Below are 144,179 nucleotides of genomic sequence, written 5' to 3'. Positions count from 1 at the left end.
AGACTGTTGATGGACACACACTGTCGCCGTGGTGATTGAATCTGCAGCTTTTAAGTTGTCAACACGAGACGAGCCACCTGGCCGACTATTGAGGTGCAAATTAACATTTCAATGCAACAGACATCCTCATAAAAGTCAGAAAGACTTACTACTCCGAAGCCGTTTCTCCATCGCTAACCGATGAGAGAGGTTTATTTTTTATTTTCCGCTGAGCAGAAGTGACATGTTTGGCGAGGTGAAGGGCTGTGAGTAACTGTTTTCTGTGGCCGAGACCTTCGAAGGTTCTCAGGAAATAATCCAGGTTCATGTTAGCCGGGCGAGAAATGTGTTGACTGATGTGTTAAATCAGGGGTGCAGGTAGCAAAGGCTCTCGATTCGGAGACACTGGAGGTTCATCGAACGTCTCTCCGTTCACGTCCATCTGTTTTATTTACCTCTTCATCTGCGTTCATTTAGGGAGACGGGCGCTTGTTCTCAGAGCTGGCACCGCGAGGCGCCGGCGGAGCCCAGAAAGTCATATTTCTTGACACCCTGAAAACATCCTCAGTTTATTTTTTCAGATGCAGCTGCTTCACGGGACAGTAGAGCGGTGACAGTTTGATGAGAGCTGGTGCTGTCGGTCGTGGCAGAACCAGAGCGCGCTGTCAGGATCAAACGCAGCGTTTCCTCCTCTCCCTCTCTTCTCTCCTCCTCGCAGGTTATCTCCTTCGCTTCTGCTTTTGGAAATGTTTCGGTCCAGAATTACATAACCATGCTAAGCCATTCGAGAAGAAGAAGAAGAAAAAAAAAAAGGTGACAACCACGCAATGCGAAGTCGTTGATAACATAAAGATCAAATAAACCATGGCGCTGTTAGGGAACGCAGGAAACCGCATGGTTAACAAAGTATAGACTTCTGCAGTAAGAATACAGCATTATCAATGGGTTTCTTTTTTTTCTTTCACTTAAAAAGCTTTTTTATGTCCAAATTGAGACATTGCATAGGAGGATACATTTAAAAATTGTTTAATTTCCCCATTTAAGATTTATAAGCAGTGTACAAATATCAATAAAAGGTTTAACAGCTGTGTTTTAATATATGATTATATACTAGAAATAAAAGATATGTATCTTCAACCACTCTAAACTTTTATAAACCATTTATCAAATGTATGTTTGAAGCAAAATCTTATTAATAAAACTATAAATGTAAAGAAGTTAAAGATGAAAAAACTTCTTGTTGCTGTGTAAGAAAACAAAACAGTTATTACAATGAAGTTGCGCCACAGGAGAGAAACACACAAGTTGTGATATATATTGTGTGTTTGTGTAGACGAATAAAATGGAAAATAGAAGTCCTCCATTTCTTCAGGCTTCCTCTAAAAAAAACAAACTCCTCCACTGTGAATAGCTTCTATATGTAGGACGTCCAGTGGGTGGATTTGTAGTCTTGCATAACAGCTTGTTTATGTGTCCACATCTAAAAAGTTCTGAATATTTCTGCAGTGACATTGTTTTAAAAAAAAAAAAAAAAAAAAAAGCCGTGGGCCACACAGAAAATTACCGTGCATGATTAATATCTGAGAGCCCGAATCAGAACGAGTCCTGATGACTAATTGTGCTCTTGAATGTCATCTATCCTCCTTTAATCTGAGCTGTAATGTGCACAGAGGAACAGTTAAACACTTGATAGTTTCTTAAAGGGCGCTCCCGCCTTGCCCCGTAGAGGTGGAGAGGTCGAAACTGCAGATTCGAACATCAGGAATTGAAAGAAAGTTTCATAAGTTTCTCAAACAGATGTGGCATTAGAAATGCATAAACAGGACATCACGTCTTGCAGCGGTGGAAGCAGCACTCTTCACATGTAAAATGTGAAGAACTCTCTCCCTCCGTGTGATCTCGGAAATCGAACATGACAGAACGTTTCTCAAAGCTGGAGGGGGGGAGGACAAACCCACCCAACAAAGACTTCCCGCTGGCATCAAAGGATGAAACCTGGAGCTGCTCGGCTGATAACTAAACTGGCTCTGACTTTGAGGAATTATAGCATTTTGGTAGAAATTGTATACAGCTAGGGTTCACCCTCACTCTGTTGTTAACATTTCTATAACATCAAATCAATTCACACATTCAGGAAGATTGAGTTTCCACTTTGAGGAGTTCGAGGGTTCGGCTTTTTGTGTCGGCTGCAGCCTGTAGAGTTTGGAGAAATAGGCTCTGGAGTGAAGGGAGGTCAGATCTGCTGTATGTGGGGGGTACACCTGCACATTTCCCCCAGTAGTTTTATCCTTTGTTCATATTTAGCCTTTAAAGGAAAATTCCGGCCATTTTTGACCCCTAAATCTTTTTCCTGGTGGTCACCCAGTGTTGAGGGGAGCAAAAAACGCGACTAAAATTGATGCAGGTAAACCGGAGTTACACCATGGCTACCCGGCGCTTGGGATAGCGACAGCGCTAACCCACGGGGGCAATTCTTTCAACCACAACAAACACTCAAAAAACAATCAAATATCTATGGTACATGACTCGAATCCTTATGACACACCACTGAACTCATATACTGTAGTGTACAGTATAAACAGTATAAACTTTGTGTTTAGTCACTCACCTCAGATAGTCTAACTGTTGTGAAAATATAAACGGTCAAGCAGTGCAGTGGAAATGTCTATGTCTAATATCTTCGACCGTTTATTTTTGTAAAGAAATCATCACCAGGGCCATTGTATAGGGGAGAAAGGTGATGATAGTGGGGCCCACAAAAAACCCCAGAAGTCTAATCTGTGACTGATTTATTCTGCATAAGACCCTGACTGCATTAGCATCAAAACAAAGAAGGCTAAATAAAAAATGATAATACATACGTAGTCTAAGAAAACCAACTGGAAAAGTCAGGGGGTAGGGACCCACTTTAGTATTCTTTCAGGGGGGCCAGAATTCCTAGCAACGGCCCTGTTCATCACAGCAAGGAAAAAAGTGTTTGTTTCTGTGGCGGGGAGAGCAGGCGCTCTGCAATCAGTTAGTAATGTCTTTCCAGGATGATTCAGAGTTAGGTGAGTGACTACATGCAAAAACACAAAGTTTATACTGTTTATACTGTACACTATATGAGTTCAGTGGTGTGTCATAAGGATTCGAGTCATGTACCATAGATATTTGATTGTTTTTTGAGTGTTTGTTGTGGTTGAAAGAATTGCCCCCATGTGTTAGCGTTGTTGCTATCCCGAGCGCCGGGTAGCCATGGTGTAACTCTGGTTTACCTGCATCAATTTTTCATTTTTTGCTCCCCCCAACACTGGGTGACCATCAGGAAAACTATTTAGCAGTCAAAAATGTCCGAAATTCTCCTTTAAGTGTAGGACTACTGGAAGGATGTCACAGTTCAACTTCACTTTAATTCATAGTTTAACGATTTTCAGTTTGGAGAAGGTGCCGACTCCAGCGGCAAACCTGTGAACACCTGGCATCTTAGGGGTGAGCTGATCTCAAAAGACAAAAACGGAGACAAAGTGTGTATTATTCTCACACACTTAGCTTTAATGTTTGGTAACTAGTAAGACAGGAATGTGTGGAAGCTCGTTCCAGCCCTGTGTCGGCATGAGGATGAGCGAATCCAGCGAAATTAACGTGTAGTTTACCCAAATTGGTCTCCATTTGTCTGGATAAGAGTTGCTCTTTCTAACATTATGTCTCCAGCAGCAGGGAAGAATAGCCTCTGCTGCAAAGCTCTTTTTTCTAAAGAAAGCCATCATTATCCAACAGTGCAGTACAGGTGCAGGTCTTTTGAAATGAAAATAGCTGTTGATTCCAGTTTTTTTTTTTTTTTTCCTCCCTGGTCTGTGTTGGCTGCTACAGTGCACCTCGGTTGGCCAACGTGTTTGCCCATGTGTTCGAGCTTGGTGCTCATGTTAGTGTACAAAATACTTCACCTGTTCATCCTGCATTGTCTTTTATTATTAATCTGTTTGATCCGTCCTGGATGTAGAAGATTATCTGGTTGATTCAGTTGTAGCTTTTCTGATCTGCCAACATATCGTCATCATATAATAATATGATAATATTTGCTCCCTGTCATATTGATGAGGTCAGAGCTGCGGCAGCAGTGCAGGAAAGTTCACAGCATCACCAACACAACTTTGGAAACAGATGCTAATTTGGAAGTGAAATTAGAGCTAAACATTAACTGTAATTGTGATGCTCCGCGACCTGTCGACAGCTGTACACACACACACGCACACACACATGCATGCATTTAGTAGCAGGCGGACAGCGGAAGTTTCAGATGCATCGACTTTCTTATTTCTAATATCTCAGTGTGACTCATTAGACCTTTCAAATCCTGGACAGACACATGAGTGCAGATGTTTAGTATCGTATAGAGTGTCTTCATATGTGCTTTTGCATCTCGCTTGCAAGATACAATCTGGCAGCAATGTTTTCAGCCTCTCACCCACACACACACACACACACACAATGACTATCAGTGATGACGCAGGACTGTCTCTCATTTCCTTATTTAACCAGAGCTGAGTGTCTCACAGCCGACAGAGCTGCTCTGCTGAAGTGAATATGATCAATAAACAGACGACAGGAGGAGACTGTCTTTCTTATTCTGATATTATCTCCTTTTTTTCTGTCTATCCGAAGCTTTTTCTTCAGTTTTTCCACCGTGAATCTGTCTCCGGCTCTGTGTTATAACGCTCCTTCTTTCTGTTTATATTTCCATCTTTCTCCCTGTCTTCCTCTGTCTCCATCTTTCTACCTGACTGCTTGATGAACACTAGATGCCTGGAAATCATTGTGTTACCATGACAAACAATCTGCTCTGTGTATTTGGTGCGTTATTTGTGTGCGTGTGTGTGTGCGCAGTCATATAATTTGTCTCTCTGTGTGCACACATGCTTTCTTTTGTCAGAGTTATATATATTTATATATATATTTATATATGCTGTACATCATTCCTGTCTCAGTGTGACTCCTGTGTGTTTGTCTTTGCATGCCGTATGTGTTCATATCTCATAGTCTCAGAGAGAGTGTGTGTGTGTGTGTCTTTCCGTGTGTGTGTGTGTGTGTGTGTGTGTGTGTGTGTGTGTGTGTGTGTGTGTGTGTGTGTGTGTGTCAGGCCATCTGTTCTCTGTCGTGTCTGGTCCTGTCTCCCAGGGCTTTGTCTTCCTCTCAGTGTTGTGGGATCAAGAAGACAGACATGTACCATAACTCCTTCTCAGATGCACTGTCCCCTATCCCCACTGTTTATTAGTGGGGCCCATATGCCAGTGGTGATTGGAAAAGGGAAATTGTTTTGAAATCTTCTCGGTGTCACCCTCACAGGCGCCGAGATCCAGAAACAGAATGCAAATAAAAAATGTAATTAAAAAACAAATCTGAATCTGTAATCTTAGTTACAGTTTACTTTCAGTGGAAAACATCAGTCAAAGACGGGGAGTTATTGCCTCTCCATCTCCCAAACCTGGTTGCACGTGTTTGTTTTTTTCAGGACTGGCCCTCGTATGAATTAAATGCAGCAGCGCTCCGAAGGTGCAGCTCATTCAGCAACAGGCTTCACTGGATCATTTAGCAGGAATCTGATTTTCTAAACAGACGTGCCGTGTTTTTCCACCTTGAAAATGAGAAACACAACTCAAGGACGTTCAGAAAAGTTTATGCACAAGCAATCACATCGTGGCTGAAATAATAACCGCGAGAGAAGAAGGAAAAATAAACGGCCTACAAAGTGAATTTGTTTCTGTGTGTCTACTGATGACACCTCTAACCCGAGCGAAGGCTTTCTGAGCCGTACCAGACCAGAGAGAGAGAGAGAGAGAGAGAGAGGTCAGGTCCAGGTGGCGGCTGCAGATTTACGACGTAATGTAGTAAAAATAAACCTGTGTTGTTACAGCAACAACATGAAAACACAATCAGATAAAAACTAAGCGAGGGGGTAAAAATGTAGCTTAAAAGGTAACTTAAAGGGGAACTATGCAAGTCGGTCACTTTTTTCTCCACACAGCTCCCCCTACTGTTTCAGAGTGGATATTTTCACTGTCTTAAAAACTCCAAAAGCTAACCCACAAGAAGGCAATATATGGAGCGAGGTGGCTAACGTTGACAAGAGATTACAGATTATTGGACGTGTTTGTGTCATAGTGCCATAAATCAGTCCATGTTTCTCGAGGGAGACGTGAGCTGGGACACCGGGTCGGAGGCTCTGATCTTATGAGGTTGTTTTTTTTCTGCCAGGAGACGCTTGGTGGAAGGTAGAGAGCCTTCAGACTCTGAAGCTGTTTAATTAAGTTGCAAACCTTGCATAGTTCCCCTTTAACTCACTGACATCTTATTATTCTATAGCAGTGGTGGTCTTATGTAAACTGCACAATCAGAGGATTAAAGGTCCAGTGTGTAAAATGGGGTGAAACCCGTGACATCCAGCACTCAGATTCTAGTCTGCCGTACAAACATGGCGGCGCGAGATGGCAACACTCTCTAAAGGAAAACCCTTGCTATATGTGTTTATAAAAGAAGAATTAGGGCTACGAAAACCCAAAAAACGTTTTATTTTATAGCGATTATACACTTATACAAATATATTCATGGGTAGTATATTCAGATTTTGCCAATAAACCTTTTTTAATTATTACACACTGGACCTTGAAATCAATACATCCTTCATCCTCTACAGTGTGGGGAGTAACTACTCCACTCACTTAACAACAACATTGTTTTTTTAAATCCAGTTTTCTGTGGCGTTAATGGAGCTATAGAAACAGCACGAGGAGCTGCGTCGGTGCAGCTGTGTTGTTGCTATGAACCCGGAGGCAGGTCTGAGCCTCAGATCCTTTTTGAAGCAGCAGTTTTGCCGTAGCTTCAGCCTCTTTGATGTGAATCCCTTTTTTTTCCACTTTTGTGTCTGTTGGTGTCAGTAAAAGCAAAATCACCTTGAGTTCTCACCACTGGGTAACAAGTTGGAAAAGCGCCACCACCCCCACCCCCCCCTCGCTCAGAGCATCTCACAGTTTTTGGCTGCAGTGCACTCTGGGCTTTTTACTGTGGAAGTGGGTGTCTCTGTGTCCTGTGTGATGATGCTCTCCTGGTGTTTCTTGCTGATGTTAAGCGCATGATAGCATCTGTAAAGAGACGTCTGTGCTCTCTCAGTCTGAATGAAAAGAAGAAATTCAGTGTTGCACTGTCATAACTGGATCTTACCCGGTGTGTTAGGATTATTGTTTCTGTCACTGAGCTTTTACAAAAAGCTGAAAATCCAACATTTAATTTGGCACTGAGGTCAGATTAGACATGAGAATAGACTGAAACCACATGTTGCATGACAAGTAGAAAATATCCTTTTTGTTTAAGAGAAAAAGAAGGTTATTTTCTGTCAATTCATTCATGCTCAGCTCACTTGTTCCTACTCTGTCATTATTGTTATTCTAATTATTCCCATTTTCTTTTTTACAATCACTTATTCAGGTGTTTACTTTGCTCCTTTTTTTTGCCTTCTGCACTTGTTGTTTCTCCTTCATCGCTCTGATGGGCCTTTAGATCATTAGTCCTCCTGCACCTTTACTCTGTTTCAGTTTCTGTGTTTCTATCTCTGTCTCTCTCTCTCTCTCTCTCTCTCGTGGAGTTTCCAAGGAGACGGTTTGCACCCGAGAACAATCATCAGACTGTAGTGAGGGCTTTCGACCTAGCAACACACACACACACACACACACACACACATGCACAGGCCTGGTCTTGGCCCTGTCCTGCTGCTAGTGCATTCCTTGGCTAGCCGGCTAAGCGAATCAGTGCTCAGAGCTACAGCATCAGCTGCTGTGTGACGCCGCCCCGGGGCACCGGCGGCCGGCCGTTCTCCAAACTGTTGCTCTGCCATGAAAAGAGCTTAGAGTTAGGGCTTTAAATGGACCAGGAAGCTTTTTGAAACGTAGCGTTAGCCTGTGGTGGTAGCACTGCCATGGCTAACAGGTGTAGCATCCCATTAGTTTAGCTGTGGCCAAACAAGGAGGAGGAGCCAGTGTCGTCACCCGTCAGGGAGGGAGAGGGGTTCTCTGGGGATAAATATTGTTGCAGGTCCTCCTAGTGAGCAGACAAGACATCTGCACTTTTTTATTTTTTAATATTTTTATACTGAAAGAAACAGATTAGGAACAGTTTTGCAAAACGTGTTTTCCTCTGTTTCTCAAAATGATCTAATCTTCCTTCAGACAAAACATGTAATGGTCATATATTCATACAGTGTCATGCAAAGGTTTGGGCACCCCTGGTTCAAAATTTCTGTTCATGTGAACAGTTCAGCAAGTGTAAGATGATGAAATGATCTCCAAAAGACATAAAGTTAAACATGGAACACTCTTTTTCAATATTTTAATCAATATCAGTGTATTATTTTAGTTTTCTACAGTTTCAGAGTGAAAAAGGGAAACAAAGCAGCAGCCTGCAAAAGAATGGGAAAGCCAGGAGACTTGAGCTCTCAGATAACTTTGACCAAGGTATCAGACAAGATATTTACTATTTACACACTGTGATGGTTTCCAAAGGGGGGGCTACTAGCTACTAACTATGCAGGAGGCCCAAACCTTTGCTGCAGGCCCTTTTCCTATTCTGTTATTTTGAAAATGTAAAAGATTAAAATAAAAATGTAAAGGGAATGTGTCATCTGTAAGTTTATGTCTTCTGGAGATCATTTCATCTCCCACTTGCTGAACTGTTCACATTAACAGACATTTTGACCAAGGGTGCCCAAACTTTTGCATGACACTGTATGTAATCTGCAGTTTTAGTATCCTGTTCTTGATCTTAACATTAAAAAAAGGAAAATGAGACGAGCTCTAGTTAAAATGTTTAATGTCTGTCCAGAGAAAAACCACAGAGAGTTTACAGAGATAAAAACCAAAGTGTTGCACTAAGGAAAGAAAAACTTTTTAGCTGCAAATGAGTAAAAAGCCACTTGTTTTGCTGCAGACAGACAGAGTGACACTAGGATGCTGGAAAAACGTAAAGTATCGCCCCTGTTGTCATGTGACGGAGTGTGGGGATGGCAACAGAGGCCGCTCTGTGGCGTGTTTTTTCGTTTCCCTCCCACCTTCGTCTCTGAACTCCACTTACTCTCTCCTCTCCTCTGTCACCACCTCCTGTCGTCTTCACACTTCTTCTCCGTCTCTCTCCTTTTTTTTTTTTTTGTTCTCCCTCCGTCACCTATTCCCTCCCTCAGAGCTTTCCTGACTCCTGCAGAGACACGCTGCGTCATGGAAACGACCGACTCGTGTGTGAGTGTTAGTGAGTGTGTGTGTGTGTGTGTAGCTGGTGTTAAAGCCTCTGTAGCAGCACCTCCTGCCGTCCTGCTTGGCCCCATCATTACAGACAGTATATATGCTCGATTTCTTTACATTGCATGCTTGCAACTTCTCTCTAACTTTATTGGCACTCTCCTCTGATGTTAATATAATATTATGGGCTGTCGACTCCCTGCATTTTCAAGCTGAGGTTGCACCCCCCACCCCCTCTGCTCTTTGCGATTGATCTAAAATTATTTCAGGTTGTTCACCTTTAACCAGATGAAATCATCATCTTTGTGTTGTGGGTGTTTGTGATTCAAGACGCTGAACGTCTTCTTTGTAAAATGCACAGATTCTGTTCCAGTCCAGATTTATCTCTGATCGATGGATGACGGTTTGGTCATCTATAAAAGGACAAAACATTGTTATCTCAGACAGAATAGAGGGCGAACCTTTGAGTTTGTGGTGTAAGTTTGGAGAAAACAAAAAACTATTGTTTCCCTTTTCTGTCTGAACACATCAGTCAGTTTGGGTCCTGATAGTCGGCACCAGTTTCAGATTGGATCTCCTCTCTCTCTCTTTTTTTATCAGCTGTAAAAAAAACAACAACAAAAAAACACTCTGTAATCTAAACATCGATGAGAAATATTGGATATTGATTTCAAGTGTTAGAGGATGTAAAAGACGTGAGGAAAGAAAGAAGGATGAGCCAAAAAGTGAGCGGCCTCTTCTGTGGGAACAGGAGAGAAGGAGAAGAAGTGTATAGGCTTATGGATCCTCCACTCCCCCTTCACCCCCCCCCCCCCCCCCTTCTGTTCTTCTTAAGCCTCACTCTTTACTGCATTGTGTGTATGTATGAGTCGTCTGTTTGTGTGTGTGTGTGTGTGAGTAGGAAAAAAAAAAGAATAAAATGTCACAGACAGACTCACGGAGCATTGGCAGCACTTTCACAAGACACAATGACAGAAGAAGAGCCATGAAAATCTCCTAATTACACACACACAAACACACACACACACACACACACACACACACACACACACACACACACACACACACAGAGCTCTGTCTGTAGCCTCCCACACACAGATACACACACACACAGTCCTGGGCTGAGACGGTCCTGTACAAAGAGCAGAGTGTGGATCACACAGTGACAGGAAACAGGATTCCTGCTGTAAAATGGGTTTAAATGTTTATTATTGTTTGGAGCTCATTGATATTTACTGTAAATGTTAATGTGTCAAGTTGTTTTCTTCTCTCTCTCTCTCTCTCTCTCTCTCTTACGATCACATCAGGTCGACGTTATTATCTGATTATTTAATATTTCCTGCTTTGTGTCGGTTAAACTTGGGAAAAGTCGTTCTCTTTGAGCGGCTTCACTTCACTTCACTTCACTTCAGCCGGTTTTAAAGAAAATAAATCTCTCAATTATTTCTGTTATGAACTGAAGTGGCTCTTTTTTTTTTTGAATGAAGTGAAGTGACTGAGTGTAGTGGAGCCAGTTCTGTGGGATTTAAGGTTTGGCATTACAGTCTTGTTGTGCCGCGGCTGCGTAAAGCCGCCGTGCTCGTGCTCTATTTATGCCTTTTTTCTTTTCTTTTTTTCTTTAACTTCTTGATTTGAAAGACGGCTCTGACACTTTCACAGCAACTTTTTTCTGTGTTTTTTTATTCATGAAAATGTGCAGCTCCTCTTACCTGTCTGTTTTCCTCTCTTTCTCCCCATCCCTCTCATTTTTCTCCCTCTTCTTTTGCCTTCACCGCTCATTCACTGTCTACCTCCTCCTCCTCCTCCTCCTCCTCCTCATGCACTTCCTTCAGGTTTGTCCAAGTCCTTCCCATTGGACAACTCTTTGTTCGACAGCTGGCTCGCCCAGTCGGTTCAGATCACCGCTGATGACATGATGAGCCAGTGGGCCCTGGGCGCCCAGCATGGGGACAAGAGCGGCAGCCTGCTCTCCGACCAGGTAAGAGCTTCATCAGCAGCAGGAGGCCTGAAGGACGCTGACGATGACGATGCCCCGGCTGTTTCTGAGATGACTCGAATTTCGTGACACTGACACATTAAGTATAAACTTTAAGTTGACAGAGCAGAGTCAGATTGATTCATTAGTGAGAAGAAGAAGGTTAAAAAAAAGAAAGTGGACTTTTGTTTCAGCTCCAGTTACAGCAGTCGGAGCTGCAGCCTGGGTCTTGGCAGTGACATGACAAAACTCAAACAGCTGATATCAGCAGCAGCATCAAACAGCCCCATCACCTTTTGAACTGAATCCCAGTCCGCTACAGTGGTGGACAAAACCGGTGCCAGGAGCCAAATAAGGAACTTAGAGCCTCGATTGAAACCGACGCCCAAAGTCACATCAAGTCCTTGGTCTAAAAGTTGCTCTAAGTCAAAGACAGCGGCTCGATCAGGGGTGAAAACAGACTGAAACTACAGTATATGAGTCCATACAAACAGAGAGATGTGGAGGTTTTTAATGGGATAGTTCAACATTTTGGCAAATTTGCCTATTGCCATAATCTCTATAGTAGCAGTAGGTTCATTACCTTTAATTATCGGTGCATGTTGTTTTGAGATCGGCGGGGCAGAGACGTGAGCTGCTCAGTGAACACAATGGAGGTGAACGGTACAGGTCCCCTGTCCCTCATCAAACTCATCAAATTCACAATCCAACAACTCCAAAACACTCTGGTGGACAAGTTGTGACCTGCACATTCACCACACTATGAAATAATCATGTAACATTGGGCGGAGTGATTTCACAAGCAAAAGTAGGCATAGTTCCAAGTATTTGCTTCATGTGTCGTAATGTTACATACTTCTACGTTATTATTTCATAGCGTGGTGAATGTGCAGGTCACAACTTGTCCACCAGAGCGTTTTGGAGTTGTTGGATTGTGTATTTGATGAGTTTGATGAGGGACAGGGGACCTGTACCGTTCACCTCCATTGTGTTCACTGAGCAGCTCACGTCTCTGCCCCGCTGATCTCATGTAATTAACCTACCCATATGACTGTAGGGATTATGGCAATGGGCGAATTTGCCAAAATGTTGAACTATCCCTTTAATACAACAACTGCATAGCATCTGCTTTTCTTTTCATGAAAGCAATGGCAAAAGCACAGAGAAAGTAGATGCAAATAAAGTAGCATTATACTGATGCATTAAGATAATAATAAGGAGGATAACAATAATATGAGGATTTGATGCTTTTCTTCTTTTCTGCTTTTCTTCTGCAAGCAGCAGAATTGTATTTTAATCACAATTGTCAGTATAGTGACATCATAATTATGTCACTATGCAACGTGAGTTTATCCAGAAAACAGTTTCTCAAATCAATACAAAAGACAATTTGGCTTCCTCTGCAGATAGATCACTTCTTCTGTCACCAACCCTCGGCAAAGAATCACACCCACACACACTCGAAACAACACCCATGCATGTTTGGGTTTTTTTAACGTAGAATTATTTCAGCCCTGATCGAGACCTTTTAGATCGAGTGTCGATATGAACGAAGTCTGCAGTCGGTTTGCACAATTTCCGCGGTGGGTTGATGAGTTGGATGAGAGCGCTGATGGTCGGAGCAGAGCTGCACTGTGGCTGACCTGCTGTTCTCCTCAGGAATGTGTTTGTGTATTGATTGGCAGGGGGCTCCGACCAGAATACACCATATAACGCCATTGTTTGGGAATGTGTTTTGGAAAAAAAACAAACAATAAAAAAAAAGGAACAGGAACAGGTCTTTAAATAAAAAACTTAAAAAAACAGAATGAGATGTTGAAAACCTGATATTGTTAAGACAAGGGGAAAAGAAAAGGACATTCAGTGATCAGTGAGTTTTGTCAAACAGCCACACAGGCTCCAGCGTCACAGTGGCCTGTGGTCGACACAAATAAGAAAAGCTCCTTTGTACGACACAAAAGGACAAAAGCTTGAACAAAAAAACCTCCCATGAAGACATAAACAATCAGAGTGTCAGATGCTGTCAGACGACGTCAGCGCTGTCATTCGCTTCCTGGCTCAAAATAATGTGACAGTCGCTGCTCACATCCTCCACCGATGAGCTGTTGGAATTGTTGGTGGGTGGGTGGGTGGGGAGTTTTTGTTCCAAAATATTACAGGCAAGAATGTGAGCGTGTTCAAAAACCACAAAAACCTCGGCAACAGGCAAATACATTGTTTTGATCTATGAGCGACTTTCCAAATACAGTATGTCATGAATATTTAGTGTAAACCTCATCGGAGAATGAACTGATTCAGCTGTTTTTTTATTCTTATCCTCTTATCGCATCTCTTTCATCTCTTAAGGTTGGAAAACTTATTCTGAAGCATTTTTTTTTATAAATCCTCTTCACACTCTCATTGCAACCAATTAATGTAATGCAGTTTCACAAAAATGAAAAAAAAAGTCATTCACCTGTGGAACGGACAATCCTGTAAAAACACGATCCAATCATCAAGTCAATTGGATCGTGATGTGTTAATCAAACTACCATCTGTCCCTCCCTCCTGCTGTATGTGCGTACAACCACATGGATGTTAACCTAGGGAGCCTGCAAATTACAGATTTTTTGGTCAACTCTCACATTTTCGGGACTGGAAAGCAAGACAAACACCCCAGAATATGTTAAAGGAGACATATTCTGCCCCTTTTTCACAAATTAAAATAGTTCCCTGGTGTCTTAAAGACATGTCTGTGACATGCTTCGGTCAAAATACCCCAAGGATCAAACATCACAGCTCTTTTCATCCTCTCAAAACAGCCCTGTTCAGAACGGCTGGTTTCAGTGCCTGTCCCTTTAAATGCAAATGAACCACTGCTTGCCCCGCCCCTTCTACTGGTACCAGGTAGGGGTGGTAGTATGCAAATTTGAAAACTAGTTACATCATTGTCAGACAACTGAGGGAACAGCTCGTAAAACCACGTGGATTCAACCTCAGGAGCCTGAAAATTACAGATTTTTTTGCCAATTCTCACATTTTGGGGCTGGAAGGCAAAACAAACACCTAAATATATGTTAAAGAGCCTTTAAAAAGTGATATTTCCATGATATGTCCCCTTTAATTCCCTTTCCTCACCTCACTTCCTCTTTTCTCTCGTGCAGCTCCTGCAGGGCGAGGAGAGCCTGCTCAACCTCATGATGGAGAACTCCATGCAGTCCACCTGGAAGACGCCCCAGCTGGGCCGGAAACCGCGAGGGACCAGCAAGCCCCGCGCCCGCGGGCATCCGCCCGCCTCCGCCCCCGCCCCCGCCGCCGCCGCCGCCCAACCGCAGTCGCTGCTGTCCGCCGCCGCCGCCGCCCCTGCCTCCGCCGCCAGCAGCCCCTCCACCGCCAAGAGCCTGTGGGCCAGCGTGGTGGAGGACAAGCCCAGCCACGTGGTCCGGAGAGGGGAGAGGTCCCGGGGCTCGAACAGGGTCCTGCACCACCACCACCTCCACCACCACCAGACCCGCAGCTCCGACCTGCTGGGGGACCCGCCGCCGCAGCCGCCCATCTCCAAAATGGATTCCTGTCACATCTCGGAGGAGCGCGGCCCCTGGGACAGCGTCCACACGGGGAACGGGTCCGTCTTCACCACCAGCTCGTCGCCGCCGCCGGCCTCCAGCCCGGGGGCCACGCTGCCCGACACGGCGGGGGCCGTCACGCGCGGCGGTGGCAGTGGCCCTCGATCCCGTCAGCCCCGGCAAGGAAAATCAAGAGGGAGGGGCGGAGGGGGAGGGGGAGGGGGAGGGGGAGGGGGGCTGGTGTCCATGGACCTGCCGCTCACGGGAAAGGACGCCACGTCCCTGCTGGACGCCGCGGAGACGGACGGGTACTTCTCTGATGGCGAGCAGAGCGATACGGACACGCGCTCCGGCGGACGCAAACTCCGCTTGCCACAGTTGCATTCTGGGAACGAGGACCTGTTGAGAAGGAGCGTGCTGGCATCCTAAAGAACCGAGACTCAAACCGACACACGCACACACACACACACACACACACACACACACACACAATTATCCCAGCAGAGTCCCGCTGGCGAATTGTTTCTCCATCTGTGCCCAGTCGACACAACATGGCTGGACGGCTTTGTTCAACCAAATCCCCGTCACATTTACCAATGGAAAATCTCTTCAGCTCTGACCTGCTTTCTTATTTTTTTTTTTTTTTTTTTTTTTTTTTTTTTTTGGAGGGGGGGATTTGAATGTAGCTGTTTGCCTGTCGTACAGTTAAAGCTTCTCCACCGGACCGTAGTTTGTTGTTAGACGACCACAAGACGCGACACGTTCAACAAATAGGAAACAAACGTTACCTTTAGTCTTTTTGTTTTGTTTTGTTTTGTGTTTCAGATCCGATTTTGTTTCTTGGCGTTGAAGAACCCTGCTCTGGCCTCGTGTCTGTGGCGTCTGCCAGACCTGGGAACAAACACTTTGGGGCATTATTATTATTATTATTATTATTATTATTATTATTAATATTCTTATCCAAGCTGGTTTCAGGGTCTGCTTCACTTCTGGTCTGTTACGGCCTTCATATGATACATCCAACGAGTCCTTGTTTTCTTGAATATATTCAATGGAAAGACAGTGTCACACCAGAGTTGTGTGTGTGTGGATGACATGGGGTCAACATGTATTCAGCCTTGAAAAGCACAACTAGCGAGTCATAAGAGCTGTAATGTAAGCACTCGTGTGTGTGTGTATAATAGATGCTCATTCAGGGTTGGGGTCAATGCTCATCATGATGATTCCGTTTCAAAAATGTTCACTAAAAATCTTAATTCTCCCCAAAAAACAACAAAAAAACCTTCAAAAAACCACACAAAAAAACACATATTTCCATTTTTTCCAGTTTTTTTTTTTTGAACGGCTGGACCCCAACCCTAGTGCTCATTCAGATTGTCACACAGAGCCACAAACACAGACATACTGACACAAAAGCAAATCCCTTTGCTCACATCACAGCCGTTGTTGAAATATTTGGTCTGACTTTTGTCAGCTGCTTTCAAATTCTTCCTAATTCTGAGCTTTTTGTTTTGTTTTGTTTTGTTTTTTTGTTGTTTTTTTTAAAGCCTGAATCTTTGGAGAAAAAATCATTGTAGAAACTCTGTGCCTTCTGTCGCTCGCCCTGTGCCCCCGCCTCCCCTCAAACCCAAACACACACACACACACACACATTACACTATTTCTCAATCAACCAAACAATCAGCAAGTAGATCAATGAGTCGTTTTTTCAATCGGATTTGTAACAATCAAACCAAAAGGTAATCCAGTCGGATCGGCTGCCGAGCGCGGCCAGCATTGGGCTCCTTGTCACCTTAACAATTGTCTAGTGCCTGAAACAAGGATGTAAATGCAGCGTTTGCCATTAATCAACAAAGCATCTGCAACAGTTAGCAAAGCAGAGCCATGCCGTACTATCGGTGCAAAGAGCTGCCTACTGTTCTATGCCCCCCATCACTGGATCTCTGCAGCAAGGAGGGAGCCATCGCTGCGCAGAGTCCGTCCAGGCTGCACTGTGAGCGTCGGACCACAACGACAGCAGATAGAATAGTAACATGCGAGCTAAGTGGGTGTTTTTTTAATCTGTTATCATTCATTCTTGTAAAAAATATGCTTCTAAATTTTGCACAGAAACACACAGATCTCCTGTCTGGTGTCTGGTCTCTGCAGATTCTCCTGAATTAACGTCAATGGCCTGATGAAATAAAAGTGAAAGAAAGCATAAAAACTCAAATGTGCACTTAGTAACTGAGATTCAACCACATCCCTCTCTCAGACTCGGCTGGCTCAGGTGTCATCACATGACCTAAGAGTGGAAAAACAGCTTTTACTTAAACCTTTTGCCTTTATGCATATGAAACAATCACTGACTCACTGTTAACACCATTTGATCTCCAGGTATTCACGTCTTCAATAGCCACTTATCTCCCGATTATCATGCGAGGTCTGACCAGGTTTGACCGTGCAAGCTTCAGGCTACAGACAAAACGAGTGAGTCAGACTTCAGATACTTCATGTTCACCTTCTGTATCGCAGCACTGAGCGCTCACGGCCGCCGCAGCCGCCGCCGACCGAGCTCTCCGCACCGATGGCTCCGCGGCTGCACATTTCTCCTCCTGTTAGATGAATGATGACGATGTAATAATCAGCTTCAGAGGCCTGCGCTCTTAAGTTCATGATTTGAGTTGTTTGTAAATTTGTTTTTAAGAAGAAAAAAAAAATACTGTTTGTTGTTCTCTCAGAGAGTTGTATTTTGTACTTAAGCAGTCCATGGTATTCTCAGGGGTTAAAAAAAAACTTTTAAAAAAGAAGAATAAAAGGTTAAAAAATTTATCGAAAAAGCGACGCAAGACGTAGATGCATATATATATATATGTATAAATATATATATACATATTTTATATCATATACGATATATATATATATATATATATATAAAGTGATGTGTGTATGTCTAGAAACTTCCTTATTTGGCAAGCTTCACTGTTTGAACTCCTACATGACTACTACTGAGCATGCTCCTCTCAGTGTGACCACATGACCATCAGCCCTGGGTTTAATAGTCTCAATCAATCAATCAATCAATCAATCAATAATTAATGCTCATTTGAACAAGTTTGAGTTGCCAGATGAGGCAGACAGGTCAGATTTTATATGAATATTGGCTCGGTGGTCAATTACAAGAAGGGACTTTGTTTTCACTCGTTCACCTTTCTTGCAGTCGAGACCCAAGTCGGGCTGAAATCCATCACATGTGATTTTTCAGGCTGCTTCACCCAGGTCTGATGAACAGACATTTAAATGGAGGTGCAAGTCCAATCTACTTCCTCTGTTTGTTTGGGCTTTTTTTTCTGTTTGGACGGCTTCTCACCTGTCTTCTGAAGCGACCACGCCAAAGAACAGATGTGTGTATCAGAGCAGCAGCAGCAGCAGCAGCATATTTACATCTATTACTATCTACACAAACACACATACACTCTCCGTGCTCTGTCTCTGGTTTTTTCAAGATAAACAATGTCAGATGAGCGTGTCAGACAAACTCTGCCAGCGCTGTCCGAGTTGGGTTTTTTGTTTTGTTTTGTTTTGTTGTTTTTTTTAAATACAGCTTGTCGGACCTGGTTCGGTCAGAAACCCTGTAAAAGCTCAGGCGCCGTGCCTTGGTGTCGTGTGAACCTCCTTTCGCTGGCGCCCTAAAAAAAAGAAAAGAAACGAACCTGGATTCTCCCAGATTTGCATCCATGTGGGTTTGGGGGGAGGGGGTTTCACAGAGACGATGGTTGACTCACACATTTTAACAACCCCTTCAGAAAAAGCCAAATGCTGCTGAACTGAAACCACAACACACACAGCTCACACCCACACACACACACACACACACACACACACCAGAGCTGGTATAACAGGGTTATAATGTACAAGATGACTAGTTTTTGTTTGTTTTTTTTCTCTAATGTATATGTGGTCCTGACTGCATCAGGAAGTATGAGCTTACTCAGAGTGAAACGCCCCCTAACAGCAGGAGAGTATTATTACAGGTGGCGGCGCTGCGTCTGTCTCCTTTTGTCCTTCAGGTGTAGCCATCGTAGAAGATTCACATTGTTAGTCTGCCACATAAAAGTCTGTAAAAAGAAAAAAAAAAACCTGTTTTTCCAAATCTGGGTTTTCGTTTGTTCTCTTTCTTTTTTGAACTGTGCAAAGTTTTGCCTCAGTCAAACTTTCACAACAGCATAAATTACAGAACAGGTGGATGATTTTTGGACTTCTACGTTGGCTACCGGTATTACAATCAGCATGGAAACTGATCATAACAACACACACAACAACAACAACAACAACGACAACAACAACTACAACAACAAAGCTTGTGTTTTGAAGGGAGGACGTGGTTCGAGTATCATAGCGACCCACGAGGTTCCTCCGCCGAGTGGTTGGTAACCATTCATGTGTTGCTAAGACAGAAAAATATAATGGTTTCAATATTCAATGTTCAGAGTAGCCTGACTTTGTAGACAGTGGTATTAGACAAGGCCTCACATGTAACGGCCTTAACATGTTGTAGCAAATGCTAAGGCTGCACAATGCTGGCGAGGAAAAAAGAAATAGAAATCCCTCTGCAGGAAGTTGCTCTTTCTAAAGATCCTCTCGTTTACTAGTCAGATTTTTAGCATCGTAGTTGTACCTTCTCTGGAAAATTGATAATTGCAGCTCAGATGTTTGTTTGTTTGTTTTGTTTTTTTTCTCCTAGATATTGTGCAGCCTTGGCAAACACAAACTGGTTATTATTCTATATTTACAGTGTGGCTTCAATGCCCTCTCCTTCCGCTTCGTAGATACTGTAGACTGGAGTCTTTTGCAGGTTCTTTTTATCAATATCCACTAGAGTGCAACTTCAAAAGCATCACTGTCCTCTGTGTGGTAGGCTACACTGGTGTGGGTGTTGGCTCGCGGCCCGTTATGTGTGTGTGTGTGTGTGCTCTGATGATCTTTTTTTTTTTTTTAATTTTGCAACTCTGTCAGGTCGGATATCCACACGATATGAGATGAGATCCAGATGCAGAGTTGTGTTCTTCCTCCTCTCTCTCTCTCTCTTTACATTTTCGATCTTTAATATCCGTCATGGCCGTTGTAATTTCTCGCCTGGCAGAGTGTTGGAGTGGTCGCCGTGTGTAATGGACAAAGATACAAACTCTCCTACAGTTTTCTGAGTGGTGGGGCTGGTGCATGTGTCAGAAACAAAATCCTCCCCTCCCCACCCACCCTCAGGTTGTTGGCATGAAAGCTGCACCACAGAAATAAGCTGGTGGGCATCATGCATGTAATGGCAGGTCAGAAACACACCTACACACAGCCATGAATTCTTTAGACTTCATCTGAAAAAAGAAAAAGAAAAAACCGCTGCAGGTAATTGGACCCTCGCCCACGACTCACGCAACTGTCATCTGACACTGTTGTAAAATTCCCCTAAAATAAAAAAAATAAATAAAAAAGAGGCATCACAGCACCGCACTGCACCGGCGGAGCCCGGGCCGTTGGTTTACCCTCACAACAACGTCCTCAGCTGCGCAAAGATCATGTTGGAAGCTCTGAGATTTGTCGCTCAGTTCAGATCCATCCCCCACAGAAACACCGGGAGGTTTTTACAAAGCGAGGCCAATTTTCTTCTTCTTCTTTTTTAAAGGGACAGTGTGTAACTTATTTGGCTTTTTATTAGCAAAAATCAAATATTGCTTTCATAAATACATATTTACCAAAGTCTAATTACAATCGTATACAAATGAAAGCTTTCTCGTAGCTCAGAATGAGTTGTTTACAAATACATACGTGGCGGTGCAGTGCACCCAACCGAGGCTGCCATGTTGGATCGCCACAGCGCTAACAGAGCTAAAGGCGCTAACGGCTTAACGGAGCTAACAGGTACTCGCCGATACCGATGCCGGCATTTCCGGCAGTATTGGAGTCATTTCCGATACTGGTTTCGGTATCGGAACAACTCCACAATTGGGAATGAAACACTCCTAACCTCTGACAGATAACCTATATCATATAGTAATCTGGTTTACATCTTCACCTCATCATTTGATGATCCTGAACTACTCCCAGTGGTCTCAGTCGTGGAAGACGCCATTTACGCCAACCTTTTTTTTGTTTTGAGCAAGTGAGCGCTGGTAACTAGAATCTGAACGCTAGATGTCACGATTCCCTTCCCAATTTACACACTAGACCTTTAAATCAAAATCAAAACAGTCTTTACATTCCGGGTGTTTCTTGAGGTGGATGAAAGAGTTTAGTGAGGGTTGCGCTGTTGTGGGGTTGTTGTTGGGTTTTTGTTTTTTTGTTTTTTTCTGTGGGGACCAGAAGGGCATCAGAATACTGTTCATACAATATCTCTCTCTTCCTCTGTGGTTGCTCCTTCGTCCAGTAAAATCGTGGTTTTGAGGCTGTCGTCGGGTCATTGAAGCCAGGATTGGCCAGTGCTGAAACATTTCATCCGTGCACATTGGAGGGGAAAAAAACGAGAATCCAGATTTGAAATATCGCCTCTGGAAATCTCGATGAGAATTTTAAATTAATTCCTGTTCTGCCTAAATCCAGATCCAGAGTGATAGTGCTTCCTGTTTCTGACCTCATTGACAGTCCTGGCCTTACTGTCCTGCACCAGCCACACAAACCCCACCCACCTACCTACATACCTACTTACCTACCTACCTACCGCTGGAGTTTATATTCATCTACAATAATGTATAATACTGTTCAACTACTACTACTAAAGACATTTTCATTTTCCGTGTTTTGAAAAAGCCGTTGCAAGCTGTTAATTTTTTTTTTGTTTTGTTTTGTTTTTCTTTTGTAACGCTTTAGCTGGCCACCGTGGCTCGTATCGAACTAGAAAGCTGACTCATTATCTGCTTCCTCTGTTTTTACTGGCGCTTTTGCTTCTCCTCTCCGTTACAGCACAAAGTTATGGCTTCAAGGTCTCAGCATCCACAACCCAGACACACTGCACAGATTGGAGGTTTCAGTCATCCGAATGTTTCTCTCAGACAGAGCATGCTGTGGAGGCAGAACCGAGCTCACTTTGTCGAATCAGATCTAATTTGTCGGGAGTCAAAGAACCACAGTGGTTTGAATCAGAGGGCCCTTTGTCTTTCATTCAACATGTTGCAAGGTAGCGAACAGGCAAACCCCGGATCAGGGCAGGAAAATACAGTCAGTCTGAACTGGAAAGGTCGGATGCATTACACCAGAATATGAGAAACATGTGATGAAGTATGTAAAAAAAAAAAAAAGCAGATATCTGGAGCTGAAACTGAACATTTGATTGTACAGTGACAGTGGTGAGACGACAGGAAATGAGAGGAGAGAGAGAGAGAGACGGACAGTGACATTCAACAGTTCCTGAGCGGGACGTGAAACAGGAATGTCATGATTCACATTCATCGCCCTCTTTTTTTTTTTTTTAACAGTGCGTCCTTCTCAACTACCGATTTCACTGCCTGCCAATTTCTAAAAGAGATACATAAATCACAGTAATCCCACAATAAGGCTGCCAAGGTTTCTCTGACGATTAATCCTTTGGTCTGTGAAATGTGAAACATATGTCTCCGAAGCCCAGACGTCTTCAGATGTTTTGTTTCTTCCAAGCGAACAGTTCAAAATCCAAACATGTTCAGAAAAGCTCCAAAAATATTCACATTGAAGAAGCTGGAACCAGAGAATATTTACTTTTTTTTTCTTTCTTTTTTTTTCAGATAAACAATCAATCGATTATCAGAACTGTTTAAACTTCTTTCTTCTTTCTTTTCTTTTTTAGCTCAAATTAATGAATCAGCTAATAATTTTTTTGCTTTCCTGAGGAGTTAGACTTCTCTCTCTCGTCCTGGAGGAAAACCTGACAGAGAACACATTCCTGTGTTTCTCCTTCAGTCTGGTTCTGCTTCTGGTTCTGGTTCTGGCTCCACCTGCCGAGCTCCAACACAGTGAGATTACTTCTGTTTCCAGAGCAGTGTTTGTTTTTTTTTTATTTATGACTAAAGCTCCCATCTGCACAAACTGCACACCTTACTCTGCCTGCACCATCCAACATCTTCCTCCTCCCTGCTTGCTCCTCCTCCTCCTCCTCCCTCTGCAGGTCCATCCTGAAACCCTAAAAACAACACCTCTTCCTCCCCTTTTTCTCTTCCTCCTCCTCCTGTCCTATGCCTCCTTTCCACAGCTCCTCCTCTCTCCTCTCCTCTCCTGTCCGGTGATCAGCCTCCTTGCCCAGCACGTGGCTCTCTCTTCTTTTTTCTTCTTTTTTCTTCTTCAAATCGCTTATGAAGCATAGAGGGGAGGACGAAAAAAAAAAGTAAAAGAAGGAGAGGGAGAAAAAAAAAAAAGGATATCTGGAGCTTTAAGGACAAATAATGACAGGCACGTGTTGTGGAAGTACGTGTGAGGAGGGAAAACGTTGCTTTGCTCAGGCCTGGAGAGCGAGAGAGAGAGAGTAGAGAGATGGATAAAAAAGAAAGAGAGGAAGAAAGAAAGAAAGAGTGGAGAGGAGGGAGATGTTTACTGAAGCGGAGCCAGAGAGGCAGACAGAGAAAGAGTACAACTTGTTCTTTCCCCTGCGTTCTGTTTGCAGCCTGTCCGCTCAGTCAAGTTAACAAGCAGCTAATATAAACAACACCAGGCCCGTCCCTCCTCCTCGCCCTCTCGCCTCTTCATCTCCATCTATCACTCTCTCTCTCTCTCTCTCTCTCCATACAGCCAGGTCTCCATCCAAGTATTTTCCTTTTTTTACAAACTGTAACAATCAAATCAGGAAAGCAGAATTTGCATTAAATGGCAGGAACGGCCCGGAAAACAATTCAATTCGGTTAAAGAATATTTAATAACAAAGACATGGACCGTGACTTCCAGTATAGCTCACCCTCTGTGGTTAGTTGATAGATTTATTTCTATTCAGACGAGAGAGAGAAAAAAAACATAAATTCACAACATTACTGAGCAGTAAAAGACCAGCAACAGCGATAACTGAAGCCGGCTGTCAACAAATCCCATGGAAAGACCAAAACCAACAGCGAACCGTCTCCACTAACGAGTGTTGTCTTACTCCTCGGTGCCAAACGTCTCCATCGTTGTTCAAAACCTGCAAAGAAACACATCGGTGTAGTTTCACTGTTGCTAAAGTAAAGAAAACAGCAACTTTATATTAATCCGGAGCTGAAAACAGTTCCCAGAAAATGTCAAATTGTTTTGTTTTTCGTCAAAAACTTGACTGTTTTGGTCTTTCTGCATCTTGTTGGGAGAAAAGTCCAATACAATCATGAATCCTCTTCGAGTTTTAGATCTTCTCACATTAGTTGGTTTTGGTTTTTCCATTTGATTTGTGAAGAAAAAAAAAAAGATTTAACACCAGCTTTATTCTGAAAGTGTCAAAATCATCCAGGTAAATGATCGTTTTGGTTGGTTTTTTTTCTCATAACTTAAACGTCCATGATTTGAAACATATACAGGCACATCTATATAAACACAGACAGGTTTCCATTCTTATGTTTTCTTTTTACAAACTGTAACAAATCAGATCAGGACAGCAGGATGGATGGGAGTGGGTAAAAATCAGCATTAAATGACATGACGAACAGCCTGGAAAACAATATGTTATAATATCTACCATGGCTTATAAAAGTTTTCTTTTTTTAAAAAAAACTTGGATGGAAACATGGCTCCAGCCTCCTCTCTCACAATCTGAGTAATTTATTCAACTTCCCCTTTACATCTGGTTTTACCATCGGGCTTCAGCCTCTGCTCCTCAGACGTACTGTACTGTATATCACCACACACACACACACACACAGGTCCAGGTGTAAATGCCACCAGGACTCACTAAAGGTCCATTTGGTCACATTAAACTTTACACAAAGCATAAATAAATATAAGTATAACAACAACAACAAAGTAAGAAAATTAAATTAAAAAGAAAGGGACAGGGTGCGAATCTTAGTTTTATGGAGGAAAGAGTGATTTCAGCTCGAGCACCGGAGACGCTTCACTTCCAGGTGTAAATGTAATCTGGATAAATCACGTCTATCTGGATTTAAGACGCAGGTTCAGAGGCCTCTGCACTGCGCTCCTGTTTCTGCTCTTTACTTCACCGTTCTGTCTCCGCTTCACTTCCTTCTCCTGATTTGTTATTTCATCTGTTTCCTTCTTACAGTTCTTCTTCTCATCTCCCCTCTTCACCCTTTTCCTCTGAGGCAAATATTGCGTTTATGATTATTTCCCCCCCCATTTTCTTGTCCAATCTTTGATACATGAACAGGGCAGTAGGTGTTTTGATTACCTGAATTTGGGAGCGTGCATCCCCTCTGTGTGCTGTTATTCTGAAATGTGAGTGTGTGTGTGTGGCTGCAGGAGGAATGAGTGAGTGTACACAACTCGCAAATCCCGCTCTGAGGGTTCAAGGCGAGAGAGAGAGAGAGACTGTGGGTTAAATGAAGTTAAAAGTGTGCAGCAGCTCAGCTGTTCTCACACTGAGGTGACTGACCTTTCGCTTAAGTCTCTCTTTGTTCTCCTCACCTCATTTTTCTTCCATCTCCTCCTCCTCCTCCTCCTCCTCCTCCTCCTCCTCCTCCTCCTCCTCCTCCTCCTCCTCCTCCTCCTCCTCCTCGATCTGGGCCAGACTGCACCAGCCTCTCTCACCTGAGGTGTGTTCAAACCAAATGGAAAAACAAAATGACGTCGTTCATCCTCAGAATCTATTGTAAGGTCATTTTTCTTAATAAATCTGCATCCACACTTTAACATCTCAGTCACAGGGAACCATCTGAACATCAGAGTGAACATCTGGTCACTGTCACTGCACCGACTTCAAACTCCCATCTGTCCACTCCTGCTCATTAACACTCCTTCTTGTCTCTCTCTCCACATACTGTATATATATATATATATATATATTTCTTTTTTCATATACAGCCGTTGCCTTTAAGGATTTGGTTGCAGATTGAGTGACAACATGTGTGTGTGTTTTGATTGGACACATTGGATCCCATTAGAAAGTCCCGGTCTCTGACTTGTGTCATCGTTTTCCTGAGGAAGTTCACGCTGACAGTGAAAGACGAGGGCAGCAATTATCCACTCGAGCTCCATTTTATGTTTAAAGAGACTCTGGCTTAGTGTGGACAAAAGAGATTTAACCAGCTTACTGTGGACGTCCTCTTAAGCATCTCTCCCTCTCCTCACCCTCCATGTTTTTCTCTCCTCTCTTTATCACCATCGTCTGCGTCTCTTTCATTTTCTCTCCTCAACTTTGAGCTGCTTTGTTTTGTTTTTCGCCGTCACACTCTCGTCATGTTTCTCTTTATCTTTTCTCTCCCTCCTCCTCCTCCTCCTCCTCCTCGTCTCCTGCTCTATCTCTCCTGTGCAGTGCAGAACAGGCGCTCTCTGACTCATTAATAACAAAAGACAAATCTCGCTCTCCTCTCCTGACCTGCGATTCTCCCCAAAAAAAAAAGTTTCCTCCCTCAGGTTAAAAACACATTATCAAACATCACAGTTCAGTGGAGTTCTGGTTTGCTAAAACTTCAACTTTCAACAACTTTTTTTTTTTTTTTTTTTTTTTTACACCTTCACCAACAAGAACATATGAATATTTTTTATTTTTGATCTGTTGTTTGAAGCACTTCCATGTTCTTGTTTGTTGAAAGAAGGTTCATTGATTAAGCTGCTCTCTCTCGCCCTTCTCTCTCTGCTCTCTCCTCACATTTTCAAATATTATTGGGTATCATTCTGCATCTTATTGGTCATATTTAGGCACTATTTGACAACCAATCCGCATCATCTAATCAGAGCAGAGCTGGACACAGGCTTTTCGGCCTCCTCTTCCTCCATCTCCTCCTCCTCCTCCTGTCTTATTTGTCCTTATAAAGGTGTTGAACTCTGCTGCTGTGTCCAGTTTCTCCTCCACTCTGCATCGGTTCTTCAATACAATAATATGAATGTTGCAGGAGTTAATCCTTCTGTATTCTTTGTTTCAAAGAATGTTGTGCCATTTGTTAATAGCAAAGAGAACTATTGAACATATATGAAAAAGAAGAGCTATTTTAAATTATTTTTTGGCTTTTTTTGCTATATTTATTTTCTTGTATTAGAATCTTCTTTGTAGGAGGGAAAAAAATCAAAAAATGTATTTTTCATTAGTGCGAAAAACCTATTTTCTTCCTTTTTGTACAATTTCGATGTTTTAAGCGAGACTTTGAAAAGCAATATGATGATGATGATGATGACGATGATGATGACGATGTTTCCTGTGACTGTATCTGCATGCTGTTTGTGTTGCCTTAATGATGGCTGCATCCCACTATGACCCCCTCCCTCCTCCCTCCCTCCTTCCTCCCTCCCTACCCAGTCCTCACCCTCCCTCCCACCCTCCCACCCACCCACCTCTGACCCCGCCTCTTCAACTCCCACCTTCATCTAATGGAGTCCTAGTCCCATCTGATCCAGTCCAGACCAATCCAGTCCAGTGCAGTCAATAAAGCAGTGCTTTCTGTGTACACAAAACCTCCTGTCTCGCATCTTTCTTCATCAACTTGAAATGGTTCAATGAAATGAAATGGTTAAAGAGGAACTATGCAGGATTTTTACCTTAATTATGTTAGATTTGTACCTTAATTAACCTGCTTCAGAGTCCTAATGCTGGTTAAATCAATGACTTGTAACTTGTTCCAAGGAGAATGGAGGCTCTCTGCCCTCCACCTACTGTAGCATCTCTTGGCTGAAAACCAACCTTATAAGATCAGAGCCTCCAACCCGGTGTCCCAGCTCTCATCTCTGCGGCACCGCCACACAAACGCGCCCCGTAACCTGTAATCTCTTGTTTATGACAGATAAGACTACACAAATATACACATGGTAACATGGTAGATGATAAATAACATTATCCATCACTCCATGGATTGATTTCTCACCGGCTTCGTTGTAAACAAATGCACATGGAGGAGAGGAGGGTTAGAGACACAGAGGAGGAGAGACCAGACTTGTATAGTTCCCCTTTAAATTGACAAATTGAGTTCATATTTATACAATATTTATCATAGATCCTGCTGTAAATGATAGAAAATGTTGTTAATCAATTTAAATTAATGACGCCTCAGGATTTTGGAGTCAGCAGCAGCAACAGCAAACCTCCACCATTAAGAGATTGAGGAACGTAAATTAAATCACAGGAGCTGGTCTGTGACCAAAACAGCAATCAGCCAACAACTTGATTGTTCAAGTGGCCAAAAACCTCAAAACCCCTCAAATTACATTTTGCTAGAACAGAAATGAAACAGAGAAACCAGCCTCTCCCAAAAGTCAACACATGGCAGCAGCCTGGAGTTTGTCAAAAAGACGAGAGAGATGGAGCGTGACGCACAAGATTCTGCGACCTGATACAGTAAAATAAAAAAAGAAATTCAAAACACTTCAGCTGCAATCCTCAGTGTCTGCTGGAAGAACTGGGCAGAGATTATGGAGCCTCCGAACATCACCCAAACCTCACAGCACGATGGTGCAGCTTCAGACTTGGCCGGAGAGAACGGGAAGAGGTCCAGGAGAACAATGCCGAGATCCAAACACAGGCAAAATCTCGAGGAGAGCATGTTTCCGAGTGCCAAAGGGCTGAGAACGGGGGCCAACGAATCTCTGCTCCAACAGGACTCAGACGTCGCTGCCAAATCAATGCTGGAGTGGCTTCACAACAAGAATGTGAAAGTCCTTCAGCGGCCTCAAAGCCCAGACGTGAATCCCAGAGAAAATCTGTGGAATGACTTGAAGACGGAGCCGTGTCGGTGCCATGTTGGTGCAGATGTTTCCTTTGGGAGAAACGATGATCGTCTGTCTCACATTTGATTTGAACGTCTTTATACACAATATTAATCGATACTTTTTATATTACCAATGGATTAAATGAGTATGTGTGTTAAAAAAAAAAAAAAAAAAAAGGAACAAAGAAATGATTTGAGCTCCTGGTGCTCTCCTCTCTCACCGGTGCTATCAGCCACAGCAGGGAGCTGAGAACATTTCTGATAAACCCACCGCAGACCACCTGCCAAACACCAGACAGACAAAAGCCCCATTGAGACTGGATTTATTTCTCTGAGGGAGGTGGAGCAGTTTTTAACATCACCTGCACTCCTCGGTAATAATTACAGCAGAAAGTGCCGACTGTTTTTTTTTTTTTTTTTTTTGGGGGGGGGGGGGGGGGGGGTTAACTCACTGGTCCTCCTATAATTAAAATCCGGCCCTGGCATTGTTGTGTTTGAACCAGATCTCTGACTTTTTTTTCCCTTTCTTTTTTTTTAATTTTTTTATGAATAACCACCAGAACAACTGCTTGTCCTTCTTCTTCTTCTTTAAGTACTTTAGGTTAGTGTTAATCAGCTTAGCATGAAGTGCGTATGGTGTGAAAACCGAGAAAGACACGTTTTTGCTCATCTGAAATCCCCCCAAAAATATATAAAGACCTATACGAGAGACAATAGAGCTTAAAGGAATAGTTCACCATAGATGAAATTCAGTCATTAGATGATGAATACTCCGTAGTTTTTTATTCCTAAAAGTGCATCTAGAGACCCGGGAGGCCGGTTCATAGTCCAACAAAAAATGTATATGAGAAAAATAGGGCCTGACACAAAAACGTCCATAAAACTACACAAAAAACCTTGTCATATTCCTCCATACTCCTCGTCCGCTCCAATCCATGTGTCCTGAAGAAGGGATATAGTCCAGAGTTTACTCGAAATGACGTCATTTAGGACATTTTTACAGTCTAAACAGCCCTATATTGAATTTGCCTGTGAACGTCAGAGCGCAATACAGGACTGTTTAGGTTGTAAAAACGTCCTAAATGATGTTGTTTCGAGTAAACTCTGGACTATATCCCTTCAGGACACTTGGATTGCAGCAGACAAGCAGTATGGAGGAATATTAAATGGTTTTTGTGTAGTTTTATGGACCTTTTTGTGTCGGGCCCTATTGACTCTCCTATAAGGATTTAGTTGGACTACGAACCGGCCTCCCGGGTCTCCAGATGCACTTTGAGGAATAAAAAACTACTCCAGAGTATTCATCAGAATGAGGGTGAGTCACTAATGACTGAATTTCATTTTTTTGGTGAACTATTCCTTTAAAACCAAGACTCATACACACTCTTCAAATAGATATTGATGTTTGGCTTTGTCCTGTGGAACATCAAGGTTGAGTAATTTTGTGATTGTCAAAATGCATTCAGGAACAATAAGGAAAATGTGAAGACCCCCCCCACCCACCCACATCTTCCCTCGTCATATTGATCCCATCCAAATTGTTGTACCAAGTCCTTTTTATTTCTGTCTGCAGTTTGTTGTGCACAAAACAACAGCTAGAAGACATGAACTCTGGTTTTATATTAATTTAATCACCATAGAAACTGTTAATAATGCCCAGTATCTGCTGGATGCATGAGGGCCAGGATACACACACATCACAAGTGTTTATAGGCGACCTGATCCACATGGCTACGCTCACACAGTGGAGTAAAAACCTGGCCACGATCAACAGGGGAGGGGGATGTAATATCGTTTAGAGATGGAAGGAAGTTTTTTTTTCCCTGGAAGACATTCACAGTGTTTTGCACTGGGTTGTTTATGTGAAAAGTGACACAAATAGTTGTGTAACAAATGAAAAACAAAACAAAACAGAGAGACAGGGATAGTTGGAGAGAGGAATTCAAACCCCAGCGCATACTTTCACACCTCCGCACAGCTGGGCAAGGCGTGAAGAGGGTGTGAAAGTGGGATCATCAGACATGGTCAGACACAGTGTTCCTATAATCCAAAATCAAAATGCCATGGGATGGCAGGGGGTTTCCAAAGCCGTGCATCCCAACTGTATTCTGCATCTTTCCCATTTCTTTCTTTTTTTTTTCAAAATTTCCACTAGAGCCAGTTTGGAAATCAATAAAGCCATCAGTGGTTTCTCCCTCCACCGGATCAAACCACTGTCGCTCCGGCTTAAACTCAGTAAGAGCACAGACATTAATTTGATTTTATTTTTCTCCACAGCTCTGTATTTTTGTCTTGCATTTCCAAAAAGATATTTTTAAGGAAGTAAATGTATCTTGAATTATTTTTTATTTTATTTTTTATTTTTTTAAATCAGGCTGCAGCACCATAAAAGGCAAGGAAAAAGGGCCAGGACTTTAAATACTTTATGAAAGCACAGTAAATACAGAGTGTGTCCTCAAGGGTTCATTTCAGGTTGATAAGTCCTCTACCCACCGTTTTCTCTTCTTTACTTGGCTTTTTCATTTTCTGCAGCTCCCTCCCTCCCTCCCTCCCTCTCTCTCTCTCTGTCATAATCTGAGCATCTCCTCCAGCTGTTTTCTATCTCACTCTTATCCTGCCTTATAATAAGATAGACATCAACTCTCTCATCTCTGTGATTCACACAAACACACCCTGGAAACAAGCCAAACAAACAGACATATTCATAATAATGGAAATCAATTTAGCAGCACAAAAGCAAAAGCACCTGGAGAGACTTTTTCACGCACCTGGCTTTCCTCACAAAGCTTTCATTTTCACTTTTCCTCTGGGGCCCCTTTGTGAAAATCATTTTGTTTTGCAATCTAAATGTTTTTTTGTTTGTTTTTTTCCAGGCTATTGTGAAGGCTTAACTGGTTCAATCTGCTGTATAGTTACACTACCAACCTACTATCATCCCACCACCACAACTTCAGGGATCTTTTGGTTACTTTTTTTTCTTCTTTCAATCAATCCAGGGATTTATTTCCTGTTTCACCCAGTTTCACATTCTCAGATTTTTGTAAACAGCAGGATGAAGTTTCAGGCCTGGATGTGCCATCAGGGACTCAGGTGAACATTTTCACACACCTGCTACAGTGTTTTTTTTTTCCTTTACATGCAGCACTTATTTAAGCTGCGGTGGTCAGGGTTATTACTGTATGTGAAAATTGGCGTCAGTTATCAGTCTGCCACCTGCAGTAGGCTATCTATAGAATAACAGCACATCTTCCCCTGTTACAACACATTATCTGGTATTCTCCCCGTAGAGGTATTGAACAATGTCTGTGTCAGCTTCGGTTGTGTTTAAATTAAGACTTGTGGAGATGTAGAAACGTTCTGCAGAAAGTGTACACATGTTTTTATTGGAGCCAGTAGTGATATGTTTACTAAAGGTCAGATTACTTAAAGGGATAGTAGCATTTTTTTTAAAGTGGGGTTGTATGATCTACAAATAGTCCCTAAGTACTTTAATTGCAGTAGAAGACTCTCTGCACTCCTCCCGTTAGCAACGCCAGCCCATAGCCCTGCCCAGAGATTTACAACATACATTGTTGTGAACAGACCCAAAGAAACGGCCTATTTTCGTGGCCTAAAAGAGGTTTTATGTGAAAAAAAAAATACACAGTTCCATTGTTCGCTATAATATAATTTTTTCCAGCCCTTCATAGTGCAGGAAAAACGCAGTTTTTATTTGGACCTAACCAACTTACGTATCCCTCCGGCCCAGGGTTAGCGCCCGCCGATCAGCAGTTGGTTAGGTCCAAATAAAAACTGTGTTTTTCTTGCACTTTGAGGGGCTGGAAAAAATTATATTATAGCGAACAATGGAACTGTGTATTTTTTTTTCAAGTAAAACCTCTTTTAGGCCACGAAAATAGGCCGTTTCTTTGGGTCCATTCACAACAATACATGTTGTAAATCTCTGGGCAGGGCTATGGGCTGGCGTTGCTAACAGGAGGAGTGTAGAGAGTCTGCTACTGCAATTAAAGTACTTAGGGGCTATTTGTAGATCATACAACCCCACTTTTTAAAAAAAAATGCTACTATCCCTTTAAGACATAGGACTATTTATTTATCCCACACATGGGAAATGTATAATATATATAAAGTAAACGATATAAAACCAACATATAATAGAGAGAGACATTCTGTACAGTTATGTGCTATTTCAAGAGTATATTAACAGTTCTTTACAAGAATAGAATAAAAATATACTGTATATATGATACGTTGGCACAGAGTGAATTAGGAAAGTTTGGTTGAAAGTGCATGAGATGTGCACGTGAAGTCAACAGTGAGATTCATGAGTTTGTGTTTATTAAAAATACAGCAAAGACTGTTTGATGTTATGGCAGATATTCTCATCTCTGTATCACCAAACAATCCAAAGTTAAAGTTGCTCAGAGTTCATAGAAATGAAGAACTATAATACATACTGTATTATGAGTTAAAGCCTATTGCTGGATTACTCAGTATAACATGAATTACTGTAGATGTGGCCAGTGGAAAATAGTGAGCAACTGTTTTTGCTCAGACATGTGTTTACTGTTGATTTCTTTTTTAATGTGATTATTTTTTAATACTGAAGAGCACCACAAGCTAAATTCCATTTACTCCAGCACATGGAGACGGAGGCAAAAATCTGAGATATTTCTGATGAAACCATCAACTCTGCATCACAGATGACAGAGAGAGAGTGTTTTATTTTTGTTTTTTGTTTATTTTTTTCAAAGCATTTCAATCTTTCATGAATTATCCTCACGGATGGAGGAACTTTGTCCTGAGGGAGAGGGTTGATTTAGTTCAGCTGTTTGTCTTCAGGTCTGATCCTCTCTTGTTTTGAAGTCATTTTGCAGAGTGAGGGTCAGAGAGTGACGTCCCACATTAGATTAGTTTATTTGCACATTATAGGCTACTACTCGCAAAAAGTGTTATGGATATTTGATGTTCGGATCAAATGTATGGAAAATGAAAAAGCTGATGCTACAGTGATATTACATCATGAAAATAGGGCAGTATGGGATGGTGATTTCTTCATCTCCAACAATGTATTATTGAAACGTATTGAAATGTATTGTGTTTTGTTTGTTTGGGAAGTGTGCAATAACTGATGTTCTGTTTGTTTGTTTTCCTTTTTAATCTTGTATGGATGTGTCATGAGTGTGTGTGTACATGTAGGCTACGTCTCCAACTGTCATATGCATTTTATGTAAATATATTTATTGTCTGCAAGTCAGCTTTTACCATCCACTTTAAGTCCAAGTTTATTCTATTCTATTCTATTCTGTTCTATTCTATTCTATTCTATTCTATTCTATTCTGTTCTATTCTATTCTATTCTATTTTATTCTATTCTATTCTATTCTAACCAAAGCTAACAACAGTGGCGGGTATACCACAACAAAACATGTCCATGTGTCAGTAAGTTGTCATGTGACCAAAGGACGTCCACTTCTCGGCCTTTCTGTGACTCTTCCAGTCTCTCTGTGTCTCCATGGCAACTTGCTGATGACACTCTGTGACACTCTGAGCTCAGTGGACAACATCCCATCGTCTGTCTGAAGCCTTGTCATCGCACCAGGTACTGTTGTTGATGTTGATGGATTGTTAATATACAGGTGTGATCATCAGGATGAAGACGACTGATTCAGTACAAACTGTCACTGAACCAGAACAATTAGTGGTGGATTCATGGATCAGACACTTTGTTCACCTCATCACCTTGTTAGAGAACAGCATGTTATGTTTTATAAAGACTGAAACAATGAACAATTGGACATGTGCATTCAAAAGTTTAGAGAAGGTCAAATTAAAGGGATACTTCACCCAAAATCAATAATTCACAGATTTTCTACTCACCGTCATGCCAAGGAAGGGTTTGGAGAACTTTCAGAGTTAACAAAACACTTTCGGAGTTCCAGGGAGGATAGAGTTCACTTTTGAATCATCCAAAACACACACTATGAAACATCCAAATACCTCCATCGTCCGTACTGAATAATGTAATGTGTTTTTAGCCTTGTTGTAGCAGTAGCTCCCAGTGGCTACGTGAGATTTGCTGCGAGATGTTCTTCCGTGTTTACATCAAACATCCAATGGTTTACAACGACGAATGAACATCTCGCAGCAAATCTTGCGCGTGCGCATGTAACGGATGTGCACTCACTCCACCCATAAAAGACATGCTAACCAACTTGCCAAGCAGTTGCCAACCTCTTGGCGAAGAGGTTAGCATCGTCGCCTCCAGTGCGGGAGGTCGTGGGATCGAACCCCATCTAGGGCAGGCCGTGAGAAACACAACGTAGAGGGCCAGATATGACATCAGCTACACGCACAAACATCAACAGAGCCACTGGGAGCTACTTCTGCACACCCTTCCTTGGCATGACAGTGAGTAGAAAATTAGTGAATTATCGATTTTGGGTGAAGTATCCCTTTAAGTTTAAGTTGTGCAGGAGAGATTGGCAAACAAACCTCCCCTCTTAAAAACAACAATGGTCGTCTTCGTCGTGTCAGAATTAGGTGATAATAAGTTGATTATCTAAAATAAGAGCAATTTACCTACAAAACGAAAAACATAGACTTATATACGTATTTGCTAATTAATGATCTTTTCAGATATTTTTTTTTAACCATGATAATGTACCAGGTACTATTTCAGATTAAAAACTATAGATGGGTAAAAAAAAACAACCAAAAAACATGCCAGGCTAGAATGATGATTCGTCATGAAAGATTGAAATAAGAATGAAAAATGAAATATGTTTATAGGTGCGTAAATGATCAATAATAATAAGTATTATTGGGAGAAATATATTGCCCTAAAATAAAATTTTGCTTTGGGCAACAGTACAACATAGCTCTTCTCTTCCCCTCCAGGTCTAACATTCAGCAAAGGAGCTAAATCAATATCAAGACTAACCACAGCCTTCACAGCAAACACAATGAAAAACTGATAATGATAACTTTTAATAATGTACATCAGGCAGGAGTTGTATACTTGTGATAGCATATGGATAAATGATTCAGCCACTGTGGCGTGAAACGCAGCCGTAATGACAGGATCGGTTCCAGTCTTGTGAGTTCTCGAGAGCAAAGGATGGTTATCATCAAAGTTAATGATTTGGTGATACAACACGTCTGAATGGGCCGCATAGTTAACTCTGATGTGTGCAGACAGGAAGCCTGCGTAAAACCCACAAAACTGTCACAAACAGAGCAAAATAATCTGATCGACAGCTGATGTGGTTTTTCTGTAGCGCGCACTTTCAATATCGTCATGGACAGAAGAAAATGTACAGCAAGTAAATTGTTGATTGCTGTCGATCTCTGAAGTGTAAAATTTTCTTATATCTGTCTCTTTATACCTGGCCTCCTGTAATCACGTTATTCTTACAGCTTAGAGTCCTCGCATGGGTCAATGAGGAATTCAAAGTATTGTAAATCATCAGCCAGTTCATCAGCTTAAGTAAACACACAGGCCCAAAGAGGAATGCTAATAGGCTTTGTCTTAGTCCAATGGACACGACGCGGAGAGAATAGTTTCCTCCGCAGCAACGTGACAACTGGCTGGCAAAGAGGAATGACAGATGAAAATTTAAATGTCAAGGAATCCATTTAACAGGCCTTTCTACTGGCAGACACTCAATCTGACACATTGCTGAAGAATCAATAGAGAAGCAGAAAGATGTTTGGAGGAATATTTGGCCGGCTCAGCGTCCACCACCACCACCGCTCAGTCCTATCAGTTACAATCTCATATATTGTCCTCCACACACACACACGCACACAGTGAGAACATATACACAACATATGCAGCAGGTCATCATAGTCCCAACACTATAGCACTTGAGCTTTTCTCTCGTTTTTCAGTCGCTGCTCCCGGGAGATCTTTATCTGTAACACATCCAGCCCCGACCAGTATTTTCACTTGTCAGGTGTTGAAACCATCCAGTGCAACAACAGGCTGAAATGTCAAGAGGCCACTGGGGTTTAGTGTGTTCCTGATGAATTATAAGTCATCTAGTTCCCCTTAAAGCAACAAACAATGGACTCAACAAAGGGCTCGGCTTTTACCGAAGAAAAAAAGAAGAGGTGCCAAATCCCACGGACATGAAAGATAGTTTGTTTTTGTTGCTCTTGGTCCAGGTCCAGGCAGCTCTGCAGTAAGTGATGCAGCACTTCCCAAACGAAATCCCTCTTAAATAGAGGGTGGGGTGGAGGAGGTGAGTATGGAAAAAAAACATTAGCAGATGGAGAGAGCATGTGTTTGCAACTTTTAATTTCTTAACTATACATAAGTGTCTGACCAAGACTGGATCTCTGAGTCCATGAAAAAAAACCCATATGTATCGTTTAATTAAATCCTCCATATGTTCTTTTGCAGTGCTGAAATGTTTTCGGCACATCCGCTGAAGTTAAATCGTCTGTCACTGGATATTTTTCGAAATGGGTTAAATTAATTATGTGTAATAAATGAATGTGTGACGCCACAAATCTTCAGTCTGACCTTCTGCAGACTGAACTTCGACCTGATATTCGTCATCTTGCTGTAAATTGTAAGTCAAGTGGTGCATCATTGTTGGATTCAAAGATTATTTCTCATTTACTTGATCAGTCCCTTAAAGGGATAGTTCAACATTTTAGCAAATTGGCCCATTGCCATAATCCCTATAGTCATAGCAGTAGGTTCGTTACCTTTATTTGTCGGTGTAAGCTATTTTTTAGAACGGTGGAGCAGAGCCGCAAGCTGCTCAGAGCTAAACTACGGAGGCTAATGGGATTTATTGGTTTCCCTCATCAAACTCATCAAATACACAATCCAAAAACTCCAAAACGCTTTTGTGGACAAGTTGTGACCTGCACATTCACCACACTATGAGATAATATCGGAACGTTACGAGACAGAGTTGTTTTAGAGGTAAATTCATGCAAAACCGCTGATGCGCGTTGCCTTCAGGGACAGTTTTTCAACAAGCAGTCTCTGTATTTACCTCAAAAACAAGTCCGTCTCGTAACGCTCTGTTATTATCTCATAGCACGGTGAATGTGCAGGTCACAACTTGTCCACGAAAGTGTTTTGGAGTTTTTCGATTGTGTATTTGATGAGTTTGATGAGGGAAACCAAGAAATCCCATGAGCCTCCGTAGCGTAGCTCTGAGCAGCTCGCGGCTGCGCTCCTTATGGCAATGGGCCAATTTGCCAAAATGCTGAACTATCCCTTTAACTTCCAGCAACTCTAAATTGGAAACTTTAATAATAATAAAAACATTAATAAAGAGCATTTACAACAGGATCTCTTGCCTATATTGGAAATACATCACTAACATGTTGTTGTGCTTCTTTGCAGCTGCAGATCTCTTTAACATTCACCTTGGATGCTATAAAAATCTCTCTTCTAATCTAATCTTTCCATGACCGTCACATTCCTTTAACCCCCCTCCCTCAGTCACAGATCATTTTGTTTTATAAAGGCTCTGCTGTTTATGTTTATGTCCGACCCTTCCCTCCATATGCCTCTGTCGACACATGCATGTCTAATATTTCCTAATTGCCTCGGGTCCTTTAACACCACCACCACCACCTCTGATGCTGATGATGATGATGTGCTGTCTTTTTCTGCAGGATTTGGCGCTCTGCAGTGTGAAGGTCTTGTTGTCATGTATTTGTGAGTGAAACCTGCCTCAAAACGTTTGAATAGTCCAAACAGTTTTTGATGAGCACTCGTGAGTAAAAACCTCAAAGCCTAAAGTGAAAGGGCGTTTACGATAAGAATACAAAATTGCTCTTACATGAGGCCCATTGTGCTGTTTACTGTTGTATAAAAGTAATCATGCCCTTAAGAATATTCCGCTCTTATTATGAGCACTCAGTTGCAGGTATTGCTTCACCACTGTCGACATAATCACGGTACAAAATGCCCTCTCAGGTCTCCTTGCCGTAACTGTTATTTTCTTGCCACGTTCCTTCCTCTCAGACAGGCAATCACCTTTTCAGAGTGGTGGCAACAAGATGTTCTGCCCAGATAAATGATGTAAGTACGGAGCCAGTCAACAAGCACTGCTTATTGTGCTCTGTTACACTTGAGGGCAGAGAAGGAGAATATGCAACTGAACCTGGTTTTCTAATCCAGCAGATTTCTTTTTTATTTTTATTTTTTATAAATAAATAAATAATAAACCACTAAGGGACCCCAAAGAGCAATTAAATTAACTTTTTAAAGCTATAGTGCGTAACTTCTGTCGACCCCTCGAGAAATTCTGCGTAATTACAAAAACCCTTAATTGTTCTTGTTGCACTTTAAATTGTTGTTGCAGTTTATTTACCAAAAAAATAAAAAAAAAGCTGATGATGTGTTTACAGTAGGTCTATTGGTTTATTTTGTTACTTTTATTAGGCCTATGATATTCAATATCCATTCACTTTGAATATTAAGTGTAAATTGAGGCTGCGCTTTTACCATAGATGTGTAAAAGAAAGAAAAGGGTGACAATTAGTCATTAACGATTAGAAAAATGAAATAAGTTTTTTTTTTAAATTTCTTTTTGCTTTATTTTCATCTTATTTTTTATAGTTTTAATATTTTACTTATTTAACGAGGGGAAGGGAGGGAGAAAAAGTTTGCTCTGTTTCTTGCATGTAAGAATGTCTTGTTTGATTTGCTGTTACTTGCAAACAAAACTAACAAACACATACACAAACACAAAGAAAAGAAAAAAGAAAAGAAAAATGAAATAAATTTATACCATAGTAGGTGCATAAATGATCTATAATCAGTATTATTGGAAGAGGACCCCAGAACAAAATTTTGCTTAGGGCCCCGTGCAGGCTTGGGCCGGCCCTGTATATCCAGTACAACATAGTTCTTCTCTTCCCCTCCAGGTATAACATTCAGAAAGAAGCTAAATCAATATCAAGACTTTTAATAATGTACATCAGGCAGGAGTTGTATATTTGTGATAGCATATGGATAAATGATTCAGCCACTGTTGTGTGAAACGCAGCCGTAATGACAGGATCGGTTCCAGTCTTGTGAGTTCTCGAGAGCAAAGGATGGTTATCATCAAAGTTAATGATTTGGTGATACAACACGTCTGAATGAGCCGCATAGTTAACTCGGATGTGTGCAGATAGGAAGCCTGCGTAAAACCCACAAAACTGTCACAAACAGAGCTAAATAATCTGATCGATAGCGGATGTGGTTTTTCTGTCGCTCACACTTTCAATATCATCATGGACAGAACAAAATGTACAGCATGTAAATTGTTGATCGATATCTGTAGCTCTGCACACATCACGCTGTTAAGTTATCAATATATGAAAAGAGATCTGAGTATACAGTCGGTCTAGACTCTGACCTCACTTTATCTCACCCTGATAGCACCACAGTGAACTAGAGCTTATCAATTAATCAATAGGTTGAATTGCTGATTCCTGCTTCTCACAACATTAAGAGTGTCGTTGAGATAAAACAAGACGTCACCGGACGTCACCTTTCACCAGGGGAAAACATAAAAGACAATCTGTCTTCATCGATCATTTTACAGATAGAGGTAACTGATTGATCAACAACAACTGATTATGTCAGTAAAAACAAGTCATTTAGAGAAGACGAATGAATGGTTCACATGATATTTCACCATTTCAGGGAGTTACAGGGTTTTGTACTGGAGGCGGTCACCCAGAATAAAGTCTGTATCCACTGACTTGAAGAATTAATTAACACTTTTTAAATGAAATATTAACCTTTAGGGAGGAAAAGAAAATCAGAGGCTCTGTTTCACACTGAAAATGTCACACACACCTACTGTACTTTATTTTTAATGAGTGTCGAGTGTCGTTAACTAAACTGATCACGAGATGAGATCTACCACGTTTGTACTGTACCACCTCTGCTCAGAGATTCCCACAGCGTTTTATATTTCAGTCGAGTGTCTCTGCTTACATCAGAAGAAGTTATTATATTTTTATGAAATACAATATCAGAGCTACAGTGCATTCTGGGAATATTCAGACCCCTTCGCTTTTTTTACACTCTGTGTTATCTGCTGCTAAAATCGCTTCATATTTTCCCTCATCAGTTTACACTCGATACCACACGACGGCAATGAAGCAAAAAAAGATTTAAAGAAATTGTTGTGTCACTGAAGTATCAGGCGTCTTTGCTGTGACAGTTCAGATTCAGCGCAGGTGTCTCCCTTTTCTCTTGATCTCTCTTCTCTGAGAGGTTTCTACACACACCGACTGGATAAACCTGTGGTGAATTCAGCTTATATACTATAAGGTCTCACTACCACAAAACCAAGCCGAGAGGGAGACGGAGCGGAGAGCCTGAGAGCTCAGAGACAATCATGTGGCAAAGCTACGAAAAACTCTGCTGCTTCCAAGGTTCCTGGGAACAGTGGCCTCCATAAATCCTGAACAGAAGAAGAAGTCTCCTTCCTTTAACTGGCCACCCAGCCAAACTGAGCAACTGTATAAAAAATAAATAAAAACGAAGGGCCTTAGTAAGACAGGCGACCCAGAGTGGTGGCTGAGCTCCGCAGAGAAAAAACTTCCAGGACGACCATCACTGCAGCACTTCATCAATCTGGGGCCAGATGGAAACCTCTCCACTCTCCACTCTGGGTTTGCCAAAAGGCTCTTAAATAGAAATATCTGCCCTCCTCCATCTCAATCCAGGTGTGCAAAACATGTTCTCGCTACCAGTGTGCATCTGCTGAGCACTGAATAAAGGATGTAAAACAGCTGTCAATTCAGTCTGGGTTTTGTGAACTTGCAAAACCAAAAATTTTTAAGATTCTGTTTTTGTTTTGTCATTATGAAGTGATCTGAGAATAAAAATCATAAAGTATCCAATGTAATTGATTGAGGCAGTTGTTTACTTAGCTATAGTGAGAGTGTAACTTTATTGGTAGCAGTGATTGATCAAACTGTGCATTCACCTGGAAGTAGCTAATCAGAGCAGCACTTCAATACAAAAGTTGGTTGAAACAGACATAAACAATCTAATTAGTCACAAGGCTGCAGGTCAAATACTGACATTAGTGTTGATTTACACCTCGTACCAAATAGTCTGCAGGGAGTGGATGTTAATTTATAGCTGGTCGCCTATTGATCAGCTGGGTTGTTCTACAGGAGTTCCTGTTTGGTGCATTTTAAACTGCGTAATTAAAAAAAAAAGTCTGTTAAGTACTGAATCTGACATTATTGTAAACTCATCCCCTCTTCTTCCTGAATCACTGCTTCTCCCTCTTCAGTCACAGCAAAGAGGAATGGGTTTAGAAAAGACACAGATCCTCACCTGCCTGCTGAGTACTGCCCTCTGGTGGTGCAGCGTCATATGACTTCATGGTTACACTTCATTTTGACCAGAGTCATCAGCAAACTCTTCAGTTTCAGAGTGCAATAAATGTCCCAATGTTTTATTTTAAGATAATAAAGGTATAGTTCAACATTTTGGCAAATTTGCCTATTGCCATAATCTCTATAGTCATAGCAGTAGGTTCATTACCTTTAATGATCGGTGCATCTGGTTTTGAGATTGGCGGGGCAGAGACGTGAGCTGCTCTGCGAACACAATGGGGGTGAAGGGTACTTTCGCCTTTCCCTCATCAAACTCATCAAATACACAATCCAACAACACCAAAACGCTCTGGTGGTGATTGGTGGTGGTTGTGACCTGCACATTCACCACGCTATGAGATAATCATGTAACGTTACAAGACGGGAGTTGTTTTCAAGGCAAGTACAGCCGGAACTACATTCCAGACATGGCTGTAGGAACTAGTTCTGATTATTTGCGTATTTGTGTCATGTTACATAATTATACATGATTATTTCATTGCGTGGTGAATGTGCAGGTCACAACTCCAGCGTTTTGGAGTTGTTGGATTGTGTATTTGATGAGTTTGATGAGGGACAGGGGACCTGTACTGTTCACCATCATTGTGTTCACTGAGCAGAGCTCACGTCTCTGCCCCGCAGATCTCAAAACAACATGCTCCGATAATGAAAGGTAATGAACCTACTGCTATGACTATAAGGATTATGGTGACAGTAGAATTTGCTAAAATTTTGAACTATCCCTTTAACACCCAAATGAGAAGCTACATTTAACTTTTTTTTCTTTGTTTTTAAATTCTTTGGGCTTTCATGCCCTTGTTTCTGATATGACAGATGAAGAAAGACAGGGAACAGGGCCCTCTGGTTTCTATATGTTTTGAATCTGTTCACAGAGAACTACCACACTAACTTCCTGGTTAACTCTAGTTGCTGTTTCCACCTGTTAAAAATGTAGATATTTAGATTAAAGTGTAGATTAAAGAGTGGGATCTGCTGGCAGAGGCAGCGCTGCTTTGTTATTGTTGTTGAGCGCCCACATGAAAAGTTGTCTTGCCTTTTCTAAGTGTGGTTGCATCTTTGTTTTAACATTTATATACCTACCTGTGTTTTTTCACTTACATGTGTTTGTAGAAAATATGTGTGTGTACGTTCACTGCTTGTTGCTCCTGTGTAATATTATACGATGCTAACTGAGGCACCTGTGTGTCCATGTTGTGCGTGGGCTGTGTTGTGTCTGAGTGTGTTTGTGAGTCTGGCAGGCAGCATTGTTCACAGCGGCAGTGAAGGACACATCTCCATGGTCTGCAAACCCCATCGCCACCCACCCTCTCACCCCCCCGTCAGAAACTATAAATAGCTTCCAATGTTTTTGCGGTGCGTGTCTGTTTGTGTATTACCCTCTCCTTCAGAGATTCACCCGACTGTTGATTAGGAGAAGGTGAAAGAGACAGAGAGAGAGATAGAGAGAGTGGAGGGGGAAATGTGTGAGTTGTCACTGTAACCTGAGTCATAGTGACACTAAACACTCACATCATGGCCGGGTCACATTTACTGTAGTTACCTGAAAGTATATTTTCATGCATGACCATGACTTTACGCTCATACTTTTGTTTTGACATGTGAAAAACAGCCAATATAAGTCTTACTATTTAATATCATTGTCTAATCAGGCTGTGATTATAACAACCAATCATTAAAGAGCAAAGACGAAGGTGTACTACCTGTCTGATGCAACAACTTTACATTATGTATAAAAATATAAGAACCAGTGTGCAATATCCATGTCATCTGATTTCCTGCTGTTTAGTTCTGCTCTCAAACACTGTGATTGCCATGGTCACAGTTATGTTTTTAACAGATGTGTTGAGTGGTTGACATTTTATTATATTATTATCATCATCAAACTCCACCTGGTTTGTCTCCAGTAAGAATACACAACGCTGTTTGACCACGTTAGGAGTGATCAAAAGGGAGGTGATTCACAAATCAACATCTGTTAGAAGTGAGATGTGAATTTACAGTAGGCTATAAAGTTGTTATTTTATTTTATTATTAAATGTCATTATTGAATAAACAATCCAAAATAATACCAAATATTAGAAGGGTTTGACACACTGTATTGAGGATACCTTAGCTAGAGTAGCCTACTTCCCCCACTTCTGAACATTATATTAATAATTAATAATAATTGAGGTTATGCTGGTTCCAGGGCTCGTGTCCGGTGCATCCTGGCTGGCTCACTGGCACAGTTTCCTCGACACTGAAATGGAAGGAGTCCATCACCAATGTCATTAGTTCCACCTGCACTGCTCTTGTTAAAATAAAAAGAAACACCGCAGTGTAATGTAAAATATTAATATATATAGTATATCATTCACCTATTGCATTTCAGAGGCAACTGCTAATGTTTTATTCTGTTTAATTCCATCATATTTAAGTTAGAGGCTTAGTTATGTTGCAGGTGAAGAATTTTAAATGATACATTATCTACCCACACAGGTGTTTTTATTTTTATTTTTAACTCAAGCCGCCCAATTAGACTTTTTTTCTCTCTGGACTGTGTGCAGACTGTGTGTGATTGACAACTCCCACATTCTTCTGCTGCAGTTTGTTGCACCCATCAGGGCAGCACGACTTACACTGTTATTATTGGCTGTGCTCCATTTGGCCGGTGCCAGCGTGCCACTTATTCTAAAGCTGCATGGGCAGTAAAAAAAAAAAAAAAAAAAAAAAAAAACAATTTAAATGGAGCCCAGTTGGCATATGAGGTGGCAGGCAGGTATAATCTCTATGAGTTTATAATCAAACAGCAGCAGGCAGTTGCGGGATCCTGTGGTGACCTTTAATTTTATCTTTAAAGTGCAGGCAAAGATACATACAGAGTCTTTTTGTTTAAGCTGATGATACCATAACACTTCTCTTTTTATTGGAGCGATGATGGTAACTGGTTTTAAAAATAGAGAGAATATGTGTTGTTTCACTCGGAAAAAAAGCAGCACTTCATTTTAGATGAGATACCTGGGCATTAAATGCCTCTGGCTGGCATTTATTATAATTGCTGCTATGCTCTCGCTGCTGTTTAAATCACTGTGATGCTTCTGTTTTCATGTATTGTTTCCATCACTTTGTCTGATACAATGAGCGCGGCTGTTTACATGTTGACAGTCGGACTCGGTATCCCTCTTTCCTCCGTAATAAGGAAGCAGAGTTCAGGGGGAGACATGCACAGCTTTGTCTCTGGGGGTAATTCCTCCTCACCCAGTTTATCTGATACAAGGATTTATTTTCAGGTCCCACACAATAAAAGTGTTTATCACATCATCTATCTGTGTGTGTGTTTTCTTGATAGTTTTGTTTCTCTCTGTTTGTTAGATCTCTCTCATCTGACAACTGTCACAGCCTCGGCTCAGGGCTCGACAAAAGACTAAAAATAAGTTACAGAAAGAGAAAAGGAACTGAACTCAAACTAAACAGGATGCAAGAGCCAAAAGGAGAAAAGAGGGAGGCAGCCGTTACAAATCCTACAAACCTGCATTAACTTCTGCTGCTTCTGCAACTGATTCAAACTGATGATGACACGTGTACAAAGATATAATCAGGGCAAGGTCTTATCACAATAAGATGTCCCATAAAAAAAATGAATCATCCTTTGGGCCTTTTCCAGAGAAGACCAAAGGTCACCAACACTGCAGCTTCTCATAAGCTTCTAAGGAAAATTGCTCAAGGACACTTTGGCTGCATGAAGCTTGAACCCTGGTCACTGCTACTCTGCAAGAGGCTGTCAGAATAAAATCCTTAATCTTTATTCTCCTTCATTTGACTCTAAGACTTAACTCTTCGTCAGTGCTTCATGGTTGTCGTTAATATCACATTAATCATCAGCTGATCGTGACCTCATATGAGGCAACGTCATACAACTGATGTATAGATGTTTATATCAGCCCCCTCTCATTTCTAGGAACATGCTTTTCCTGTCATAGATACATTATGTTAACGCGTAGATTTTAAATCAAAACCAAAGGTGCTTTAGATGAATAGATCTATACTTCACGTGTGCTTGGCTCTGTTCAGTTCTTCAGTCATAGACCTTATTCTCTGACCTCTTTTTTTCCCTTGGGAATATTGAAAACACAGAAGAAAAACAAAACAAAACAAAAAAACACGAAGCCCTGCATCTTATCAGCCATCACATTATGTTGGAGTCTGACGGCACTGGCATCTCAGGGTGAAACTCTTTGTTCAGAGACATTTGTGGTTTTATGACCAAGATAAATCACCAATGCTTTTTGTTTTTGTTTTTATCATTTTGCCTTTGAATATCTAAAGACCTCGTATTTATGTTAGAAAAAAGTTTGAGTATAATGTTTTTATTGGCAGATAAATCAGCTGAGTTATCACAAAAGCACTTTTCAGCATCAATAAAGAGCTGAAGACTATTTGTGATCACACTTATTTATTTACCCTCTCATAATCCAACAATTAAGATTTTAAAACATGCATTTCTAAACTAACCTCCACCTTTTATTAGGCCTCCAATTGCAAAAAATGGGCAGCACATACTGTATAAAGAACTTCACCTTTGTAGAAATCACCTCACTTACTTGACCAAATGACTAAGCAATATAAAAAGGGTAAAGGAGGTTGAACTCCAATCTATCTCTCTTTCTTTTTAAACTGAAGAGGATTTATTATATTTTTAGGATCAGATAGGAGATTTACCCTTGAATGGATGTCTGTGTGTCGTACCTGTCCAGGCTGAGTTCTTGTCAACTTCCTTACTTGGCTCAGGTTTGTCTTGAATGATGATTGGATGGGAGACGGAGACAAAGTCACCGTTAATGGGAACTCTTCTTGTCTGGGGTCTCACAATCTGAGATCTGTGAGGGAGGACAACAACAAGCTGTATCAGTTTCCAACAAGAGACTTCACACACACACACACACACACACACACACACACACACACACACACACTGACAAACCTTTATATCTTTCACTCACCTCGACTCCCCATCCAGAAGCTCCATGTCTGGTTGGTCAGGAGGAGCTAGACCACAACTCCCACTGACTCACAAAGACGACTGAACAACAACATTTTCTGTCAAAGCAAGATGACACCGGGTCACAAACCGGTTCTGAGATCCACGGCCTCGACTCAGAGCCCCGGTCCCCAGTGTGAGTGCAGCCCCAGAGGAGGAAGGAAGCAGGGGGGAGGTTGCAAGGGAGAGGGGGGCAGCTCAGCAGAGAGAGAGAGGCATCAGTGTGGGGAGGGTGCATGGACATGTGCTGCAGGCTGCAGTCATGGCTGTCATCTCCCTGCTGACTGGCTGTAGGAGTTGTGTTTGGAAGATATTGTGACTGGAGATGCTTTAGTGTGTGCAGGGATGGACGACCCATGTGTATTAGAGAGTGTGAAGTCAGCAGTGTTGGGAACGTTACTTTTAAAAAGTAATTAGTTATAGTTACTAATTTCTTCTCCCAAAAAGTAACTGAGTTAGTAACTCCACTACTTCACTATAATAGTAACTAGTTACCAGGGAAAGTAACTATTGCGTTACTTTTTCTTTCTTTTTTTTAAGTTTAAATATGTCGAAGAATTTGGATTTTTTTTCTCTCATTTTTAAATTGTATTTTATTGTTTTCATATATTTCACTGATCGCAATTATGGAACGCGAGTGTGTGTTTTATTGAAAGCGAGGCTGCCTATGAAAATAGGTTACAGTGGGTTTTTTAAGTGCTGTGGCTACAAGCAAATCTCATATTGTCTCTGTACAAAGACAACAAAGACCTTTTTAAATGTGAAAACAGCGGAGACCTATTCAAGATTTGCGTTTAATAACAGGCGAAACATCGAAATTAATTTATTCATGGCCACATTAAGTGAAATTATTAACTTTACCGATTATCCATCTGATTATCTGTCCTGCTGCGAGCGCACAACAGGGTATCTGCGGATCCTTAAAAAGTCTTAAATTCATGTATCTAAAATTAAGGCCTTAAAAAGTATTAAATTTATTAGAAAATTCTAAGATGGTCTTAAATATATAATACACAGCATCATAAAATATGTATGCACTTAAACTTTTATATGAAATAACAGGGTATGCGCGCGGGGTCTTAAAAAGTCTAAAATGTGAAAATCTAAATTTTAGGTCTTAAAATGTCTTAAATTTGTTGAATTATTGTGTTCAAGTCTTAAATAATTTTAGACAGGTCTTACATTTTCTTATGCCCACCATGGGCGAGCATTTCACTCGCATTTGCCCCTAAAAAAAACAAACATGTGTGAACCGGAAAAATCACAAAAAGAAAGAGCACACGATTGGTCAAAAACTACAAATCCCACAATTATCTGGCCTCAACAATAACAGTAGTTAGTGTAAGTAAGGGAGAGTGGAGCTGTAGGTGAAAAGAGGAAACAACGCCACGTCTGGTCCTGTTCTATGTTGTTCGTTCACACCGTCACCGTTTATTCGTTACGTCCGCGGTGTAAAAGGCCGTAACGCAAAGACGCGATTAGGCGCGAGACGCGATTAGGCGCGAGACGCGGTAGACGCGACTTTTTTTTTTTGCGACGCAATACACCCGATTGTTTTATGGCGACGGGACCTTCGCGTCTTCGTCCTTTTCATCGTGTTTGGTGGGAAGACCCACAGGGGCTTCCCACTCAAACACGAGGAACGCTTTTTTTTCGCGCGAGCTTTTACGCGCAACCACACGCGAGATACGCGAGAAATGCGATTTATCGCTCGTTTTGACTTTGTGTAAATTCGCGTCTTCACGAGCCCGCCCATTTTCACTACAACAACAACATTTCTGCTCTCACCAACCATGGTTGAGGTCACAACGCTGCTGTAGCTGCTCTGGAAGAGTTCCAGCTGATGAGCTACAGAGACTTTAGTCAAAGAGGAGCAGTGCGTCGCTGTGTCGGACTGTTTGGATTTAATGAAGAAGCTGCACAGAGTCAGGTGAGCAGAAGCTCAGGACAAACACTTCGCTCCGGGACATAATGTAGCTACACCTCACATGTTCTTGTCTTTTACCTCAGGGAGATTAAAGTAGTGTCTGTTTCCACTTTCCCTCCGATCTCGGCAGCTTCCCTCTGCTAGTTTGTGTGTGTGAGGCTAAACTGCGTGCGTGTGTGGTTTGTGTACAAACTGAACACTGCCTCTGATTGGCTTAGCATGAAACCTTACTCTGCCTCAACCAATCATCATCACTTATGCGGTTGTCTCGTCCCTCCCTCCTCCCCCCTCCCCTCACCAAAGGAGAGGAGGAGAAAAAAACAACAGTTTAGCAGCTTCTGTGTCTGAGATGAGATGAGCCAAGTCGGAGGACAACGGCTTCACTGAGTAGTTTGTAACGCGCCTCATTTAATTGTCGGTAACGGTAACGGCGTTGTAACGGTGGAAATAGTAATTAGTTAGATTACTCGTTACTGAAAAAGATAACGCCGTTAGTAACGCCGTTTATTTTAACGCCGTTATTCCCATCACTGGAAGTCAGAGGAATGCACTGGTAGTTGTCCATATTTTATCTAGTTATTTATGAATTAGGCTACTGGTGTTTTCCCAAATCACAGTAGTTATTACACTAATTCCTACTTTATGAAAAAGCTGCAGAGCCTGAAGTTAATTTCACTCGAGGTGGAAGCACAAATATTCTGTGTGAACTTCCACCTAAATGACAACCAAAAAAAAAAAAAAAAATCATGACTGTCCATTGTTGTTATTGTTCCTGGTACAGCAGAGCTTGAAGACAAACAACGATACCAATTGACCAATAAACGGCACATGTGTTTATTGCATTACCGTATGTGAAGCAGTATGAATGACTGTAAGAAAACAATGTGTTTAATGGAAATTATGTGAGTGATATGTAGTGAAAACTAAAATCAAACCAATCGCTTTGTTGTTTAACCTAAGCTAAAAAGATCATGCACGGGAAAAAAAATTATTAGTATTGATTAAGTTAAAAATGTACCTAGTTCTAAAGAGAACATCTGATTCACTTTCATGAATATAAACTATACATCACTCCTAAAAATGTATGCTTTAATGTAATGTGCGCCACCTAGTGGCAAGGTTATAAAGTGCTTGTCGTTAACTCAAAATGCTGTTTTTTACATAACCTCCAGTTAACTGTGCCCATGCTGCTAATGAGGATACTTCAAACTGCACCTGATCATTAAATTCAGACATAATAACAATAACTAAATGCATTTAATGAAGTTACTATACAATTTATTTCACTTGAGTATTTTCATTTTATGGTACTTTTAATTTTTATTCCCTACATTGTGGAGAGAATATTGCTCTTATATTGCGTTACGTTTCAGATTACAATCAAAAATAACAAAACATATAATAAGCTTTTAAAATCCAATGCATCTTTGAAGATTACCTCCACCTTTCCTCCCAATAAACAGTTATCAGACTATTTTTGGTGCCTTTACTTCTGAAACCGAGTCCTTCATTCATCGCTGACCTCATCAAAGAAACGTGACCCAAAAAAAAGAAAAAAAAGAAAATCAGTCTGCATTGTGGATCAATGTTAAAGCCTGTTATTCATTGCAAACATTTATTACATTTTTATGATGCAAACAACAGCAAGTCCCACCCTTGTTGGAACAGCTCATCACGTAGTCATGAGGGAATGAAAGAGACACAAAGGGACAGGGACAGAAGTGTGTATTACGCGCAAATCCATTGTTTCCTTAAAAAAAAAAAAAAAGAGAGAGAGAGAAAGAGAAAACAAAAACAAAACATGACAATCAGCTCTCATTGTAAATTTTGGCATCTTCTTCCCTACTGTTGTACTCTCTGGAATAATGGTCATTAAAAATCAAAAAGAACAAGGCATGCATAATAGTTTCTGGTAATGCACATAGATCAAAGGATACCACTTATAAATACAAAATCCATGTACGATGTTTGTGTACATTTCATATATACATGGTCCCTTTCTTTAGAGGTGTCATAGGTCTATCTACCTGTTCCCACTATGGGATTGTGTGTGTCCTCTTGTTATCTACGCTTGGTCACTAGATTTCACCCTGTAAAAAGGTCTGCCGCTGCAAAATTACACCTGTAGGATGGACTATTAATATCGACGACGACTACTAGATGTTACAACCATCGTTTTTTTTATCGCTCCCTTCGTCTCTTACTGCATGTTATTATCAAGCCATTCACTCAAAAGCTTCATTTATTTAAATAGTTTTCTTTGCATCAACTGACCATTGTGCTATCTACACGATTCCATCAAACTTCGCTGGGGTTATAGCCAGTATTATTTCTATTAAAATCCTCCTCCCATTGCTTCACTACCACCCCATGCTTCTCTTTAAAAAAAAAAAAAGGGGGAGCCCACAGTTTTTACTTAGATCCATTCAATGCTACTGTGCCCACAAGATAGAAAGTCTGGAACAAAGTATTTTAACTTCCAAGTAACCTATATAAATGGATCACTAAGATAAATGCACTGGTCCATTTTATTTTTTTAATAAATGAGTGAAACAGCCACACGTCTATAGAGAGGGCTGTATACGTGGCCACACATTTCATTTATTGGAATTACGTAGAAAAACAAAACAAAACAAAAAAACAGGTCTAACGAAAACGCAGTGATTAAATACAATGTGGAATGAATGTCTTTACTGTTAAAAAAAAAAGAAAGAAAGAAAAAGTGAGTGTACTGCAATGTATACAACTATGTTGCTCTCTGTCATTGCTCAAAATGAGATACAGAGGGGAGAAGAGGCGCCAGGGATTTTGATACATGTACAGATTTACAATTATAACGCATCTATCATCACAATCAACAGATGGCAGGAAGGAAGAAAGGGAGAGAGAGAGAGAAAGAGAGAGAGAGAGGGCAGCAAACGACAGACACAATATAGAAAAGATTCATCCGTTTGAATTTGAACACCCTTTGCTGTGGAACCAATGCTAGGCTACTCTCTTAGAAAAGAAAGAGAGATAGAAACGAGAGAGAGAAAAAGAAAGATAGAGAGAGAGTGTGTGTGTGTGCGCGTACAGGTATGAATGCTGTAAGTGCGGAACCAAATGTTCGACCAATAAAAGTCTATTGGGATCAAGTTGTACTGGTTTCTCTGACGGTGGAGGCAGACTTGTTTAACCAAACATGGGGCTGAGTATGATGGTACTTGATGGTGGCAACGGCGGGCGTCTCGAGTGGTTGGGTTTTTTAGCGCGCCCCCCCCTCCCCTCCCCCTTGATGGTGGTGGTGGTGGTGGTGGTTGGTGGTATTGGTGGTACTGGTGGTGGTTGGTTGGTTGGTGGCGGTAATGTTACGGCAGCTCGGCTTCGTTTAGTCGATGTACTGGGAGAGCCAGCGGAAGCCCTCGCCGTAGCCCTGCCTCTTCAACACGCTGCACATGAACACCTCCAGTGGTCTCGTGTTCAGCTCCTTCATGGGAATGTTACCCTGGGAGAGAAGCAGGACATAAACTCGCACTAAATCCACTTTCTAAAATTAGATTACACATTCATGTCATTTGCAAAGGCATGCCTGGATACAAAAAAACAAAACAAAACAAAGCAGAAACAGATATCGGCGAGTCGCAGCTTGCAAAGTTGTAAATTAAAGCAATCAGGAGCGAGTTCTGGGTATAAATACATTCCTTGCTGTCAGCAAACTACAACTTGATATTTGTTATATTTTTAATACTTCACATGACTAGGCAGCAGCAGTAACTTCCACCAGGACTGCAGCGATTTGAGTCTGTTGACATGAGATCTTAATAACTTGTCAGTGCACTGGGGTGAGGACTCATCTTTCTATCGTTTACATTTAGCTCTTTGTGCAGGTTGTTCTTTTTTTGGGGGGGACGACTCTGTGGTAATGACTTGAAGTGGTATTTTTCTTTTCATTTCTATTATACACTTATCTGACTCATTTCAAGGATACCACAGTTTCTCTATAATAATATGGGCAGTGTGCTGTTGTCTACTCACCTTGCCTGTCGTCTGTCCGTACAATCCAAATAATTCCCTCAGCTTCTCCTCACTGATGGCTTCTGACCTGTCGATCTTGTTGCCCAGGATCAGGATAGGCACGTTTCCGATGGTCTCGTCTGTCATTAATGCCTAAGAGAGTAAACGATGTATTTACAGTTTGGTTCTCATTCCTACCCTTTAAGATGATGAAATAATAAATCTATGATGCTACGATGCAACAAGATACTAGACATCATGTGCTGTTTGAATGATATTTAATATCTCCCAGGAGTTATTTTGACAATTATTTACTGATACTTTCGCAATCAACAGCCCAGAATTATACCGGGGTCACCCCCAACGTGCTGAACAAGTGGGCTGAGTCATATATGTGTCTACACATAAGTCAGACAGGAAATGGAGCAAGGCTGTGATAAGTCCCCTCTTTTATCATCCACTATGTTTGTGCTGAAAGCTCAAAAACTTTCTAACTAAAGGCGATTTGAACAGTGCAAAGATAAAACCCTGGAAGCGTAAGGGGAATAAAACAAAGCCCACAACAACTAAACAAACAATAACTCAACTTTTCCGATGCCAATGACACCAAATAAATAATTTAACAAAGGTTTGCAATGCATTCATGTGTGTTGTTTTTGGAGGATATGCTATAACAATAATAATGCAGCCAGTAATCACTGCCCTGAGGTGCAACGACAGCAGGTACTTACATCAAGTTCTGCTTTTGATTCACCCAATCTCGGATGGTCCGCACAATCCACAAGGAAGACAATGCCATTAATAGCAGGGAGGTAGTTTTTCCACACTCTGCGGGCTGCACACGTTCACAAACAAACATATAGAAAAATAAAATGACTGTTACAATAGAATATTTTGTATAAAGCTCATTTTAACAAGTATCAGTTGAGAAAAGTTCCTTCATGCCTGTTCCCACATAGAGGTAAGTTTTGGCGTCTAAAGAAAAAACGGCTTGTACGGCTCCTATTCATTTTTTTGGTTCCCATCGGCTGCACACAACCAACAAAACCAAAATATATATATATGCAAACCACACACACACACCTTGTGCGTGGCCTCCAAGGTCGAAAGTGGTGAAGGTCATGCCAGCAATCGTCAACTCTTCCGAGGCTGTTGGAAAAAAAGACAAAAACACAATCATTAACAAATTTGGAAAAAGGCAGCACCTTAAAAATCTCTGACAAACACAATAGATTAGTGTGGAATTAGACATGTAAAGAATGAATGAATATATCAGCAAAACACCCATTCAACAGGATGGTTTGAAGATAATAATTTAAAAAGCGAAACCAAATGTGTGAATAATCCGAATGACACAATTCTTCTTCTTCCTTTTTAAATATGGACGGCTTTCAATGCATCACTGAGCGAGCATCTGTGGATGTGCATGTGAGAGATCGAGAGTAGCACCGACTCACTTGGATGTAAAGTTGGCACATGCTGTCCCAATCTGTCATCTTTGAGCATGTGCAGTAGCGTCGTTTTGCCAGCATTGTCCAGGCCAAGAAATACTAACTTGCCGGATTTCTTGTACAGTCCTGAAACAAAGCCAGAAGAGGGGTTTTAAAAAAAACCGTGAGCCTGGACACTAGACATCCTCATAATAATCATTCAGCGCTTTGTCTCTGGGAGTTTCACACATAAGAAAAAACCTCGCCCCATTCGAGTCTGAAGGTCTGAGCTTGAGAACTTGGGTTGAAGCATAAAAAACAAACTTGCCAAGCTCAGACTTGTACTAGATATTCAGGTCACACATAAGGATTGTCCTTGATGCACAATGAAAGCAGCTGCTTTAGTCAACCTAGTGATTTTTCTCATGCTCTAATCTCTATTTAACATGATGAATGTTAAGTTTAGCTAAATTAAACGCTACGGTTTCCACCAGAAGAGTTTTAAAGCAAGCGGCTGCACCAAGGGAGCATTTTGGTGGCACCAACTCTTATTGTCAGTTTTTATAGACGGGCGTTTCAACAATCTGAATTAACAACAAAAGGCTGAATATGAAGGTTCCGCCTTCCTCTGTCATGACTTTCCTGACCAGATCACAAGGGCTGATTTTTCTCCTCTGAGTCAGCATACGTAGAGATACCCGGCGTGGATTTGTGAAATTTCTGCCTGACTCAGCTCAAAAAGATGTCACTATTACTGACTACAGCAGCAGCACTGTGAAACCTGCCTGACAGGAAGAACGGGAACGGCTGCTTCACAGGAGCTGCTCTGACACAGAAACTAGAGCAGCGCACACTGGGGAGAAGAGCAGCTGGTACGTACGCATAACAAGAGTTTCCAGCAAATCTGAAATGGACACTTTGATCACAGATGAATTAAAAAAGCTGGGGGGAAAAAAAACAAAAAACAAACAAAAAACAATCAGAGATATTTCTTTTGTGTGCCTTTCATGACACATAGATGCTTTTAGTCGAGCCACTTTACAGGAACATAAGTTGTGTGTCTTGCCCCAATGGGAGTCAAAGCAAATAACCCAGCTTGTGTTAACGCTCTGACCAAGGAGCTATAAAAGGCCCATTCAAGCTGCACAGAAGCATTTCAAGAGTAGTGTCCACTGTCCTGCGATGATGATGGTGATTTGTTCCATCACATCAGAAACTGGTCAGTGTGAAAAGCACATAGTGATATCTTTGATTAACAAGTAAACTGGTGTGTTTTGTTATACGAGAGGACAGAAAAATGCTGAAAAACCTTTATTGCGTTAAAATTTGTAGTGTAGACCTGCTGTTAAGGAGTGGCGCCTGCTGTATTTGTGTTTCAAATTTGTGTCTGGAGGCTCGCAGGGACCTAACATTTAAAGAGAAACTCTCAATGGATCTCTAGGAACAAAGTGCGCTATTGTGTCCACTGTACACCTGAGGACCGAGGTGTAAAACAGACCTTCTTCTTACAGCCACTAAAGATATTCATCAGACTGTATTCACACTCAAATTACCAGCTGTGTACATTGTGCTACTTAACACTTTTTAAAATAGTGATATGGTTCACACCTTGTGAATTATATGTTGAAATTCTAGTAACCCTTTTTAAAGTCTTCATTGAATTTCTTTTTTCTTAGAAGCTAAGTGTTTCTGATGCGCGGTACTCACCTAAAAACTGTAGTACGCTATTGAAACCGTTATAAATCCAATCAAATAGGAATGACATATCCGGAGCTGTTGAATCCTGAAAAACAACAAATGGATAAAATGAGTTACATGCACATAAACACACACAGAAGAAAACAAAAAAAAGGAAATGGGACATGTGCTTTTAGTCGTAACATCCACATCGTGTCAACGTGTTACATTTGAAGATTACGACTTTTTGGAGAGAGCATCTTCGTGACTTCATAATGTTTCATTTATTAACTGTATATTATGATATTTGATACCTTTTTCAAGTAATTGCATCATGCAGTTTTTCCAGTAGTGGACTAAATTAGGGGTCACTATTGGGCCTATTGGGAAAAGTGCCTCAAAACACTGACAACTGAACTGAACACAAGTAAACTCAGGCTCAACAGGAGACAAACAGTAAGATCAATAAGAACCAATCACACTGCACTACAAACCTCGCAAGAGTGACAGTAGCACTCAGCTGTATGGACATGAAGACTGCCTCAACCTATCACATGGCTACTTTACAACGGGTGATAAGAGCAATGACTGCCTCTCTACAGCCAATGATAAGCTTGTTCCAGCACATGTCTTTGGACAGGAGGACAAAAGATTCACATCACTGATCACATACCATCTGACAGCTCCTCAACAGGACACATGAGTGGTTTTGTTCACCACAAGCCATCTGCAAGGGCCTTGGATATCAAACCTAATTGTCGTCATCGCCGTAGCCCTTTCATGATAATCTAGTAGCCAGAATGTCATTTCAGTCAAAACAAACTGGATATGAGCTTGGGCAAGCTGTAACTGTGTGAAATCAACAGCTCAGTGACTTGCTACATGCAACAGCTTGTTGTTTCTTCCTGGGAAAGCTGTTTTTTTTTTTATCACTCTAGATCAAGTGTACAAGTACAAGTGTATTTTTTCCCTCTGTTTTAAATGACATGCAGAAAAAAAACAACAAACTCCTTCAAGCTTCGGTTTTACATGAAAGTTTTTCCCTCTATAAAAGCCACAATGTTTGATTCACTGAGGAAGACAAACACACAGTTTTACCAAACTCATCAATCGTTTTCAGTGACAGATACATGCGGCATCAGGACAAGGTAAGCCGGTGCTGCTGACCTCTAGCCCCAGTTACGTAATGTGCAAACAACTCCAGGGCTAAAGTATAAGGTATCCAAAGTTCAAGACCACGCAAATACAGCTGGAGCTACAACACGTCAGTCGCTGCTATGCTCTAGTCCCATGTGCTGCTACAACACCATGGGCCGGCTTTACAGTCTGATGCTACTGTAACATGTGCAGCGAGATTCATTCATGGATGTGAAATAGTGTGACAGTTAACTGACAAGCAAAAGGTACACACGAGCCACTATATTTGAGTTTAAAGCTTTTAAATTAATTAAAAATTATTATCTTATCGATTAATCTAATGGATGTTTTCTCAATTAAATAATGAATTGCCTCTGAAAATGGACATTACAATATGCTGACCTCATTAAATGTCTTATTTTATCCAGCCAACAATGCAAAACCAAAAATATATCATAACATTTTATGAAACAAACTTTGAGAGGCACAAACCAGTAATGTAACTTACATAAGATTATTGAAAAATTATTCAACATTATTTCCCTGTGGCAAATAAATCAACTATACTCATTGAAGACTTCAAAGAAAATGATAATGATAACAAGATGTGACATGAATTCATGTTTGGTGAGTTAGAATTGCTGGAGGTGTATAGAAACAATTTGGTTGCAAAAGCCTTTTAGAGCTAAACTCACCTTCATTGAGACATCTGTTCCTAATAAAATCTAAGAAAAGATTTGATGAGCACAGTCTCAAGGTAAGTGTGCTCACTCTAAAAAAACAACAACAAATAAACAAAAAAACACTAGGCTAAACGTGATGACAGTTCATCCTTGTTACTGTTTAGCTTCTAAACTATCTGAAGAACAACTGTCAAGGTTTCCTGACATTCATATGATGAAGAAGATTTGAAAAACTATGTGTAAAAAAACATAACACCGGATTTAAAATGTCTTTTAGTTCACAGTTTCTCTCTTAGGGAGACATTATCTCCATTATCCCCCCCATCATCATCTCGGACAGGCACTCAAGCAGGCGTTCACTTCACTGAGATCCCATGAGAAAAGCGCCAGTCCATAACATTACCAAAAGACTGAACGCAGCAGTGTTGTGGTACTCGAGACCCGTCTTGACACCACAGTTTCTAGGTCCTGGTTTTGTCTTGGTCGAGCTGGACTCTAGATTTTTTTCTCAGGACAGCTGCAGTGACATCTTTTTTTTTCCATAACCACAAATGTTTCTCTCTGTCACTCGCTCACTTTGGTTTATGTGATGTGTAACCATCTGAAAACCTTGGTGTCACCGGTGTCAACAGTGGGACTGTTCAATCCAAACTTTGTTTACATTAAATATGGTTTCAATTAAATTAAATGTGGATTTCATATTAAATAATCTTCTCTTTTTAGCTGAGGAGGAGTAATTTGAATATCAAGCCACATGATTATTAAGAGTTACTTGTAATGAAAACAGTAATGGCCTCGACCCCCTCAAAGTCTTGGTCTCGACTCGGTCTTGGGTTAGGAGGTCTTGAGGACAACACTACTCAAAATGTTAAGATGCTGGATCAATCTTTTAACTTTACATGTGAATATAAAGAAGTTGTGACTTCTCTCCTGTCAGATAAACTCTGCATCATTTCAATGGATAAGTGTGAGGTTAGTAATAGAAGTCAATCTTGAAGTTTTTCTATCCTAAACCAAAGAATCAACACGTGAACATAAATGTTTGCCTAACAACTGTTTAGAGATGTGTGACTCTTGTAATAACAACGTTGACCTAAGACATCATGGAATTATAGCGACTGTTAATTGTCATAAAAACAACAATAACACGTTATCCGTCAGTCTTACAAGTATTATATTCACAGACGACCTTTTTTTTTTATGCCAAAAGACTGTGTGAACGCAGGGGCTGTCAAACCTGTTATCACAACCACTGTCAACGTAGCAGATAGGACAGCTAACCTCTCATGTATATTTTTTTTCCACGGACAGGCTGTACGTTGGCAAGACAAACAAACAAAAAACAAAGCAGCCAACTAATCTAGTAGTGAAAATGAAAGTCAGGCGTGTACATTAATAAAGCCCAGTATATTACAGCCTGGGTGAGGCCGGCTAACAGGCTAACTAGCACAGGAAGCTACAAGCTACGTGTCATATTCTGTGAGAGGCGACGTTGCATCGACAGCTAGCTACTTAGCATTTACCTAGAAAGACACTTCCCCGACGGACAACCAACAAACAACATAAAAAATGTGTGATACTGCGAGTATTCATAACAAATGTGGATGTTAAATCAAAAACCCTGGGGTTGAATTCAACCACAGGCTTTGACAATCAGCGAGTGAGTTAGGGCAACTTGGTGCTAGCGATGCTAACGTGCTAGCATCGTTAGCAGCCGGGGTAAAAAAAATTTTTAGCCGAGATGCCGACCGCTCACATTCAGACTCTTTTCTGATCAATGTATTGAAAAAATAACAATGCTTACCCGTTATTTAGGTGTAGATTGACTTAACTTGTGTTTTCGTTCTTATACTCATGTAAATGATTGGTCTCCCGGTCAGAAAAGAAAGCGAGAGAGCCTACGAGATACCAGGTCTTCCTCTCCTTTTTCGTGTTTTGTTACTGAGCCACGACACTGCAATGGCTGTCCAACCAACAACTCCCCAAAACTCTGCCCCGGCCGCTTCCTGTTTGTGTTTCACAATAATCTCTCCGGGTGGGGAACTTACATCGAACTACCCTGGATCAATTTATTTATTTATTTTTATATATTGCATAAATAGTTATGTACCAATATCCATGGCATACATTCCTTTGAAAACACAGTAAAGGATAATCATACTTTTAAAAATTGCTTTATTAACTATTATTATGTACAGAAGAATACTGTTTTGGATGGTGGTTCCATCACTTAAATTATTTAACATAAACAACATAGAGAACACACACCACCACTTCTAATAACTTCACTGTAGCATGACCATTGTGTCTTGTGTATTAGTTATATAAATGATATACACAAAGAGTAGGCCAAAATAAATAAATAAATAATGAATAAAAAAATATATGCATATTATTTAAATACAAATTTGGCCAAAGTAGAGTTTGTTTTTAATACCTTTTGTTTTTCCAATCCATCCATAGTGGTGCTATAGGCCTACTGGTATAGTTTGTGCAAAAAGTGTGTGAGACTTGGTTTGGAGTCAGTCAATTTATTATTATGAATGTGAAATATGCTTAAAAATAAAATAAGTTGTACAAAAAAATTAAGTCCTTTTCCTTCCTAATATCCAGGCTAATCATACATAAAATTTACCCAGGATGAGAATATTATTGATTATTGAAGTCATCTTCCAAATTATCTGTGACAAGTCCATACATTGCATCTTCATGAGAGAAGAAATTCAGGTGGATCGATGTATGAATCCAGTCATGAATATCAGTAAATATCAGTCCACAAAGCATCAGAGAACTTTAAAAAAAAATATATATCCTCAAAAAAAACACAGTTTCAAGAGCAAATCTCAGTCATAAGTAATTCACTGGATGGATAAAAGTGAACCTCTTTGGCTTTTGGGTTACCGACCAGGGTCCAGGGGTCTTAATTTATAATTTCACAGGTTCTTTTTTTGTCTGCCCATGTAATATTTCATGAAACCATATTTGACTACGGTTTATAGAGGAAAAAAACACCCCCCAAAATAATTTTACAGGGGACCCTTACCCTTGTGATTGTTTGAACTCTAATTGGACATTGGTATTTTATATTCTAGGGATCCCATCACATCCAACTGAGGGAGCAAATACTTTAAAAAACAGTGTATTAGAAATGGGTAAATACATTTTCTCTCTCCTCTTGTTCCAGGTATGTTTGGAAAACCTAGAGCACAAGTGGAAATATTTCATGAAACCATATTTGACTAGTTTATAGAGGAAAAAAACACTTGCCCATAGCTTATTGCGTTGCATTCTCTTAAAAATCAAAGAAAAGGCACAAATATATATACATAAACCCTTGTGCTTGTTTGAACTCTAGTTGGATATTGGTATTTTATATTCTAGGGATTCCATCCCATCCCATTTGAAATGGGTAAATACATTTTCTCTCTCCTCTTGTTCCAGGTACGTTTGGAAAGCCTAGAGCACGAGAGGAAATGCCACGTGTACACACTGCGCATGCCCGAGGATTTTTTTTTTTTTTTTTTTTTTTACGATGATCCTGCTGCTGGGTGATCCCAACTTCCGGTGAAAGAGGAGAAGTGTCTCACACGATTACTCTGTGACAAGGCCTGTCGTTACTCACCCGTAGCTAGTTGAACGGGAGTTTCGGTAAGAGCCATGGCCCTGTGATCGCACGGCAAGCAAGTCAGCTCGGTAACTTCAACAAGAAAAAAGAGAAGAAAGGAAACGAAACGAGAAGACATCGCCTTGGATTTGACTAAACGCCACAGGTTTGAACGTTACTCCGCCACCAGCTAGTGGGTTAGCGCGCTGAAGCTAAAGACGCAGCTAGCTAGCTATTCGCCGACCAAGCACCTCTCTAAATTAGATCCTGGTGGTGTCTGTTTCAAAGATGTCAACAGCGGGGTTCAACTCTCAAAACGGGACGGGAACGGGACAGACATATGCGAATGGTGAGTAACCTTTTTTAATTTCGGTTAAAACACAATTAAGTTCAAGGCGGAGTGCGCCGTCAAAGCTAATAACGACAGGCTAACGAGCTAACTAACGTAACACTAGCAAGTAAGATGTTAGATCTGTGTCTCTGAGGCTAATTTGGCCCCAGTAACGTTGTAACGTAACGTAAGGTCGCCAAGCAAAGACTGAGCTGTCAGGTACAGTTATTCATAGCTTTGTCTTAGTCTTGAGCTGTGTCACTACTTCATTGACTTTCAATCATCCCAAAGCAAGTTGGCTATCGCTATGGTAATTCCTTTAGCCACTACTATGTTGTTGCTGCTCGTCAGGTTGAGCCACAATGTTTGTTACTTTTTTGTTTTGGCGAGGTAACTAACTAACTAACATGTTGACAAACTGAAGGCTGAACACAACTATCACAACATTTCTAAGCCTGGGGGGGAAGCAGCACCCGTAGCCTAGCACTTGAAGCTGTTAGCCTACTAAGTTACACTTTTAAGAGACTTATTGGGCTTCGATTTGTCATTTTTGTGTGTGTCTCCTTGGAGTTTTTCATGTGTTTTTCATTCATTGCCACTGAGTTAATCCCCTTTGTGTGGGTTATAAGGCCCGTGTGCTGTTGTGCAATACGGATTTTTCTTTTCTTTTCTTTCTAGCATACTAAACAGCCCCGGTGTGTTTGCGTTGTGCGTTATACTGTACATGTGGCACATTGGGGATGATCCAGATAACTTGCTTGCTGCAGTGATTTCTTCAGGCTCAACCCCACTGCTTACTTCATTCATTGTAGTCGATTGCACACATTTCCAGTGAAAAGTTGAGGACAGGTCTCAGGGCAGTGACAGCTGACAGGTTTCATGTGTATTACCTGAGGGCAACTGTACCTGCATCTACCCACTGTAGGCTCAACATAAACTCAAATGAGTGTTTCCTCTCCTCTTCAGTTTCCCTCATTAGTATATTTTATACATGATCAAAGCTAAAATGACAGTATATATGTGTGAAATGAAAGAGATTTGTCATGATAACTGCCTGTTGAAAGATATCCTATTTGAACAAGAGTTGTGAGTTTTAAGATTGGCGTTAAAGTTAGAAGTTAACTAGATATTCTCAATTTCAAACAGTTTTTAACAAAAATCTAACTAACTTTAATTGTTTTTCCTTTCAGTGGGTTGATTTCTGATTGGCTAAGAGGTCTGAGTCTACATCAGACTCTTTCTGATTGGATAGGAGTTGAAACAGACTAGGAGCTTTAGTTCTTAAAAATTCCCTGCTCTAAGGAGGGACAAAGATTTGTGGTGGATTATATGCCTTCATCTATCTTTGCTCATTGAGAGGAGTTGTTTTCTAATCCCTTCTCACTCGGCTGACTTAGCTTTGCTTCCAGTCGTGTAATGCAGGAGTGGACTGTAGTAAATCTGTTTGCATTATGTATTCAGGCCCAAGCAGTAGTTTTTAGATAACACATTTGTTTTTATTGATTGTTGTGAATTGTCACTCTGACCCTTTTCTTTCCTCTTTCATACTGACTATATTTGACAAGTCTTTCTTATCAGGGTTTTTGCCATTGGCAAGATTTAGCATTATCTACTACATATGACACATTTGTTGTCGATTATATTCAGTATCTAAGAAACTATGCAAGTTATCTGTTGTGTTTTACTACTACTACTGATTTAAGCCAGGCCTGACGCGGCTCAGAGCCCCACACTCACTCTCAGTGAGGACAGATGAAGTTGAATTAAATCCAGGTAAAGGGATTAGACCCTGGCCTGTCAGTTCATTGGTCATTTGGTGGATGTGAGTGCTTTTCACCCACAGTGTCATCATCACTACCATTACAGTGCCATCTGTTTTTCATGGATCTTTTTGAACAGATTTAAAGGCACGGATTTGCTTTAATTAAAACCTCCTTGGATCACACAAACGAGAACCTTTACAGACATGAGATCTGTAACACTGCTGCCCAGGGGAAGCCAACGGTTCAGCTTTTAAGCTTTCAAACATAAGGCTACCTTACAGAAACGCTCCCTAATGGCACTGCTCAAGCGTGAGAACACCGTAACCTAGAGAGCTGCAACGCCTGTGCACATTTTGGCAGAGGGAGTCCAGCAGCCTGGTGTATTCTCAGTTTGGTGGCAGCGCTGCAGATGAACAGTTTAAAGAGGAACTATGCAAGTCTGGTCGCTTGTTGCTAACCGCGGTGCGGTAGTACATTATGTATCTTATACCATGTTACGATGTGTATATTTGTCATAAACAAGAGGTTATGGGTTACGGGGCGCATTTGTGTGGCGGTGCTGCAGAGATGAGAGCTGGGACACCGGGTCGGAGGCTCTGATCTTACATGGTTGGTTTTCAGTCAAGAGACGCTAGGTGGAAGGCAGAGAGCCTCTATCCTCCTTGGAACTAGTTACAAGTCAGTTATTTAATCAGCAATAGGATTCTGAAACTGGTTAATTAAGGTACAAATGTAGCAGAGTTGAGGTAAAAATCTTGCTTGGTTCCTCTTTAAACTTAAAGTTGACATACTGTTTCCAGAGCATTTTACAGATTGTGTGTGTGTCTAAAAAGCCCCAACTGCTGGACGAATGAATGTACATCTACCTGTTGTGTTGAACCTTAATTCTCTTTCTCTCGTCTCCAGGTCCATCACAGAATCCAGTTTCCCTACAGCAGCTGCCAGGGGTCAACTATGGCATGGCCCACCAACCAGCTTACAATCCAATGCAGGCCAAAGCCCCCATGCCCCCCGGCCCCGGACTCTACCCCTCTGGGCCGTACCAGCCCGTCCCCCCAGTCAGCTCCTACCAGCCCGGCGCACCGCTCGCCTCCTACCCAGCGCCGCCAGGCCAACCGCTGTTGACCAGACCTCTAATGGGCGGTCCTGCGTCTCATACCCCCCCTCAGTCCGCCAGCCCCAGCCCTGGACCCAGGATGCCCCCTGCACAGGCCACGCCCCCCCCACATCCCGCCGTGTCCTCTGGAGGATACTACCCAAACCCACAGCAGCCGCAGCACGTGGCTCCGACGTGGCAGTACAACGCAGCCCCCCCGCCGCCGATGGGGGCGCCGCCGCCCAGTTCCATGAGCACGCCCCCCCGCGGCCCCGCGGCCAACCATGTGAACGCAGCATCCAGCTCCGCAATGCAGCCGCAACTTCCACCGTCATCGGCAGCGTACAGCTCTGCACCACCAGCCCACTTGTCCCACAGTGCCACCCAGCCCCCCGGCCCCAGGATGCCCCCCACCTCTCTGCATGGATACATCCAGCCAGGTAGGAGCACTAGCCATGTTTACACCGACACAAATAATCTGAATAAAATAGGAATAAATGCTTGTCCAAGTAAAACTGCATCATGTAAACGCGTCTTTAACCGAACGGACTCATTCGGAAAGAAATTTCTTTCCGATCAAGATGGATGGTTCACGCCAGTTGATGTTCGGATCATGATCGATGTACACAGTTAATCTGATCAAAGTAGCCTCTGTGTCTGACTTTCATCCACCGTCTCCTTTTTTTTAATATAATTTTTTATATTCACTGTATAATCACTCAGTTGATTGTTACTTTTTTTCTACTTAGGTTCTTATTTTCTTGTGTTTATTTGCAACAAATTTGGTAAAACCCGTTTAGATCGTGATCTCATTTTCAAGGGCGACCTGGCCAGGAAGGCAGCAGCACATGTTGTCAGCAAACATCCATAAAATACAAATACATTACAACAAATAGGGCCACAATTAAATATAAGTTAAAACAAAGTGCAAGGAGCAAGGGAGTCGTGGTGGCAGAAACGGTTAGAAGCAGTGTGTTCCTTTCCGGTTTCATACCTCCCCTTCGCACATCCCAATCATAATAATTGTTCATACAATTTCAAATGATATGTTTGTGCTAAATAAAAAAAATAAAAAAAGTGAGGATCCTGCTGCAGACCCCCCCCCCCACCCTCGCATAGATCGCAGGAGAAGAAACGGCTGTACTTGCAGCTTTATTAAAGAGAAAACCAGAAACAAAAGTAACATTTGCATCACACGATATAGGTCCATTAGATCGTATCGTGTGGATTTGATCAGAGGAGGCAACAGGCATGAGAGAGAAGGTGAGCACGTGGAGAGGGGCGAGCGAAGGAGCAATTTGACAGTGTTTGTTTACGGAAGTAAATCTTCTTTTGTTGTTTTCAACAAATTTGACCGGCAAAACTTCACTGCGCACGTCACAGTGAATTTATTCTGATTAATTGCTTAATGCACATACACACGCGTTTTAATCGGATCAATTTATTTTGTGTCCATGTAAACAGTGAAGTTGGAATATTCGATCACAATCGCACACTCATCTGAATAAGGCCACAGTTCCCAGGTGTGGTGCTGTAATGATGGAGGAACTTCTCAGGGCCAAATCAATGAAAGGAAGGATCATGAAGTTTCAATGAAATCAGCCCAGCGGACTTTGACCAGTTGATCTCGGGTGGTGGCTCCATTACTTAATCACTTAAATTTATTTAACATGAACAACACACAGTCTAGATTTTTTTTAAACACACACCACCGTCCCCTTCTAATAACTTAGCTATAGCATGATGACCATTGTGTCTTGTGTCTGTTTGCCGTCATTGTCTTCTTTCAGTGACATGTGCTGCAGATATTCATATCTCCACTGCTGATATGTTGGAGCTGGACGTTGCCCTCTGCTCCTCCACTGAACATGTTGGCGAGCTGCTGCCTCTGGCTCCCTCCCAGGCACACGCACTCATTCACTCTTAATTTGTACAAAGTTCAAAAAAGAATTTTATTGTTTCCACCCTTGTATTAGTATGTGGCAGTATGACATGGCGTTTTACGACAAATCCAAATTTCAGTTTTAGTTTCTTCTGGTGCTTTTTTTTTGTTTTGTTTTGTTGTTGTTTTTAACATGATTGTTCTCTACCTATTAAATATAAATAATTTGATGGATGCAGGTGGTAGTAGTAGTTTCTTGCTGTGGGAGTTCAGAGGTTGCCATCGGCCCATAGAGACTAAGACAGAAGATCAATTATAGAGAATCTCAGGAACTGTGTAGGCTTCCTCGTCATGAGCGTTTCTCTGAAGGAAGTGGTTTTTGCTCAGCGATACGAGTAGACAGAAGTTGGTTGTGTAATAAGTGTAACAGTGTCTAAATGATTTGTCATATCATTTTGTAAACTAACCTTGATTTTTCTTTGAAAGCCGTCTTTAGTGCGTTACTTTTGCATTGAATCGGAGGAGGACACATGATCGCCTCAGTTTGTCCGTCTGTTACCAGCATATCTCTAAATCTCATGATTAGATTGGCTTGAAAATTCACATTCACACCCCCAACAAATAAGAGTCTGCCTGAGTTTAATGACCTTTCCCCCAGCAGCACCATCAGGAACTTTACCCAGTACAATGGCGACAGTGAAAATGGTGGTTAACAGGAGAGGAACTGATCAGGTCTTTGTCACTGCTTTCTTCACTGTGAAATTAAGAGCTAGGTGGTTTAATTTTAGGGCTGCAACTAACAATTATTTTCATTATCGATTAATCTGTGAATTATTTAAATGATTAATCGATTAGTTGTTTGGTCAATAAAATGTTAGAAAATGTCAATCAGTGTTTCCCAAACCACAAGATGACGTCCTCAAATCTCTTGTTTTGTCCTCAAACCAAAGAGATACTCAGTTTATTGTCATAAAGGAACAAAGAAACTAGAAATATTCACATTTAAGATTAAACTACTCAAACCGATTATTCAATTATTAAAATAGTTGATATAATAATTGATAATTGCGAGATTAATCGATTAATTGTTCACTAATTGGTCACTACTTTAGTATTTAATCAGTAACATACCGGTATTTGAGAATACATAAATGAAATTTAGTCATTATCATGTCATCTTCTGGTCTAATAAATTCTTTACTTGTGTCCCCAGAATTATACATGTTTTCCTATAAATGGATAATTATTTGGTTATTCGCAGTTGGCAGTGTCCGTTGCTGTTATACAAAAGTTAATCTGTGTGCAGCCTTTATTCATCCATAGGTTTCTCATAAGTTCATTTCGCTCCAAGCGGCTGCTGGTTTGTCAGTGGAGATGGATGTGGCTCACATTAGCTCGCTCTGGGTCAGCGGTGCCACCAGCTGTTGTCGCCTCTAGTCCGGGCTGATAATGTTACAGCACCTCTGTGATGCTTCATATCTGTCTCCTCCTACGACGTGATATGTGACAACACCGACTCAGTGCTCCTGTTTCACACAACACAGTACCACGATTTTAGAGGTCATAACTCTAACGCCCAAAGTACATCACTAACAGCAGCCCAGTTTTATTTGATTCATGTTCTCTAATATTTTTTGACGTGCACTGCAGATGGCGTAAATTATATTGGTCTCGCGCACTTACCTACAGCCACAGGCACCAGAATATTACACCATGGGTGATCAGGTTTGAGGTGACTAGAAGCATTAATGCCAGTCTATTGATCACATGTTTTCAATTAAATCAGCAGGCGGTCAATTGTGCGACCCATAACAAATACATATGTCAAAGGAAAATGGGTTTGCAGCCAAGAAGATGCACATACAGAGACGTTCAAACACACTGCACAATACACAGATGGACAACAACAGATACCATGTCATAGTGGGCAGATTAAAAGAACCTTATAGTAGCGATAAAATACAATTAAAAAGTAATATAAAAAAGTATGATGAAAGTGTAAAGTGCAGATGCAAAGTGCCCAAGGAGGTGTAGATTTCAACTGCCTGAACAATCTGTGCAAATAAACATATGAGCACCAGGCAATTATAAACTATCGTAAATTAATCTGCTATTCAGCAACTGAAAGGGGACAAAACTAAAATCTCTCAGTCCGATGAGCAGGCGCCTTTGAGGGACAGTACAAATTCAGACTGAAGGGGCTGATCTACACACTGCAAAATGGAAGAAGCCTTCCTGAGCTCTTGCCTCCTGTACAGGTCTATGAATCTAGAAAGGAAGAAAATAATAATGACTTGGCCCTAATGATGTCTTTTATCATCAGGAGCTGCACCTCCACCAATGAATCCCATGGCTTCCCAAACATACCAGCCAAGCAGCAGACTTCCCTACGGGCTCCCAGCCACAGGCCCCCCACCCACAGGCCCTCCACCGGCCATGAAACCTGCACCACCTCCCACTGGACCCCCAATGGCCAACGCCACACCTCCACCCCCCAAAGCTGATGGTAAGATTTTTTTTCTTTTTTTCTTTTTTTTGGGTTTGTGTGGTAATCATAATTAACGAAAAGGCAAGTTAAAGGGATGGTTCAACATTTTGGCAAATTGGCCCATTGCCATAATCCCTAATGTTTTAGGAGTAGGTTTGTTACCTTTAATTGTTGGTGCAAGCTATTTTTAGAACGGCGGAGCAGATAATAACGGAACGTTACGAGACAGTTGTTTTAGAGGTAAATGCAGACTGCTTGCTGAAAAACTGCAGTTTTGCATAAATTTAACACAGAAAACAATGAAAACAACTCTGTCTCATAATGTTCCGTTATTATCTCATAGCGTGGTGAATGTGCAGGTCACAACTTGTCCACAAGAGCGTTTTGGAGTTGTTGGATTGTGAATTTGACAGGTTTGATGAGGGAAACCAAGAAATCCCATTAGCCTCCGTTGCGTAGCTCTGAGCAGCTCACGGCTCTGCTCCACAGTTCTAAAAATAGCTTGCACCGATAATTAAAGGTTAATGAACCTACTGCTATGACTATAGGGATTATGGCAATGGGCCAATTTGCCAAAATGTTGAACTATCCCATAATCAAATGTGTCAAGACTTGAAAAGAGTTAATGTGTTGAATCACTTGTATAAATGTACATTCTATGACTGTGGCTGTGAAGGTGGCAGCGGCTTTTAATGTAGTATTAAGGTGCTCCAATGCAAATATTTTCATTGCCAAGTACTTTTTGACAAATAGGTAAATGAAGTCAAATGAATTCAGCTCAACTACTTCAAGTTGTGCCAAACGGACAACCCCCACTACCCTGGGGCAGATCAGGGAGGCAGTGCTGCACAGCTCTGCAGGAAGGAAGAGCATTTTAACCACTGGAAGTAGTGAGAACAGAAAAAAAGGAAATCTATATGTGGCTGTCAGTGTTGATATTGTTGTATAAATCAATAATGAGATATTTGAAGGTATTTTGCTGATTGTAAAATGAGATGATTTGGACCAGGAACTGTATCATTTTTACAAACCAGCCTTTTTTTTTTTCCTGATCACCTTCCGTTGTTTCCCTCCTTCCCTCCCTCCCTCCTTCCCTCCCCTTCTTCAACATGCCAGCTCAGTGTGGGGCGGCTGTTAACAGCACCCTGTCCCCCACTGAGCCCGACTGCCAGGAGGGAGATATTGAATGTCCAGGTGTGGCCAAATCTGTCAGTAGCTGTTAGATAGATGCTGTGTCAGTGCCGTGGTGCTCGTCTTGTCCCGTCTGTGCTGTTGTCCATTGTATCCAGGGATGCACAATTTGTTTTTGTTTTTGTTTTGTTAAACCCCTTAAATTGATACAGAAGCTACAGAATCAGTTGTCACTGATCTCCAGTCTAGGGATGTCACGATTACTCGTTTTCACAATCAATCACGGTATTTAACACCACAATTAATTAATCGTAAAGATTCCCAAATACCGTCACTTTCCAAAAAAGATTGTGTCAGAACCGTATAGGCAGATCAACGCAACACACATGGAACGAAAACAAAGTGATAAAACAACCACCTGTGTGTAACTTTGTTTTCGTTCCATGCGAGATGCAGAACAGAGACGTTCCCGAGTGGTAAAGTTTGGCAGAGGAAAACTTATTCCCTCCAAAACATCATATGAAGTCGACGACGACCTGACAGCCTGTAAAACATGCTGCAAAAAAGTAGCAGATAAAGGAGGAAATATGTCTAATGTCAATCTCCACCTGCAGCCAGGATACACACCCGGGTTTGTACGAAAATTAAAGGCAAATGCACAGTAATTGGGTTAAATTATGTTAATATCAATTTACCTAACGTAACTTTGAATTTGTAGGAATGTAAATGTTAGCCTGTCATTTGTAATAAATAAAAAAAACGATTAACTTCTGGTGTAGATGACAGTTAATGACTTGAATATTTAAAACATTTCCCCTGGAGGGTTGATAATTGGTCCTATATTAATAGATACTTGTAATGTAATTGATTTTACACATTCATCTTGTAGTAAAATGTATTAATGCATAATAATCGCAATACCGTGATTATTTCTCTGACAATAATCATACCAAGAAAATCTATAAGAATGACATCCCTACTCCAGTCTGTTACTTTCATAGAATAATTCAGAAAATAATATAATAATTTGAGCTGTGTGATCTTTTAAAACTTCAACGGGCTCTATTTTAATCTAAAGTGCACAGTGTGGTGCATTTGCTATGTAAACAACAGTGTCTCCTGAGTTGTCAGTGCATCCCTGGTTACAAATACCTGTTATCATTCAGTCTCACTATTTCTCCTACATGACCCTCTGAATAAACTTCGTTCAAGCACCAACATAGAGATGTTTCCTTTACACATCATACATCAGTGTTCGTCATCTGCATCATCCTCAGTGTCGTTGATAACTTTGTTTCTTAGTTCCTCTGTTGGATACGTGTCCTGCACCGTAGTTCATTATGTTCCACAACCAGCGCACCGGAACAGAAAGAGAGTAAAGTGTCACTAAAAACCATTTCTATCACATCTGTGTGTGTGTGTTTGCTCTGAAACAGGAACTATGGCAGGCAACGGCCCTCAAGCACCAAACAGCTATAATCACGTTGACAACAAAATGGGTAAGGCCATTTTCTGCCACTTATTGGATTCTCGTTACTCTAATGACGTTTCTGGGTTCACTGAGTGGGGTTTCATATGCAGTCGTTGACGGGTGAATGGCTTTCATGGCAGTGTCTGTGAGAGGCCGTGCGTTTCCACACTTCATTTTGACAGTTTTAACTGGTTAACGCCCTCCTCATTACAGTCAAAGCTTTTAGACATTATGACCTGTTGCGTTCACTTCTCCATCAACTGTTAAAAACACATCAGCGAGTCAAGTCATGCCGCTTAGTGACATGATCAGTCGTGACCATAAAACTAAAGCTACAACATCAAACTTCATGTTCACTATTTGCTTGGCACTTGTTTAGATAGATGTATGTGACACTAAATTAATAAGTCATTTATTATCTTATTTCTGTGTCATTCTGTTCCACAGCTGGCCCGCCTCAGCCAGGACCACCTGGTCGGCACTTGGGCCACTACCCCTCCCTCCCCCCAGGGTACCAGACCTCAGCGCCCCCCCACAACGCCACCCCCCCAATGCACCCTGCGATGCAAGCTGCCACGCAGCCTTACACTCAAGCACCTCAGCCGTACCAGCAGGTGAGAGGGGAGACTGTCACAGCGTTTTGCATATACTTTTGTCTTCTTTTTCTTTTAAAGAGGAACTCTGCCGGATTTTTAGCTCAAATATGCAATGTTTTTACCTTAATTAAACAGCATTTGGAGTAATTGTGATGTTTAATAAATTACATAAATGACCTAGCGTCTCTTGGCTGAAAACCAATCATGTAAGATCAGAGCCTCCGACCCGGTGTCCCAGCTCTCGTCTCTCGGCACCGCTAGATCTATTGTTTATGACAGATAAGACTACACAAATATACACATGGTAACATGGTAGATGATAAATAACGTTATCCACCACTCTTTTGATTGATTTCTCATCGGCTTAGTCATAAACAAATGCACGTGGAGGAGAGGAGGGTTAGCAACACAGAGGAGGAGAGACCAGACTTGTATAGTTCCCCTTTAAATGATGTTTTTCATGTTTGTAGCTTATTGTACTCTGATATAACAGCATTTGAAGCTGACAAAACTTTAGCCAGTTACAGTAGCCCTACAATACAGTTTGCTTGCATGCAAATAGATTTTGTTACAAGTTTAATATTTTGGCTTGGATAAATAACCAACTGATTGCTGTTGCTTTTAATACATTTTAATCAGTGTCATCCATGACTGTATATAAGGTATTCAGGGATGCAAACAGCGCGCCGAAAAGCGAAACTCGCTTTTTTCATGACCAATTAGGTGACTTGTGTGAATCGTTCAGATCCGAAGAGTTTTTGTTTTTGGGAGGGGGGGGGGGTCTCAGCTGGGGTCAGTAAAATGTTTTTCTAACAGGCTGACAGTGACAATCACGTGAAACTGAGGCAAACTCATTCATGGTTGTCTCTGGTTATAGCACATTATATAGGCCTATATGTCCATTACACACTTTTAGGCCTTAAAATGTCTTAAATTTGTTGAATTATTGTGTTCAAGACTTAAATAAGACAGCTCTTAAATTTTCGTATGCCCACCATGGGCGAGCATTTCGCTCGCATTTGCCCCTAAAAAAAAAAAAACATGTGTGAACCAGGAAAATCACAAAAAAGAAAGAGCACAACCTGCGATTGGTCAAAAACTACAAATCCCACAATCCTCTGGCCTCAACAATAACAGTAGTTAGTGTAAGTAAGGGAGAGTGGAGCTGTCGGTGAAAAGAGGAAACAACGCCACGTCTGGTCCTGTTCTATGTTGTTGGTTCACACCGTCACCGTTTATTCGTTACGTCCGCGGTGTAAAAGGCCGTGACGCAAAGACGCGATTAGGCGCGAGACGCGGTAGACGCGACTTTTTTTTTTTGCGACGCAATACACCCGATTGTTTTATGGCGACGGGACCCTCGCGTCTTCGTCTATTTCATCGTGTTTGGTGGGAAGACCCAAAGGGGCTTCCCACTCAAACACGAGGAACGCTTTTTTTTCGCGCGAGCTTTTACGCGCAACCAAACGCGAGATACGCGAGATAAGCGAATTAGCGCTCGTTTTCACTCGTTTCAAAAAAAATTCACGAGCCCGCCTATTTTCACTACAACAATTTTTTTTTTTTTTTTTTCAAAGGAGGTTAAATCGAAAGCAACTGGACTTAGTTATTTACTTATTATAACTAAGTCCAGTTGCTTTCGATTTAACCTCCTTTGAAAAAAAAGTCTAGGAAGACGTTTCACCTTCATCCAAGAGGCTTCATCAGTTCATGTAGCATCTGACCAGGCTGGGACTGGTCCAACTATCTGGTGTGGAGACTCAGTATAAGTCCAGTTGCTTTCGATTTAACCTCCTTTGAAATACTATGACCTGGACAAATGAGAATATGCACAGGCCTACAACAACATTTCTGCTCTCACCAACCATGGTAACGACGCACAGTATACTGTTATGAGACACATTATGCATCCCAACTGTCTTTTTTTTAGAGGATTTTTTTTTTTTTTTTTACCAAGAATGCGCCCAAAAAAATCATGATCCAGGGGCCAAAATTCGAAACAAATATATATTTTTTTTAATCATAATTCTCATTATTCTCCTGATGTCGGTTTAATGTAAACAGATTGCGCTGATAAGCGTCATGTGACAGCGGGGCAGAGCTGCAGCTGCTGTGCTGTGATGGACCTGATCAGACTGGTGGTGGTCCACAGTCAATCAGTCCCAGAGCCTTCCTATTCACCTCCAATGTAGACGCGACGTGCGCGCTCGGTACCCAAAGCGGCGCGTATCCGCGTGCATTCGGTGCGACGGCGCCGCCGTTTTCCCCCCCGTGCATGTCCGTTGCTGTGTCAGGCAGGTGTCTCCCACGGAGCTCTGCCCCGTTTCAGAGGTGAAGGAGAGACGTCGCCTCCGCGATGTAGAATGTGTTCAATTAAAGTGAAACTAACACATTATATAGGCCTATATGTCCATTACACACTGAATGGGATGTTAAATCCCATGTCTTTATTTCTTCAGTTTATTTTAATAGTAATAATTATGACTAACATTCAGTGAAGACCTAAAAATCAGTATCTCCAAAATTGAAATATTGCAATGGTTTTTATTTTTTTAAAGCATTTTTAATATAGAAATGTTGGCCTTCTGAAAACTGTCCATCTATATGCACTCAATACTTGGTTGGGGTTGAACTACTGGAAATAGACTTTTCTGTGATATTGTTAATGGTGAGCCCCCCCCCCCCCCCCCCCCCCCCACGACAATTCCTCTCTTTTTTGGTCCTGACCCGTTTGCATCCCTGGGTATTACATATATATATTAATTTTATTTTGACTACGTTATGACAAGAATTAATGTTTAATACTCGATTAATCGATTACTCCTTCGACTATAAGGTGGTGAGATCTTGAGACAGTTGAGGAATCTGCACTGATCCATGTCAGATATTTTTGGGTGAACAAAGACATTCAACAGCTTGTTTGTTGATTTATCTTCTCCCAGCCACCTGGTGGCCCGGGACCGGCCCAGCTGAGCCCGTCCTTGGCGGCCATGAGCCTCCAGTCCAACACCCCAGAGGCCCTGCGAGTGGTCAACCTGCTGCAGGAGAGGAACCTGCTGCCGCCAAGCGCGATCCCTGCCCCAATACCCTGCCTGCCCCAGGACCTGCAGAAGGTCAACTGCAACCCAGAGTAAGCCGTGAAGCTGTGGTGGTCTCATACCAACAGTATTTATTTATTTATTTATTCTCTTTCATCTGATTCATTGGTCAGGCTTTGAAACTGGTATTGTTCTGTTGTTAAGTATTAACTCTTAAAAAGTATCACCTAACGTGAGAATTTAGCATGTTACATTTTTCGTCACTTTAATTTTTATTGAGAATTTTGTAAATACAAAAACAAATATGAACACATGGGACTTACTGTCTTGCCATCTGCCCATATTCCCGTTTCTTCTACTCAATAAGTCTTGTGTTTTGTCGCTGTTCAGTCTTAAATATTGTCCGTCTTATCCATTTCTCTTCAAAATGAGCTTCCTGTAGTCTTAGTTAGGTGGTGCGTCATTTTGTCCATTATGTAGATTTACTCCACAATCTGTGTCCATTGATCTTGTGTTGGGGTGTCCCTCTTTCCCCATTTCCTCGTAACAGTTTCTTTAGCCGCTGTCGGTAATATATATTTTTTTTACCAAGTATCTGTCCTTCACTTGTATATTTTCTTCACATAAGTAAAGTTACATAAAAACAGTACTATACAAGACATAGGGATCTTATAACCACCTATTTTCAACAATGGATCGTATAACATTTTCCAAAATTGTGTTATTTTATCACATTTCCAAAAAATATGCGTATCAGAACGTATCAGATTTTTCCAAGAGAACGAGTGTGATGTATTTTCCACATGTTATGAAGCATTAACTTTAATTCATGACAAATTAAATGAGTATGGACAAATTCAAAGCATGGTGACCAGATGATCATTTACATGTTTATCCATCAACACAGTGCCGGTAACGCTGAAATACCAGAGACAACATGATCCTCCTTTGTGCCGTTCAAGCACAATGACCGTCTGTGTTTGTTTCTGCCTCCAGGGTTTTCCGTTCTACGCTGACGAGCATCCCTCAAACCCAGTCTCTGCTCAACAAAGCCAAGATGCCGCTGGGCCTGCTGCTCCACCCCTTCAAAGACCTCTCGGTAACACCTTAGTTCAATATTTAATGCGCGTGCTCATCAGCCGGAGCATGTACGACAGCTTCTTAGATCTCATGTAAATGTGAAACCTGATTCACAAAGTTTTTAAAGTATTAAAAGGATACATGGGTGGATATCCACATTTTCCTGGCAGCGCATTGGCTTAACCAGGCCAATTAGTGGTTGTAGCCTGTGAATGAGAGAGACGTCTCTTTGTGGCCGCAGCGCCCCACTGTTCCTCATATTCAATTTCATCAAGTATAAAGTCAATCAACTCGATTTCTTGTTTACTTGCAGGGAAAATGTGTAGGGCCCTATAAAATCCATTTTATTTTTTCCCAAATTCAGTTTTTTCTGTTTTCATTTTTGGAAATTCCCTTTTTCTTTTTTTTTCTTTTTACCTTTTACTCTTATTTTACTACCAGAAAGAGTGTGTTTTTAATGTTAACGACTAACATGTACCCAAATTAAATAGAACTTACCTTAAATTTATTGCAGTAACAAACAAGCACTTTTCACACTCACACTTGAGAATAAATACTGCATGATGCAACAAAACACTGCACTAAAAGTACTTCAGGTACCAACAAAATATTAATGCGTATGAGCTTTAAACTGTTAATTACACAAGTTTAAAAAATGAAGTGCTCAATAAGCCATTTCTTTTTCTTCAGGTAAATAAATACAGGACTAAACAAAACTCTCAATTTCAGAGTTTCCTAATACAGTTCATTAAAGTGTATCAAAAAACAAGGCAAAATGCAGCAAGAACTTCCTGAGTTATGCAATTTAAGTTGACTTTGTCATAAAACAACAACCAAAAAACATTTTTAACTTAGTGATGAATCACTGGGTCCTAACTGTGACCATGTTTTATGACACAAGAAGTCTATAGTATATAAAAGTTCACCTCTTCAGTGGACCGGTGGCCACTGCTGCTTCTCTATTGAAACAATCTGAATCTGTATTTGGGTTATAAGGTTAATATGAAGAAGAGCGTGCTCTGAGAAATATTATTAAGTAACAAAACTCTTTGCTGAACATAAAAATGATCTACAGTCTCATCCTTAATGATGTGACTGACTTCAATCCGACTCTCCCTGATTAAACACAGAGAATTTTCTTAATCCCCGGAATAAGATCTGACTAAATACACCTCTGGGCAAAAACTGTCGCAGACAATTTGTGTGTGTTCCTGTGTTAACTGAGGACAGTCAGTGGAGGCGCTGCACAATGTTTGGCAGCAACAAGAAACTGGAATGCAAATTACAATGAGTCAAAACTGAGAAAACGAGTCCGGAGCCCGGAGGCACTTCTCACACAAGGGTGGGTTTTGTTTTGTGTTTCCGTTCTTGCAGCAGCTTCCCGTGGTGACATCCAGCACCATCGTCAGGTGTCGGTCTTGCAGAACCTACATCAACCCCTTCGTCTCCTTCCTGGACCAGAGGAGGTGGAAGTGCAACCTGTGCTACCGGGTTAATGATGGTAAGAGAGCGGAGAGGTGTGATGAAAGAGATGATGATGAGGATTATGATGATGATCTGAAAGAGCCGCTGTGAGTGAGAAGGCTGCAGGCAAAATGAACTTTCTGTTAAGTAACAAATTAAGAAAATGACAAAGAGCTGGTTGTGATAATGCGAACAGAAAACTACATGAATAAAGATATTGTGACTGTGCCCTGGTGTGAAAGAAAAAAACTCAAGTTTGAATTATTCTAGGAGCACTTGAAGCCTCAGAAGATGTTTTATTAAATGTGTTTGCTCCTAATTCATTATTTTACTTTGTACTGGACACATTTATGCATCGAGTAAACAACCTGGGGCCTTATTTATTCTCCTTTATTGCACATGGAGATTGTCCTATCCTGTTTATTGTTGTTTTCTGCAACTGTTTTCTTCTCCTGCCCTCTTGGTCAGACATTTCTCACATGAGATCTGATCTGATTTTGGACTTTTACATAGTTAGATTAAGGAAAAAGAAAGAAGTTGTCTGTTTTGTTTGTTTTTACACAGTAGACTGTTCGTTACTTGACTCTTGATGGATCTCGTTTGTTTGTTTGTCTGTCTGTGTTTAGTCCCAGAGGAATTTATGTACAACCCAGTCAGCAGATCATATGGAGAACCACACAAAAGACCTGAGGTCCAGAACGCTACTATTGAGTTCATCGCTCCTTCAGAATACATGGTGAGTTTTGTTCTTCGTGATCTCAATAGTTCCCAGCATGCTCGGTTTCAGTTTTGGGCACAAATTGTGTCGTAATCTGAGCGAGTGAATCATTTGTGTGTGTGTTTCCTCCAGCTGAGGCCACCACAGCCTGCCGTTTACCTCTTCGTACTGGACGTATCCCACAATGCAGTGGAGACGGGTTACCTGAATGTGTTCTGTCAGTCACTGCTGGACAACATCAATGCGTAAGTACAACGTTTAGTCGATACAGATGATGATGTAATTTCTCCTAGAGAGTGTAAATCTAATCATACAAACCGCACTCTATAGATATAAATGTGAGCAAATGCTGATTTAATTATTACTGCTAAGTGAAGTGGTGTAATTCAGCACTTCTCACTCCCAGGTTAATATGGATCTTTATAAATGAATGCGTGTGTGTGTGTGTGTGTCCTAGGCTTCCTGGTGACTCTCGGACAAAGGTGGGCTTCATCACCTTTGACAGCACCATCCACTTCTACAACCTGCAGGAGGGACTCTCCCAGCCTCAGATGCTCATCGTGTCAGACATCGAGGGTGAGACAGCGAAGGCCACATGATCGATATTGATTTTACAGCAACTTTACAACGGCTGTCTGCAAATGTACTGCAGAAATTTACTACTGTTTTAATGAAATCATCTATGAATGAAGTATCAAGAGACCACAGAGTGTCTGGGTCAGTAAATGGGAAAATGGGAAGTGTACAGTTGATGGGAACTGTTGCCTCAAAGTGTTACAATCCAAAAGATGGAAGTCATCAAGCTGCTTTGTTGTAGTGTTTTTGAACAAATCGATATGTAGTAAATGCATGTTTAAAAACGTGTGTGTGTTTAAGCTGTGTTGTGTTTGTGCTTCACAGATATCTTTTTACCAACACCAGACAGCCTTCTAGTAAACCTCAACGAATGCAAAGAAGTAAGTTGTTTTAATTTGATTAAATCTGTGTTGTGAACTTGAATATTTCAAACATTTCTCACTTAAAGCAGAAGTAAGTGGTCCAGTCGTTTTCGCTAATGCTGCGTTCCAGGCAGGCTTTTGAAATCGTAAATTACAGCTTCAAGTCACAACTTACGACTTTGTAGCGTTCCAGGCAACCCACTCGTGTTTTTCCGACCTGTTTTACCGGTGAAAGTCACTATAACGGCCACTCGTAACTTCCGACCGGTGAACTCGCACCAGATCGAACTGGTACCACTTCACGGTCGGAAAAATACGAGTTTCCTTGAACGCACCATAACAGTCCTCGTCCCTACGTCGCCACATTCACGGCGTTCCTTGGCTGCACACACAGCCCTGCATGCCGTTCTCTCTCCTCATTGGATAAAAACTGTAGGATACGATAAATGTTTTCTCCTCGGCTCAGAGCAGAGCAGAGTGACTGACAGACCCGTGTTTCAGACCAAACACTCTATGTAAGTGATTGCTGTCGGAAGATATAACTATTTAAGACTTATATTAACACAAATATATCACTTACTTCTGCTTTAAGTTTCAATAAGGAGTCACATTAAAAAAGACTCACCCTGTGTTTGTTTTCATAGCTTGTGCAGGATCTGCTGAAGAGTCTGCCAAATTTATTTGAAAAGACCATGGAGACCCAGTCTGCTCTGGGATCAGCTCTGCAAGCAGCCTTCAAGCTGCTGTCGCCCACCGGAGGCCGCATGTCTGTCTTTCAGACGCAACTGCCCAACCTCGGCGTGGGGGCGCTCCAGTCCAGAGAGGACCCCAACCAGAGGGCGTCCGCCAAGGTGAGAGCTCTGATGAGGGCGTCGGGGAAACCTGCGTAGGAAAACACTCAATAGGAGTAAAGGGGCTGCGCAACAGCTCTATGCTACTGTGAAACTCCAAGTGTCATATCAGATATTTTCATGAAATAAAACTACACGTGTTGATGATGCTCATCGTAGAGCTATGATACCAGTTTAATTTATTTAGACAAAGCCTTAGGTAATGATGTTGCATTGCATCTGGTCACACAGATCAGAGAACAGAGGCTGTTTCAAACACTTCAGAGACCCATTTTTCTCTGCTTGTTTTGCACTTCTATGGCAATTTGAGTCAGATGCTGCACAGAAGAACAAGGAAGAATAAAACTAATGGCATGAAAATGTCCAACGCTGTCATGGAAATCATTAATAATTGATCGGTGTGTTTCCTTTCAGGACATCCAGCACTTATCCCCAGCGACAGACTTCTACAAGAAGCTGGCTCTGGACTGCTCCGGCCAGCAGGTGGCTGTCGACCTGTTCCTGCTCAGTTCCCAGTACTGCGACCTGGCATCGCTTGGTGAGTCTGAACTGAATGAAGGAGGAGATGCTGTAGTGGACTATTGATGCTCTTTTCCATGTTTATTACTCAGTACAGTACATTTGGACTTGGCTCTCACCTCTCTTCCTCTGTGTGTCTTCTCTCTCCCCCTCCCCAGGCTGCATATCCAGATACTCAGCAGGGAGCGTTTACTACTACCCTTCATACCACCACCAGCATAACCCCGCTCAGGTGGAGCGCTTCCAGAAGGATCTGAAGAGATACTTAACCAGGAAGATTGGCTTCGAGGCTGTCATGAGGATACGCTGCACCAAAGGTCAGTTGTTGCAAGAGCGGGAGTTTGCTTGAGCCCTGACCTAAATACAGCACATTAAAACGTCCCTGATGGATATTAGACTTTACAGTTTGAACTTTCATTAATTTTACAGTTACAAAGTATTTGCCTCCTTCTTCATTTCTTAGTTTTTTGCATATTTGTCACACTTAAATGTTTAACGATCATCAAACAAACTTGGATATTAGACAAAGATAACCCAAGTAAATATAAAATGCAGTTTTTAAATGATCCAAACCTACATGGCTCTATGTGAAAAAGTAATTACCCCCCTTGTTAAAGCATGAACTTCCAAATTTTTTGGAAAGCCGTGTTAAATTTCACTGTCCACACCGAAGTCTGATCACTGCCAGACCTGTTGAATCAAGAAATCACTTCAATAGAAGCTGTTTGCATGAAGTGAAGGAGGCTAAAATGTCTCAAAAACCAAAACATCATGCCACGATCTAAAGAAATTCAAGAAAAGATTAAAAAAATAATAATAATAATTGACAATTATCAATCTGGAAAGTGTTACAGGGACATTTCTAAAGCGTTGGGACTCCAATGAACCACAGTGAGAGCCCGCGATTGCCAGGCAGGTGTGGGTAGCTTTTAAATCATAATTTAAAAACTGCATTTTATATTTCCTTGGGTTATCTTTGTCTAATATCTAAATTTGTTTGATGATTGTAAATATGTAGGTATGACAAATATCCCAAAAAAATCTGAGAAATCGAGACGGGGGCAAATACTTTTTCACGACACTGTAAAAGAAATGTGTAGTTTCTAGTGAGAGTCGAGGCAAATATGTTGTTTGCTGTTATTCAGTTTGGTGCTATAGTTTCCAGTTTGATTGTTTTATTTTTGTCTCTGTGTTTCTCTGCAGGTTTATCCATCCACACGTTCCATGGAAACTTCTTTGTGCGGTCCACAGACCTGTTGTCCCTCCCCAACGTCAACCCAGACGCCGGCTTCGCAGTTCAGATGTCCATCGAGGAAAACCTGGACGACATGCAGGTCGTCTCTTTCCAGGCTGCCCTGCTTTACACCTCCAGCAAAGGTACACACACACACAGCCATAATGAGTTTTTATTTTTTAAGTCCATTGTGAATATAAGAAATGATTAAAGTGTCTCATCTGTTTCAATAAGCAATTTTTCTGTTTCTTGCAGGAGAGCGGAGGATCCGTGTCCACACTCTGTGTCTCCCTGTGGTCAACTCTCTGTCAGATATCTTTGCTGGGGCCGATGTTCAAGCCATTTCTGGGCTGCTGGCTTGCATGGGTATGTAGCACGTTACGTAACACTTCAGATGAGACGATGCAAGGACAATCTGACAGCAAATTACATATATTATAAGAATTTAAGTTTGTCCTATGAAGAAAACTCAAACTGCACATTCTGGTTCTGTGGAAACTAATGCAACAGAGATGTTGCATTCAGATTGACTGATTGACTGTCATAGCCTGATGATGTTATTAACCTAATTTTGTCATTTCAGTTGAGCTGATAAAATGCGGTCAGGGTTAAATCACAGCCCATGTATCACAATTCATACTTTAATTGATCAATCATTGAATTGTTTTTGAATTTATGTGAAAAGTCACTCTGAAGATGATTCTTGGTAAATCGTCTTGGAGGGTTTTCATCCACTTCACTGTTTATTAGCAGTGACAGATGGACATGAGTGGCGACAGCTGCGGTTGCCTAGCAGCCATCACACACACTGAGCAGTCAGATCTGTCCGGGTTCATCTCACATGATGCTTCGTTTGACATTTAGCTTGAACGTGGAACTTCAGGTCCATTGAAGACTAAGGCCCAATTCCGATTCTATTTTTTCATCCCTAGCCCTACCCCTAGCCCTTAACCCTTGCCCTTGAAACGGAGCTACAAGGAGTAGGGTTGAAAGTCAACCCCTACGAATTGGGACACCACTTCAACAATCACATGCGTCATCAGTCGTCTGGCTTTCACATAAGCAGACGTGACGAGCTTTTGCCACAAATCCTCTATTCAGAACCACGTTAACTTAATAAAATAAAATAAAATTGAATGAAGAATGATCGGTTCATTGTAAAACATGTATTTATTGATGGAAATGTGGTGATTTCTGTATAGGCTACAGATCCCCCAGGCAGTGCTGCTTCTGTGTCCAAAACACATGAAGCTTCACTTTTAATTCAAACAAATTAATGCGACAATTGTTACATTTCATCAATGAGACGAGCATTTATCTCCTGAAAAGAATGTAACTACGCGGCGGTAAACCTTTAAACCCCTGCGGGTAAGTTAATTAGCGGTCGTCTTTTCTACCGGGACGAGGTCGGGAGGTTGGCCGGCTGACGAGCTCTCCGGACGGGGTGGTGTCTCCGTGACGAGCCGCTGATCTGCTCCACAGGTGGAGGCTCCACCGTGGAGCTTCACTTCTCCGAAAAACATCAGAGCAAACGTCTAAACAGCCTCATGTGGATAAACCGGCCGCCCATTGGGATCTAAACAGCTACTTTCTCGCATGAAAAAATATTAAAACTTAACAAAATGACGTAATAACAGCGCTACAGTGAGAAAAAAAAACAGCTGCCGGTTGCTGCAAGATGCATTCTGGGAAACTTGCCATAGCCCTCGGTCCGTAGTGTGCCCCTGAAAAATCTCCGTTTCTAGGGCGAGATAGCCCTACCCCTTCCCCCTAACCCTCGTCTGAACCAGAATTGGGACACCCCTACCACTTCACGTGAACGCGCAAAACGAAGGGTTAGGGCCAAGGGCTAGGGCTAAGGGGAGAATCGGAATTCGGCCTAAGTCATATAAAGTGTTCATGATAAGATTTGTGTTGTTCTTTAACCTGACAGGCCACATATTTAACTTTGATGCTCATTGATAAAAAACATGATCTGGTTAGAGCTCATTCTAGAGTAGTGAGACAAATCCCTGATGTTTATCTCTTGTCAGTTTGGTTTCCTGCCACCAGGAGACGCTAAAAATCTCAGAAAACTTTTTTTGACAACCGTGCGTCACCTTTGTGTCCTCTGTCTCCAGCGGTGGACCGCTCAGTGACGGCCAGTCTGAGCGACGCCAGAGACGCCATGACCAACGCTGCCATCGACTCGCTGTCGTCGTACCGGCAGTCTGTGCTGACCATCCAGCAGCCCGGCCTGCTGGCCCCCGCCTGCCTCAGACTCTTCCCCCTCTTCGTCCTCGCCCTGCTCAAACAGGTCGGCACGATGACACACTTAATCCTACTCTTCTTGAATAGTTTAGCTCAATATTCTGTATTTTCTTTGCCTCCTGAGGGAATTTACAAAAAAAAATCAGTTTTTTTTTTACTCTTTCGGTTGCTCTGTTGCTTTGAATGATCGCATTTGTCAAAAAAAATCAGCCGTTAATACAATAAATAATTCATAGATTACCATTTACACATTTTATGCAAGCGAAGACCAAGACATGGGATCATATATGGAAGGAGGAAGGAGGAAGTTTGTTCACTGAAGGAAACAAGACAAAAAAAAGCATGTACACCCCAGTGGAAATGTCAGATGTGTGATGTGGTTCTCTGCCTCATTGCAGACAGAAACAGTTTTCATGCCAGGCCAGTTGGGCATTTTTGTAGATAATGTAAATAGTATATTTTGTATCATAGTTAGAGCACTTGTTCTTTTTCCCCTGATCCCCAAGACCTCAAAGAACAGTTATGTAGTGTCTAAAAATAAGTTTATAATAAATTTCTGTGTTTCCAACAAATATACAGAAATGTATTTTCAGTTTTTTTTTTTTTTTTACTTTATATTTCTGATCATATAGCTTTTTCTACATTCATATGACACCACTACACAATGAATTTACTGAAAGCCCAGGTTGTCCTGAAAAAAGGACGTCAGTTACTTGATTGTGCATTACAGGGCCGAGGTTTTACAAGCGGTTATACACAAGGAGACGAGGCGAGAGAAATACAGAAAGAAATGCCTTTGACTCTGAAGGGTGAACTGATCCAGATGTGTGTGTTTGTTTGCGTCCTATAGAAAGCCTTCAGGACAGGCACCAGCACCAGGCTGGATGACCGGGTGTTTGCCATGTGTCAGCTGAAGTACCAGCCGCTGATCTATGCCATGCTGATGATCCACCCTGCTCTGTACCGCATGGACGACCTGACCGATGAGGTGAGACGATGAGGAGGAGGAGGAATCTTAGCTGATGTAGTGATGAGGCTGAAGAGAGATCGTGTTTTTTTGTTTCTTTTTTTCCCTATCTGTTCAGTTTCTTTTTTCTTTTTTTTTTTACCTTTTTTAGTTTTGTTTATTATATACGATAGATCAGTGGTTCTCAACCCTAGGTATGAGGGTGCTGGGTAAAAAAAACTCCCAAACCAATTTGACAGAAATAGAAATAACCTTTTTTTATTCCTCAATTGCATATTTATTTACAGTTCTGAAGGCAAATATGTTATTCCAATGCTCTACACCATCTTCCTGTGTGATATTTCACAATATAAGCCCAAATAAAAAAACCTAATGGAGACTATCCACTGAAACGCTACGGGTGGGGAGGGGCTCATGATTAGAAAAAGAAAACAGGAAGTGTTGAGTTTGTAGTAACGGTGTAATGCAGTAAATTTAAAAGGAACCAGAGTGAAACACAACCATCATATGACCAGTTTCCCATTAAAACATGGGATTTCGAAAAATGCCAATTTGCTTAGGGAAAAATAATGGTTCCATAACTCTGATCACTTCTGCTGTTATTTTTTAACTATCTATCTTTTCCTCTTCTCCTTCCTTCCTTCCTTCCTTCCTTCCTCAGGGAGCGTTGAACATCAGCGAGCGGACCATACCTCAGCCCAGAGTGCAGCAGCTGTCTGTGGAGAAGCTCAGCAGGGAGGGAGCTTTCCTCATGGACTGTGGATTAGTATGTTGTGATATAACTTTCACTTGTGGCGAGCTAACAGAAATAAAAAATAAAAAAAACAGCCTGGTGTTTTAACCCAGGATGGATTATGATGAAATCCTGAGTAAGAACAAGAAGCGTAGAATCATTTCAGATAGACTTTCTTTTATGACACATTTATCAATATTTAAACATTTAACCCTGTGGAGTAGCCACACTGTTATCCACTGTGGCTTTGAATCCAAACATGAGCACAGGCTGAGTTTTCAAAATTTCTGTTATTTGATTTGTGAATTTGTGAATGTATCTGATTTATTCCTTCTTCTAACCCAACAGGTGATGTATCTGTGGATCGGACGCAACTGCCACCCCAACTTCCTCTCACAAGTCCTGGGAGTTCCCAGCTACGCTGCCGTGCCTGAGAACCTGGTAGGAAACCTCATATTGCACCACACACACACTTAAAAAGACAAATCAGTTTCCACCCAGCGTGGTCATTCTTCAACACGACGATGCTCTTCTCTCGTAGTACATGCTGCCGGAGCTGGACACCGCCGAGTCACAGAGAACCAGAGCTTTCGTTGGCTGGCTGAGGGATCAGAGGCCGTTCTACCCCTCTCTGCATGTCATCAGGTGGGTGTATTTATTTTTATTTCATTTTGGTTGTGAAGAGATTTTTTTTCCTCCAGCTTCTCAGTCAGGTCATCTACTGTCATGGTAAAGATGAACTCTCTAGGTCTGGTCTCTCCTGCTCTGTGTCTCTAACCCTCCTGTCCTCCATGTGCATTTCTTTTCAACGAAGCCAGTGAGAAATCATTTCATAGAGCAGTGGATAACGTTATTTATCATAGACCATGTTTCCATGTGTAGATTCTTAAGGTCTCGAATCGACTTGATTTTCAATTATCCTTCGATTCAATTCAATATTGATCCATTTAGAGAAATTTCAGTGTTGATACCATAGACTGTAAAAAGAATGGACGTTGCGTCCGTGACGTCACCCATTGGTTTTGGGGAGTCATTTTTGTGACTCAAATATGGCGGCCTGAACAGCGCCATGTTGGATTGGCCGGCCGAGAACCCGCCCACTGGCCTCGAAGCAGCTGTCCACGGAGCTGCTCGGACCTGTAATTGGCCAGAGTTTTAACCTAATAACAGTAAAACGGTAGAGTTAAAAAAAAATTCACCCCCCTCAGAGTGTGTGCGGGGGTAAGAACTATCGATTGAGACGAAAAAACGTTCTGACACCAGGCTTTTAACATGTTTATTGAGGATGTAAAGCCGGCGATTTTAACATTGGGGTCTATGGAGAAATGCTGCTTTCTGACACCAGCCCCCAGAGGAAGCCGAGAGGATTGCAGTTTTTTGAACGCGGAAGTGAGCTTCACTTCTCAGACCGACAACTGCCCCCTTGGTTGATACCAATTTTTCTTGGTTAGCTATGAAAGAAATGTTCACAGAACTGATGCTGCAAATTGTACAAAGATGGAAACTCTCAAACCTTATACCTATTTAAAAAGTAGTAGTGTTTAGATAAAGAAAACTGACCCAAAAGCAGAGACATTAATGCACATTTATTTTACAGGCCCCTCTTCATAAGTAAACAGTGCAACTCTTGAAATAATTTAAGTAGCCTACTGCATTTCACCTTTGTCATCACTTCTGAAAAGATTTCTGAGCAACTTCCATCATTTTGTTGTTCTCAGGGACGAGAGCCAGCTAAAATCCAGCTTTATGCAGAACATGATCGAGGACCGGACGGAGTCGGCTTTGTCGTACTATGAGTTCCTGCTCCACCTCCAACAGCAAATCTCCAAATAATCCTCAGTTGGGACAGTTGGGAGACGTGCGAACACTGAAGCAAGGACGCGCATCAGTGTATGTGTGTGCGTATATATGTATATGGAGTGTATGTGTGAGTGAGTGTGAGCGCATGTGTGTGTGTGGTGTGTGTGTTTGAAAGCAATGGAGGGCAGACACGAGGATGCCTCTTGCTTCATTTTCCAGCTGTGGTCCACCATATCTCCGAGGAAACCATTCTGAGCTGAACTGATGCGAAGTGTCACTCAAATCAAACTACGTGACAGGACAGTACGAGGACGGACGGACGGAGAGACGAGACGAGAATGGATGTGTATCTGGCACTTTTTTTACCCAGCTGATGCAAAGGAAGGAAACAAACGAAAAAAAAAAAATCAAGAAATCCCCGACGACGGTGATGATTCACATCTGTCGATGATCGTACGGATCAGTGTTTATTCTCATAGAACAATGCTGTCTAACTGAGGTATCGCTCAGATAGAGGCAGCAAACAGATGTGTGAAGTGTTTTTGTTCCAAAAGCACAGTCGTCTTTACTAAAACAAATCAAATGTCTGTCTGTTTGTCTGTAAGTATGTACGTATGTATGTTTAAGATTAGGTTTATAAGGAAGGTTCGTATGTCTGCGCTTAAAGACTGTTATTGGGTGTCACCTGGAGTATTTGTATACAGAACACCTGAGCTCTAACAAACACTCTAACATCATACCCGAAGGACAGAACATGTGCTTTTTATTTTCTCACTCATTATAACTGTGTGTCGAACAAATCCGTAGACTCTGTTGTTAAAAAGGCAGAAGTGTTCCAGATGTTTTGAGGCGGATCGAGCTCGCTGTCATCGCTGCCTTGAATGTGTGTGGACAGTGGAAAGTTATTTTTCATTTGTCTGACCTTGTGCTTCAGAAACTCCTGTCATCTTTTCTCTCTGGACATTCAGAACACCTCTGATGACATCGCTGTTCTGTTTGTTAATTTTTTTTTTTTTTTTTTTTTTTCTGATTGTTTAATTTATGAGACTCCCAATCTGATTAAATTCTATAATTGCCTTGTATGGGAACTCACTTTTTATTATTAAACCTCTGGTTAAATACAGACTCTATATATGGAATATTTTAATATAATAGGATATGGGAAATTCTTTAACACAGACATAACAAAGCCATTGTGATCTTTTAATCATGCTTATTGATACTTGTATATTGAAAAGACTGCATTATATAAAGGTTAAAGAAATGCTGATGATTTTAGTATAAACATTAAGGTGAAATGACGCTAAGAAAATAAAATGTTTGAGACTTTTTAAATGTAGTTTGTGTTTTGGTGGGTGAACTATGTTAATGAAAACTACGGAGCAGGATATGGACCAGTATAGGCAACATTTCTCTTGAACTGAGGGTTTTTTGATTTGGTCTGATTTCATACCGTTTGTAATCTATGTATTATATAAGAAGAAGATGTATTTAGGAGCAAACTAATGTTTTGTCTTTTCATAAAAAAAACAACTGAAGAAAATAAAAGAAATAGTCTGTGTTTGTACAGAGTAAATTCCAGAGGAGTGGACTGAAGTCACGTCATGACTTGCAATAAAAAAATAAAACATTTTATCCTGGACAGCAATGACTTGTGACTTGTAATATCCCTCCTCTGAGGACTAATCAAGACTTAAAAGACAAAGGCTTCATCGCACCTCTGGAACAACAGGGTTTGTAGGTAGTTTAGCATCGGAATTAACTTTTTTCCTCATGTCATAACGGCGCAGCCACTGAAGGGAGTGACAGAAGGACTAGATCTCCTTTCAGGGCACAGACGCATCCTGGTGGAGGTTTACTTTGTCGCTATAGTGCTTTGACACTATAACCAGCAGGGCTATAAATGTCTGGGCCACCTGTCAAGGCCCTTTAAACTGTAAATAGGGACGGTAGGCTACAGTCTGATCGTTGACCAACTCTGGGATCCTCATCAAGGATCTGCAGATATACATTCAAGACAAAAACACACAGATTTAATTTTGGTTTTGCATTGATTCCAACTCTTATTGCAAGAATAGAGGTGGGTAAATCATTTCTCATATGAAGTATCAATACTTCATATGATGCATGCTCTTGAATCCACAGGCTCAATAGGATTGATAGCAGAAAACCTAAAACAATACATGTATTTTTAAATACATATTTTTTTAAAGGCACGCAAATAGCAGCAAACAAGAAAAGGCCTGTGGCTGATTGATCAGCATGGACATGTTCAATCTAAGTTGTTATGTGAACTAATTAAACATCTGACTGAGCTTATAATAAAAAACAACAACATTTTTATAACAAGTTATCTAAGCTTGCTGTTATTTTATTTAAAGTATTCATGGTAATTCTTCTCTATATACATGTGTTAATACATGCAGGCAGAGAAATGAAGCAACAAACTGCTCTGTGTTATCCGCTTCTTATTTTCATAGATCAGGCTAAATAGCATGTTGTGCTGCTCATGTCTGAACATGTAGTGTGTGAATTCACATCATGTTATTAACAACAAAAACAAAACAATGTGTTTGACAAATTATTTGGTCATAATTAAAACATATTCAGTGTTAGCCTATTGATATTTATATAACATGAGAAGTTACAACAGTAAAACAACATCAATTAAAGGGGGGGGGGGTTAAGACAATATTAGGGAAATAAAGCAATGAATAAATACAGTTAAACAGTCAAGATGGGTTACAGTTAAAAGCAGTGACAGTGTAGTGAGATCAGGTCAGTGATGGCCTTATAAACTGTTGTACTGATGGTAAGTTTCCAAATTTTAGGGCCTTTTATAGATTATTCCATGTGTATGGTGCATTATAATAAAAACATGTTTTCCCCAGTTGAGTTCCAGCAAATTAAATATATGAGTAACAGCCAGTTCTGTGAGTGTGGACCAGTTTTAATGTGGTTTCAGTGTTAGGAGAGATGATAGTACTGTATGGTATGGAGGGAGTAACTGTGACAGTGCTTTAAAAATGAACCAAATATGAATATATGAACTGTTTGTATTATTCGATTCTATTAGTTAGTTAGTTAGTTAGTTAGTTTAAGTTTATTTCAGACATGTTAAAAGAAATAAAACATAATACAGAAATGGACAGACATAACATATAAAAACTATAATATATATATATATATATATATATAATAAAAAATAAAAAAAAAATTGAAAATAAAGGTAATTTGATTTTTTTGTTTTTTTTGTTTATTTGTTTGTTTCATATCCGAAAAGGAGTGGGAAGAAGTAAAACTTATTTACTCCCACCCCTTATTCATAAATTATCTATCAAGTTATCTAGTCATTATAATCTATACAGTAAGTTAATTTATGAGTTATTTAACTGGATTTATTCTAATATATTATTATATTTATATTTATATACATATAGATTTAGATTCTATTCTATGCTCTTATAATAATACATCCATGCTCGAGGTCCCACCCCTTATTATTAGATAATAAAGCCTGTCTGTGTTTCCTGTCAGTCAGCGCCGAGGGGCTTAAAAACCTGCTTAAACCACTTCGTCATGCTAGGCGCTGACGCCATCACTGCGCGCGCGCCCTCCTCCTCCTCCTCCCCTCCTTCTCCTCCTCACCACCTCAGACCAGACCAGACACCCTGCTGCTGCTGCTGCTGCTGCTGCTGCTGTTTGTCCACTCCGCTGTGTGTTTACCGTCTAATTCAGTGACTTCTCCTCCTCCTTCTTCTCCTTCTTCTTTTCACTCCGCTGTCCGGTGGTTTGGTTGGATCAGATCGGTCGTCGGTCGGTTTGTTTGTTCGTTGCTTTCCTTCATCCAACATGGAGCCGGTGGATGTGAGCGAGGAGCAGCAGCGGACTGGCGGCGGCTCTCTGTCGGCGGCGCAGAAGCGAGCGGAGATCCGGAGGAGGAAACTGCTCATGAACTCGGAGGACAGGATGCACAGGATCGTGGGCTTCGCTGCTAAAACCGAGTCTGAAAATAATGGTATGATGATGATGCAATGATGCAATAATAATGATGATGATGATGATGATGATGATGATAATGGTCCGAGGTCGTGACTGTCACCTGCTGCTGCTGCTGCTGCTGTCGCCCTTTCAGCTGCACATTACCGTACCTTTGTTCTCAGGCTTTGCTCATTAACGTGACTTGCACGTTCACTTTCACTATACAGATGTGTCATAGAGAGGCTCCAAACCCAAACTGCTCCTAAATGGAGAGTTTTTGCCCCTGAAATTTAAGACGCTGCAAGTATTGTTTTTCATCTACTACTAACCAGTAAAAAAAAAAAACACAGGTTAAACATGGAAGGGAAGAATATGGTACATTACAGGTGTTGGGTTAATGTGTGTGAGGATAATGAATGAGAAGGAAATGTCAATATTTGCTTTGCAAGTCATTCATGGTGTGCACCCTTAAATTTTCTGCTCACACTCCTAAAGTTTTAAGTTAGGGGTCCGCTGTGCTCCTAGTAAAACATGTTGGACAGGAGCCCTGGTTATGCATCTACTTGCACATGTTTAACCAGTAAATTTGTCTTTAAAAAAACACACACACAGGTTAAACATGGAAGGGAAGAATCTGGTACATTACAGGTGTTGGGTTTATGTGTGTGAGGATAATGAATGAGAAGGAAATGTCAATATTTGCTTTGCAAGTCATTCACCCCTAAATTTTCTGCTCACGCTCCTAAAGTTTTAAAGTAGGGGTCCACTGTGCTCCTAGTAGATCATGTTGGACAGGAGCCCTGGTTATGCATTAGTATATTAGCTACAGTTTATTTTTTCATTGTGGGTGTTGGAGAAGAGTTTGCATCCTCCCCCTGTGTAGTTTGTGTGGTTAAAGATCAATCCCTCTGTGCTTATAGTTGAAAGCTGAGCATCAGATGCCCCCCTTTCTGTCAGATAAACTGCTGGAGACAGTTATCTGCCCTGCACTCTCTTCCCTCCTTTCCCGTCCTAAAGGCGGACTATGCAAATCCACACCTTATTCGCTGTCCCTCCATGTTGTCCTTGTCTGTTGACACCTCCCTGATGGTGTGGTGTGATGGATAAGTCACAATCCAAGCTTGTGTGGCGCCCAAAATGAACTTAGCAGAACTAAAAACCTGTGCATCCGTCATCATCCCACCAAGTTAAAAAAACAAACAAACTAATTTAACTGTCAGATCTGAACTCAAACCAGACAGAACATGAGAGTTTGAGGGCAATTTCGGTCAGTTTGGGTGCAGGGAGGGCACTAGTCAGAGGCATTTCTTTTGTAGACTAAATGATTAGGGAATAATTACCAGAAAGTTATTAGTAGAAGCATGAATTCAGTTACCAGTAGGAGTGGAGGTGCAGTGGTGTCGGATACAGTTTCTCTATCCAGGTTCCTTAACGAGGAACTATATAAGTCTGGTCTCTCCTCCTCTGTGTCTCTAACCCTCCTCTCCTCCATGTGCATTTGTTCACAACGAAACCGGTGAGAAATCAATCCATGGAGCGGTGGATAACGTTATTTATCATCTACCATGTTACCATTGTGTATATTTGTGTAGTCTTATCTGTCATGAACAAGAGATTACGGGTTACGGGTTAGCGTGTTACGTTTGTGTGGCGGTGCTGCAGAGACGAGAGCTGGGACACCGGGTCGGAGGCTCTGATCTTACAAGGTTGGTTTTCAGCCAAGAGACGCTAGGTGGAAGGCAGAGGGCCTCCATTCTCCCTGGAACTAGTTACAAGTCATTGATTTAACCAGCAGCACTAGGACTCTGGAGCTGGGAGCTAAGGGACACATGGAGAAGAGTTAAAGCAGAAGTCAGCGGATGGAGTTAGCAGTCCCCGCCCTCATCCCTATGTCACCACATTCACGCGCATCCCTTGGCTGCACACACAGAGAGGACCGCCCCTTTATGCCGTTCTCTCTCTCCTCATTGGATAAAGGTTGTAGGATACAAGGAAAGTTTTCTCCTGGGCTTACAGCAGAGCAGAGTGACTGACAGACCCGTGTTTCAGACCAAACACTCTATATAAGTGATTGCTGTCGGAAGATAAAACTATTTAAGACTTATATTAACACAAATATTCCGCTTACTTCTGCTTTAACCAGATGATGTTTCTTTGATCAGTTAACAAACCTCTCCCTCTGTCCTCATCAGGAGCTTCTCGGCGCCCCACAGAACCTCGTTTCCACCTCGACCTCGACAGAACCGAGCCGTGGTCCTCGTCCCCGTCGTCGCAGAGACCCTCTCCCTTCCTGCCGGAGGCCACGGGACACGGCAGCCGCTCCCACAGCGCCACGCCGGAGAGACGGGGCTCGCCGCTGCCGGACTGCAGCGATCTGACCGGATGCTCCCTGGACGACGACATCGCCGGCGTGCGGCAGAGGCCGAGGGGAGAGAGGGCCTCGGACGACATCGGCGGGTCCCCGCGCCGAGGCCTCCAGAAGTACCTGTCCCGCTTTGACGACGCCATGAAACTGCGAGGTCAGCTGGCCAATGAGAAGCCGGCCCAGGACGGGGCGTCCGAGGCGGAGGAGTTCGACCCCTTCATAGTCTTCAGGCTCATCGGCAGCGTCCTCCTCGCTCTTTTTGTCAGAGTTTTTGTTTGCAAGTATCTGGTGAGTGTTGGCTGAAGACACCGTGTTGCTGTGGTAACTGTGGTTGACTCATCGCCGGTCATTTTAGGTGTTTAGTCACATCACTGGTTTCAGCAGGTTCCTGTTGTTATTATAAAACAAATGACTGTTCACATTCTTTATTATCTCTCACCACAAACCATTAAACCACACATTCAGTGTGTGCAGGTGTTTTTGTTTTAGTGTTATGCATTTTAAAAATGGGTCACTGATCTGTTTTAGTATCAGGTAATAATAATGATGTGTTATTATTATATCAGTATGATATAATGTATGTTGATTTTTCATATTGTTGTAGTGATGTGATGTGTATTCTTTCATTCCAGTCAATATTTGCTCCATTTCTGACCCTTGAACTGGCCTACATGGGTCTCTCCAAATACTTTCCAAAGGTGAGTCTGCACTTCTTTCTGATGATCCCTTTCCCGTTGTTTAAAGGAGACATAATATTCTGTCCCTTTTCCACAAATTTAAATAGTTCCCATGTGTCTTAAAGACTCAAAACACTCACTCAGAACAGCCCTGTTCAGAATGGCTGGTTTCAGTCCCTTTAAATGCAAATGAGCCGCTGCTGACCAGGCCCCGCCCCCTCTACAAATTTGATGACTAATGGTGTCATTCAGTACGTTTACATGCACAGCTAAGTCGAACTCTGCTCACAGCTCCATTTGAGCGTCTCGTCTGAGTTCTGTCCATGTCCCAGTTCACATGCAACAGCAAAAATAGAATAACTGACTTTGTGCCGCCTCTACTGTTGTGAAGCATGCGCACACATGCATTGTCAAGTATTAGCCCAATTAAGGCGAATACATGCAGAAGAAAACCGATTTCCAATCGCACTACCTGGGTGTTTATTTGGAGAAGTCTGGTCTTGGTCGGACTAACGCGTTTACATGCACTTCAGTTGTCCAGTTGTTTTTTCAACTTTCTTTTTAAACGTGCTGATTGTATGACAACTGAGGGAACAGCTCATAAAACCACATGGATTTCAACCTCAGGAGCCTGAAAATTACAGATTTTTTGTCAATTCTTATGCTTTGGGGGCTGCAAGGCAAACACTATGTTAAAGAGCCTCCAAAAGGAGATATGTCCCCTTTAACATGCATGCAAATTCTTATTGTTTTCAAAAATGTAATCAGGAAGGAAGATAAATAAGAAATATGTTGAGGTTTTCATGGTGGATGATTTAAATTTAAATTTTCTCTATACTTGTGTCGCTCCAGGTAGAGAAGAAGTCCCAGACCACTGTGCTCACCGCTGCCCTGCTGCTGTCCGGCATCCCCGCCGAGGTCATCAACCGCTCCATGGACACCTACAGGAGGATGGGCGACGTCTTCGCCGACCTCTGCGTCTACTTCTTCACCTTCATCCTCTCGCACGAGGTCCTACTCTTCTTCGGTTCAGAGACTCCCTGACCCCCCCACAGCTGTAAAAACCCAGCCCTCCTTCTGTTGTTTTTTTTGGCCTCTCCCCCCCTCTGTCCTCCCGTAGCAACAAATGCATGCTCATTAACATCCTCTGACGTGGGTTTGTTGTTGGTTGTTGTTGAGGGTCTGGGAATGAATCCCTTGCTGTATTTATGACAGGTCGTTGTCACTTTGGCGCTTCAGGATTCCACCAAGACGAAGGCGCCACACACACACACACACACACACACACAACACACACACACACACATGACCAGTGTTTGTTTCAGATCAACTTGTGTTTACTCGGGACAGAAGCTCAGAAACAGGAGCACGCCTGTGTTTGCATGTGCGAAGAATGTGCAGGTACAGATATTTATTTGTCAAGAAGTGAGTGGACAACAGTCCGATTCCTTTTTAACTGATGAATGGGAAACACTGGAGTCGCTCAAGAGCTGGGCGATATTTCTGACATGTGTCATCATAAGGATGCAGGTTACAGTGAAGCTCGTGTTGCCATAAATGCAATTCCACTAAAAAAGCTCACAGACATAACATTGAATTATTGCCCAGCCCTGAGTCTCTGCAGATCCTATTTAACTCTAAACGTGGGCGAGGTGTCATATTCTCCAGTCACCAGTAACCGCCCAGCTTGGTATTTCCTGGTTTTTACCAGGTGCGTGAGCCCCAACTGTACAAAGAACAACAACTTCTACTTTGGAGGTAAACTCAACGATCTCCCTACTAGTTTACAACACTACGAATGCCTTCCTGTCATGTTAAGTCATTAGCCCTGTGGAGGTTTGGTCCGGGTCAGGGTCCGGGTCCATGCTCTTCAATTCGACATAATCTAGTTCCTGAGTCGTCTGAAATGAAGATGAGTGAAGAAACCGCCCGAGGCTCCTCTTGGCTCGCGTTTTTTTTTTTTTTTTGACGATTTACAGGATCAACGCAGAGCAGGAAGGAAGCAGTTGGTTTATTCCCCTTAATGCAGAGTGTCATCATCACCCCTGCTCATCAGCTGCACTGTCTGTATCTGTACTTCACGCTGTAGGCGACCTCCAGCTGCATCGCCAGTAGAGACTGTGGCTGTGAAGCTTTTGAAAAAAAATATAATAATAAGCTTTTTTTTTTAACAAGGAACATGAGAAAACACACACATGTGCTCTGAGATTAGTTTCAAGATTCAGATCATTTGATTTCTGGTTTTTACTCTCAGGATTCTTATTTAAAACTTTGAATTGTTTTTGTCTTTTCTTTCGTGAATTCTGTGATTAATCTCGGATATCCTTTTGTTGTTGTTTTTCATCACACAGAGCTTCTCTTATTCCCTTACACACACACACACACACACACACACATCAACAAACAAGAGAAAGTCAAACTACAGTTCACAAGGAAGCTCAAAGCTTAAAAAACAGCTGTGAAATCAGCCGCGTATGTTTAAACATAATGAATGGTGATGTAATCGTTGGAGAGACGGACGTTATATTTTTATTTTATTTTGATCTCCGTGTCATGTTCTGAGAATGAATGGATTGTTATTCTGAGGTCATAACACACGAGGAACAGTTACACACACACACATGGGTCTCCAGCCTTGTTAGGAACCTAGTTGGAAAGTTTAAAAAAAAAAGATAGTTTGAGTTCAGAGATCTTTTTTGTGGCATTGCAGAAGCAGGAGATGTCGAATTCTTCACCATATGAAAATGATTTTTAATTGGTGACCTCTCCGTTTCTAACAGGTGGATATGAATCATGTATATTTGTTTTGTTGTGACAGATTTTCTTCCTAGAGTTACATTTTGTTTGCGATCTGTCATCCAGCGTTCAGAAGGGTCCACCTACAATTAACCAACTAGGTTTCCTCCTTTTGTTGAAGTCGTGAATGTGGAGCGTATTATTATTTTTTTTTTGCACGTCGCTGAGCTGACAAACGCAGTAAACTTCAAACAGTATATGTACAGTGTGAATCATGGCAATGCGTAGGGTTTTTATTGGAAAGTTCAGTTGGGATTTTGTGCGCTTTTTTGTGTTGAGTAATTCTAGTGACATGTTGTCCTTCCCATCATGCATACTTTATACGCAGTATGTATACTCTACTTCTGTGCTGGTAATGTTCTTGCTGCATACCTTTTAATTTCATCCAAATTAATTTATTAATGTGAATATTATTTTTTTTCATGTAAATGAAATGGTGTGATTTACCTTACGACTTGTCTTGTCTGACCTACTTGATTGTTTTTTTTATAATGTTTACAAAATAACTGTTTTTAATTGCTCTTACAGTGCTTCTTTGAACGTAATGGGCAAATTGTAGTGTTGACATGATGTAAACAGTTTCTGCTTAAAAAAATAAATAAATACAATAATCGAACAAATTCAATTCATACCAAATAAATACTACTTGTGTGATATACTGTTTGGACTCTGGTGAGCTTGATTTATTCATTGGGTTATGTAACAGGGACAGTGAACATTTATAAACATCACTTAAGGCCTACTTCCTCTTATTTAGGTCATCCTTTAAAAGAGCTGAGGTCATTACTAAAATGATGAGTGAAGAAGTTGAGGTGTCAGGGCCACCACTAGAATTAATTAAAAAAAAAAAATTATATACTTTGTATACTTATTATAAATCAAATATCATTCTAACATTCCCCTATATTTGATATCAGATATTTCGTAAATAAATCTTAAAAATATACCAGTATACACAGTGTAGTTAAACAAATATCAACCAACTCTGCACGATCCTACAGGGAGGGGAATAAGCACCCATTTACCAACATGGGAAAAACCCTCACAAATTATTATTATTTTTTTTAAATCAGGCCTTGATGTAATACAGAATAGTTTCGGGTAAGTTACTTTTCAAATATGATTAATTTACTGCAGTGTTTAATCACTTGAGCTGATGGAAATTTAGATAAATAGATTAGTAGGCCTAAATAAAAATCTTCATTTAGCTCCAAAGGAAAAGCCATCGGACTGGGACATTACTGTATTAAGAATCTCTCTATCAAGACCAGTCAATCGGTTTGGATGTGATTACAGGGTTTAGGTCGTTTTTTAATCATGTATATTTTTTATTATTAGTATATATTTGTTTTGTTTTTTTCCTGTATTCTTCGTTTATAATCATTTATATACCTACTGTATACTACCCCTGGCTAAAACAGTATTGTCGCCGCTGTGACCTCCCACCGCTCGGTGGCGCTCTACGCTGCCGATGCTACGAGTTTTGTGAATTGAACTTAACTTGTCGCAGTTTATTTACGTGCGGGTTCAAAGACACAAACAAACGTCCACCGCACAGCAGCAGCAGCAGAAAACGTTGAATCTGAGAACTCCGTTTCACTGTTTTCTTTTTTACTTTTAACTTTTACGACCGAACTTCGTGGGATAACAAATGGGACGGGAGTCGAGGTATGTCCTGTCCGTTACAGGGTCGATTTCCTCCTGTTGCCGCTCAACGTTACGCTGTTTTAAGTTAGGTCGATATTAGCATGAGTGCTAGCAGCGTGCTAATAACTGAGGCGTTTAATCATTATAAAGCGAGACACTTGCAGGTAGAAACATGGGATTTTGGGCCATTTTGCTTCCTTAACGTGCCTTTTTTCAGGCTAGAGGAAAGAAAGGGTAGAAAATACACAATAATTTTTTTTTTAATTTTACTTAATTTTGTCTTCATTCGTCTGTAAATTTCTTCTAAATTCACCAAAAGTTAGTACCGTATGCTACAGTGGCAAACTGTGTCAGTTATCATTGTAAAGCTCTCTCCTGATCAATTTCCTTTCTATCAGCGACAAATCATAAAAAGTACGATTGACAATAACAATCTACGGAATTTTACAGTACAAATCTTTAAAGGCCGTTTTCTCAAAATGAGTTTTTCCTCGGACTCTGAGCTAGAAATCTCCACTTCAGCAGCACTTACAGACACCAAACCCTGCAGTTTGATCCCTTTCTATATTCTGAAGGTTTTTACAGATGAGGTTTGTTGATATATCAATCACAGCCTGATTTATACAACATTTTATTCCCGAAAAACGTGGCAAAATATGATTTTTATGGCTGCTGACAGTATTTTCTCATTTACAGAGTGATAAAAAGAGATATCCAAAACCCCCTCTGTAAAAACTTGTGACTCTAATATGTCAACAAAATAAAACTAGAATTTTGAAAGTAGCTTTTCCAATGTTCAGATTTCTTTTCTGGAAATATATGCAAATTAACACATCTAATTTGATATTGCCACATAAAATTTGACAAAACTTGTACTACAAAAAATAATTAATGTAAGTGATAAACATGGGAAGTTTCATGGTGATATATCTTAGCCTATTCACCTGTAGTGTCTCAAACAGCTGAGGGGAAGAGAATAAAAAAGTTTCTGTTCATGCAGGGGTTTTTTTTTTCATTGACTCGTAACTTTTGTGCTCTTTTGGTTCTCAGGCACTACAGGAAGCGCTCGGCCTCCCGGGGACGGTCGGGCAGCCGATCCAAGAGTCGCTCCCCGGACAAACGCTCCAAGAAAGAGGACCGGGACCGGGACCGAAGCCGGAGGGAGAGGTCACGGAGCCGGGACCGCCGCAGGTCAAGGTCCAGAGACAGAAAGCGAGCCAGGTGGGTGTTAAACCGAGCTGTACACAATGTGTGAGTGTTAAACAGTTGTGTTTACTCTGCAATGAGCTTTGGTCCACCTCAGCTACTGATTTCCACAGCTTTTCACCAATAATTTCCCAATAAGGTTCAAGAAGAGACATGGATCAGATGTTATGTCAGCAACACAAGCACAGAAACTTAGTATATGTGCTTGTAAATATGATCATAACAGGCTAAAAACCACAGTTTCTGTGGCACAGAGGCACTGTAACTGTAGATGTGTGTGTGCTAAATTGCAGTTAAACGAATTAAGGTGCAAAATTATAAACAGAAATCAAAATGCACAGTTACAAATGCTCCCAACACATTGCAGTATCAATCTGGACAGATACGATATCAAAAAATAAGAAAAAATCTAAGGCAAAATTAAATTCTGCAAATAATTTTTTGCCTAGAAACAGTCACAATCTTCAACTACTGTAAACCTTTCCCATTTTCTCTGTGATTTTTTTTTTGTTTTATAACATTGTAGTTATATTTTGTGATACGTAAATTAAGTGTGGGCGTTTGATTATTATTTGAATTAACAAGTGCATGACACATGTCTTTGCCGTCCAGGCGGTCCAGGAGCAGAGACAGGAGGAGATCCAGAAGCAGAGACAGAAGGAGGTCGGGGAGCCGGAGCAGAGCCCGGAGGTCTCGGTCCGCCAGCCCCAGCAAGAGCAGAAAAGCAGATGAAAAGTGAGACTTTCTGTAAAAATCATCTCATGACATAATTTATCAGCTGTGGTAACTAAAACCCCGAGCGTCATCACGTGTAGTTTGTAAAATAAAGCTTCCTTTTTTGCACCCTATGTGTAATTTAGAAGCCAAATACATGGGGTGATAAATTGTATGTTTTGTTTGTCAGCATAGGCAACACATTTAGGTGTTTTGTCCTTCTGTCTTTATTCATATGTTGTCTAATGTTTTATCTTCCAAACAGGTCAAGGAGCAAAGAGAAAGACACCCTCGATCCTGTATCTGAAAAGAAAAAGGTTAAAGAGGAGAAAGAGGATGAGAAGGTTGAGGATGTAAGTGTCGTAGATGTTCAGTAGGTCCTCTTTGACCGAGTCACCAAATAGCACAAGGGGAAAAAAATATCACTGATCTGGGGTCTGTGTGTCGTTTGCAGCAAGACTTTGACCAGAACAAGCTGGAAGAGGAGATGAGGAAGAGGAAGGAGCGGGTGGAGAAGTGGAGAGAGGAGCAGAGGAAGAAGGCCATCGAAAACATCGGAGAGATCAAGAAAGAGCTGGAGGAGATGAAGCAGGGCAAGAAGTGGAGCCTGGAGGATGACGATGGTGAGGAGGAAGCATTGTCGTGATAACCTGCAGTTTAGTAGGTGGTCTCCAGTAGTGATGTGCAGATCGATACTCAAGAATCGATACTTCCTATACCAGATGTGTCCATTTTAGGATCGATACTCATTAGGGCTGTCAGAACAAACTTCGCAATTCAAACAGAATTCGTATTATTTTAAAAATAAGAACATTCGAAGGTGGAAACTGATGTTCGAACTTGTGCCTTCCACAACGATGCAAATTAACACTGTGCGTCGCAATGTTTGGGGTCGTTAACAGGTTGATAAAACAAACAATTTTGCTGTTGTACGTGACGTAGAGCTGCAACTTCAAATTTACGAGTGGAGTTTTTTTTAATTACGCAAGTGTTTCTAATAAAGAATAAGAAAGGTAATCAGTGATCTATTTGCTTCTATCTCAGAAAAATACAGACTATTCCTTTAAATGTGAATTCAAATGGTCAATGTTGTCCTCAAGAATGTTTACTAAATTAGCAAATTTCCATATCTTAATATAACTATTAATAAAGAATTGTTTTTCTGGGGAAGGGCTCTCATTGGGGAGGGCTCTCCCTTGGTGTCTATACCAATGTTTACACCCTTGGATTTAATGTCTATTTTTCAGTGTTTTATTGCCACGGACAATTCAAATTAAACCAAAGAGAGACCGTCTGTGTTGTAGTGTCAAAGAATCTAAATCAAATCAAAATAAACAACTTGTCCTGGACAGTCAGTGCCGTGCTGCTGCAGTCAGCAACCCTACAACCACACACCATACTCACACGTACACAAACAACAGGAAACACTTACATACGAACAGTACAACTAAATTCACAGTTCAGTAATACAGGAGTAAATAACTATTGCACTTCCCAGATTATTGCATCTTGCCCCTAATAATTGCCACTGTTCTTATGCACCATGTGGGTGGACTGCCACCCAGTCAAGTTCAATAAGAGGAAAAGTGCCCGGAGCGATAGAATATAACAAGAAATATCTAGTTTCATTGCGTAACTATAATTTGAAACGGTCTTTTTTTTTGCCCCCCCTCTTCACACATGAAGCGGTTGTAAAATGTATCGATATGGGTATCGCACATCTTTAATGCTGTCGCTTTAACCCTAACAAAGTCCCTCATAACTCCTCCTTTCAGACGATGACGAGGAGGGCTCGGCGCTGATGGAGGCAGACGATGACGACGATGCGGACGGGAAGGGGGACGGGAAAGACAAAGAGATTAAGGAAGAGAAGAAAGAGGAGGGTGAGAAGGAGAAGGAGACTCCCATGGAGCAGGAGGCGGAGGAGGACGACGTGGATCCTCTGGACGCCTACATGGAGGAGGTGAAACAGGAGGTGAAGAAGTTCAACATGGGAGGAATGAAAGGAAACGACAAGGTGAGGACGAGGGGAAACGCTGCACCAAGAAACACTCGTCCGTGGTTTTAGTTGATGTCTGACTTTTGTTTGTTTGTTTGTTTGATTTTATTTTTTCACCCTCGACAGAAAGGAGCAATGACAGTAACCAAAGTGGTGACGGTCGTTAAAACCAAGAAAGGTCCTCACACTCACAAGAAGAAGGGTGAGCTGATGGAGAACGACCAGGATGCCATGGAGGTGAGTGTGTCAATGCCTTAATGTTTTGGTTCCTAACAAATCAACCGTACGTGCTACAGTTTTTTTCAATTTTCACCAAAATGTCACCCCAATACTTTAGAAACTTTTGTACAATTAAATCAAGTGTAAAGTATGAAGTCCATCCCTCTGTTGTTTTCAAAAACTTCTACTCCCACAATTTTTGCTCAATTGTCACCACATTTGCAGAGAGTGCATCTTCAGACCGTCCTCCACAAAAATACCACCCTGCTTTTTGATATTTGGAAAAATTGAGCCTACAGTGCATCAAAATGTTTGACTGTAAAGTTTTATACCAGCCAATTCTTGATCAATACATTTTCAATCTTCCTGAAAAAATTGACAATATTTTGGAGTCGTGGTCGATGAAGTTTGCCAAATATCTGAATTTTATCTCAAAAACTGAATTTTTTAAAAAACATTTTGAATTCTGCTCTCATGGAAACAATTGCAGTCAATGTAAGAGGCATTTTTAAACATCAGATTTTCTCTTATGAAAACAATAATATTTCTATCCTGTTAAGATGCAATATACAGTATGTATTTTCAGATTTTTGACTTGATAACAGAACTTTTGACATTTTGACAATTTTTTATAATCTGCCTTGACAGCTGCTGTCACCATGGTGACTGCCTTAATCCGTTTGTGAAGCCACACACCAGGTCTCATCTTCAGCCAATTAGCTCCATGAGTTATAGGATGGTTATTGGTGTCGGAGGTTGTGAGTTTAAGACTCAGCCAAGGCAAAATGGACGTTGTAATGCCGATGTTCTTGTTGTCTTCCTATTCTGTCTCTTTTTGCCCAGAGTTTCCTAAATTTGGCTCAAAATTTCTGGCCACGTCGATTTAATTTTGTTTTGTTTTGTTTTGTTTTGTTTACGGAGGCTGCCACATGTTCAGGCCATTAAACTTTAACCTACAGCATTTTTTACATTCAAGTCATGTGCTTTTGGAACAATATTTAAAATTTCTCAGTTTATAAGGGATGAAATACAGGTACTAATGACAAGTATGAGTTATGAAGTGTAGTTGACGTCTCTTCCTGCATGTGTTTGACAGTACTCGTCAGAGGAGGAGGAGGTGGATCTTCAGACGGCTCTGACCGGCTTCCAAACCAAACAGAGGAAAATCCTGGAGCCCGTCGACCACGGGAAGATTCAGTACGAGTCGTACCGCAAAAACTTCTACGTGGAGGTGCCGGAGCTCGCCAAGATGACCCCAGAAGGTCAGTCAACACAAAACTGGGAATAGCTGTACATGCACTTAACCTGAGTATTACACTAATGTAACTTGATCATTCAGAAGCTATGTAGACTATATATTGAACATCGCTATGAAAGGTAAATCAGTTATCTCAGTATCTCAGGTGAAGGTACAGTTAAAATTGAAGACTGCGTGTTTTTCAGCACATTTATATATTATTTAAGAAGCTTAAATTTATGTTGTGTAATGCTCATAGTCTGTGTCTTCCTTTCATAACCGATGTAACATCTCTGTTTTTAATCTATACAGATGTGAACGCGTACAGGTTGGACCTGGAAGGCATCACTGTTAAAGGGAAAGGCTGCACCAAACCAATCAAGACCTGGGTGCAGTGCGGGGTGTCGATGAAGATCCTCAACGCTCTTAAGAAGTGAGTTTTACTGACAGTGACTCATTCTGTGATGGACCAAACTGTAGTTTGTTGATCAGATTCATGAAACTGTTGTGAAGGAGCCGCCTTGTGTGCAAATGACCCAGAGAACCGGTTTGTGCTCATGTGAAAGGAGGAGCTTGAATTTAAAAAACGAAAGAAGAAGTGGATGAATTTATATTTAGCTGGACTGGACTGGAGGTTGCAGGTAATGCAGAAGTGTGGCGTTAAAGAAATACAGAGTCATGCAAAAGTTTGGGAGCCTCTGGTCAAACTTTCTGTTAATGTGAACAGTTCAGCAAGTGGAAGATGAAATGATCTGCAAAAAGCATAAAGTTACAGATGACACATTCCCTTTACATTTTAAGCTCTTTTTTTTTTCATTTTCATCTTTTCCGTGTTCAAACTCACAGAAAAGGAAAAGGTTTGGGCCCCCTGCATAGTTAGTAGCTACTAGCTAGTAGCCCCCCTTTTGGAAACTATCACAGTGTGTAAATAGTAAATGTCTTGTCTGATACCTTGGTCAAAGTTATCTGAGAGCTCAAGTCTCCTGGGTTTCCCATTCTTTTGCAGGCTGCTGCTTTGTTTCCCCTTTTCACTCTGAAACTGTAGAAAACTAAAATAATACACTGTCTGATACTGATTAAAATACTGAAAAAGAGTGTTTCATGTTTCATCTTCCACTGTTCACATTAACAGACATTTTAAACCAGGGGTGCACAAACTTCTGCATGACACTATATTTACCAAAAGTACACACCATGACAAAAAACTAAAGTGTTCATCTTTAAAAAGTAGACAGACTCATTTTCCATCAGAGCTGTTCTTTGAATCATATAAAAATGTAATATCATTTTTAATTTTGTTTTGTGACTATTCACCAACACATCATCTTCACGTCTCATTTGCTTTCTCTCAAACGTCCCCAGGCACGGCTACGAGAAGCCCACCCCCATCCAGGCCCAGGCCATCCCTGCCATCATGTCCGGCCGAGACCTGATTGGCATCGCTAAGACCGGCAGCGGTAAAACCATCGCCTTCCTGTTGCCCATGTTCAGACACATCATGGACCAGAGGCCTCTGGAGGAGTCTGAGGGACCCATCTGTAAGGACGAGATCATTTGATTGATGCTTCCTGTAGCTTTCCAGCCTTTTACAAAAAAAAAAAAAAAAGTCTCCCCACTGTTCAAATAGAAAATAGGAACTGAAAAGTGAGTTGAGACAGACGGTGAGAGCTTGGATTATGAGAAGTGGAGTGGAGTTCTCCTGCTCCTCCTCTGCTTTTTTAAAGATTTGGTTCATGACCCGAATGTAGGTCAAAGGAAGACTGAAATATTAAATCTCAGTTTGGGATAATAACCCCTGGCTGTCTTCTTTATAGGTCACGTTAAGAGACATTCAAGTCTTTTTCGCCTCAGTTAATGTTCTTGGCAAATGCGACGTATTCCTTTTTATTTAATATATATATAAATATCATCAAGATGTGACTGCTCAAATTAGTCAAAGATGGAAAATCTATTTTCATTTATCATCCTGTTTCTCTCCTTCTTCCTGCCTCAGCTGTGATCATGACTCCGACCAGAGAGCTGGCTCTGCAGATCACCAAGGAGTGTAAGAAGTTCTCTAAACCACTGGGGCTCAGGGTGGTGTGTGTTTATGGAGGCACGGGCATCAGCGAACAGGTAAACACACACAAACACACACACTAATGTAACATGTTTATTTTATTTCTGCAGGGGTGTAATGCTTTTCTATTTTAGTGTAAGTAAATACTGTACAAATAATCCACACTGATGTCGTTGTGGTTGTGACAAATGAGCTCCTTCAATTTTTTTGCAATGCCAAAACATAATGAATACTGCACTGAACATTATAGATATTATAAATGTTGACTTCCAGAACTGCTCCTAAGTCAGTCCCTCCAGAAAAACACAATTATGCAATCGCATAATTCAACATATATTCAGCCAAAGTCTTCATATTATGTGGGCATCGCTTTTTTTGACTCATTTTGCGGCTCTTTTGCCACATAAATTGCCAATTTCCGTGCAAAATGCTTGAAATAATGCATTTCCATTGCAAAAAAGTCACATATCTCTTTGCAGAAAGTTGAAAAATATTGCAATTTTAATTCACACAGAAGCAGCCATTTTCCTCCTGTTGCCTTGAAAACGACAATGTGATACGTTATTGCCTCAAAATCAAAAGCTCTCAAAGGTTTCAAAAGGTCTCAGCTGGGGTCAGTAAAATGTTTTTCTTACAGGCTGACAGTGACAATCACGTGAAACTGAGGCGAACTCATTCATGGTTGTCTCTGGTTATACTGATAACTGCCGACCTCCAATGTTGACGCGCGACGTATCCGCGTGGTATCCGCGTGCATTCGGTGCGACGGAGCCGCCGTTTTTCCCCCGTGCATGTCCGTTGCTGTGTCAGGCAGGTGTTTCCCACGGAGCTCTGCCCCGTTTCAGAGGTGAAGGAGAGACGTCGCCTCCGCGATGTAGAATGTGTTCAATTAAAGTGAAACTAACACATTATATAGGCCTATATGTCCATTACACACTTTTAGGCCTTAAAATGTCTTAAATTTGTTGAATTATTGTGTTCAAGACTTAAATAAGACAGCTCTTAAATGTTCGTATGCCCACCATGGGCGAGCATTTCACTCGCATTTGCCCCTAAAAAAAAAAAATACATGTGTGAACCAGGAAAATCACAAAAAAGAAAGAGCACAACCTGCGATTGGTCAAAAACTACAAATCCCACAATTCTCTGGCCTCAACAATAACAGTAGTTAGTGTAAGTAAGGGAGAGTGGAGCTGTCGGTGAAAAGAGGAAACAACGCCACGTCTGGTCCTGTTCTATGTTCGTTCACACCGTCACCGTTTATTCGTTACGTCCGCGGTTTAAAAGGCCGTGACGCAAAGACGCGATTAGGCGCGAGACGCGATTAGGCGCGAGACGCGGTAGACGCGACTTTTTTTTTTTTGCGACGCTACACCCGATTGTTTTATGGCGACGGGACCTTCGCGTCTTCGTCCTTTTCATCGTGTTTGGCGGGAAGACCCGCAAGGGGCTTCCCGCCAAACACGAGGAACGCTTTTTTTTCGCTCGAGTTTATACGCGCGACCAAACGCGAGATACGCGAGAAATGCGATTTATCGCTCGTTTTGACTTTGTGTAAATTCGCGTCTTCACGAGCCCGCCCATTTTCACTACAACAACAACAACATTTCTGCTCTCACCAACCATGGTTGAGGTCACAACGCTGCTGTAGCTGCTCTGGAAGAGTTCCAGCTGATGAGCTACAGAGACTTTAGTCAAAGAGGAGCAGTGCGTCGCTGTGTCGGACTGTTTGGATTTAATGAAGAAGCTGCACAGAGTCAGGTGAGCAGAAGCTGCCCCCCCCCCCCCCCCCCCCCTCACCGTGGAGCCGCTGCTGTCTCACAGCCGCCACCGACCCCTAGATAAAAACACCACCGACCCCTAGAATAAAACACCACTAAGCCGTGGACGGTCGCTGCGTGGATAAAATGCTGACGACCAAAACAGCCGCCACCAGGTCACTGACTGGAGAGTTTTAAAGTCGGCACATGAACGCAGCTCAGACCGGCCGGTGCCTCAGCGCGGTGATCAGCAGGACGCTATAGCCTACCCAGTACCGGCCAGCTCAGTACAGAGGGGGGGGGGGCGATAACGTGACGCACAGTATACTGTTATGAGACACATTATGCATCCCAACTGTCTTTTTTTTAGATGATTTTTTTTTTTTTTTTTTTTTTTTACCAAGAATGCGCCCAAAAAAATCATGATCCAGGGGCCAAAATTCGAAACAAATATATATATTTTTTGTGTCAGGCAGGTGTCTCCGCTCTGCCCCGTTTCAGAGGTGAAGGAGAGACGTCGCCTCCGCGGTGTAGAATGTGTTCAATTAAAGTGAAACTAACACATTATATCGGCCTATATGTCCATTACACACTGAATGGGATGTTAAATCCCATGTCTTTATTTCTTCAGTTTATTTTAATAGTAATAATTATGACTAACATTCAGTGAAGACCTAAAAATCAGTATCTCCAAAACTGAAATATTGCAATGGTTTTTATTTTTTTAAAGCATTTTTAATATAGAAATGTTGGCCTTCTGAAAACTGTCCATCTATATGCACTAGAGGCTGACATTTTATCGGGATTCCCGCGGGACACGGGATTCCCGCGGGAATCCCGTGATTCGGGAGTCAATTTATTTTGAATCACGTGATCGGGACGTGACGGGAAAAAATGTAAACGGGAGTGAACGGGACCGGGAGTCAAAGCGCGACATTCAAAGAAGCACAAGCCAGGCAGTGCTACGGATGGTGCGCTCAAAACGGTCCAAAAGTTTTAAGTGTGTGGACTGATGCACACTGCACACCCTCAGTGATCACTGTCCTGGCTCCGTAGCGGTGTACCTAAATCAACATACCGGTAGGGAAACGTTTTCGGCCAGTCAGGAGTCAGCTGATGCGGCGGCGGCGGCGGCGGCGTAATCTCCACCTCGCATTAAACAGCTGATGCACAATGCACACCCTCAGTGATCACTGTCGTGGCTACGTAGCGGTGTGTAACATGTGTAAATCAACATACCGGTAGGCAATTAAACGTTTTCCGCCAGTCAGAGGAGTCAGCTGATGCGGCGGCGGCGTAATCTCCACCTCGCATTAAACAGGTGATGCACACAAGCAAAAAATAAAGAAAGAAAAAGAGAGAGAGGGAGAGAGAAAGGACGAGGAGGGCGTTCATTATCTCTAATTGAAATAACAAAACAAGACGGTAGACGTGTTGACGCCACATCTACCGTCTTGTTTTGTCTGTCATTCAGCCTGCAGTGCGCTGAGAGGGGGGGGGGGGGGGGGGGGGGGCTGGGGATCTGTGTCTGTCAACACAATCGTTTAGGCATGATGACTGTGTTCATAGAAAAAATCGGGAACAGGACGGGTTCGGGAGTGATTTATTCGGGATTTGAACGGGACAGGATTTTTTTTTGACTTTGTCACGGGACCGGGACGGGACGGGAATTTTTTTGCGGGAGCGGGACGGGACGGGATTGAAAAAACACTCCCGTGTCAGCCTCTAATATGCACTCAATACTTGGTTGGGGTTGAACTACTGGAAATAGACTTTTCTGTGATACTGTTAATGGTGAACCCCCCCCCCCCCCCCCCCCCCCCCCCCCCCCCCCCCGCCCGCCAGACAATTCCTCTCTTTTTTGGTCCTGACCCGTTTGCATCCCTGATAATATAACACTGATATAATGTCTGATAATGTTGGTGTTTGTGTTGCGTTGCAGATTGCTGAGCTGAAGAGAGGAGCTGAGATCATTGTGTGCACACCAGGAAGAATGATTGACATGTTGGGGGCCAACAGCGGTGAGTTCACACACTTTCGCTTTTTTAATTCAGATGAGATGTAAAAAAAATTATTCAGACTCGGCTCCTTTGATGCCTCGTGAACTTGAATCTTTTAAATGTATCGTGCATGGAATAAATGTCACAATATGATGAAGTACACTGTGAATCGAACCAGTACAAACTTACTAAACTGTTATTGACATTATTTGAGCATCTTTGGGATCAGTCATATCTACAAGACAGGGATGTGATGTGTTTCCTGAAGATCAGGGCAAAAGTGCAGGTAGGTGGACCTGGTGCTGCCTCCGTGGTTCCTCAGTCTCCGAGCCAGAGATGATCATGATGTTTGATAACTGTGCTGTCGACATACTGTAGCTTAGTCAGGGTCTGTAAGTTGTAAATATATACTGTATATGTACTGAGAAAAGTCTGAATGCTCCAGCAGGGCTCTACGGTGCTGTTGTTTTAGTAAATATACTCTTATAAATACATTTAGACTCTTAAGAGGAGATGAATTCAATGAATGAATGAATTGATATTCAGAGCGCAGAGAATAAAACCCCATCTCTTAAATTTGAGGTTCATCTGAGAATATAACGATCATTGTAGAGCCCTGTGCAGCACTGAGGATTTGCATAAAAATGTAAACAAATGCTTGAAATGTTGTTACAAAATAGTATCTGTTACATTTTCTGACATTATAAATGTGCATTATGTAAATCTTTTTTGAGCATTTATACAATTTGAAGGGGTTTTTTAATGTGACTTCCACACATGCGAGGTAATCTGTAATATGTTTCCCTTGTAGGTGAAAAGGCGCTTGGTCAGATAATGCTTGATGGGGCTCCATCTCTTGTATTGTATCTTGAGGCTGTTTTCTGACTTTTACAGGTCCCTCATGTCCCTGAGATGGTACGCAAGATGAGAGACAAGCAAAAAAAAAAAAAAAAGAATACTTTTAAATGCTAATAAAATCAAATGAAACCCTGTCCACTTGAAACTAGACCACAGAAGAATGTGCTGCAGCTAGGATGCCTTGTTTTGTTGCTAAGTAATGTCAAGTATTCGTATTCTGCAAAAGGATTTAAGTGTTTTGTTGTCAGATTAGGTTCATGTGTTTTTTTTTTAAAAAAGGTTCGGCTTGAGTTTTCCTAAAGTTATCTGTGTATCTCCACGCTCGTCTCCTGTGGTGTGTAGGTCGAGTCACCAACCTGCGCAGAGTCACATACGTGGTGCTGGATGAAGCAGACAGGATGTTCGACATGGGCTTCGAGCCGCAGGTGAGTGTCGCTTAGATTTATACTGTGAACCACAGTAAAGGGTTGTTTCTCAGAGTTTGTTTTTCTTTATCTGCTGCTACAATTGTTAAGTTTGTGCATTTTATTTAAAGGAATAGTTCAACATTTTGGCAAATTGGCCCATTGCCATAATCCTATAGTCTTACAAGTAGGTTCGTTCCTTTATTTGTCGGTGCAAGCTATTTTTAGAACGGTGGAGCAGAGCTGTGAGCTGCTCAGAGCTACGCTACGGAGGCTCATGGGATTTCTTGGTTTCCCTCATCAAATACACATCAGAAATCGACTTGCAGATCAAATATTCACATTTCCTTTTCATTCATAATCCTCACACACATTGACCTGACACCTGAGTCTTTGAGTCGCTCCTTCCACGTTTCACCAGTGTTAAGAAATGTAAATTTACTGGTTGCACATGTACAAATTTTGAAATTTACTTGCACTGTCTCAAATGTTAGGGGCAAAATGCCTCCATTCAGGGGAAGTTCATGCTGGTACTGAGAAAGGTTCCAGAATACACAGTGCATCGCAGTTTGTTGTCCAACACAATATTAGGCAGGTGGTCATGGTATTAGGCCTGATTGGTGTATATGTAATAGATAAAATAAAATGAACCTCCTAACCCAGTGGTTCTCAACTGGTGGGTCGGGACCCAAAAGTGGGTCGCGGACAGCTGGTCAAAAAAGTAAATATTTAATGCACATCTGATGTTGGACATGTCTTTTATTTTGAAAAATAACGTGAACACATGCAGTTGAAATGGTCCTCCTCAGTTTCTTATTATTTGCTCTGAATGCAAAGATATCAGTTTCTTATTAATGTGGCCTGAATGCAGTGAATCTTGTATTGTTTTGTGGGACTTCATTTTGTGCAATTTGATATTTATTCACTTTTGTGAATATGCTCTGAATGCAGAGATGCATTAGAAGTCAAATATATTGTTTTGTTGTTCTCCATTTTGTTTGATATTTTTTAATTCACTTCCGTACATGCAGTTGTCATGGTCCTCCTCAGTTTCATTCATGTGCCCTGAAATGCACTTTGCTCAATAAAGAGGAAAATGAGTTTTTAAAGGCTTTAAAAAAAAAAGTGGGTCGCGACTTAATGACCATTGGAAAATGTGGGTCCCAGAGTGCGACTAGTTGAGAACCCCTGTCCTAACCTGTGTCACCTCTCTTCCTCCACCAGGTGATGCGTATTGTGGACAACGTGCGTCCAGACCGTCAGACAGTCATGTTTTCGGCCACCTTCCCCAGAGCCATGGAGGCGCTGGCCCGTAGGATCCTGCTGAAGCCCATCGAGGTCCAGGTTGGCGGCCGCAGTGTCGTCTGCTCCGACGTGGAACAACACGTGGTAAATAATCTGCTGTTAAGGTTTTATTCCAAAGATGTCACTTGGTTTGATTTGTAGAAACTTACTAGCTTACTAACTTTTTTTTTTTTTTTTTTACTTTTGTGTAGCTGGTGATTGATGAGGATAAGAAGTTCCTGAAGCTGCTGGAAATTCTTGGTCACTACCAGGAGAAGGGCTCGGTCATCATCTTTGTGGACAAACAGGAGCATGCAGATGCACTGCTGAAAGACTTGATGAAAGCCTCGTACCCCTGCATGTCGCTGCATGGAGGTAAGGAGCTGATACAGGCACGCTGGTGTCGAGGAATCAGACATTCCCACCTTGGTTGGGCTTTTTAAAAGAAGGTGAAGGCACCGATTCCTGCTGCGACAGAGATGAAAGTGAAAAAAACTAGTGGTGGGACTTAAAATATGAATCTTAATTGATTAGGGCTTTGTAATTAATTATTCACATTGTAATCATATACGTACCTACATACAGTATATGTACAGTCATCGTACCCTTCCAAAAGTCACATTACAACCTGGAAATTAAAAATTTTGAGTTGTATGTATGCAATATAACCACCTTATCAAAGTGGAAATAACATTTAGAGCATTTTTCGATGCATCTGGTGCATCGGTATGTTCGGTATGCCAAGAACTGAAAGGAACGATTCATTAATTGCAGAAAAAAATGTAATCGAAAATGACACGTTAAAGTCCCAGCCCTAGAAAAAAAATGATTCAGAGGGGGTTATCTATTTCTTCCTTCCTTTCTTTCTGACCTCGTCCAGTATTGTGATCTCTCCGATCTTAATTTTAACGGTGCTCCTCTTAGGAATTGACCAGTACGACCGAGACAGCATCATCAACGACTTCAAGAACGGAGCCTGTCGCCTGATGGTGGCCACGTCTGTCGCAGCCAGAGGCCTGGACGTCAAGCAGCTGATCCTGGTGGTCAACTACAACTGTCCCAACCACTACGAGGACTACGTCCACCGGGCCGGACGCACAGGCCGAGCAGGCAACAAGGTCAGTCGGAGAGTACACTGATCCCGCTCCCGCATCCTGACACCAACATCCCAAAATAATCAATTTAACAACCCAAAAAATGCTTCAAACATTTTTTCTAAGTAAACTTATTATTTAAAAGAAATGAAATGTATCCACTTAATGCCATTAAAAGTGCTCAGATAAGGTCGGAGTCTCTAAAACTACACCTGTCCATCAAGTCTCATTAAATAGTAGAATACAGTCATTAAGTGAAATAAATTCATATTTAACTTAAAGCAGAAGTAAGTGGTCCGGTCGTTTTCGCTAATGCTGCGTTCCAGGCAGGCTTTTGAAATCGTAAATTACAGCTTCAAGTCACAACTTACGACTTTGTAGCGTTCCAGGCAACCCACTCGTGTTTTTCCGACCTGTTTTACCGGTGAAAGTCACTATAACGGCCACTCGTAACTTCCGACCGGTGAACTCGTACCAGATCGAACTGGTACCACTTCACGGTCGGAAAAATACGAGTTTCCTTGAACGCACCATAACAGTCCTCGTCCCTACGTCACCACATTCACGGCGTCCCTTGGCTGCACACACAGCCCTGCATGCTGTTCTCTCTCCTCATTGGATAAAAACTGTAGGATACGATAAATGTTTTCTCCTCGGCTCAGAGCAGAGCAGAGTGACTGACAGACCCGTGTTTCAGACCAAACACTCTATGTAAGTGATTGCTGTCGGAAGATATAACTATTTAAGACTTATATTAACACAAATATATCACTTACTTCTGCTTTAATCCTTTCAATCCAAATGTAATGAATATACCTTAATACAACCCTGAAATGTTCAATTAAACTAGCAGCCCATTCAGGCCACTAACTGGGAGGACTTCAGTTTGTTAAAATGTTGTATAAAACCTGTTGTTGTTATCATGCTAGCTACTTCTTATAGCTGAAGACCCATAGTTGGTGGTGATTGACATGAGTACTGGCGATTCTTCTTTTTGTAACTTATGAAGGAGGCTCTATTCTCACTATTACAAAATTATTTTGAAGCTCTTATTTTAAGATGATTAATTAAATAAACCTTCATATCTGCTTCTCTCTACATCTTATTCCTTCTTCCAGGGATACGCCTACACCTTCATCACAGACGATCAGGTTCGCTACGCTGGTGATATCATCAAAGCTTTGGAGCTGTCAGGTTCTCCTGTCCCTCCAGAGCTGGAGCAGCTTTGGGCCTCCTTCAAAGACCAGCAGAAAGCGGTAAGATGAGGGGAAGAGGATTCGGATGAGTGTGTGCACCTTTTATAACTTAAATTTTTTATTACTTATTTTATTTTATTTTTATTTATTTTATTTAGTTTTCACATGTATATAGGCAAAAACGTGTGTGCACCTTTAAAGTCTGAAAGCTACATGAGGCTGAATGTCGGGGTGGATGGCGATAATTATTTTCATTTCTGACATTTTAACGGATGAAGAATTTATATATCATAATGCTGGATAACAGAACTCTTTGTTAGTTTGTTCTTCTTTACACACCACATCTCTTATATTTCTGTCTTCACTCATTTATCTGTTGATTTGCATTAGGAAGACTTTGCACAATTGGGAAGATATTTTAATTCTACATTATCACTTTGTTTTCTTTCTGTTTTTTTCCCTCCTCTTCCTCTTCATCCACTCAGGAGGGTAAGACGATTAAGAGCAGCAGCGGCTTCTCAGGAAAAGGCTTCAAGTTTGACGAGACAGAGCACGCCCTGGCCAATGAGAGGAAGAAGCTGCAGAAAGCTGCTCTCGGCCTCCAGGACTCAGACGACGAGGACGGAGCCCTTGATGTCAGTAGCCTTTTAAATTTCATTCATTCTCCGTGATTTAAAATGTCGACATGTTTTCATTAAATCAGGGTTCCTACGCAAGTATGGAAAGTATGGAATTTGATTTTATACATTTCCAGGTCTGGAAAAGTATGGAAAATGGAAACTATTGTATGGAAATATATTTATCTTAATACTTATCTGGGTTTGGTCTTATTCACATCATTATTTTGTATGCGCTATTGTACCTAGCTACAATCTCCTGGAAATGATTTGGTTACACAATGGCGTACAAATTCAGAATAATGAAAACAAATGATTACTTGCATGATTTTATTAACATGATACACATCTATTTACTCAAATGTCACACATTATTTGAATTTTTTTACTGAGTAGTCCGGAAATTAGGGTCTGGAAAAAGTATGGAATTTGGAAATGTAAAATGTGTAGGAACCCTGTTAAATCAACCGTCTGCCAGCGTCATATCGAAGTTCAACCGCTTCTCTGTGTTCAGATTGAGGAGCAGATCGAGAGCATGTTCAACTCCAAGAAGAGGGTGAAGGATCTGTCTGCTCCCGGTGCGTCCAGCGGTCCTGCAGGGGCCGTCGCCCCCACGGCAGCGGTGTCCGGAGGGCTGCCAGGCCTCGGACCCACGTCTGCTGGAAACATCCAGAAACTGGAGATGGCCAAGAGGCTGGCGCTCAAGATCAACGCTCAGAAGAACCTGGGCGCTGAGGCTCAGGTACGTCAAAGAGATGAGATGGTCACACGTCTGCGTGGGTCTGTCTTGTCTTTGTGGAATAAGATCAGAAACCAGATGTGCTGTGAAAAACATATTTCCATCTATTACAGATTTGTGTGTTGCGCTGTAATTATATTATTATCCCATCCAATCCCTCAGGTTGTTGGTCAAGATGATTTATCTTTTATCTTCACAAAATGAATTGGACACTGACAGGGGCAAAGATGAATCACATTAATTTATCATAAAATTAAAAGGAAGCACTAAAATTAAATGAAGACGTAAGCAGATCAATGTATACACAAGTGCACAAAGTAAATGACAATTATAGGTAAAGAAGAATCCACAAGGATGAAACTACAAAGACAAAAACAAACCTTTTACAGCGTTCTTAAGTGAACAGGTGCTAATTTAAAAAAAAATATTAGATTCCATATCATTAAACCTCCGTTAACTGTCCTGGAAAACCTGGAAAATGGTTGACCAATTTTCCAGTCATGGAAAATAAGAAAAAAAGTCAAATGTCCTGAAAAATGATTTACCACATCGTGAGTTCTATTCGACTTTTTCAGACCCCGTTAAGGATGTCTTTTCCAAAGAAGTGTTTAGCAAGAAAACTGGCGACTTTGAGTTGTTAGAGCAGCAGCAGAGAGCTGTAGTGGGCGTGATTTAAAAACAAAAACAACATGTTTGCATTGTTTTTATGATCAATTGTCATCATTTCTATGCATGTAAGAGATTATCTCATATCATAAACCATGTTTCCATCCACACGGTTTTAGTTTTAGTTATTTAGACAATTAGTTTCATGTTTATTGTGTGTTGTGTCAAGATTAGTTTCCTCTGAAAAATACCAATAATAAGTCGTAAGTCAAACTGTCTTTATCTTCATGTGCAGGACGTGATGCAGCAGGCCACTAACGCCATCCTGCGCGGCGGCACCATCATGACTCCCTCGGTGTCGGCCAAGACCATCGCGGAGCAGCTGGCGGAGAAGATCAACGCCAAGCTGAACTACACCCCGGTGGAGAAGCTGGAGGAGGAGCGGCAGGCGGCCGAGCAGGCGGAGACGGTCAAGAGATACGAAGAGGAGCTGGAGATCAACGACTTCCCGCAGGTGAGGAAACCGTGCTGACGGCGCAAACGTCGCAAGAATTAAAAAATATTCTCACATGCTTTTTCATATTTGAAGCACGAAAAGTTCAAAATGTTTGTCACTCTGCTCCTCCTCAGACGGCCAGGTGGAAGGTGACGTCTAAAGAAGCTCTGCAGAGGATCGGTGAATACTCTGAAGCTGCCATCACCATCAGAGGAACCTACTTCCCTCCAGGCAAAGAGCCCAAGGAGGGAGAACGCAAGATCTACCTGGCTATTGAGAGTATGTGTGGAAGACAATAACATCTACTACTCGTTCTTCTGGCAAAACGCTTCATCCATCTGCTCTTCATCTGACACTTCTTGTCTGTCTTCTTGTCTTTGATAGACGTTCATAGCCTGTGTAGATTAATCCCTGTGTTTGTTCTCCTAGGTGCAAACGAACTGGCGGTGCAGAAAGCTAAAACGGAGATAACGCGGTTAATCAAGGAAGAGCTCATCAGATTAGTAAGTATCCTCTCACATTTATGTATGATTATGCAAATATGAATGATAATTTAAACAAAAACATGTTTTGCTCATTGTCTTTTTCTTTCTCCATCTTTTTCTTTCCAGCAAAACTCCTACCAGCCGACGAGCAAAGGCCGGTACAAAGTGTTGTAGAGGAGAAGCCAAGATATGTTGGAGGAGTTTCCGTTTCTCATCGTCTCATTTTTCTTCTGCTTGGTTGAACAATATTTTAGTCTATATTTTTAACATCAACAATGTAAGTTTAGTTCAAGGTTTTGTTTTAATTTTTTTCTCCTTGTTTGTTACTTTTGTCCCTTACATGATTTCCTTTTTTTTCTCCAGTGATTTTTTTTTTTATATATCAATAAACCATAAATAGCAAAAATGTGACTTCACTGTCATCAAACCATCACAATCCTATACATTAAATAAAATAGAATATGTCTTTATATATAAGACACGTTTTCTTAAATGTTGATTTTGTCCAGGTTGTATTTTGTTGTACATTAAACATACCAGCCGTTGTCTTTATGAAGAAACCCTCAGATGAAAGATGTTTTTACTTTCCCTTGAAAATAAATCAGTGTGTTGCTGAGGAAGTAAACTTGACGTGTCCAGATGTTTATATGAAAAAATCTAGTACTTTATTTTTAAACAGGTTATTATTCATCTGTGTTTTTTTTTGTAGCACTGAAACCAGATTATGGCTGAATTTCATAACAAGCCGGATAATATTGAAGATTCAAGATTCAAGTACTGGTGAAACAATACAATGAAATTTTATTTGGCAACAATCCATAGCATGGACATCTAAATAAATAAGAGTGATGGCTTGTTGCAAAGTGCATTCAAAATGACTTTATAATTAAAAACAATTTAAGTAACCTTAAGACAGTCAGGATAAATAAATAAAAAATCCTTATCTTAAAAAGATAAAAGGCATTGGTGCAAAGATAGGAATAAGACATTAATATTTAGAATATGAAAAAATCTAGTACTTTATTTTTAAACAGGTTATTATTCATCTGTGTTTTTTTTTGTAGCACTGAAACCAGATTATGGCTGAATTTCATAACAAGCCGGATAATATTGAAGATTCAAGATTCAAGTACTGGTGAAACAATACAATGAAATTTTATTTGGCAACAATCCATAGCATGGACATCTAAATAAATAAGAGTGATGGCTTGTTGCAAAGTGCATTCAAAATGACTTTATAATTAAAAACAATTTAAGTAACCTTAAGACAGTCAGGATAAATAAATAAAAAATCCTTATCTTAAAAAGATAAAAGGCATTGGTGCAAAGATAGGAATAAGACATTAATATTTAGAATATAATAAATACCAAAAACTAAAGCAGATTTTTTTTCTTCAAAGCACTGTCTCTGTTTGTCGGATGCAAATGAGCAGCTTTTAAAGTGAAAACACCGTTTGGATGTCACTGGTTCACGAGAAGCCCCGGCGTCTGCGCATGCGCACACCGCGCTCCCCCCTCCGTCTTATTAATTTTTAATGGAAAATGGCTGCGTTTCTTATCCAAACCTCTGGAGCTGGGAAATAAAAACGCATCTATCCGATCCACCTCGCGTCCTCCCGCCGCCGTCACACCGACACGACCCGCGGGGGGTGACCGGGCACCGGCCGCGCGACGTCCTGAGCTGCGAAAATATCCAGAGGAAACGGATGGACTCGCGCTTTGAGAGATGAAAGATCATTTTTCTCTTTAACCCTTTCTGCACCGAGATCTGCGAACAATCGAGGTACAGTAACCTTACAGCGGCGGTGTGTATGTGCCTGAGTGTGTGTGTGTTGGTAATAATACGGCCCAGATGTGCACGCTCGGGCCGGGTTTATGCGCACTTTTTCCGCCTCTTGGTCCAGATTTCAATGCATTTTCTTCCTCTTCTACAAACCCCGTTATTCAGGCCAAACATCGAGGCTCGGTGCTGTTGTAACGTTTCACCGGAGCAAAGTGTGACACGCAGGGAGATGGAGAGGACGTCGTCTGGACGCAAAGATGCGGAATCTCTGTGCATTTGTTTTTGTGAATGAATGTTACTACAGTACTACAGACCGTGTAGTGTCTGCCATAGTAAAAAAAAAAAAAAAGTCCACACCTCCTTCCATCCTCTGCAGAGGAGACGGAGCCTCAGCAGCTGATGATGATGATGATGATGATCTGACTGCTGCTTTTGAAAAGTACCACTACCTACCCACTGCCTCATGTTAGTTGCCAGCATTGCATTGCAGCAAAGGTGTCACTTTATCATAATGAATGGCTTTATAGTGGTTAATATCGTCATTTACCAATATATGCGATCAATAGGAGCAACTTTTGGGTTGCCAGATTGTGGAAAAAGCTCCATCATGATGGTTTTCTTCAATCCATGAGGGATTTCTGTCCAGTGGATTGTTTAAGCTGGTGCTATGTTCATATGTATTTGTGACACAAACAAAGGAAACCGAGCATAAATCAAAATATAAAAACAGCAAACATGGATTCGGTGGAAATTTCATTTAGGCTATGCATAATTTCATTACAAGTAAACTTTACATTCAAAGATAAGGCATTCACATGAGAACATAAACAACTTCAAAACTTCAACACAAATAGAAACCCCTGGGCCTGCTGTACATGAAGCACACTGTACAATTATAAAAAAGAAAAGAAAAAAGCAGAGTAGAAGAGACCGGGGTTGTAACATCAGCTGTAACACTTCCAGTTTCTCCAATCAGGAACAAGTTAGTGTAATCCTATTTCCATATGTGAAGAAGTAGCACACTGTGGCAGACAGTTTTAGAAGGAAAAAAAATCATTTTTAGGCATGAAAGTCTTCTCTTTTTTTAAAAAACTTTATTCATTTTTGTGATAGCACTGCCTGCTTTGTAGTTAAACTCATCAAATCTAAATCACATTCATTGTATGTCTTTGTAGATTTCTTTCATGTTGTTCACGTTGTTAGTGCTGATGTTTTAATTATTAGCTGTATTTATGTTTTCTTTGAATTCCCGTCTGTCTAGGTCTTGAAAGACAATGACGAAGGAGTTAGGGTTCAGGTTAGGATCAGACTATGGCTGATAGTAACTAACGTACTTGACACACACACACACCCCACCAGTTGCTTTAGATTTCTTACATATTGTACCTTTAAGTGTTGAATAAAAAGCTTTCAATATCATGTTTTTGTCATAACACTTATTTGATAATGTTACATCTCACCCCAGTGTGTGTTACAACGAATCCAGACTATGGGGTGAATTGTAACATTTCACTCCATGTGTTTGAAACTAAACCAAACATTTTCTGTTTGTGTTGCACATACGGTATTAACAGCTACGCCATTTAATAGCAGACGCATGTAACTATCACATTTTGAACACACTGGCTTAAAGGAGCTCCAGGATACAGACAGAAGTGTCACAAATGTTGGAATCATCCCCGATCTCCCATAAATATGAAGTTGTGAGGAGATTTCTCTTCTTTATTCATAGCAAAATCCAGGAATTTCCCACTTTTACTGCAGAGTTGAGATTGTTTTGTAACATTGTAGCGCCCAGAAAACTGTACAGACTCTACGTTGTTCCTCATCTTTGTGTGATAATAACGCGCTTGCAACTTATCTCTGACTCCCAGCAGACGATGATGCGCCAGGTGACAAGCAGCGACTTCTGCATGAACAACAGGCCGTCGTGCCTCGCAGAGGACGGCCACCACCCGGCCTCCCACTTTGACCTTTGCACCTCCCAGTCCAACAAGTTCTACCCTCCTCCCCCTCCTACGTCCCTCCAGATGACCCTGACACCCATGGTTTTACCCACCCAGAGTCATAAACCCATGGTGTGCCAGAGACAGGAAGTGCTCGTCGGCGACCCCCGCTCCTCTGGAAAAATCCCAGGCATCAAGAGCACCGACCAGGCAGCAGATGACTCCAAGAAGAAGAACAAGGCCGCGGGGGGGAAGACGGGCAGACGTGGGAGGCCTTTGGGAACCACCAAGCTCGCCGGATACAGAACCAGTACGGGGCGACCCCTCGGCACCACCAGAGCTGCCGGTTTCAAGACGAGCCCCGGAAGGCCGCTGGGTACAACCAGAGCGGCCGGGTACAAGGTGAGCCCCGGGCGGCCGCCGGGCAGCATCAAAGGCCTCTCCCGCCTCAACAAACTGGCTTATGGTAGCACCTGCAGTGGAGCGGCTTTCCCCTATCCACTACCACACAAAGAAATCCTCTGTGAACCTTCCTGCAAAGAGAAGACAGCAAACGAGTAAAAAGAAAAAAAGAAAAAGAAAGAAAGAAAGAAAGGCTCGGCTCCTTCTGGTCCATCCGTCGGTGGAATAAGAGACATGCGTGTACAGGTTTCCTGCCAGGCTGTGGCGCTGACTGTGTTCGTTCCCAGTCTGTTGTGAGGCTGAGAGGAGGAGGAGGAGGAGGCGGAGGAGGAAGAGGGTTTTCTATGATTGGTGTTGGTGTCATCTGTGTGCCTGCCACCTGATATAATACTGTTAGTTCCACTCCAGCAGCCTGTGAAGGGCTGAACTACTCATTGCTGTATCTGTAATAAGTAATATCTGGTGTTCATTGAGCAAGGGGGCTTTTATCTTACTAACACAACTGCAGTGGTGATTCAGGACGAGTTTGATATCCTAGTGTGCTATGTGTAGCATTTCATAAGATTAAAACATTCATATTTAAAGCAGAAGTAAGCGATATTTTTGTGTTAATATAAGTCTTAAATAGTTATATCTTCCGACAGCAATCACTTACATAGAGTGTTTGGACCGAAACACAGGTCTCAGTCAGTCAGACAGTCACTCTGCTCTGCTCTGAGCCGAGGAGAAAACTTTTCTTGTATCCTACAATTTTTATCCAATGAGGAGAGAGGACGGCATGAAGGGCTGTGTGTGCAGCCAAGGGATGCGCCTGAATGTGGCGACGTAGGGACGAGGACCAATAGATCCATGACGAGGGCGGGGGCTGCTAACTCCATCGGCTGACAAGACGTTATGGTGCGTTCAGGGCAACTCGTAACTCGTGTTTTTCCGACCTGTGAAGTCGTACCAGTTCGATCTGGTACGAGTTCACGGGTCGGAAGTTACGAGTGGCCGTTATAGTGACTTTCACAGGTAAAACAGGTCGGAGAAACGCGAGTTGAGGGTTGCCTGGAACGCTACAAAGTTGTAAGTTGTGACTTGAAGCTGTAATTTACGGTTTCAAAAGCCTGCCTGGAACGCAGCATTAGCCAAAACGACCAGATCGCTTACTTCTGCTTTAAGTAGAAACCAGAGCTGAGGAACCAATAATCCTGTGGTAGTGTCGTGTGAAATGTCCCATCACACTACAATTTGACGGGACAGGCAGCAGCAGGGAGGATTGTGGCGAATGTGATCTTTGATTTAAAAAATAACTAAATGCTATATGTAGCACTGGGAGATGTCACTGGATTCAAACCTTAAGAGGAACAGATGTGGGGGGTTATTGCCTTGCTCAATGGCACTTCAGCGATAGATGTTCAGATAATCCCCACAGGCTAACAGCACCCCGACACCGAGACCTGTAGTGAATACGACCTTTTCCACTCAGACACTCGAGACTGAACACTAAACTCTCACTGTTCACTTACTCCCACAAAAATGTCTACATGATGTTTGCATGCAAATGTTATCAAAGCGACAAGAGTCAACCCACAGATCCCAAGTTGTTGGGTTTTTTTTTTTTTTTTTTTTTAATTTGAAATCAAAAATATGTAAACTTTTTGCTGCACCTCCTGCTTTTTGTCCCAGCTGCTCATTGTGGACTGCGGTTGCCTCATGTGTTCATTAGTCTCCATGGAAGAGTTGTCTGTGGGTGAACAGTGTTTAAATGTTCTGCTTGGTTCTTGACCGCTCTTCATATAACTGTACAGTTTAAAGGTGGTTCCATCTCGGCCACTTGTTTCTCTGGTTTCATTTTGTCTTGCTTGCCGTGGGCTGGGTGCTGCTACAGAAACCAAAATGACAACTTTTATAACTGTTTTTTGTACACAACTCTTTTTGTTTTTCAGATTTTACGTCACATCCCAAACGTCTCAGAAACATCTGTTTAATTTTTTTTTTTTGTCTCATCTTATATCCGCCAGACACCCAGCCTTAATCTTGTCCCTAAAATGTCTCTTGGCAATATTTCTAAAATGTTATTTCATGGTGATTATGATTACATTTTGTGATTTTTTGTTATAACGTCCCATTTTAGTCAACAAACTCTGACCTAGATGGGTCAGTTTTGTACCATTTGAGACCAGACAGACAACATGGCTTTACTTGGAAGAGATGTTTTGTAATGTCGTCTCTCCCCCAAAGAAAAAAGAATTACTGTTACACATATATTATATATTATAACCCTAACCCATATTCAAAACATCAGACTTGTTGACCTGAATGTGTCATTGAATCCACTGACTGATGATGATTGATAAGGCAGTCACAGTGTTACAACTAAACTTATATTGTTTTCCTCTATTTGATGTTGATGTTTGTGATAAAGCTTCAGATGTGACTAGTGTCCTGGTCACAGATCAACAAACTGACACACCACATCAAGTTTGGATTTGTGAAGTTGTTGTGAACAAAATACGACCATGGCTGAGAAGACTGTGGCCTGTTGAACATGGTGTGGAAGCTGCAGGCAGGGGGCGCTGTTCCCCCAGAGCAAAACGCCAAAGCTGTCAGATGATAAGAGCAGCAGAGGAAAGAAAAAAGTAGCACTTCCACCATGTTGATCCTCATCAACACAGCTAAGGCCCCCCTTATAATAATAATAATAATCCCAGTCATGGTTTTATTTGTTTACAACCAACTTTTCCAAATTTCACAAACATGAATTGATGTTTTTCTTTCTAAATGTTTCTTGTTACTTTGCACAGTCACTCAATTTAAAACAATGGTACCGATCTGTCAGTTAATAAAATCACAACAGTGATGGGTGTAATGTTTCTATTTATGATGTTTAAGGTACATTATGGTTATCATAGCCATTTTAGGTAAACACAGTTTTATTCGCTTGATATTGATTATTTCCCAACATGCATTTTACCCAGATGAACGCCCAGTTTTTGGTATAATTCATATCTAGGAAATTCAAAATCTGAGGGTGAAGAAATAGTCCAGCTTCACTGAGGAAATTTTAAACGGTTGAATTTGGTGCAATAATCTGTTGTATGTATTGTACTGTGGAAACTTTGATACTATCACTTTTTATTCTTGTTGTATTTTGATACTGGTGTACAAGGCCTTTTATCACTTGTTTTGTTGGTGTGTGTAGTGTGAAATAGAGGTTACTGAAATATCACATACCAACCATCCTCCTTTACCAAAGAACATGATGCTATCCAACTGCAGGCATTTATGCTATTTGATTTCAACACGTATTTCATCAGCTCATAAAATAACCTTGGGGTGAAAACTTTTCTGTAATAAAATGTAAATGAAAAAGCACTTGGGACTCCACTGTCCCATAAAAGATAGTAAGATTGTTTGGATTAATACAAAACCTTTAATTATCGTTGCATCTGAAGCTGTAAACGTGGAGGTGGATGTGTTTCACGGTTCAAATGATAGTTGTTGTTTTATTTCTTTTTTCTTTTTCTCCTCTTATATATAATTGGTGTGTTTCCTGTCTCCACAGTTTTGCTTTTCCTTTTTTTAATCACTTTATTTTTCAGCTTCACACATGCTGGTAGGGAGCACTGTGCTCACTTTTTTTCACAGCAGATATTCTTATGTGTCACATCAGGAGAAGTGCAGGTGTAAATAATAAAGTGAAACATAGTTTGAATCCATTCTTCTTCTTTTTCTTCTTCTTCTTCTGTTTCAGGGTCCTGGTGTTGTGCATGCTGCCTCACACTGTCACAACTCACTGGGACACTATCTTAACACTTTGAACATGTATCTGCTGTGGAAAAACTTCACTGTAAAGCTGAAACATGTTTTATTTTATTTTTTTTAATTATTTCCCCCGCTTTCTGTTTCTACTGTCATCACGGCATCAGCAGTTAGTTTTGTTGTTTGTAGCTGCTCCACAGTAAGAAATCTGCAAAGATCCTTTTTAAGGTCTTGAACTTGAAGTGTTAATAGATGAAATAACAAGAAATGCAGAAAAGCTCTGGAGTTTGTATGATCGGGTTCCTGCTTCTCTGTATTTCTGCCCTCATGTCAACATGTTCAGTTCACTTTATCAATCAGTTGGTGCTGAATGCTGATTGTCATATTGTTCGATCCAGTGCAGCAGCAGCAGATATTCACTTAGCTTTTAATGTGAACATGAAAACCAGGAACATGTTTCAGCTTCAGGTCGGTGAGATAAAATACCAGTTATTAATGTTGGATATGTCTGTTACAGGGATTATATTTAGACTAGAGTTAGAGATAACGCCTGCAGCACATCACAGTAATTGTGTATCTCATCAACTTATTCTAAATGGTTAAAAACCCAAAGACCCGAGATGAAGACGGTGTAACGACTGATGTGTTTCACTGTGAAGCTTTGAGTTTCTGATCTGAAACATTGTGTTCAGTATGTGGCTAAAAACAGAAAACATGAGGGATTGAAAGAGGTTTATAGAAGGTGGATTTCCTAAAATCGTCATAAAGTGGTTACGTTTTTGACATTTCTGTCATTTGTAGCCAAAATATTTCAAGTTTTTTTTTTTTTTTTTTACATGAGGCACAGATATTAATGTTTTATTTTTGTCTCACCATCTTCAGCATTAAATCATCATATGGTCTGTTGTTTATAGATGATGATCAACAAAAAAAAATTACCTCTCATTCTGAGTGTTTTTGAGAAGATGTGAAGCTCAGTTCTTCCTAAAGTGTGATTGGCGACCGCCTGTAAAGCTTTGTATAATTCACATTTTATTCCTGCATGATTGTTGTGGAACGTTCAAAAGTTGTGTAATAAATCTGAAAGTAAAAACAGACGGTTGAAAACCCTTCTACAATTGTTCTCATTAGTTATTCTGTCAACATTTAGTAAAAAAAAAAAAAAAAAAAAAAAGTTGTCACGTCCTCCAAAGTTTAATTCCCACCATCAGTCTCCTCATGAACTCATCTTGGACCCAAACATCTTGAAAAGTGAACTGATGGAAAAGAAACGTGTTCAAGCAAATTATTTTTTGTGAGTGATTTTTTTTAATATAAAGAATGAGACGTTTGCTGTTCAAATGACGACTGTGAAATGATTTATTTATTTGTATAATGTTGTACAAGTAACAACACTTCAGTACACACATTAAAAGAGAGCAGAGTAAACATCAAATCATCTAAGTTATATACAAACATCTGGCAGATGATAATTATGATCAATAATCTTTGATAGACATTTTGCACATGCTGATATTTTATATATTTATATATATAATCCACATGTTAAATGCAAGTTTTGACAAAGTTTCATCAGACAAAATAATCTAATCCAGAAGTAGAAAATTAAAACAAGTAAAAAAAAAAAAAACCATCACTGTCTGTATCAGTGCAGACAAACCTACACATACAGTCGACTGCAGCATCATGGATGAATCACACTAAACACTCCTGTTTACTTGAGCTCACACAACTCAGCTGTGTGTCCAGAACCTGAATTAAACCAGAATCCAGGATGTAGAGGCTGAGTGAACGTGGTCTGGACTCTGTGGAGGAGAGTCATGGTTTCAGTGACGCTGTAGAAAGACAGAGTACCTGCCCTGTGATCCAGGTACACTCCTATTCTGGAGGACTTAGGGCCTGAGATGGAGGTAAAATTATTATTATTACGTCTCAATTGATAACCACCACTGTAGCAGTATAATTCCCAAGATTTGTCATTGTATCCAAATCCACATTCGGACACTGTCCCTGTTCTCTTGATGTTCTTGTAGGAAACTGCTATAGAAACTTGACCACTCCACTTCACCTCCCAGTAACAACGTCCTGTCAGACCCTCTGTACTCAGGACCTGCCACCTTTCAATGAATCTGTCTGCATGACTTGGATATGGCTGGTTCACACTCATCAAAGTTACTTTTCTGTTCCTGTCACTCAATGACAAATGTGTGTGTGCTGTGTTTGAATCCAAAATGATTTGTTTTGAAAATCCCAAGAACTCAGCTCTGGTCTGAGGTTCTCTCTGCAGCTGTAAAACTTCCACTCTAGTAATTTTCACTGAGACCTTTGACCCCTCCTCATTGAGAACAGCCTGCAGTTTATCTCTGGCCTCTGACACTGCTGCTGTCACTTCCTTAAAATACGTCTGAGATTGTTGAGTGATGCTGAATAAATCTGATGCTTCACCCAGAGTTGACAGAGAGGGGTAGTTGTTTAGAAAATGGAGGTAGTCCTCTGTGATTGACAGCTGCTCCAGACCAGAGTCTTTCCTCCTCAGGTCAGTGATCTCCTGCTGCAGCTTCTCCTCCAGCTCTTTGACTCTACTCACTTCAGTTTCCTGTTGAGATCTGATCTGCTGCTTCACCTCAGACCTTCTTTTCTCAATGAGTTGGATCAAGTGGGTGAAGGTCTTCTCACTGTTACTAACAGCTTCATCAGCAGAGAGATTGGTGGCCTCCACCTCCTGTTGAAGCACCTTCACATCTTTCTCTCTGTCCTGGATTCTCTGTTGGATCTTTTGACGACTCAGCCCGAGCTCCTTCTGTTTCTCAGCCCTTTCTGCTACAGCTGAAACTGTGTCGTGGCCTTTGTGTTCATCCATGGAGCAGAGATAACAGATACACTGCTGATCAGTGCGGCAGAAAATCTTCATCACCTCATTATGGCGAGGACAGATGTTCTCCAGAAGTTTTGAAGACGCTTGGACCAGCGTGTGTTTCTTCAGTGGAGCTACGTCGTAGTGAGGCTGAAGGTGCTGCTCACAGTAAGAGGCCATACACACCAGACAGGACTTGAAGGCTTTCAGCTTCCTCCCAGTGCAGAAGTCACAGGCCACGTCTCCAGGTCCAGCGTAGGAGTGATCAGATGAAGCAGCTTTATCTGTTTTTTTCACTTCATCTACCAGTTCTGCAAACATGGTGTTTTTCACCAGGGCTGGCCTCGGTGTGAAGCTCTGTCTGCACTGAGGGCAGCTGCATGTGTTCTTCTGATCATCTTCACCCCAGTAGTTTTTAATACAGCTCATACAGTAGCTGTGTCCACAGGGAATAGTCACCGGCTCCTTTAGAAGATCCAGACAGATCGAACAGCTCAGTTTTTCTCGATCCAGCTGAATCATTTGCTGCGCCATTTCTCCTCTACAACCGCTGTCAAAGTCAATAAGTTTCTCTTTCTGTTTCCAGAGAAAAGCTGTTCTCGGAGCCACACCAGCTCTGACACGTCACTTGTTCCCACCCCTGTGTAAAGAGGTGTGTCCGTGAGAGGGGAGGGAACAGTGAACAGGCTGAACTCTGATAGCAGGAGGAGGAGGGAGAGGTCGTCAGGCTGGTTTGTGTCAGGAAGAGGAGCAATGAGTTAGAATATCGACTCTCTACACATGGAGACTGTGTATTTATCTGTCTATTTTATATTGTGTATTTGCTTTTATTGTTGTGTGCTGCTGGGACAAACAAATTTCCCTCCTTCAGGATTAATAAAGTTAATTCAATTCAATTCAATTCAATTCAATTCAATTCAATAACTGTCATAAGCAGGTGGTGATTGACTCAAACTCAGGGATCAGACAGGAAACAAAGTAAAAGTTCAAAATTAAAGTCTTTAATGAAGCCTGAGCTCAGACATGTGACGTCAGTCAGTGAAGTAAATAAAACAGGTGAGGAGCAGCAAACAGGAAACAAATCAGATCATCACATAACAAGAGGAGAGACAGGACAAAGACAACATCTGTTCCTCACTAAAGAAACTTTGATCAGTTTTCTGTTCACATTACATCGGCTTTATAGTTTGAAATATTGCACATACCACTCATTTTACTCTCTAGGCGACATAATGTCAATATAGTTATCAAATGTGTTAACAAAAAAGTTATATCAATTACATCAGTAGACATAGCGTATGATTAACTGCAAAGAAAACAAACAAGCAAATCAAAGTAAAATTCAACTTTCAAAGAGTCATCCAAGTAATTAAAGGTGTTCTTTAATACAAATATAATTACACCCATGGGTATTAGTTTGTTGTTCGTCATTTTTTCATTGTGCGTCATTTCTTATGTACAGAATATGATAACAAGGTCTATTAAATGTAAACTATTTTCAAAAATAAAAGTCAAATTTCAACAGAATATATTTGCCAGGTAGAGCAGCCTTCAGAGTATGTGTAGCAGAAGCAAAAAAAACAAAAATTCAACATGAAGAGCTCAGACTCTTACTGTGTGATAACTGCCGTCTACTTGAGGTCACACAACTCTGCTGTGTCTCCGGCAGAACCTGAATTAATCCAGAATCCAGGATGTAGAGGCTGAGTGAACGTGGTCTGGACTCTGTGGAGGAGAGTCATGGTTTTAGTGACGCTGTAGAAAGACAGAGTACCTGCCCTGTGATCCAGGTACACTCCTATTCTGGAGGACCGAGGGCCTGAGATGGAGGTAACTTTACTGTTATGTATGAATGTATAACCACTACTGTAGCAGTTTAATGCCCAGGATATTTCATTATTTCCAAACCCACATTCCCCCCTGGTCCCTGCTCTGCTGATGTTCTTGTAGGAAACTGCTATCAAAACTCCACCACTCCACTTCACCTCCCAGTAACAATGTCCTGTCAGACCCTCTGTACTCAGGACCTGCCACCATTTAAGGAATTGTTCTGGGTGAAACCACAACGCCTGTTCTTCACTCGTCAGTGTTGCCTTTCTGTTGTTCTTGGTCAATGACAAAAATATATTTGCAGTGAGTGGATCCAGTGTGACATAACAAGCATATGCCAAAAAGTCAGCTCTGGTTTGGGGTTCTCGATGTTGCACCAATTCATGAACTGCAGTATTTTTCACTGATACCTTTTTCTGCTTCTCATTCAATACAGCCAACAGTTGGTCTTTGGTCTCTGACACTGCTGCAGTCACTTCCTCAAAATTTGGTCGCTTGATGGTGGGTAACTGTGTTGCTTCACCCAGACGTGACAGAGAGGGGTAGTTGTTTAGAAAATGGAGGTAGTCCTCTGTGATTGACAGCTGCTCCAGACCAGAGTCTTTCCTCCTCAGCTCAGTGATCTCCTGCTGCAGCTTCTCCTCCAGCTCTTTGACTCGACTCACTTCAGTTTCCTGTTGAGATCTGATCTGCTGCTTCACCTCAGACCTTCTTTTCTCAATGAGTTGAATCAAGTGGGTGAAGGTCTTCTCACTGTTACCAACAGCTTCATCAGCAGAGAGATTGATGGTCTCCACCTCCTGTTGAAGCACCTTCACATCTTTCTCTCTGTCCTGGATTCTCTGTTGGATCTTTTGACGACTCAGCCCGAGCTCCTTCTGTTTCTCAGCCCTTTCTGCTACAGCTGAGACTGTGTCGTGGCCTTTGTGTTCATCCATGGAGCAGAGATAACAGATGCACTGCTGATCAGTGCGGCAGAAAATCTTCATCACCTCATTATGGCGAGGGCAGATGTTCTCCAGAAGTTTTGAAGACGCTTGGACCAGCGTGTGTTTCTTCAGTGGAGCTACGTCGTAGTGAGGCTGAAGGTGCTGCTCACAGTAAGAGGCCATACACACCAGACAGGACTTGAAGGCTTTCAGCTTCCTCCCAGTGCAGAAGTCACAGGCCACGTCTCCAGGTCCAGCGTAGGAGTGATCAGGTGAAGCAGCTTTCAGTCCTACGTTCTTCAGTTCCTCCACTAACTCTGCTAACATGGTGTTTTTCACCAGGGCTGGCCTCGGTGTGAAGCTCTGTCTGCACTGAGGGCAGCTGCTCTTCTGATCATCTTCCCCCCAGTAGTTTTTAATACAGCTCATACAGTAGCTGTGTCCACAGGGAATAGTCACCGGCTCCTTTAGAAGATCCACACAGATCGAACAGCTCCATTTTCTTTGATCCAGCTGATTCATTTGCTGCGCCATTTCTCCTCTACGATGCCGTCAAAGTCAAGGAATTTCACTCTCAATTACTCAGAAAGGTTGTTCTCGTCTAAGCCACACCAGCTCTGACACGTCACTTGCAGAGGCGATTTTAGAGTCTGCTGGGGCCCTAAGCAAAAATCCCCAGGGGGCCCTCCAACCAGTGTTTATCGCCATAATTTTATAAATAATCGAACACCAAGAAAAAATGTATGAAATTTAAACTTTTTTTATTCCAAATGTCCAGTTATGGTGTAAGCTGGTGACATGTCGTCTTCATGATGGGCAGGTGTTGCTGTCTCACTGGAGGTGGACGTTCAACTGATATGACAAAAAAACAAAAGACAGTTTTACTTTAATTGATAACATATGCCATAATGCCCTCTAAAGATTATTTTGACAATACACTTACAGTTTTCACTGTCAGCACTGGGAGGGGGCACTTTGTCCTTCTGATTTGCTGCTGTCAGAAACCTAAATAATAATCCTGAGGAGAGATAAGAGAGTGATTTTTAAATGTTTTCCATGGGCATAGCTTTCATAGCACCAATAGATTACACTTTCATATTATTATTATAATAATAGGCTACTCACTTCAATACAGTAACATAGCTTTACTATGTCACCCTGCTAGCTAGCAAGTTAATAGTGTTGTTACTTGCTGCCAAGGAGGTCAGCAGATAACGTTAAGTTAAGTTAACCTTGCTCTTTTTTTGTTTTGTTTTGTCACTTAACGACCGTAACCGAGTGGAGCACCAGAACCGCACGCACCGAGTCCCTCAGTCCAGTGCAGTCCCACTCGCTAACGTTAACTAACTGGTCACCACTGGTCTGAAGCTAACATTAGACTATTAGCATTTGTTCAACAGTTATTTACTGTTCACGTTACACTCTGCTCCACTTACCACCACTGTCTTGCTTTCATTTTTACTTCAGCCTCTTTTTTCTTCACGTCTTGCTCCCAGGTGGACTCTTCTGTTTCCCTCGGCTTCATTATAAACTCCCAGTGATAAGGTGCTGGTGCATCATACAGGTTGACGTTAGATGGGATCAGGTCCGGAGAATGACATGGGGCCCCGTTAGGGGGGTTTCCTACTAAGATGTCATTGCAAATCGACGCTATTGACCCCTTGCACGTGACGTCACGTTCCACTCGCGATAGCTCCGGACGCCATGATGGACGGCAAAAGAACAGTGAACGTCAATGTAATTGAATGGGCGCGTTATAGTTTTGTGACATACCGGGGTTGTAGGGTTTCCCCTCCTTTTCCACTGAGCTGGTTCCAGTGCTGGTTCGGAGCCAGAGCCTGACTAGCACCGGTTCTTTGCTTTTCCACCGCTTAAAAACCGGTTATTGGTTCTTAAAACTGGTTCCAAGCACCAACTCCTTGCTGGGCTAGAGCTAAGAACCAGGGCTGGCCACTGGCAGCGGGGTTACATGAACAACAGGACCAGTGTGAAGATATACAGACACGTTATCGATGCCATTATAAGTTATCTATAGTGTATAGTCGATGTAAACACAGTTGAAGCTAAGTACCTGAGCTACATGCTGTGGCTAACAACAGCTAACGCTCGTATTTAACATAGCACCGTCACAATGTAGTTGCCGCCGCCCGCCGGCGGATCGCGGCGATTACAACGAAGACGGCTTCCTGTTTTATTTTATTTTTCAGCCGGGTTTAATCAGAGAATGATCACTAATTATACAGACGTCGGGTCAGGTCTTCAACACCCACGGGTCGGACCAGGTTTTAATTTCCAGGTCCGTTAACTGTAGTTAGCAGCAGCAAAGACAGCAGCAGCTGCTGTATGGGGAGTGTGGCACTGACTGACGTTAGCTCCTTAGCAGTGGAAAAAGCACAGAAAACTGAGATATTCTACGGCGAATAACAAAAAAACAAACATATATTGCAACGGATGAGTAGATATTCTATTTAAAATAAGTGATAATGCTGTGAGGTTGTAGTGTGAAGTGATCGAGCCACATTGTTGGACGGCACCCATACACAGTACATTATCACTGAGCACTTTCTGCCGTCCGTCATGGTGTCGCCTCTCGCGTCACGTTCTAATTGTGACGTAGCTGCAAGGGGTCAATACGACGATACGGGGAGGGGGTGCGGTCACTGCGGGTAGCGCACTTTGAGATATTTCTGTCGATGAAACTGCCCTCGGGCCCCGACCCTCGGGGGCCCCCTGATGGCTCGGGGCCCCAAGCAGTTGCCTGCCTTGCCTGTTCACAAGCGGCGCCTCTGGTCACTTGTTTCCAGTTACAAAGTTCAAGGTTCATTTATTGACATTGATAATGCTCTCATATGAAGAAAATGAAATGTGTTACTCAGATCAAAGTCGCGCAATAAAGTGGCCGTAAAAAGACGAGTAGTGAGTTAGAATATCGTCTCTACACATGGAGCCTGTGTAACTGTCATAAAGCAGCTGGTGATTGACTCAAACTCAGGGATCAGACAGGAAACCAAGTGAAAGTTCAAAATCAAAGTCTTTAATGAAGCCTGAGCTCAGACATGTGATGTCAGTCAGTGAAGTAAATAAAACAGATGAAGAGCAACAAACAGGAAACAAATCAAATCATCAAATAAAGAAACGTTGGTTTGTTTTTCAGATTTTACATCGAATCCCAAATGTCTCCACTGGTTGCATTATTGGGTCTCACTAAAACTAAATATATATATATTATCAGGTAACTGGCTGTTCACCATAAAAATAAAAACGTTGGGTCTCCTAAACTCTCCAACATTGACTCGGCCATGATAACTCTATTCTATTCATGATGTTTATGGTACATTATGGTTATCAAACCCATGTAGAGCACTTGAATCAGACAGTTTTTAGGTACACATAGTTTTATTGGTGCAATATCGATTATTTCCCAACATGCTTAAAGCAGTGTAAGTTTTTGATCCAATAATGTTTAAGTTTTCATCATTGAAAGTTTCAAACATTGTGTTCAGTATGTGGCTAAAAACAGAAAATATGAGGGATTAGAGGAGGTTTAAAGTGGATTTCCTAAAGTTGTCATAAAGTGGTTATACGTTTTTGACATTTCTCTCATTTGTAGCCGTAATATTTCAAGTTTTACATGAGACACAGATATTAAAGGTTTTTTTTTCTCTCTCTACATCTTCAGCATAAAATCCACATATGGTGTTGTCTGTAGCTAGATGATGATTTAAAAAAAAAAAAGTACCTCTCATTCTGAGTGTTTTGGAGAAGATGTGAAGCTCAGTTCTTCCTAAAGTGTGATTGGCGACCGCCTGTAAAGCTTTGTATAATTCACATTTTATTCCTGCATGATTGTTGTGGAACGTTCAAAAGTTGTGTAATAAATCTGAAAGTAAAAAACAAAGTCGTCACTTCCTCCAAAGTTCATTTAATTCCCATCATCAGTCTCCTCATGAGCTCATCTTGTCCCCAAACATCTTCAAAAGTGAACTGATGGAAAAAGAAACGTATTAAAGCATATGATTGTTGTGAGTCTTTTTTTTTTTTATAAAGAATTAGACGTTTTCTGTTCAATTGGTGACTGTGACATTATTTGTTTGTGTGTGATGTTGTACCATCAATTTTCACACTTGTTCCCTAAAACTGTGACCAACAACACTTCAATACACACTTTCAAAGATCAAAATTTTAAATGTATAAATCCTATGTTTCATATTTTTTAATTGGCAACTTGGATAATCTTTATATTATTATGTATTTTTCTTTTATTTCTCCATACGCAAGAGTGAAGTGATTTTGATAACATCATTGCAACAGCAGCACAGTCTGTGGTCCATACAACAACAACAGAGTAAAGATGAAATCATCCAAGTTATATTCATAATGATACAAACATCTGGCAGATGATTAATATGATCAAGCTGATATTTTCCACATCCATAATATAATCCACATGTTAAGTGCAAGTAATGTTAACGTTTCATTGGACAAATTAATCTAATCCACGAGTAGTAAATTAAAAGATTAGTATTTTTCTTTTCAGTTCACAAGTTCATTGTGTTGTTGAAACAAACAAAACAAGATAAAACCCAAGTAAAACCATCAGTCTGTATCAGTGCAGACAAACCTACACATACAGTCGACTGCAGCATCATGGATGAATCACACTAAACACTCCTGTTTACTTGAGCTCACACAACTCAGCTGAGTCTCCAGCAGAACCAGAAGGAAGCCAGAGTCCAGGATGTAGAGGCTGAGTGAACGTGGTCTGGACTCTGTGGAGGAGAGTCATGGTTTCAGTGACGCTGTAGAAAGACAGAGTACCTGCCCTGTGATCCAGGTACACTCCTATTCTGGAGGACTGAGGGCCTGAGATGGAGGTAGCATTATTGTTATGTCTGAATTTATAACTACCACTGTAGCAGTTTAATGCCCAGGATTTATCATTGTATCCAAATCTACATCCATCACTCCCTGTTCTCTTGATGTTCTTGTAGGCAACTGCTATATAAACATTACCACTCCACTTCACCTCCCAGTAACAACGTCCTGTCAGACCCTCTGTACTCAAGACCTGGCTCCATTTAATGGATCTGTCTGGATGACTTGGATATGGCTGGTTCTCACTCATCAAAGTTACTTTTCTGTTCCTGTCACTCAATAACAAACGTGTGTTTGCTGTGTTTGAATCCAAAATGATTTGTTTTGAATATCTCAAGAACTCAGCTCTGGTCTGAGGTTCTCTCTGCAGCAGTAAAACTTCCACTCTAGTAATTTTCACTGAGACCTTTGACCCCTCCTCATTGAGAACAGCCTGCAGTTTATCTCTGGCCTCTGACACTGCTGCTGTCACTTCCTTAAAATACGTCTGAGATTGTTGAGTGATGCTGAATAAATCTGTTTCTTCACCCAGATGTGACAGAGAGGGGTAGTTGTTTAGAAAATGGAGGTAGTCCTCTGTGATTGACAGCTGCTCCAGACCAGAGTCTTTCCTCCTCAGCTCAGTGATCTCCTGCTGCAGCTTCTCCTCCAGCTCTTTGACTCGACTCACTTCAGTTTCCTGTTGAGATCTGATCTGCTGCTTCACCTTAGACCTTCTTTTCTCAATGAGTTGGATCAAGTGGGTGAAGGTCTTCTCACTGTTACTAACAGCTTCATCAGCAGAGAGATTGATGGCCTCCACCTCCTGTTGAAGCACCTTCACATCTTTCTCTGTGTCCTGGATTCTCTGTTGGATCTTTTGACGATTCACCCCGAGCTCCTTCTGTTTCTCAGCCCTTTCTGCTACAGCTGAGACTGTGTCGTGGCCTTTGTGTTCATCCATGGAGCAGAGATAACAGATACACTGCTGATCAGTGCGGCAGAAAATCTTCATCACCTCATTATGGCGAGGGCAGATGTTCTCCAGAAGTTTTGAAGACGCTTCGACCAGCGTGTGTTTCTTCAGTGGAGCTACGTCGTAGTGAGGCTGAAGGTGCTGCTCACAGTAAGAGGCCATACACACCAGACAGGACTTGAAGGCTTTCAGCTTCCTCCCAGTGCAGAAGTCACAGGCCACGTCTCCAGGTCCAGCGTAGGAGTGATCAGGTGAAGCAGCTTTCAGTCCTACGTTCTTCAGTTCCTCCACTAACTCTGCTAACATGGTGTTTTTCACCAGGGCTGGCCTCGGTGTGAAGCTCTGTCTGCACTGAGGGCAGCTGCTCTTCTGATCATCTTCACCCCAGTAGTTTTTAATACAGCTCATACAGTAGCTGTGTCCACAGGGAATAGTCACCGGCTCCTTTAGAAGATCCAGACAGATCGAACAGCTCCATTTTCCTTGATCCAGCTGATTCATTTGCTGCGCCATTTCTCCTCTACAACCGTCGTCAAAGTCAGTAAGTTCCCAGAGAAAAGCTGTTATCTGAGCTACACCAGCTCTGACACGTCACTTGTTTCCAGTTACAAAGTTCAAGGTTCATTTATTGACATTGATAAACCTGCTCTCATATGAAGAGAATGAAATTTGTTACTCAGGTCAAAGTAGCACAATAAAGTGACCGTAAAAAGAGGAGCAGTGAGTTAGAATAACGTCTCTACACATGGAGCCTGTGTAACTGTCATCAAGCAGGTGGTGATTGACTCGAACTCAGGGATCAGACAGGAAACCAAGTGAAAGCTCAAAATGAAAGTCTTTAATGAAGCCTGAGTACGGTGTACATTTTAGGACATCCTCAGGATCAGACTTCAGTGTCAGACCTCAGATGAAAAGGTATATGGTCTGAGGAAAACCTCTGTCATACTCGCACCAAACTTCATCAGGTCTTCATCACTAAGCCTTCAGAGTTAGACTGAACGGCCTCACACGTTACGCTGTCAATTATAAGCTCTCAGAATCATTCTCAACGGCATCGCACGTTACGCCGTCATTTATAAGCTCTCAGAATCAGCCTCAACGGCATCGCACGTTACGCCGTCATTATAAGCTCTCAGAATCATTCTCAAAGGCATCGCACGTTACGCCGTCATCTATAAGCTCTCAGAATCATTCTCAACGGCATCGCACGTTACGCCGTCATTTATAAGCTCTCAGAATCAGCCTCAACGGCATCGCACGTTACGCCGTCATTTATAAGCTCTCAGAATCATTCTAAACGGCATCGCACGTTACGCCGTCATTTATAAGCTCTCAGAATCAGCCTCAAAGGCATCGCACGTTACGCCGTCATCTATAAGCTCTCAGAATCATTCTCAACGGCATCGCACGTTACGCCGTCATTTATAAGCTCTCAGAATCAGCCTCAACGGCATCGCACGTTACGCCGTCATTTATAAGCTCTCAGAATCATTCTAAACGGCATCGCACGTTACGCCGTCATTTATAAGCTCTCAGAATCATTCTCAACGGCATCGCACGTTACGCCGTCATTTATAAGCTCTCAGAATCATTCTCAACGGCATCGCACGTTACGCCGTCATCTATAAGCTCTCAGAATCATTCTAAACGGCATCGCACGTTACGCCGTCATTTATAAGCTCTCAGAATCAGCCTCAAAGGCATCATGAAAAAATATGTCACAGTGTGTATCAGGACAACAGCTGATTCGCCAGCAACGACGCTGAAGTTCGCTTCCAACACACACACACACACACACACACACACACACACACACACACACACACACACACACACACACACACACACACACACACACACACAGGAATGAGTTTTGAAGCGGGCCGACATATAGGCTAGTGAGTGTAGATTCATTGATAAAACTGTAAGGCACACACAATGCCATAGCCTACAGTACACTATTTTCAACATATGTAATGTTGTGTGTCATTTTTTTAATGATTATTATTATAACTCTCAGTTAATGTTGGCTACTAACTAATTTCCACTAATTTATCCATAAATGGACTAAGTGTTTCACCGGCGAGGATTACTCGCGACTATTACGCACAGTTTAATAGAAATTTGCAGCAGTGACAGAACATGCAACTTAAAAGAGGCTGCATCAAATGCAAAATAAATCAGAATCCAGCACTCTGTGTGTGTGTGTGTGTGTGTGTGTGTGTGTGTGTGTGTGTGCGCACACGTGAGAGAGAGCGACAGAGAGAGAAAGAGAGTGAGAGACGGTGCGCCGTGTTTGCCTGACACCAATATAATAGTAAAACAAAGGACTTGCATGTAAAAATCCGATGTTCAGCAGCAGGGAACAATATAGCCAACAGCATTTTGCCAATATTTTAGACCCCCCCCCGCCCCCCGGCCTCCCCGTAGTTCGCACTCTGCATACACACACACAGACCCACTCTTCCTCACACTCGCGCCAGCTCAGTTTCTCATCCAACCATTTCAGTCAGAAAATTCCACAATATCTCGGGCTCCGTGGGTCTGGACCATCCATCCCTTATGAGTGCTGGATTCTGATTTATTTTGCATTTGATGCGGCCTCTTTTAAGTTGCATGTTCTGTCACTGCTGCAAATTTCTATTAAACTGTGCGTAATAGTCGCGCGTAATCCTCGCTGGTGAAACACTTCGTCCATTTATGGATAAATTAGTGGAAATTAGTTAGTAGCCAACATTAACTGAGAGTTATAATAATAATCATTAAAAAAACGACACACAACATATGTTGAAAATAGTGTACTGTAGGCTATGGCATTGTGTGTGCCTTACAGTTTTATCAATGAATCTACACTCACTAGCCTATATGTCGGCCCGCTTCAAAACTCATTCCTGTGTGTGTGTGTGTGTGTGTGTGTGTGTTGGAAGCGAACTTCAGCGTCGTTGCTGGCGAATCAGCTGTTGTCCTGATACACACTGTGACATATTTTTTCATGATGCCTTTGAGGCTGATTCTGAGAGCTTATAGATGACGGCGTAACGTGCGATGCCGTTTAGAATGATTCTGAGAGCTTATAAATGACGGCGTAACGTGCGATGCCTTTGAGGCTGATTCTGAGAGCTTATAAATGACGGCGTAACGTGCGATGCCGTTTAGAATGATTCTGAGAGCTTATAAATGACGGCGTAACGTGCGATGCCGTTGAGAATGATTCTGAGAGCTTATAAATGACGGCGTAACGTGCGATGCCGTTGATAATGATTCTGAGAGCTTATAGATGACGGCGTAACGTGCGATGCCTTTGAGGCTGATTCTGAGAGCTTATAAATGACGGCGTAACGTGCGATGCCGTTGAGAATGATTCTGAGAGCTTATAATTGACAGCGTAACGTGTGAGGCCGTTCAGTCTAACTCTGAAGGCTTAGTGATGAAGACCTGATGAAGTTTGGTGCGAGTATGACAGAGGTTTTCCTCAGACCATATACCTTTTCATCTGAGGTCTGACACTGAAGTCTGATCCTGAGGATGTCCTAAAATGTACACCGTACCTGAGCTCAGACATGTGATGTCAGTCAGTGAAGTAAATAAAACAGATGAAGAGCAACAAACAGGAAACAAATCCAATCATCAAATAACAAGAGGAGCGACAGGACAAAGACAACATCTGTTCCTCACTAAAGAAACGTTGGTTTGTTTTTCAGATTTTACATCAAATCCCAAATGTCTCAGAAGCATCTGTGTTTAACTTTTTTTTGTCTCATCTTATATTAACCAGGCACCCAGCCTTAATCTTGTCCTTAAAATGTCTCTTGGCAATATTTCTAAAATGTTATTTCAAGGTTGTTATAACGTCCCAACTTATTCAACAAACTCTGACCTACACAGGTCAGTTTTGTACCATTTGAGACCAGACAGACAACATAGCTTTACTTGGAAGAGATGTTTTGTAATGTCGTCTCTTCCCCAAATAATTACTGTGTTACACATCAAAACCTCCACTGGTTGCATTATTGAGTCTCACTAAAACTAAAAATATGTACATTTAAAAAACGAAATTCAAGAAGAATAGTAGATTTTTTTTTCTCTACTGTTGAATTTGTCCCATGAAAAGGAGCAGACAAATATTCAAACCTCAGACTTGTTGACTTGAATGTGTCATTGAATCCACTGACGATGATTAAGAAGGCAGTCACAGTGTCACAGCTGTAAAACTTGAGACCAGACAGACAACATGGCTTTACTTGGAAGAGATGTTTTGTAATCAGTCGTCTCTCCCCCAAAGAATTACTGTTACACATATATTATATATTATAACCCTAACCCATATTCAAAACTTCAGACTTGTTGACTTGAATGTGTCATTGAATCCACTGACGGTGATTGATAAGGCAGTCACAGTGTTACAACTGTAAAACTTTTACAACTAAAATTATATTGTTTTCCTCTATTTGATGTTGATGTTTGTGATAAAGCTTCAGATGTGACTGGTGTCCTGGTCACAGATCAACAAATTATTATTATTATTAATCTTTATTGCAGACACAACAAGCGGTCCATATCAACAACAACAGACATGTTAAAACAGATTTAAGAAGGAGAGAGAGAAAAAGACATACACACAGACAGAGAATCAATTCTCCACATAATTCATAAGCAGGCTATCCCACCAGTGTTTTCTAAGCCTGGAGGAATACCTATAGCAGCTCCTATCAGGGCTTGTCAAAGCCCCAATAATGCTGTTCCCTGAGTCATCCAGGCGGCACATAAAACGATACATTACATTTCTTAGAAGTGCTTCACAATTGGGTACATTTAAATTAACAAAGAGTTGGCTCGCACTGTGCCACCTGGGCACCTGAAGCAACAGCCTCAGTCCATCATTGTAGGCCACTATGAGCCGCCGCATACTGCTTTTCTTATAGCTACACCAGAGGTGAGCTGTATACATTGGTGTACAGAAAGATCTAAACAGGGAACATTTAACATCAACTGAGCACATACTAAACCTACGAAGGAGCATATTAGCTTTTTAATATATTAGTTATTATTATTAGTTATTTAACAAACTGACACACACCATCATATTTGGATTTGTGAAGTTATTGTGAACAAAATACGACCATGGCTGAAAAGACTGTGGCCTGTTGAACATGGTGTGGAAGCTGCAGGCAGGGGGCGCTGTTCCCCCAGAGCAAAACGCCAAAGCTGTCGGATGATAAGAGCAGCAGAGGAAAGAAAAAAGTAGCACTTCCACTATGTTGATACTCATCAACACAGCTAAGGCCAACTGGTAGCCTAATAATATTATTAATAATAATAATCCCAGTCATGATTTTATTAGTTTTCCAAATTTCACAAATATAAATTGCTGTTTTACTTATGTTTATGTTTCTTGTTACTTTGCACAGTCACTCAAAACAATGGTACCGATCTGTCAGTTACTAAGAAAACAGTGATGCGTGTAATGTTTCTGTGACACCCTTATGGGACGGGGCCTTGGTTACTCTTATGATATTCCCTTTTTAATGCTTATAAATAAAGTAAGAATAATTTGACTTAAACACCACACAACAAAACTCGAAATGTAAAGACCACTTGGGTCCAGTGAGAGAATTAATATTTAACAGAAATTGTACCCATTTGAATTATTAATCAGTTACTTATAAAACATCAAAGAAAACAAAGCAGTGTATGAATTCATTCATGTATGCACTCACACACAAACACACACAAACCTGGTCCACAAGTCTCTAAAATTCACCCCAAACCGCTGTTACAGTCCTGTATCATTGCTTGGGTGCGTTGGGGCCAAAAATAAAATGACCCTACTTCACTTTAATGAGCAGCAAATAAAACGCACGTGCAAATTATGTACACGCCAAGCCCTGGTAGCACATCACCCCCACCATCATCCATGTGTAGAAATCCGCCACGCCCCAACCCTCGACACTTTCAAATCAGCCCTCAGGACTCATCTTTTCTCCATGGCATTTCCAAATAAGTCATTTAGTTCCCTTCTTTATTCATTTATTTATTTTTGTGTATTTATTTTATTTTATTTGTTTATTTTTCACTGTAAAGCAACCTTGAGTTTCTTGAAAGGCGCTATATAAATTCGAGTTACTGTTACTAATATTATTAGGCAAGTCTGGTCGCATTTCCAATGTTTTGCTAACCCTCCTCTCGGCCATGTGCATTTGATCAAAATAATCAGAGTCATCAAAACATAATCAGTATCATCACCCAGGAATATTTCTTGATGTGCCCCCGTTGTCTATCTTCCTGCTCATGATAGGCAGGAGATGGAGTGGCCAGTAGTCTATCCTACTGGAGGTGCATGTTGATAAAAAAAAAAAAAACATGGTACACATTAAGAATGTTTACAGGGCATGGCATATGCTATCAAGTAAACTTACAGTTTTCATTATCAGCATTGGGAGGGGGCACTGCATCCTTCTGTTTTGCTGCTGTCAGAAACACATAATGATCCTGAGGAGAGATAAGAGAGTGATTTTTAAATGTTCTCCTTGGGCATCGCTTTCATAGCACGCATAGCTTGTTACTGCACACTTTCATATAATTGCAATACTGATACTCACTTAAATACTGTAACATAGCTTATTTACTTTGTCACCCTGCTAGCTAGCAAGTTAATAGATTGTTGTTATTTGCTGCCAAGGAGGCCAACAG

At 41.4% G+C, this 144,179-nt stretch overlaps 9 protein-coding genes across 11 annotated transcripts in view; 5 read left to right on the top strand and 4 right to left on the bottom strand.

Annotated features, from left to right (window-relative positions):
• Nucleotides 1-15,331, top strand: part of jade2 (jade family PHD finger 2) — a 193,530-nt gene extending 178,199 nt beyond the window's left edge. The window contains exons 14-15 of the mRNA XM_083987249.1: nt 11,072-11,217; nt 14,358-15,331. Coding sequence (XP_083843375.1) covers nt 11,072-11,217; nt 14,358-15,188 — 977 coding nt within the window. The 3' untranslated portion in view covers nt 15,189-15,331. The remainder of the gene's footprint in view (nt 1-11,071; nt 11,218-14,357) is intronic.
• Nucleotides 15,332-50,451: 35,120 nt separating this feature from the next.
• On the bottom strand, nt 50,452-59,783 carry sar1b (secretion associated, Ras related GTPase 1B). 2 transcript variants are annotated; one of them, XM_083987313.1, is made up of 7 exons: nt 59,580-59,783; nt 55,986-56,061; nt 54,306-54,425; nt 53,932-53,997; nt 53,580-53,683; nt 52,870-53,001; nt 50,452-52,339 (listed from the first exon to the last, which is right to left on the bottom strand). In XM_083987313.1, exons 2-7 carry the CDS (start codon nt 56,041-56,043, stop codon nt 52,223-52,225), a joined length of 597 nt encoding a protein of 198 aa, XP_083843439.1. In that variant the 5' UTR covers nt 56,044-56,061; nt 59,580-59,783; the 3' UTR covers nt 50,452-52,222. The 2 variants fall into 2 exon arrangements, with proteins under 2 accessions (XP_083843439.1, XP_083843440.1); XM_083987314.1 differs by lacking the exon at nt 59,580-59,783 and adding an exon at nt 56,270-57,496.
• Nucleotides 59,784-61,440: 1,657 nt separating this feature from the next.
• On the top strand, nt 61,441-89,314 carry sec24a (SEC24 homolog A, COPII coat complex component). 2 transcript variants are annotated; one of them, XM_083987071.1, is made up of 23 exons: nt 61,441-61,728; nt 64,380-65,009; nt 68,775-68,957; nt 71,507-71,569; nt 71,989-72,155; nt 75,080-75,267; nt 76,172-76,274; nt 77,633-77,756; nt 78,346-78,455; nt 78,570-78,682; nt 78,895-79,013; nt 79,338-79,393; nt 80,020-80,226; nt 80,641-80,764; nt 80,904-81,062; nt 81,949-82,122; nt 82,235-82,345; nt 84,100-84,275; nt 85,080-85,217; nt 85,858-85,962; nt 86,278-86,370; nt 86,471-86,574; nt 87,648-89,314. In XM_083987071.1, the coding sequence occupies exons 1-23, from the start codon at nt 61,668-61,670 to the stop codon at nt 87,760-87,762; spliced, it is 3,423 nt and encodes a 1,140-aa protein (XP_083843197.1). In that variant the 5' UTR covers nt 61,441-61,667; the 3' UTR covers nt 87,763-89,314. The 2 variants fall into 2 exon arrangements, with proteins under 2 accessions (XP_083843197.1, XP_083843196.1); XM_083987070.1 differs by having other exon boundaries at nt 77,630-77,756.
• A 2,110-nt stretch (nt 89,315-91,424) lies between these two features.
• On the top strand, nt 91,425-98,149 carry camlg (calcium modulating ligand). Its single transcript, XM_083987073.1, has 4 exons — nt 91,425-91,747; nt 93,903-94,363; nt 94,708-94,773; nt 95,605-98,149. The coding sequence occupies exons 1-4, from the start codon at nt 91,582-91,584 to the stop codon at nt 95,794-95,796; spliced, it is 885 nt and encodes a 294-aa protein (XP_083843199.1). The 5' UTR covers nt 91,425-91,581; the 3' UTR covers nt 95,797-98,149.
• Nucleotides 98,150-99,073: 924 nt separating this feature from the next.
• On the top strand, nt 99,074-118,748 carry ddx46 (DEAD (Asp-Glu-Ala-Asp) box polypeptide 46). The gene is made up of 23 exons (XM_083987072.1): nt 99,074-99,216; nt 100,246-100,416; nt 101,014-101,136; nt 101,381-101,468; nt 101,570-101,738; nt 102,891-103,132; nt 103,241-103,351; nt 104,430-104,595; nt 104,883-105,003; nt 105,933-106,108; nt 106,564-106,685; nt 110,332-110,410; nt 111,590-111,672; nt 112,876-113,040; nt 113,148-113,310; nt 113,860-114,053; nt 115,148-115,285; nt 115,711-115,860; nt 116,357-116,584; nt 117,483-117,701; nt 117,818-117,962; nt 118,113-118,186; nt 118,295-118,748. The coding sequence occupies exons 1-23, from the start codon at nt 99,200-99,202 to the stop codon at nt 118,340-118,342; spliced, it is 3,192 nt and encodes a 1,063-aa protein (XP_083843198.1). The 5' UTR covers nt 99,074-99,199; the 3' UTR covers nt 118,343-118,748.
• A 3,083-nt stretch (nt 118,749-121,831) lies between these two features.
• Nucleotides 121,832-122,458, top strand: LOC310996881 (UPF0461 protein C5orf24 homolog; the record flags this gene model as incomplete). The annotated part of the gene is made up of 1 exon (XM_083986388.1): nt 121,832-122,458. The coding sequence occupies one exon, from the start codon at nt 121,832-121,834 to the stop codon at nt 122,456-122,458; it is 627 nt and encodes a 208-aa protein (XP_083842514.1).
• A 5,302-nt stretch (nt 122,459-127,760) lies between these two features.
• LOC310997320 (tripartite motif-containing protein 16-like) lies at nt 127,761-129,444 on the bottom strand (the record flags this gene model as incomplete). Its single annotated transcript, XM_083986996.1, has 1 exon — nt 127,761-129,444. The coding sequence occupies exon 1, from the start codon at nt 129,432-129,434 to the stop codon at nt 127,761-127,763; it is 1,674 nt and encodes a 557-aa protein (XP_083843122.1). The 5' UTR covers nt 129,435-129,444.
• A 1,087-nt stretch (nt 129,445-130,531) lies between these two features.
• LOC310997319 (tripartite motif-containing protein 16-like) lies at nt 130,532-132,193 on the bottom strand (the record flags this gene model as incomplete). Its single annotated transcript, XM_083986995.1, has 1 exon — nt 130,532-132,193. The coding sequence occupies one exon, from the start codon at nt 132,191-132,193 to the stop codon at nt 130,532-130,534; it is 1,662 nt and encodes a 553-aa protein (XP_083843121.1).
• A 4,141-nt stretch (nt 132,194-136,334) lies between these two features.
• On the bottom strand, nt 136,335-138,002 carry LOC310996882 (tripartite motif-containing protein 16-like; the record flags this gene model as incomplete). Its single annotated transcript, XM_083986389.1, has 1 exon — nt 136,335-138,002. The coding sequence occupies one exon, from the start codon at nt 138,000-138,002 to the stop codon at nt 136,335-136,337; it is 1,668 nt and encodes a 555-aa protein (XP_083842515.1).
• Between the last annotated feature and the right edge of the window lie 6,177 nt (nt 138,003-144,179).

Source organism: Trachurus trachurus (assembly GCF_905171665.1).
Source record: "Trachurus trachurus genome assembly, chromosome: 14".
In the NCBI taxonomy this organism is placed as follows: domain Eukaryota; kingdom Metazoa; phylum Chordata; class Actinopteri; order Carangiformes; family Carangidae; genus Trachurus; species Trachurus trachurus.
This window is presented reverse-complemented; position numbering and strand designations above follow the sequence as displayed.

Bases quoted from the DNA above. Each gene is read 5' to 3' on its own strand.
- camlg (XM_083987073.1), top strand. From the start codon at position 91,582: ATGGAGCCGGTGGATGTGAGCGAGGAGCAGCAGCGGACTGGCGGCGGC. The intron at 91,748-93,902 runs GTATGATGATGA...TGTCCTCATCAG, and splicing joins AACCGAGTCTGAAAATAATG to GAGCTTCTCGGCGCCCCACA. The intron at 94,774-95,604 runs GTGAGTCTGCAC...GTGTCGCTCCAG, and splicing joins TCTCCAAATACTTTCCAAAG to GTAGAGAAGAAGTCCCAGAC.
- sec24a (XM_083987070.1), top strand. From the start codon at position 61,668: ATGTCAACAGCGGGGTTCAACTCTCAAAACGGGACGGGAACGGGACAG. The intron at 77,757-78,345 runs GTAAGAGAGCGG...GTCTGTGTTTAG, and splicing joins GTGCTACCGGGTTAATGATG to TCCCAGAGGAATTTATGTAC. The intron at 81,063-81,948 runs GTCAGTTGTTGC...GTTTCTCTGCAG, and splicing joins GAGGATACGCTGCACCAAAG to GTTTATCCATCCACACGTTC.
- ddx46 (XM_083987072.1), top strand. The intron at 105,004-105,932 runs GTGAGTTTTACT...AAACGTCCCCAG, and splicing joins ATCCTCAACGCTCTTAAGAA to GCACGGCTACGAGAAGCCCA. The intron at 111,673-112,875 runs GTGAGTGTCGCT...TTCCTCCACCAG, and splicing joins ACATGGGCTTCGAGCCGCAG to GTGATGCGTATTGTGGACAA.
- sar1b (XM_083987313.1), bottom strand. From the start codon at position 56,043: ATGTCATTCCTATTTGATTGGATTTATAACGGTTTCAATAGCGTACTA. The intron at 54,426-55,985 runs GTGAGTACCGCG...GCTTTGTTTCAG, and splicing joins TAGCGTACTACAGTTTTTAG to GACTGTACAAGAAATCCGGC. The intron at 52,340-52,869 runs GTGAGTAGACAA...CTTCTCTCCCAG, and splicing joins ACGGACAGACGACAGGCAAG to GGTAACATTCCCATGAAGGA.